We start from the raw sequence: 144,179 nt of genomic DNA, 5'->3' as shown, positions 1-144,179 counted from the left end.
TAGAGAAATGTGAGTGGTGTGCTTTGGGCAGTGTGTTTTTATTTATTTTTTGCAGTCTGTTGTCTAAACCTGTGATGTATCTTGCTTGCAATAACACGAATGATAAGACAGACTACAACATCGTGTACAGCTGCCCTTTTGTCCCGCTTTCTCCTGCACCATCAGCCAAAGAACGTATTCACATAATGTTTATGTCACAGTCAATTTGAAGCATAGATGTCTCAGACTTTGGCCAGCAGTGTGTGCTAAAATGCCCTCTGAAATACCTCAAGGGGAACAAGCCCATGGTCGAGAGAGTTTCTCAGTCCATATAATTGGCGTGTCACATTACAAGACGTCTCGCTTGTTTTGGGGAAGATTTAGGACTTTGAAGTGCGCCTTATGGTCGTGAAAATACAGTAAGTACCCACGATGAAACTATCTCTATGTGCAAAAAGAAATACTTGTAAACATATTTCACTTGAACGATTCCTATTTTATCAATGACATGATGTTGCGATGGCCCCCAGTGGCCCCCATTAATAAGTTAGGGTCCCACAACAGGTGTTCCATCAGATGCACACAATAGCCTGTGTGTGCTAACTTCAGCTCGCTTCCAGAAACGTCTGTGACTATGTCAGGAATTAAATCTGGCATCAGCCGCAACGTGCTTCCTATTTAAATGCTCGTTTATCACAGTTGTGCTGCTAAAGGGAGGTTTACATCGTAGGACGTAATTTTGTGAAATGCCCCCATGGTCCGGTCCAAATCGGGGTTGCACACATTGCTCCATGTGCGGCAGGCACAAGTCAAAGGTAGCACAGTAGAAACAATATAGCAAAATGCTGCCATGGATATTACGGCCCTGGATGAGGACCCACTCCACTGAAGTCATCTTCCTGCAGCACTTCATTCAATTGACTCTTATATTATCTCATCTATTATTGCATAGCATCATTGTATGTGTCAAATGTTGCCCAGTTGGCATCCATTGCAGCCTGGTCATCCTGGAAGGGGGATTCCCCCATCTGTGGTCCCTTCTCAAGGTTGCTCACTTTTCCCCTAATGAGGTTTTGTGAGTTTTTCCTTGCCCTCCTGGGGGTTAAGATCGGGGATGTCGATTGTGGCTATGTAAAGCCCTTTGAGACTGTCTGTGATTAAGGGCTATACAAATAAAATTGACTTGACTTGACTTGACTCAGGGCGTTTCTGTGTTGACAAATCACATTCCACGGAACATGCATTAATCCTTTTATGATCTTAGATTTCTCTATTTAAATCACCGCTTCTTGCAATGAAGATTAATTTCACCCCAATGATTATGTAGCCAATTATCTTTCTCATTCTAATTTTGCTTTAGTTATTATCCAAATTTTTAAACATTTTTTATGCTGCATCTTTCAATGCACACTAGGACGAAAACGCATTAGTTGAACTGATAAAACTGAATATTAATGCAATCACATTTGGGTTTTAGAAGGGGCAATTCTTTCTACAAAGGAGGGACTGGAACTGGTTTATAACTATCACCCCTTATCTCCTGCGTGGGGGCTGCCTGACTTCCTGGTCCCACAGTAGATGGTAGCCAGGTTTTTGATTTTGCGTGGCCTTTACCAGAACACGAGTAATCACAGGGTACGTATCTGAACAGCGGAGTCGAACCGGCCCAGACTTAATGCATTACTCTTGCTACGTACCAGCGAAACCGTCGGCTCAGCTCCAGGGCCTCCACACAACGGTACGCCTCGATCCTTACTGTGTTCCATGCCACAAAGTGCCCAATACGATACGTGGAAGCGCGCTTCTCTTCATTATTTCTATTTCCAGTTCATAATTTTCCTGCTAAAATTTACACCCTGGCCAGGGTCTGTGCTCAAACTGAGCTTACTCACGACTATGTTGTCTATAGCTATAATTGTACACTTCTTATTTCTCATCTCTTTAACCACTAGACCTTTCTTTTCTTTATCTTCTGCACATTTCTCCCACACTCGTCCCCATTTACTGAGTTCCCATCATAATTTTTTTAATCATTTATAGAGGCCTCTTGTTTAAACAATAATTGAAACTAACACAGGGACATTTTCCATGACCAACCAGCCAGCAGACCCACACGCACAAGCTCTCTTTAACGACCCCAAAAGCCCCGACCGCTTGGACACAGGCGCACAACACCCATTGTGAGTAAAAGCATCTCACCGAAAGTTCAGCCGGCCGGCTGTTGAACGCCTGCGCCCCAGCACCCTGAGACCCTCAATGGAGCAAGAATCCTGTTTGTGACGCCAAAAATGTGCTATATTTTGTTGTTGATGTGTGGGTCTGGCTCAGCTTCCCTCCGGACAGGTCGCCGAGCATGGCAGAATTGGTGATGGAAAAAAATTCTCTGACACAGTCATTTTGGTTAGAAAGAGATTTTATTCTCGTCACATGCTGATGTCAAAAGAAGTCTCCCCAAAAAGAAAAAAGGGAAAGGTGTACCCTTCTCGCCGACGTTCCCTTCTTATTGGGCAGGGGTCTCAAACTAAATTTACCTGGGGGCCACTAGAGGCAGACTCTGGGTGAGGCTGGGCCGCATCAGGTTTTCCGCAAGAAAAAAATTTAAAAAATCTAATCTTCTCAAATGTCTTTATTTTTATTTTTTAACACAAAATAGAATTTAAAAATAAATAAGCAATTAATAAGAAAATAAATAAGAAATTAATAAGAAAATTAATCCGTAATAAATAATAATAATGAGTCAAATGTCTGTCTTCACAGTTCTTTAATCTTCTTCTGAACATGAATTGTCATGAACATGAGTGGAACATTGAACATGAACTGATCTTCTGAACATGGCTTCTCATGCCTACATCTTGCTGCTAGAGACCTGGCAGCGCTTCCTTTCGCATAGCTGAGCCACGAACAAAAGTAAATAATAAAAACTCAGTTTATATTTCGATAAAGTTTTCAACCAGCCTGCTCACTAAATAAAAACCGGAAGTAATTTTCAGACGCCACAAAATCCGAACATTCATCAATCAAACCCTTACTAAAACATCGAAAAAAAAATTACAATCCTGTAAAGTGCCAGTCATATCAAATTCGCGGGCCGCACGAACATTAAACTTTCATAATAAGGCGGGGGCCGCAAACTATCATCGCGCGGGCCGCAAATGGCCCGCGAGTTTGAGACCCCTGTTATAGGGAATGGCCACACCTGACATGAATATTGAAGGATTGTATTATGATTGCTTGCATTATTTTAAACACTTCCGGGACAGAAGGTCAATTATTTAATTTAGCAGGTTCATAGTTACTGAATATGTTAAACATTGATTAAACAAAAAGCATTTATCAAATGAAAGTAGAAGGATAGTGCATCGATAAGATTGACTGGGATTGTAGTCATGGTGTTCACTGATGCATTCATATGCTAAATTGATATGACTTAGTTTAAATGTAAGACCTCAAAATTGCACACATAGTATTTTCATGACCCACACTCTCATTCAGAACAGATTCAGTCTGCTCAGGTTAAACTGATGACAAACCAGATAGCACTTCATGGACAAATACGACTAAACACATTCTCCACATAGGCCATCGAAGATTCAAACATATCAAGTTGGGCAGGGGAGGACGTCACAGGGACACTATCAAGAACACCAAAAACATAACAATTTCATCTGGGAAAACATACACCACACAATCTGTACACTGACGAGATTACAGGGGAATGAGAGACGGAGAGACTGCCGCCTGCCTGAGAAGGTCAGCCTTGGACGTGGAACGTGGACGGGAGAAGGAGCAAGGACGACCGATTCAACCTACATGACCCTTGACATAGAAAACCTATAAAATGTGAGGCTGGGCTGAGATCAGCGCGCCATTTTTCGATTGGACTCGTCTGAGTACAGTTTCTCGTCAGATTAAGAAAAAGCCGCCCAGATATCTGTATTTGTACTATTTCCTGAACTCCAGAAATCGAAGAAACTAAAATATCTCAACTCTAATCAGTTGTTGTTGAGTCTTTATTTGACCCTTTTCTTCTTGAGTACAAAAAACGAACATGTATTGGAGTAAGTTTGGCTTTGAAGATTCATTTACTAAATGTTTCTCATTTTCTCGGTGGCTCAACTCCAACAGTGGATATAAAAATACACTACATCTGTCAGTATAGTTTTGAGACATGACAAACTTAATTTCTTTCACAACGTATAAAAACTGGAATATGTAAAATGTTAAATAATCAGTTCAAATTTTAAACTGGGAAAAAAAACACGGAGTTTACCCCCCACTAATGGTTATTCTTTGGCATTTATTTTCTGCACTGATTTCATTTGGAATAAACAAATGTTCAGCAAACCGACAAGTAAAAGGCAATATTTAAAAATAAAACGGCAATAACCTTGAACGATTTCCCCAAACAACCTAATGTTGTGATGCATATTTTTAACGATAGAAAGTCGTTCTTTACAAAGCAAATGAGAGTAAAACGTGTACAAACCTGCTTTGAGTGGCACAACACGAGGCTGGTTGCAAACTTCGACCAGCAGTTGATGATGTTGCTCGTTCTCTTCTTTTATTCCACAAAGTTCCTCTTTGAACTTGGGTGTCGTTCTTTCACACATTTTCAAACGCCAATCTCAACAAATCCGCACTTGATCTCTGCTTGGCGATAACTCGTGAGCTTCTCTTTGTTCAACGAGACGAATGAAAGATGGCGTCGTCTTTTCAGAGTCGCACTGAAAGAATTTCCTCCGAGAAAATGGCAGTCGGTTCGGCACGAAAACCGAAGAACAGGACACACCCCGCTGTGATTTGATTGGCTGCTGGCTTTGTGGAGCACTGTCACCAACTCACCGACAGATGTCGCCATTTGCGATGCAAATCATCGTTATCTTCTTCTAAACATAGAGAAAAACCCAAGATGCACATGAAGAAACATTTTAGTTCCCAAATATGAACTTGAGAGATGTATTGAATTTTACTTTTGTTGCTGGTTTTGTTTTCACATCTGACACCATGTTGTTGGTTGGATAGTATTCCAAATGTATTTCTCTATTTCTCTAACAGTTGACATGATAAAGTGATACTTTATGTCAACATATTTGCCTTTTTACAGGGTTTTTCACCAGGTTGTGATGTGATTGCGAATTTTAAATAAAAATATGTCACTCTTTTATTACTTAACTGTTATTGTGTTTGAAAATGATTTCGGTATTTATTCAAAGTACTGTAATATTTCATTATTCGTTTCAGTATTTATTAAACTACAATAATTCACTATTAATTTCAAGATTCATTGATCTGTTTTAGGAATAATTTAGTATTCAATGTTTAATAGTTACAGTATTTACTTTTTAAATTTTTGTTTCACCATTTTGTTCAATCTTAATCTTATGGAAAATTATTTTGCAAGCACCAACACAAGGTTTTTAAAGATAACGATAAAGATGTCCTTTAATAGTCACACAATGGGGAAATTTGCAGTGTTACAGCAGCAAAGATATAGATCACACCGAGGCGGCGGTGCAATGTGGCCGTTAATGTATAACATTAGCAGCAGACATTCAGAAAAAGCAAACCTATGCGAATATACACAGTATATACGTAAACACACAAATCCCCATGTGTATATACACACTTACATCCCACAACATTTACAAGTGTAAGGAAACACTCCGAATGTCTGTCTATGGTACAGAGGGAAAATTAATAAAATGCTGCAATGATAAAAAATACTGCTGTCATAACCCGTGTCGGTCATGTCAGTGTTTTTGTTATTATTTTCTTCACCTTCCTGCCATGTGCTCATTCTGTTTATTTAGTCAGCTGAGTGGGACGTTCCCTCCAGCACTCGTTCCCCACCAGCCACGCACCTGTTCCCCGTTACCCTCACACACCTGATGCCCATCTGCTCCCCTAATTACTGGACTATTTGAACACCTCACTCCGACAACTCATTGGTGGTGCATTGCTCGGTTACGGACTGTCACGACCGCTCTCTGATCACGCCCCCGCTCTCGCCCCCGCTCTCGCCCCCGCTCTCGCCCCCGCTCTCGCCCCCGCTCTCGCCCCCTAGCATTTGTCCCTGTCCTTGCTCCTTAGCCACGTTAAGTTCGCCTTTCTTATTTTGCACCCTGCCCCGTTGTCTGTCATTATTTTGGTCCCCGAATAAATTGCTTAAGTTACACCTTCTCCAGCTTCCTCGCATTCTGGGTCCACCTCCTCCTCGCCGACCGGCGACCCTGACAACTGCAATGATAAGACGACTGCAATGGTAAATGAAGGATTGTATTATGATTGCTGGCATTATTTTAAACACTTACGGGACAGAAGGTCAATTATTTAATTTAGCAGGTTCTTATTTACGGAATATGTTAAACATTGATGAAACAAAAAGCATTTATCAGATGAAAGTAGAAGCACGGGTCACAAGAATAACTGGGATTGTAGTCCTGTTTTCTGATTTATTATATTTCTCTCATATGCTAAATTTATAGTACTTAGTTTAAATGTGTGAACTTAATTGAAATTTTGGGTAGTGAGAACAAATTTGCACACATAGCATTTCCATGACTTGCATTCACAGCACTTCATGATCTAATACGACGCTCATTCTCCACATTGGCTGTAGAGATGCAAACATACCAAATTTGGCACTAGAGGTGTCACATAGACACTATCGCAAAAATACATTCCGAAAGACATAACAATTGGAGATCGGAACACATGAACACGCATGCATACACACAGGCACGTACTTACACCTGCACATACACGTGCACATACACACATACACATGCACATCGACAAGATTACAGAGGAATGCCAGCGAAGAGAGAGACGGAGAGACTGCCAGCCGGAGAAGGCCAGCCTTGGCGTGCCAGTCTTGGGGACCAGATGGGAATCAACTATCCAGACGATGACTAACCTGGGGAGGACCTTCCCTTGGACGTGGACCCGTGCCGTGGGAGGGAGCGAGGACGACCGATTCAACCGATTCAACCTACATTACTCTTGACATAAAAAACTCCTATAAAAACTGAAGCTGGGCTGAAAGATGGTGCACATTTTTTGACTGTGCTCGCCCGAGTGCAGTTTCTCGTGAGATTAAGAAAAAGCCACCCAGATATCTGTCTTTGTACTATTTCCTGAACTCCAGAAATGGAAGAAACTAAATATCGGAACTCTAATCAGTTGTTGAGTCTTTATTTGACCCTTTTCTTCTTGAGTACAAAAACCGAACACGCATTGGCGTAAGTTTGGCTTTTAAAAGTTGATTTACTAAATACTTCTCATTTCCACGGTGACTCAACTCCAACAATACTAAAGCTGTTGCTTTATGTTATTCATATAGAATTTTTGTTTAAAATCCCCCTGGCTCTTCTTTTTGTCTTTTCTATATTATGTACGTATTAATAACTGTGTTTGTTAATGTTAATAAAGTTTTTGGCAAAAAACGTATTCGTAAATATTTATCATGTCACTGATGGTGGAGTGGTACACTCGCCTGAGTTGTGTGCAGGCAACGTGGGTTCATTTCCCACTCAGTGACGGTGTCTATGTCTGCCCTGTGACTGGCTGGCGACCAGTTCAGGGTGTAGTGCGCCTTTCGCCCGAAGTCAGCTGGGATAGGCTCCAGTACCCTCCCGCGACCCTGTTCAGGATAAGCGGTGAGGATAATGACATGACATGACAAATATTTGTCATCTCATCAATATTTGCACAACAGAGTACTGAGCTTCGAGATACTCACTATAATAGTTCTCAAAATTATATTTCTTATCAATTTAGGTTAGTTAAGGGATATTTTATTGACAATCTAATCTCAATATACAAAGACAGAAAAAAATTGGTTGTGGGGGGGGGCGAATCTTTTTCTTCTTGGTAGGGGCGGGCGTGAAATAATTGAGAGGCACTGCGAGTATATGCCGACATTATATTCATACAATCTTGCAGCCCGAGAGAACCGCAGCATTGTTGCAAGTTCGGTAGGAGAAACGTAAACGTCCCAGTGCTGTTCCAGCAGCGGCTTCTCCGGGCATAGGGGGGAAGTGACGTCGGAGCTGACTCGCTTTTGTGGTGTTATTTTAATTATTTTGTTACATTTTTTTTATCAACCGAATTAAAATATTATATCATATATATATTAAAATAGAACAGCCAGGGGTAAAAACAAACACAGAGGCAAAGAAAGATATTTGAAAAATACGTGCTGAAAGCATGACGTCATTAGCAAGCGCGCAGCTACCGAAGGACCTCGACCAGGTCCACACCGGAACAAAAACACCCACCGCTAAATTCTTCTGATTTTGTGTGGAACTGACTGTAATTTTCTCAAATGATGTCCAGTGCTACTCTAAAGGACTACGACATAATTCATTGAGTCTTTGTGTCCCGATAACCTCATCTTCGCGCGTTGATGCTTTTCGGCGTAGTTAGCTTAGCTTGTTAGCTTGCTAGCCGCTAACGAAAAGAGGCACATGACTCATCGCCAAGCAGAGATCAAGTGCGGATTTTTTGGAATTATCATTTGAAAATGTGTGAAAGAACGACACCCAAGTACAAAGAGGAACTTTGTGGAATAAAAGAAGAGAACGAGCAACATCTTCAACTGCCTGACGAGGTTTGCAACCAGCCTCGTGTTGTGCCACTCGAAGCAGGTTTGTACACGTCTTACTCTCATTTGCTTTGTATAGAACGACTTTCTTTCATTAGAAATATGCATCACAACATTAAGTTGTTTGGGGAAATCGTTCAAGGTTATTGCCGTTTTATTTTTAAATATTGCCTTTTACTTGCCGGTTTGCTGATCATTTGTTTATGCCAAATGAAATCAGTGCAGACAATAAATGCCAAAGAATAACCAATAGTGGGGGTAAACTCCATGTTTTTCCAGTATAAAATTTACATTTAAAATAACAAAATAACATTTTCTGGTTTTTATATTTTGTTCAAGCAATTCCTTACGGAAGGAATTCCGCCTGACTCTAAAAATGTGCACACTGCCGCGAAAACGTCAATGGCGGTTGATCAATTTTAGTGAATAAAACACAAAATATTATTTTTTTTTTTTTTTCAAATGAAGTACGTATTGGTCTTATTTATTTATGAACTTTCTACTGGCTTGGTCGGGTGAGAGTCAATGAACCTCGGGTGGCCCTGCACTGTTTTGTGCACGTGTGCATCGTTTCACCCCATCCAAACATTTAAAATACATTGAATGGTTTGCACGGATCTCATCAGTGAACAAGCGCATGCTGCAAGGAATGCATCTGCATCTTTGTCTTACTATGGTCTCAAAAAGGCTGAACGTCACAACCCCCTTTTCTACCTACAAGTCCAGGAACATTTAGTTCCTGGTAATAAAGTTCTTGTGGCCCAGGTGGTTTGCATCACCCCCACAACTCATAGTTCCTGGTAATTTATCCAAATAACAATGATGATGTCTCAGTGGGAGGTCTTGTGTTACTTTGTTACTCATTACTGACACCCTATGGCTGTTAAGCATCATTGCAGTTCCAAAATAATTCAGTGAACTCTTAAAATATTCTGGTGTATCTTAGTTGAATTAGAATACATATTCCAGAAACGTCTGTGACTATGTCAGGAATGAAATTGGGCATCAGCCGCAAGGTGCTTCCTTTTTAAATGCTCGTTTATCACAGTTGTGCTGCGAAAGGGAGGTTAACATCGTAGGACGTAATTTTGTGAAATGCCCCCATGGTCCGGTCCAAGTTGGGGTCCACGCATTGCTCCGTATGCGGCAGGCACAAGTCAAGGTAGCACGGTAGAAAATAAGACAAAGTCGCCGCCTGAGGTTTGACTTGACCAAACCAAATTTGTCTTTTTGTGTCCTGCAGACGTCAGTGAAAACGATCTCCTTTATGTGAAAGAGGAGCCAGACTTGACTCACATCAAAAAGGAGGAGGAGGAGGAGGAGATCAACAAGTCACCAGTGAACGTTCTCCCTATAAAGACTGACGAGGAAAACAAGGATGAGAGTGAGGACAACAGAGGGGCGGAGCCTCCAAGCAGCAGCTCAAGTCATCACGTGACAACAGAAGGTGATGAAGACCACTGGGGGCCATCACAAGCACATCATGAGGACACATTATCAGACTCTCATGACGACGATGATGATGATGATGGGCAAGCCAAAGGTGAAAGGGCATGTCACACTGACTCATTAACTTCAAAGTTGTCTTTAAAACCGCACACAAGAACACACAGTGGAGATAAACCTTTTTCATGCTCAGTTTGTGGAAAATGCTTCTCTCAAAAGGGAAATTTAACAGAACACACAAGAACACACACTGGAGAAAAACCTTTTTCCTGCTCAGTTTGTGGCAAACGCTTCTCTGGAAAGTCTAATTTAAGAAAGCATACAGCAACACATAGTGGAGAAAAACCATTTTCCTGCTCAGTTTGTGGCAAGAGTTTCTCTCAAAAGTCAAGTTTAAAAACGCACACAAGAACACACAGTGGAGATAAACCTTTTTCCTGCTCAGTTTGTGGAAAATGCTTCTCTCGAAAGGAAAATTTAACAGAACATACAAGAACACACAGTGGAGAAAAACCTTTTTCCTGCTCAGTTTGTGGCAAGAGTTTCTCTCAAAACGCAAATTTAACAATCCACACAAGAACGCACACTGGAGAAAAACCTTTTTCCTGCTCAGTTTGTGGCAAAAGCTTCTCTCAAAAGTTTGATTTAACAATCCACACAAGAATTCACAGTGGAGAAAAATCTTTTTCATGCTCAGTTTGTGGAAAATGCTTCTCTCAAAAGTCAAGTTTAAAAACGCACACAAGAACACACAGTGGAGAAAAATCTTTTTCCTGCTCAGTTTGTGACAAAAGCTTTTATGTAAAGTCAATTTTAACAGATCACACAAAAACACACACTGGAGAAAAACCTTTTTCTTGCTCAGTTTGTGGAAAATGCTTCTCTCAAAAGGCAGGTTTAACATATCACACAAGAACACACAGTGGTGAAAACCCTTTTTCTTGCTCGGTTTGTGGCAAAAGCTTCCTGCATAAGTCTCATTTAACAATCCACACAAGAACACACACTGGAGAAAAACCATTTTCCTGCTTGGTTTGTGGTAAAAGCTTTTCTCTAAAATCAAATTTAACAAGCCACACAAGAAAGCACAGTGGTGAAAAACCTTTTTCCTGCTCAGTTTGTGGCAAAAGCTTTAATGTAAAGTCAATTTTAACAGATCACACAAGAACACACACTGGAGAAAAACCTTTTTCCTGCTCAGTTTGTGCCAAGAGTTTCTCTCAAAAGTCGCATTTACGAAGCCACACAAGAACACACAGTGGAGACAAGCCATTCAGTTGCAGTGTTTATGCTAAAACATTCTTCACTAAACGTAGTGCTGAGAGACACGATTGTGCTGGTGATAATTGCAGCGATCCTTGAAGCTTAAAAAAAGAAAACAAAAAACTGAAGGAACTGACTCTTTGTGGTAAGATGTAAATGTGATTTTGAATAAAATATGAAATATTGAATTTTGCAAAGCTCTTTTATTGACACTAAGCCAATGGGGTCAGTGCCAGAAGAACCATTGTGTCTGAGTGATGATGATTTTTTTTTTGTGTGTTTACATCAAACATGTAAATGAAATTAATTGCCTTTGCCTGGAACAACATTTGTTAACGTTATGCTTTTCAGTTGTCTTTTTAATCGTACCTAATGGAAAAGGTGTGAGAAGAAACGGTGCTTATGAAATCGGTGCCTTCCACAATCATCAATAAAATCACTTGTTCCACTTGCTCAACTGGCCTTCATTACGCCGTGAAAAGGTGAAAAACTGAACTAGAAGTTGAACTATAAAAAGAACCAGAAAGCGAAACGCAAATCGTCTCAGTTTCTCTCAAAGGTTTTGGAATGTCAGGAGTTGGCAATCTGATGGCGACTGGAGTCAGCGCTGGTTTTCTCGCTGTGTTAGGTTGGCTCATATATGTATGGTCCATTGAACATAACTCAAACTCTTCAAATATCCCCTCACATACATTTAATATTTCGCTTTCTGAATAAATTTCTGACTAGCTAAAACCTCTTTCTAGGTTGAGCTCTATCAAGTGTTTGGGGTTTGTTGCAAAGCAGAATCTCACTTTGGAAAAACTATAATTTTCTCAAATATACCAAATATTTTTGTTCATGTTATATTATATTTTTTATACTTTGGATTGCTTATATAATGAAATCGAGAAATATTAAAATGTAAAATTAGCAACGACATACAGACTTAATGCAATTAATAAGAAATATAGAAACATTTTATAAATATTGAACTAATTGAGAAGAGTCCTAATCTTGAAATAAATATTGAAATATAAAAAATACTTATATATTAAATTAATTCAATTACCCGACCCCGGATGAGCGGCAGAAAATGCCTGGAGGGATGGAATAATTTAAATTGCATACATATTCAAATGAACAAATTTGTTAAGAAATATTCAAGTGTGAAATAAAAAGGTTTAAATTGTTGAGAATTTTACATATTAAAATAATTGAATAAATATTGTATTATTACATAAGCAAGCTTAAATATAAATTGAAATAAATGAAAAAAAAGTCGTGTATTTTTAAATGGCCTAATATAGATCTGGGAAGTAATTCTCTTTATGAAACTATGAAGGGACTGGAGCTCACAGAAGTGACCAGTCTTGGTTCTGAAGTTCCGATGTAACCAGATACTGCCCTGAGAGAAAATAGGCCTGAGCATTGTTTATGGTGGGGGCAATTCTCTCGCCAGGTCAGTGACCTTCCAGGGTATGGAAGTAATTTAAGGTGGTCACGAGTAGACTGGTCGTATCAACGGGGAGATGCATCTGCTCTCCCTCTGGGGGACTTTTGGACGGAAATCCCGAAGACTAGCGGGATGGGAATGCATATGCAACAAGGGAAAATTAGATATTCATGTCCTATTTGGGCATTCCCTATAAGAAGGGAATGTCTGAGAGGGGGCTCGCACACGCGCGGAGCGCACACACGCACATGTTTTTGGGGAGACTTCTTTTGACATCAGCATGTGACGAGAATAAAATCTTTTTCGAACCAGTTCTTTTCCATCACCAATCCAGCCTTGCTCGGCTGCCTCTCCGGAAGGCAGCAAGGACCCACACTTCAAAGACAAAATATACTACATATTGAAAGAAAAATAATACTCAAATATTGAAATAAGTTTAGAATTGAATGAATAAGCAACAAAAAATATATACCTCCTGGAAAATATCATTATTTTCAACATTTGTCAAAGAACAACATTTCGATCAGATTGAGTTCTTGCTTGCACATTCTTCAACAATCGAAATTTTTTTACTTTTAATTTTTAAGTTACTTCAGTGCATGTCACACCTGAGCCTTCAGTGAAGTCCTACTTTCTCCTTCTTGAATGAATTCCCATCAAAACACCATCATTTATGACACCACGGCTGGACAAATAATATCCAGAAACACACTTACGCACCACTGAGTGAGTGTAGACGCCAAATAGGGGTCAAATGTATGTGTGTATGACCTTTGTTGAGCACTGTGTGGCGCTCTGACTGATTACAGTGAACCCCCGCTACTTCGCGGTTCACCTTTCGCGGGTTCAGTGCTTCGCGGGTCTAAAAAATATTCGGGAGCTTTGTAGTTTCGCCGAGCGGCACAAGGGGGCGCTGAAGCGGTCATGCCGCGTGTGTTTTTGTTTTTTCAGCTGTGTGGGCGTTCCTCCAGCGATCGTCTCGCGCCATGCCGTCAGCTGCTGAGAGACGCGCTGATTACACTGACTATATTGTGATAATAAATATCTTTGTATCACCACCTTTTTTCCCGGGTCTGCGTTTGGAGAGTCCTGTTCAATCCTCCAGTTCTGCTGGAGGATCATAACATTCACAGGGCACACCGGACGGCGTACCAGCAGGTAAAAGTCGAAGTAATTAAATAAATACAAAAAGAAGTAATTGAATAAATACAAAAATAATGGCTGGGGAATAAAAAAATAATAAGTGTAGACGCCAAATAGGGGTCAAATGTGTGTGTATTACTTTTGTTGAGCACTGTGTGGCGCTCTGACTGATTATATAAAAGGGAAGAGGAAGAAGGTATGCCCAGGTACGGACTTAAAGGGCATACAGGTTTTTGACCGCTTGGGCGGAGCGTGTGCAACTTTATGGTGTTTTAGATTGATTTTAATATTGATGATTGATAAATAAACCTAACCTTTTAACAAGATACTCATGGACTCTGTGGTGAATAACATCGCAAAGCAATCACAGGTAGCAAAGCCGCCAGCGCGTCAAGCCAAGCCAATCTAAGCAAACAGACAGTCAATACCTCACTGGCCTACTAGTATACTGGCTAGTTCACTGTCAAAAACCTGCCCAAACAAAGACTGTGTTGGAGGAAACGACGGAGCACGGCAGACGGCGTGGGACGATCAGGGAAGCCGGTGTGTGGAGGAGCAGCTGGCGTTGATCGACTTCGCAGGCAGCCGTGATGGTTGCTATTGTAACCACCACAATTGAACTAAGCAGCGTCACACTCAAGCCAAGTAAAATAAATCTGAATTTTTTTTAGTGTACCAACTATTCGTAAGTATTCAACTCAAGACTCATCCATCTTGGGTCGCAGGGAGATTGGCGGCAGCAACTCTACTTAGAGCAATAATAAACCTCCAATAGAAACAAGACACACTTAGAACAATTAACAGGAATATGTGAACAGTTGTATTTATATATCCCAAACTCCCCAATATTCAGAACATTCAATCTCTCTTTAAACATATATTCGTGTTAGTTTGTGTCAAAATTGGTGTCAGATCTGACCCGCAAAAAAAATGTCTGAGATCTCAGAAAAAAACAAAAAAAAGGAAAAAAAGATTTGTCCAAAAAAAATCCTCTTGACGGTCCTACCACCCTCCAGGGAAATAGGTGGCCACGGGAATCCAACGTCACTCGCCGGCGTCCTAGGAAGTATCCAATCCACTGCCGGTGCAGTTCAAGCTTTAGACGATTCTTTTAGTCCCAGAAAAAAACAGCCTGCACGAAACGTGCAGAGCAATCATTCAATGTGGCCCCAAAAACAACAGTGCAACAATCGTCCAGTGAAAAAAAATTAAATAGAATAAAAGAAAATACGTGTATCTAACACACATGGAGTCCTTCGTGAGCCTGTTAGCTTATCTCACTAGGTAGTACACTTGCTAGGAAGGCATGTGCGAGTAAAATAGTTTACAATGCTTTAATTTCTTCAGTTATATCTCACCATTAGCTAATAACAATCTCAACGTTCACAAACCTTCATCCTGACTGTTTTTTTCAGTTAAACATCATGAGATACATTGACACAGGAATGTTAATTAGGCACATTCGACAAAAAACTCACCAGGATCGATAGTCTCAAAATAAATCGAATTTCCTTGGCAAGAAAACACCACAGGATTTGAACTCCATTCGCTCACAGTTCACACAAAAAAAGTTCAACGGACCAGTATGGTCTATTCAGAGCCTTTCTCCTTCAACTCGCATGAAACAAAATGCTAGAAAGTTCTCTACGTCTCTCGTACGAGATGAGACGTCATCTCAACGCTGCGGTGCGTTCTAGGTCCGTAGGAAATAGTAACAGCGCTAAGAAAAAATCACATTAACAGAAAATAAGAATAGGAATAAAAAAAAGGCTGAGCCAAACATGGGTTACACTATCATGGCTGATCCAGAGGAGTGCTGCTGACCACCGAGTGGATTGGAGCACCGACGTCATCGTGTGGATTTTTACAGCTAAGGCGCCCAACGAGAGGTATATGTAGCGCTACACTGTCGATGGCCAATTGTGTGCACACTTAAAAAAAATAAAAAATCCAATGCATTGGTAACGCTGCGTGCGTTAAAATTACTTCGAACGTCGCGGTTCTACAAATTGCGCTGGATCACGTGACTCACTGACCAACCTTCGCGTGATCACCTGAGCTGAACTTTGCGTTGCGTTTACTGCCAGCACGTACAATGGATGCCTGTGCAGCGGACATGGACACAAATAATGAAAATGAAGTACTTAATGATTCGGGAACTCAAAAACGTATTGTTAAATTAACAGAAAAGGGTTTGGTTGATAAACTTGAAAGGCTACAAAACAATAGGAAATGTAAACTTAACAATGCGAGTAAAGTTAGAAGCGAATTGAATGCATTCATGTCTCGTGGTGATAAAACCAAGGTGATAAATGGTCTTGATGAGTTGAAAGGGTTGTGTGTTGATGCTAAAAATTTACATGATTCAATGATGGGTTTGTTGTCTGTTGAAGAGGGTGAAAAGCACGAAATATGGTTTAAAGCCAAAATGATCCCAAACAATGAGTGTTTTTCAAGGGTCAATCTATGGCTTTCTCAAGGTTCAACACAAATAAAAGAAACCGATAAAGGTTATGCTAATGATGAAATCTCTCCTGAAGATAGTGTGTCAAACGTGAGCAGCAGGGTTAGCAAAAAAAGTACCAAGTCCTCTGCTTCATCTGCTAAACTAAAGGCAGCAGCGGAAAGAGCTGCAGTGCTGGCTCGTGTGAAAATATTGGAACAACGACATGCTATTGAAGAAGAAGAAGCAAAACTAAGGAGAAGAATGGAGATGCTTGATTTGGAGGCGGAACTGGTGGCATTTGAAGCGCGGATGGACATTTATAATGCCAATGAAGAGGGCCAGTCTCAAGCACAGTCAACTGTAAAGAAAAATGGAGCAATGAATGGACAAGGTTTAAACCCCACAGTCCAAGAGTTTAAACCTCATCATGATGATATGGAAACAGCACAACAAAAGGAGAGATTCAGGATGCCACAAATGGAAAACAAAACAACGGATGTGAGGCCAAAGAAATTGATTGCATCAAATATAAAGCAACAGCATAACCTCCTGGAACAAAGGAAATGGAACACAAATCAGGAGCACCCTTTGGTGGAGCAAGATGGAAAAGCAATGGAAGTAAAGGTACGGTCAACACAAAGTGATGCGCAAGCTCATTCATCAACCACTTCACAGGTTCCTGCAGACCTTTTGACCATTATGAGTAGACAAACTGAGATTACAGCAGCCTTAATGAACCAACAGCGTTCAATGACACTTCCACCAAGAGACATTCCAATATTTGATGGTGATCCATTGCACTACAGAACTTTCATTAAAGCATTTGAGCAAGGAGTGGAAAGTAAAGCAGCCGCAGCAGACAGTTTGTATTATTTGGAGCAATACACCCGAGGGCAACCTCAGGAACTTGTGCGAAGTTGTCAACACATGGCTTCAGATCGTGGTTATGCCGTGGCCAAGGCTTTGCTCCAGGATCATTTTGGAAATCCTTACAAAACGGCCACTGCATACATTAGTAAGGCTCTGTCATGGCAAACAATAAAAACAGATGACACAAAGGCACTGCACAGTTACTCCTTATTTCTACGCGGCTGCTGCAACATCATGGAGGAGCTGGAGTATGTGCAGGAACTGGACATGCCTGCGAACTTGAGGGCAATCTTGGCCAAGTTGCCCTATAAATTACGAGAACATTGGCGTGGCAAGGCCTATGACATCATGGAATCAACAGGATACAGAGCTGGATTTGCTGACTTGGTACAGTTCATAGAGCGGCACGTAAGAATTCTTTCGGACCCCTTCTTTGGAGATCTGCATGATTACAGCCCTAACTCAACATCAATAGGTCAAGGCAGGTCATATGCGGGCAGTAGAGTGAAGGGGAACGTGGTGGCCAGTACCGTGACTGGGACAGATCCTCCCAAGGTTAAGCAGCCACACTCCTTCGAAGACTATGAAAATGGCCGTTGTATTTTTTGCTCACTGGAACATTTGCTGGAAAATTGTAAGCAGTTTGGAAGAAAGAAACACATGGACAAGCTGTTTATTTAGAAGAAAAGAGGTTTATGTTTTGGCTGCCTTTGTCATGGACATATTAGCCGTGACTGTGATGTGAGATTGAAATGCGACATTTGCAAGCAAAATCATCCAACAGTGTTGCACATAAATAGACTGGCAACTGCTCCTCAACAAGAGTTGGAAACACCAGAGCTTATTCCCATTTCTCACACAACTTGTGGACATACAGGGGCCGGCAATTGTCGCACCATGTTGTCAGTGCTGCCTGTTAAAGTAAAAGCTGCCAAAGGTGACTGTGTGATCTTAACATATGCATTCTTGGATCCAGGCAGCACCGGAACATTTTGTTCTGAACAACTGATGAATCGCTTGAACCTCTCTGGAAAAAGAACCCAAGTCCTGCTACGAACAATAGGTCAAACAAAGATGAGTCATGCCTTTTCACTTTTTAATCTCGAGGTGGCCGGCCTGGAAAGCTCACAGTTCCATCCACTGCCGGAGGTGCTTACACAGGCGCAAATGCCAGTCACTACAGACGATATGGTAACATCTCAAGACCTCCTTAAATGGCCGTATTTGTCAGGTATACAGGTACCGACCATTCAAGCCGAGGTTGACCTGTTGATCGGGATCAATGCACCCAAGCTATTGGAGCCATGGGAAGTTATTAATAGTCAAGGTAATGGTCCGTATGCTGTCAAAACTGCGCTCGGCTGGGTGGTTAATGGCCCACTGGATGGGAATAGTAGGATGGAAGCTTCTGTCGTATCTGTGAATAGAATTGGTGTCAGCAGGCTGGAGGAGCTGCTAATGAACCAGTATAATCATGATTTCTGCGAGAAGCTCATGGAAAGCCAGGAAATGTCAAGAGAAGACCAGCAGTCTCTCAATATAATGGAAACATCTGCCAAGTTACAGGATGGAAAGTATACTATAAACTTACCTTTCAAGAAGAAAGATGTCTTCTTACCAAACAATTTTGCTGTGGCCCAACAACGGTTACAAGAACAAGTACCTGATGATCAAAGAGACCTTGATTCAGGAAGAGTTTGGGATATTCCCCATCATGGTGTCCATCATCCCAGAAAGGGAACACTGCGTGTCGTGTCTGACTACGGTGCCACGTTTAAAGGCTTGTCCCTGAATACGGAGCTGCTGCAAGGGTCCCTTCTCACAAGCACGTTGATGGGCGTCCTCATGAGGTCTAGACAACAGCCAACAGCCTTCATGGGAGACATTCAAGCTATGTTCCATCAAGTCTGTGTGCCAGAGGAGGATCGGGACTTTCTACGTTTTTTGTGGTGGCCTAATGGAGACACAACACAACAACCAGTCCCTTACAGAATGATGGTGCATTTATTTGGAGCCATCTCATCACCAAGTTGCGCAGCTTATGCTCTGAGAAGAATGGCTCAAGACAATCAGTCTAAGTGCCTACCGGTTGTTATAGAAGCTGTTCAACAGAACTTTTATGTTGATGATTGTCTGAAGAGCACAGCCACTGTCACAGAAGCTATCCAGCTGATACAGGGCCTCATTGCTGTCTGTCAACAAGGAGGCTTTGCTTTGAAAAAGTGGATTAGCAACAGTCGTGTTGTTTTGCAAGCCATCTCTGAAGGGTGGAGAGCCAAAGAGCTGAAGATGTTGGATTTGGACCATGACAAGCTTCTAGGAGAAAGAGCGCTTGGTCTTCAGTGGTGTGTGGAGACGGATGCTTTCGTCTTTGGATTGGAAATAAAGCATCGGGCTCTGACCAGACGTGGGATGCTATCAGTCAACAGTTCTGTTTACGACCCACTGGGGTTCCTGGCGCCAGTGACCCTTCAGGCCAAAATAATGCAACAGGAGCTGTGTAGAAGGGGCTGCAGTTGGGATGATCCTTTGCCACAAGACATTTTAAAGCGATGGAGAAGGTGGTTGGAGGACTTGGGCCAGCTAGCTACATTTAAAGTTGACCGGTGTATTAGACCAGCTGGGTTTGGAGCTGTAAAGCAGGCACAATTACATCATTTTTCTGACGCCAGCAAAGGAGGCTATGGAACTGTCACATATGTTCGTTTAGTGAGTGACGAAAACCAAATTCACATCTCTTTTCTCCTAGGTAGTGATTGGTCCAGCGACACTGAGGAGTCGATGCGCGCGCCGAGCTTCCAGGGCAAACCCCGTGTCGGTGCGCGTACCGCTTTGAGAAAGTCACGTGACCACTACCAGAATCGTGTCGACACAGCGGTCGCGCGCCAAACTGTGTTCATAAGGAAGCGCATCTGTCAACAGGATGGACGCTCAAAACAAGCATCGAGTTATTGGCGCATTACTTTGCGTTAAATATCCACAAGATGGAAGACGTCACTGTTGATGCGCACTCAGAGGTGCAGCGCTATATGTCAGCAGGACACGTTGCGCGTACGGAAGACCCGCTCTTATACTGGAAGTCCATGCAGGCAACGTTCCCTCACCTATTTATATTAGCCACACAGGCGTTGTGCACACCGGCCTCTTCAGTGCCTTGTGAGAGGATTTTCTCAAAGGCGGGGGAAATTGCCTCAAAAAAAGAAATAGACTGAATAACAAAACGCTGGAGAAACTAATTTTTTTTAATAAAAATCTTTAATTACAATGAGTCCATTGTCATTCACAACACTTTTACTTGGGCATTCAGACAGATGTTCTCTTAATTTATCAACTGCGTCTCGAATATCAAAGATTTTTTTTTATGAAATTGCATGTATGTAAAAATAATGTGAAAGCAAATGCCTAATCAGAATCAGAAATCCCTTTGTCATTGTGCTCAAGTGTGCAACGAGATTCGAGAGCTCCCCTCTCCAGTGCAATACAACAATAATTCAGTTAAATATATAAATTAGATAAATATGAAAATAAATAGTGCGATGGAATGTAATACGAAATAGGATATATAAAAACACATCACGTCGCTAATCAATGGAATTGGATAAAATTAGTTTGACAGATCAGTGTCAGATGACCCTGTCAAATGTTTCCTGCAAGTCCACCAGGTGTCAGTATTCAGCAACACAGTGTCAACACAGTGTCAATACATTGTGTCACTGTGTCGAAACGATACAGGATGCCTCATCTACCCATCACTATTGGTTAGAGTCATTGTTAATGATAGCGATTGTCAATGGTATCATGGCAACTCTCTTTGAAATGTGGCGATTGCTTATGGTATTGAGGCAAGGTGAATTGCCATGGGCTGAGTCAGTGCGAGCTATTGCTATGCTAAAAGCAGCTGAGCTAGCGCCTTGTAAGGCGGTGCGCCCAGTGTGTGTTTCAAAGACAGAAATAGCACCTTCAACAGGTGTTGCGCCCTTTGAAGCAGCGCGTCCTATGACTGCGAAAATATGGTAACTTAAAAATTAAAAGTAAAAAAATTACGATTAAGAATGTGCAAGCAAGAACTCAATCTGATCGAAATGTTGTGCTTTGACAAATGTTGAAAATAATTATATTTTCCAGGAGGTATATATTTTTTGTTGCTTATTCATTCAATTCTATACTTATTTCAATATTTGAGTATTATTTTTCTTTCAACATGTAGTATATTTTGTCTTTGAAGTGTGCGTCCTTGCTGCCTTCCGGAGAGGCAGCCGAGCAAGGCTGGATTGGTGATGGAAAAGAACAAAAGAAAGAAGAAAGATTTTATTCTCGTCACTTGCTGATGTCAAAAGAAGTCTCCCCAAAATCATGTGCGTGTGTGTGCTCCGCACACGTGCGAGCCCCCTCTCAGACATTACCTTCTTACAAGGAATGCCCAAATAGGACATGAATATCTAATTTTCCTTTGTTACATATGCATTCCCATCACGCTAATCTTTGGGATTTCCCTCCAAAAGTCCCCCAGAGGGAGAGCAGGTGCGTCTCCCCGTTGATACGACCAGTCTACTCGTGACCACCTTAAATTACTCTCACACCCTGGAAGGTCACTGACCTGGCGAGAGAATTGCCCCCACCATAAACAATGCTCAGGCCTATTTTCTCTCAGGGCAGTATCTGGTTACATCGGAACTTCAGAACCAAGACTGGTCACTTCTGTGAGCTCCAGTCCCTTCATAGTTTCATAAAGAGAGTTACTTCCCATATCTAAATTAGGCCATTTAAAAATACATGACTTTTTTTTCATTTATTTCAATTTATATTTAAGCTTGCTTATGTAATAATACAATATTTATTCAATTATTTTAATCTGTAAAATTCTCAACAATTTAAACCTTTTTATTTCACACTTGAATATTTCTTAACAAATTTGTTCTTTTGAATATGTGTGCAATTTAAATTATTCCATCCATCCAGCCATTTTCTGCCACTCATCCAGGGTCGGGTTATTGAATTAATTTTTTAGTATTTTTTATAATTCAATATTTATTTCAAGATCAGGACTCTTCTCAATGAGTTCAATATTCATAAAATGTTTCTATATTTGTTATTAATTGAATTAAGTCTGTATGTGATTTCCAATTTTACATTTTAATATTTCCCTTTTTCACTATATAAATAATCCAATGTATAAAAAATATAATAAAGCATGAAAAAAAATATTTGGTATATTTTTCCGAAGTGAGATTCTGCTTAGCAACAAATGCCAAACGCTTGATGGAGCTCAACCTAGAAAGTGTATTTAGCCAGTCAGAAATTTATTCATAAAGTGTAATATTAAATGTATGTGAGGGGATATTTGAAGAGTTTGAGTTTTGTTCAATGGACCATACATATACGAGCCAGCCAAACACAACGAGAAAACCAGCGCTGACTCCAGTCGCCATCATGTTGCCAACTCCTGACATACCAAAACCTTTGAGAGAAACTGAGACGATTTGCGTTTCTCTTTCTGGTTCTTTTTATAGTTCAACTACTAGTTTAGTTTTTCACCTTTTCACACAGCGTAATGAAGGCCAGCTGAGCAAGTGGAACAAGTGATTTTATAAATGATTGTGGAAGGCACCGATTTCATAAGCACCGTTTCTTCTCACACCTTTTCCATTAGGTACGATTAAAAAGACAACTGTTAGAAAGGTTCCGAAGTTGAGTGTCGTCATTGTTTGTGTGCTTGTTGAATGACTGGAGTTGCGTCGGTGCCGAGCTCTCGCGAGAAGCGCCCGCATACGGGTTACTGGCAAATGCCTGTAGCGCAGCAATTGTCAGCCGACCACCACTAGTATGTGACGTGTTCGATGCCTCAGTGTCTGTGTGCGTTCCTGACCGCAAGTGAGTACATCGGTGTATTTATTTGTTTACAGCGTTCATTCATCGCGCCGCTGTGCATCGTCTTGTCTACTCCCGTCTAGTCTGTATGTCGTTGTGCGCCGCCGCCATGTTTCTGGCCATGCGCCGTCGCCGAGCTGCCTTTGAAGTTCGCCGCGTCATTGAATATGTGCCTTTCGCTCGGTGTGTGAATGCCTAAATGTTCCCCGCGGTGTGCTAGTCATATAAAGGGAGGTTGTGCTCCACTAAAGCGCGCCCCTTTGTATTGTTTTATATAGTTTATGCACCTAGGTGCGTCAGGTCTGCTGCAACCTAGGTAGTACGTCGGCTGTAACCTAGGTAGTACGCAATCCCTATGGCCGCCGCCATTGTGCGCCGTCCACGGCCGTAGTTGGCAACTGTTTGATGCAGTTGATGTCTCATTTGAGCTTATGTAATTGCGCATGCAAATACAGTTTATAGCTGCTGTTTGTTGAGTTGAGCTATATATTTATGTGATGTTTCTTCTGTTACAGAACCACACACACACACACACATACACGTGACCACTGCTTGGCACACACGTGCTCACTGTCTGCCACCCGCTCATTGCTTCATGAGCTCACTGCCACAAGCTCACATGCATCCTGCATGCCTGAGCCCATCACCTCATTCCCATCTGTGCCTATGTTTTGTCCGCCTGTTGCCTGTGCTGTTACATGTTATGTGAAGATACACTATTAAAGCTGCCAACCCACATCTTGGACTCATCCTTGTGTTCTGACCGACACCCAGGGGTGAAAAGAGCATACCCCCATTGAACCAAATCACCTATACAGTCCACCCCCTAGGCTCTCCAACATTGTGGTCCTTCGAGCCGGATGCTCTCTTTACCCTTGATCAACATGGAGTTCGAAGATTGTGGAGCACGACCGACGCGTCAGACACGCCCCCCCACCCACTTAGACAACTACCATGTCCAATATTTTGGGCACAGGCAGCGAGACAGGCATGGGCACGAAGAGGAGTGGCCATCTCACGAAGAAGGAGCAGCCAAGATGACACCCCCTCACTTCTCCCCCACTCCCTATACGGATCACCACAGGCGGGATGCTGACCTCCATGAGGCGGACCTGTACCACCCAGTGCAGAGGATATACAGTCCGGATTCCCAGCTAGCCCACCTGCAGCGTCCAGAGGGAGATCCCAGGGAGGAAGTCCGAGAGCCACACTCCCCCTATCCGGTGCTGCACAAACGCGCCTTGAGAGATGGCACACAGGACATCCATAAAGAGAAGGTCGTGCTACATCAACCACAGCAAGCCCTTCATTCCGACGTAGCTGCACTCCAAGAAGTTCAGGCTGAAATGAGGAGGCTCACCAACACAGTACTCAGTCTTCAACAAGCTATGTCACACTCTGTCAGCAGTCATGACCTCCGTCCCCTCCACTCGGTAGATGAAGATGAAGAGGACTGGCCTGACCCCCCGCCATGGCCTGACACAGCAGACTGTGACAACCCGCCGACTCCAACGATGACTGAGCAAATAGAAGAGCTGATTTCAGAGTTACATCGGATGAAGAGACAAGCCTCTAGCCACTGCGAAGTATCGCCAGTCAAGGTCAGCAGTCAGCCGTTGCGCCGCCAATCCCAGCAGTTGAGCGCGCAGCCCGGCCACCCTCATCTAGCTTCCTCTTCCACTGCGTCACAGCACTACAAGTGGAGTCATAGATTCTCACCAAAGCATCCAGCTGCTACGGCGCCACCGCCACAACTCCAGCACCAGCCTGCGTACAAACCCTCACCGTTTAGGGCTACACCTTATGCCGCAGCTTATGCACCTCAGCAGCCTCCAAACCTCCACCCGCCTGCGCACTCACAGCATCTACCTCCTAGATGTCCATCCTATGCTGCGACCTGTACTCCTCAACAGTCAACGCACTTGCCAGCACCCACACAGCAAAGCTACGGGACGCCAGGACCAGGCTGGGAGACTCCAGCTCCACGGCACCAGGATCCACCCGCCACCACTGAACAGAGCTACAAAGGGCCACGCCCCTCCATACCCTACTTCAGCCACCGTGATCCATGTGAGTTTGCACGCTTGAAGATGGCTTTGGAGAACCTCTTACCAGTGGGAGGGACAGAGCTCTTCAATTACCAAATCCTGGTTGATCATCTGAAATTAGAAGAGGCCAAGTTGATTGCAGATTCCAACATCAACTCACCTACGCCTTACACAGACACCATGTTAGCCCTCAACGAGAAGTTTGGTCAGCCCCACCAAATAGCCCTCAAGAAAATTGCAAGTGTCCTCGACTCACCCGATGTTCGTCGCGGCGACACCGCAGCCTTTGAACGGTTCGCCCTTCATGTCCAAGCATTGGTCGGTCTCCTGAGGACATTGGGCACCGCCGGCGACGTTGAACTCCGCTGTGCCTCTCATGTGGTGAGACTGCTCAGCAAACTACCCCCAGAGCAGCGAGCAGACTTCCGTCGGTCCACCTTCCGACAAGCAGGCAACATTCCCACTCTGCTTGACCTGGCCCAGTGGCTCAAATATGAATCGTGGTGTCTGGACTTCGATGAGCCAACAGCATCCAAAGGGGAAAAGGAGAAGCAAGCATCCAAGTTCGAGTGCCGCCAAAGACAGCGAACTGTTGCCGTTCTCCACGGCGCCAAGAGCACAGAGAACAGCGCACCGGTGAAGGACTCACCGAGGAAGAAGGGGAGGCCCAAGCCCTACTGCCCTTTCTGCGAGAATGAAGAGCATTTTCTTAGTCAGTGCGCCAAAGTAACCAAGCTGAGCAGAGAAGAACTCACAGATTGGATAAAGAACAACAAGAGGTGCTGGCGCTGTGCAAGGCATCACCAAGCAGCCCAGTGTGATCTGAAGAAGCCCTGCAGCCTGTGTCAAGGAAAGCATCTACAGGTCCTTCATGAAGTCAACGACAGACAACACAGACCTTCGAACAGCGATACCAGTCAGCAAGTGAGCCCCACTACTGAAGTCCTGTACCTCGACCGCCCCCGAGAGGGAAACAGGGTCTTACTGAAGGTCGCTCATGTGCTTCTTCATCACGGCAACCGCACCATAACTACCTATGCCATCCTGGACGACGGGTCAGAGAGGACAATGCTCCTGTCAGCAGCTGCCCGGGACCTGGGCATACAAGGCACGAGGGAGGACCTCCCACTGCGAACCATTCGACAGGATGTTCAGACTCTCCGTGGCTCGACGGTGTCTTTCCGCATCTCTCCCGCTGCTGACCCCAAGACCAGTTTCAAAGTCTCCAAAGCCTTCACTGCAATGCGCCTTGGTCTGGCAGACCAGTCCTACCCGATGGATCGACTCCAACGGAGGTACCCTCATTTGGTTGGGTTACCCATTAAGCCCTTTCACAATGCCAGGCCACTGCTGCTTATTGGGTCCGACCACCCACACCTGATTACCGCTGTCGAGCCAATCAGACGGGGCACTCCAGGCGGACCAGTAGCTCTCCGTACCAGATTAGGCTGGGTCCTCCAGGGTCCAGCGAAGGTCATCCAGGACCCCTTACGTCCACAAGAGTGTTTGTTGACATCAGTATCCCCAGTCGATACAGAACTGTTTAGACACGTCGAAAGACTCTGGCAACTCGACACTCTTCCCTACAGAAGCGAGAAGATCGTGACGAGGTCAAAGCAGGATCAAGCAGCCGTGGCCCTGCTCGAAGAAAAGACCATCCGCTTAGAGGTGCACGGGATCCTTCGCTATGCCACCCCCCTTCTGCGTAAACGAGACATGCCTATTCTCCGCGCCCCGAAAGAAGCCGTCATCCCGAGTCTGCGGAGCACAGAACGTCGACTGGCTAAAGACCCAGAGCGTGCCAAGGTCTATGGCCTCGAGATCCAGAAGCTGGTGGATGCAGGCTCCGTCTCCAAGTTAAGCCATCAAGAAGTTAACCAAGAGGGAGAAGAGTGGTATATTCCGCACCACATGGTGAGCCATCGCGGCAGGAACAGAATCGTCTTCAACTGCTCTTATCAGTATAGAGGCCAGAGCCTGAACGGTTCACTGCTGCCTGGACCCACTCTCGGGGCATCGCTTTTGGGAGTGCTGCTGCGCTTCAGGGAACACGCTGTCGCCCTTACTGCAGACATTAAGGGGATGTTCCATCAAGTCCGCCTACTCCCTGCTGACCGTTCCCTTCTTCGGTTCGTCTGGCGTGACATGACCAAAGGTGACCCTCCAGAAGTGTACGAGTGGCAAGTTCTTCCCTTTGGCACCACTTGTAGCCCCTGCTGCGCTACGTTCGCCCTGCAACGCCATGTAGCCGAACATAGCCAACCAGAAGATGACGTGAGGTTCTCCATTGAGAGATGTTTTTATGTGGACAACCTCCTGCAGAGTCTTCCTACGCCTCAGGAAGCCAGTCGTCTGGTGGACAGACTCCGGACGCTCCTAGCTGCTGGCGGATTCGACCTACGGCAGTGGGCAAGTAACATGCCGAGCATTGTCGAACACCTACCCAAGCAGGCAAGATCAGACAGCTTTGAGCTCCATCTTCCCCACGACCAGGCAGACTCCCCTGAATCCACGCTAGGACTCAGCTGGCACTGTCATACGGACACTATGAGTTACCAACACCGACATATCGAATATGGCGCGCCAACGCTGCGGAACATCTACCGCGTCTTAGCCAGTCAGTACGACCCCTTAGGGTTCCTGATCCCATACACCACTCGAGCCAAGATGCTTGTCCGACGCCTCTGGGAGAAGCACAGAGGCTGGGATGATCCTCTCCTCCCCCAAGATCTCCTACAAGCATGGAACAGCTGGGAAGAAGAGTTAGGGTTCCTCCCTCAAGTCACCCTACCAAGAGCCTACCTACCTGCCGAGGTAGATTCGTCAAGTGTCACCCATGAAGTTCACGTGTTCTCGGATGCTTCCGAACAAGCATACGGATCAGTGGCATACCTGAGAACAAGCGACAAGCACGGGCAAGTCCACCTGTCTTTCCTTCTTGCACGTTCAAGAGTTGCACCCAAGCGTCTCCTCTCTATGCCCAGATTGGAGCTGTGCGGAGCTGTCACAGGAGCCCAACTAGCCAAGCTCGTCAGGAGGGAGCTCACGCTGAAGATTACCCAGACAATCCTGTGGACTGATTCCACCACGGTTCTGACATGGCTGCAGTCGGAGTCCTGCCGTTTCAAGGTCTTTGTTGGCACTAGAGTGGCAGAGATCCAGGAACTCACCAGCCCTGATGCCTGGCGATATGTAGACTCAGAGAGGAATCCTGCGGATGATATCACAAGGGGCAAGAAACTGCTAGACCTTGTGAAGCCCAACCGATGGAGTCAAGGACCTTCCTTCCTTCTCCAACCCCCAGAAGATTGGCCAGTCCGGCCTAAGCTTGATAAAGACGACGATACCTCAGAGCTAAGGAGGTCTGCCTTCTGTGGAGTCACGACAATCCCCGTCAGCACCGCAGATGCGACGAGATATGACACCTGGAAGGACTTGTTACTCGCTACAGTGCAGGAGCTGCAGGGGGCGGCAGATCAGAGCAGCGGTCATACTGCTGAAGATTACCGCAGGGCAGAGATCCTCATCCTCAAGCGATCCCAACGTGACAGCTTCCCAGACGAGCTGAGGCTCCTGAAGGCTGCCAAGCCTGTCTCATCCAGCAGCCGGCTACTCACCTTGTCTCCTGAGATGGATGAAGAGGAGGTCATTCGTGTTGGAGGTAGGCTTCGTCGCGCTGAAGATGTAGACCAGATAGCCGTTCATCCTATCGTGCTGGATCCCAGCCACCCCTCCACTAGACTCCTTATTCAAGACTTCGACAGCCGTCTGCATCACCCCGGACCAGAGAGAGTGTTCGCAGAGATACGGCGCTCCTACTGGATCCTGCGTGGCCGTGAAGCAGTACGCCGCTACCAACATACCTGCACAGAATGTCGACGCTGGAAGGCTAGACCTGCTGTCCCCAAGATGGCGGACCTGCCACCTGCTCGGCTACGCCTCTTCAAGCCAGCCTTCTTCTCCACTGGGATGGACTGTTTCGGGCCATTCCAGATCAAGGTGGGAAGACGCACGGAGAAGAGGTGGGGCATCATATTCAAGTGCCTCACCACCAGAGGCGTTCACTTAGACCTTCTGAACACGATCGACGCCGACTCGTTCCTGATGGCCCTCAGGCGGTTCATTGCACGCCGAGGGACACCCGCTGAGCTATATTCGGACCAGGGAACCAACTTCCGAGGAGCAGAAAGAGAGCTGCGAGAGGCGTTCGCTACCCTGTCCCCAGATCTACAGCAACAGCTTGCCAAGCAGAAAATCAACTTCCACTTCAACCCCCCAGCTGCACCCCACTTCGGAGGGACGTGGGAAAGGGAGATACGTTCAGTGAAGGCAGCCCTGTACACCACGGTGGGAGCCCAGCCAGTCCCAGAGGAAGTACTAAGGACCGTACTGCTTGAAGTGGAAGGGATCCTCAATTCGAAGCCACTAGGATACGTCTCATCCAGCCTCAATGACCTCGATCCTGTGACACCCAACGTCCTGCTGATGGGGCGGCCGGATGGATCATTACCCCAGATTGTGTATCCAGAGACTGACCTGCTGAGCCGTCGCCACTGGAGACACTCCCAAGTTCTGGCGAACCACTTCTGGTCCAGCTTCCTGCGTAACTACCTACCGAACCTGCAGACACGACAGAAGTGGCAATCCACCAGAGCCGATATCATCAAGGGCGCTGTCGTGATGCTGGTGGACCCCCAGCTGCCAAGAGCGATGTGGCCCGTGGGCCATGTCACCCAAGTCCATCCCAGCGCCGATGGACACGTCCGCTCCGTTGATGTGCAGATCGGCGAGCGCAACTACACCAGACCAGTGGCCAGGTTGGTCGTTCTGCCAGCTCTCCCGGCTGGTGATGAGGACGTCGCTACAATCAAGACCAGCCTGCCGTGAGACATTCGAGACTCTATCACCTTTCTTAGGAGCGAATGTACTTCGTACATTCGGGGGCGGCTGTTAGAAAGGTTCCGAAGTTGAGTGTCGTCATTGTTTGTGTGCTTGTTGAATGACTGGAGTTGCGTCGGTGCCGAGCTCTCGCGAGAAGCGCCCGCATACGGGTTACTGGCAAATGCCTGTAGCGCAGCAATTGTCAGCCGACCACCACTAGTATGTGACGTGTTCGATGCCTCAGTGTCTGTGTGCGTTCCTGACCGCAAGTGAGTACATCGGTGTATTTATTTGTTTACAGCGTTCATTCATCGCGCCGCTGTGCATCGTCTTGTCTACTCCCGTCTAGTCTGTATGTCGTTGTGCGCCGCCGCCATGTTTCTGGCCATGCGCCGTCGCCGAGCTGCCTTTGAAGTTCGCCGCGTCATTGAATATGTGCCTTTCGCTCGGTGTGTGAATGCCTAAATGTTCCCCGCGGTGTGCTAGTCATATAAAGGGAGGTTGTGCTCCACTAAAGCGCGCCCCTTTGTATTGTTTTATATAGTTTATGCACCTAGGTGCGTCAGGTCTGCTGCAACCTAGGTAGTACGTCGGCTGTAACCTAGGTAGTACGCAATCCCTATGGCCGCCGCCATTGTGCGCCGTCCACGGCCGTAGTTGGCAACTGTTTGATGCAGTTGATGTCTCATTTGAGCTTATGTAATTGCGCATGCAAATACAGTTTATAGCTGCTGTTTGTTGAGTTGAGCTATATATTTATGTGATGTTTCTTCTGTTACAGAACCACACACACACACACACATACACGTGACCACTGCTTGGCACACACGTGCTCACTGTCTGCCACCCGCTCATTGCTTCATGAGCTCACTGCCACAAGCTCACATGCATCCTGCATGCCTGAGCCCATCACCTCATTCCCATCTGTGCCTATGTTTTGTCCGCCTGTTGCCTGTGCTGTTACATGTTATGTGAAGATACACTATTAAAGCTGCCAACCCACATCTTGGACTCATCCTTGTGTTCTGACCGACACCCAGGGGTGAAAAGAGCATACCCCCATTGAACCAAATCACCTATACAGTCCACCCCCTAGGCTCTCCAACAACAACTGAAAAGCATAACGTTAACAAATGTTGTTCCAGGCAAAGGAAATTAATTTCATTTACATGTTTGATGTAAACACACAAAAAAAAAATCATCATCACTCAGACACATTGGTTCTTCTGGCACTGACCCCATTGGCTTAGTGTCAATAAAAGAGCTTTGCAAAATTCAATTTCATCATATTTTATTCAAAATCACATTTACATCTTACCACAAAGAGTCAGTTCCTTCAGTTTTTTGTTTCATTTTTTTTAAGCTTCAAGGATCGCTGCTATTCTCACCAGCACAATTGTGTCTCGCAGCACCCTTTTTAGAAAAGAATTTTTTAGCACAAACGCTGCAACTGAATGGCTTTTCTCCACTGTGCGTTCTTGTGTGGCTTCGTAAATGCGACTTTTGAGAGAACCTCTTGGCACAAACTGAGCAGGAAAAAGGGTTTTCTCCACTGTGCATTCTTGTGTGACTTGTTACATTTGACTTTTGAGAATAGCTTTTACCACAAACTGAGCAAGAAAAAGGGTTTTCACCACTGTGTGTTCTTGTGTGTGCTTTTAAACTTGGCTTTTGAGAGAAGCATTTTCCACAAACTGAGCAGGAAAAAGGTTTTTCTCCACTGTGCGCTCTTGTGTGGATTGTTAAATTTCTCTTTTGAGAGAAACTCTTGCCACAAACTGAGCAGGAAAAAGGTTTTTCTCCACTGTGTGTTCTTGTGTGGGTTGTTAAATTTGTCTTTTGAGAGAAACTCTTGCCACAAACTGAGCAGGAAAAAGGTTTTTCTCCACTGTGTGTTCTTGTGTGTTCTGTTAAATTTCCCTTTTGAGAGAAGCATTTTCCACAAACTGAACAAGAAAAAGGTTTTTCTCCAGTGTGTGTTCTTGTGTGACAAGTTAAATTTGACTTTACATAGAAGCATTTTCCACAAACTGAGCAGGAAAAAGGGTTTTCTCCACTGTCCATTTTTGTGTGACTTGTTAAATTTGACTTTTGAGAATAGCTTTTACCACAAACTGAGCAAGAAAAATGGTTTTCACCACTGTGTGTTCTTGTGTGTGCTTTTAAACTTGGCTTTTGAGAGAAGCATTTTCCACAAACTGAGCAGGAAAAAGGTTTTTCTCCACTGTGCGCTCTTGTGTGGATTGTTAAATTTCTCTTTTGAGAGAAACTCTTGCCACAAACTGAGCAGGAAAAAGGTTTTTCTCCACTGTGTGTTCTTGTGTGGGTTGTTAAATTTGTCTTTTGAGAGAAACTCTTGCCACAAACTGAGCAGGAAAAAGGTTTTTCTCCACTGTGTGTTCTTGTGTGTTCTGTTAAATTTCCCTTTTGAGAGAAGCATTTTCCACAAACTGAACAAGAAAAAGGTTTTTCACCACTGTGTGTTTTTCTGTGTCCTTTTAAAGACAGCTTTGAAGTGAATGAGTCAGTGTGACGTGCCCTTTCACCTTTAGCTTGCCCATCATCATCATCATCATCATCATCATCATCGTCATGAGCGTCTGATAATGTGTCCTTATTATGTGCTTGTGATGGCCCCCAGTGGTCTTCATCACCTTCTGTTGTCACGTGATGACTTGAACGGTTGCTTGGAGGCTCCGCCCCTCTCTTGTCCTCACTCTCATCCTTGTTTTCATCGTCAGTCTCTATACGGACAACGTTCACTGGTGACTTGTTGATCTCCTCCTCCTCCTCCTCCTTTTTGATGCGAGTCAGGTCTGGCACCTCTTTCACAGAACGGAGATATTTTTCACTGACGTCTGCAGGACACAAAAAGACAAACACACATTTGGTTTGATCATGTCAAAGCTCATGCAGCGACTTTGTCTTATATTGTTTCTACAGTGCGGCACGGTGGCCGACTGGTTAGCGCGATGGCCTCACAGTGAGAGACATCATCGGGCGTGGGTTCAATCCCGGCTCCGGCCATCCTGTGTGGAGTTTGCATGTCCTCCCCGTGCCTGCGTGGGTTTCCTCCGGGTACTCCGGTTTTCTCCCACATTCCAAAAACATGCATGGCAGGCCGATTGAACACTCTAAATTGCCCCTATAAAATCCTCGCTCTTCCTCTACGCCGTTCTACACTCGCAAGATGCAAACTACCAAAGCCACGTGTTCCGCCTCATCCGAGTGCACTTTCAGATGTAAGTACAAGTTATTTATATGTAATATTAAGACAGCACTCATGAGAAATATTGGGCAGCAATGTTTGGATATTTAGCTCCAGATTAAGATAATTTAATTAGTTGCGATATCGGCCAAATATAACTAATGTAGCTCTAAGAACTATTGCATAGGAGGTACGGCTGAAACATTTGAATTGTCTTATTTCTGCATGTTAGCATTATTTTATTTAATCTTTCCCTTATGTTTTAGGGAGCAAGGAGATGACCGCGCGGCTGATCAAGCTGCGCGGGGAGTACGACAGCCTCTTTACGGGGGCCAAGTTCTCCGCAGCCACAGCATGGAGGCAAAAATACAATTTCTATCGGGAAAAATCTTTGACGGGTTATTGTCTTATTTATTTCCATCCATTTAAACTCAAAATATCAAGAAGAAAACGCATAAGAATGGCGAGACCCACTATAGCAATTTTATTCCATTCATCAGCCATTTGTGTTTGAATTAGATTTGCGCTAACACGCAGCTGTTTATTCTAGCACAGAATGTGCCCTGTATAAATTCCATGTACCCCCGACAATGTGCTCCCCAATTACTGATATTAATGAATAATATAATCTGCATGTTACCCATAACACCAGGATTTCTGACTAATGTTTGCATCTTTTTTTACCCTTTTTTTCATCCTTTATTTTTGCATGCATTTTTATATATTTAATACAGGACCATCGTGAAAAAACTTGAGCTGCAGGGCAAAGTGACGCCCCTGCAGGCAAAAAAAATTTTTTTTTTAAATGAAGTATAAAGTATGGAAGTCCACATTTTTTTTTCTTGTGTGTGAAAATGAAGATATGATTGTTTTATCTTTTTTCATATAAAGGATTGCAAAAACCCAGGGACTGGCGATGGGTGGCAGGGAGAGCTACTGCCGATACTTGGCCCTGGTTCGAACTTATGGATGGAGTGCTCGGACAGAGACCGTCCATCACCCCCCCTGTCCTAATTGCCTCCATCCCTGAGGAAAGACCAGGGCCAAGTCAGGCCATCCCTGAAGAAATACCAGGGCCAAGTCGGGCCAGGGTGATTTAAGAGGCGGAGGAGGAGGAGGAGGAAGAAGAAGAAGAAGAAGAAGAAGTAGAAGAAGAAGAAGAGCGAGGCCAACAGCCGGAGCAACGACCGAGAGGGAGAAAGCGAAGGAGAGAGGATGAAATTATCAGACTTTACAGACTCGATTTAGCAATGCGGAGACAGGAATTGGAGAGACAGAGGTTGGCAGAGGAGGGAAGGGCAACTGAGAGGAGGGAGACGAAGGTTTTTCAGTTTAATGAAAAAAATGATTGATCAAAATAAAAATCAATGCTTGGTGTTCAAGACTAAAATTTAGATAACATTCATTTAAAATTAAACAAAAACCGGGGTACTTTCAAAACAGATGAACTAGTTTGTATCCCAGTCACACCTTGAGATCAGCTTCTTCAGACAAAAGTGAAAAAGCCCAGGTTTGTGAAAGACCAAAACCTTTACAATAATATGAAGACTCCACCATGTCTGTTTTGCTTACAAACTATTAATTCATAGAAAAACTGGTGGACAAACAAGGCATAAATTAAGTACATCATAACTCACAGTAACTATTCACAGTAAATAAAAAGCATTCCCCAGTTCATAACTGTTGCAGGATAAACCTGAGTGTGTCAGTGCTGTTTTGCCAATTCTCGCCTGAGCAGGGACTCATTTGGAGCATGGATGGAACCTTTCTTCCAGGACCCATGACATGGATGGGGCACAATGAGGAGTCCTGATCTTCCTCTCGTGACTTGAAGTGGGGCATCATACCGGTTGCAGTGTCCACTACATCATCCATTACGTGGGGGTTTGCAGGGATGGTTGGGGCAATAGATGGCTGCCATGTCACTCCAAAAGATGGGATATATTTATTAACCATTCATTACATTGTATATGAATCTATTTTTCCATCTTCTCATATTTTGCCATGTTTGTGTGTCTGTGCTCTTTGATGATTCAGTTAAAGATTATTTTGTGCCAAAGTTTTGGTGCACCTCCAGGGTGCGGAAAAAGATGGCCCGGAATCTCACCTTCATCATTCCAAAGGCACGCTCAATAATAGAGCGTGCCTTGGAATGATGAATGTTGAAGCCCCGGGCCCCCACGCCCTGCACCGGCCGCTTGTAAGGAGTGATGAGGGGGAGTGGTCGCTGGAGGCACGGATACCCTCCATCTGCCAAGATGAAGTGCCCTGGAGGAGGATACAGCCCTCTTTGGTAAAGAGGGCGGTGCCGGAGGACCCTGGAGTCGTGGACTGATCCAGGCCAGCCCATGTAGATGTCCAGAAAAGCTTGCGGTTCTTATAAGTCGTGACCATCAAGGTCACTTGGAGGCTTGATTCGGACATGACAACCATCTATTGCTCCAGCAACTTTTGCAAATGCATGGTGCCTCGCCAGCCCTGCAAATGCCTGGGTCACTGCCTGAAGGTCTCCTGCAGTGTTGGGGAAGTGGATGACTCTGTGGCGAAGAGCCACCACTTCCCCAGTGACCCGGTGGATGATGTAGTGGACGGTGGACCGCGGCATCCCAAATGCTCGTGCCTGCGTTAAATGAGTATTTTTTTTCATAAAAACAGCGCCACCGCCCCCTTAACTGAAATTAACTTCAAGTATCACCGCTGTGGTGCCGTATATTATGGAAAAGTCTAAACAATACACCAAAATTTTGCCCTATCCTGGACTGGGTATGTGTTATCTAGTCGCGCACCCAATGTGAATCATAAAACCTGCGAGGCACATGAGCAGGCTAAAGCGACAACTATATCTTAATCTGTTTTTGTGGACCCTAAATTACAATATCTTATATCTCCTTTCTTGTTGAGGAGAACCTCCGGGATGGGCGTGATGCGGCGCTTTTTGAAGCGTTCTCTGGCCTTCTGGTCACACAGGTCACATGTCACCTCAAACCTGTGGAGAGAACTGGAGGAGTGGCACTTGCAAGCGAGAAGGGGTAAATTACCTCCATTCTGACACTTTCAGTTTTGCATAAATTTTGTGTATTAACGTCAATCAATCATTCACTTGATGCATGAATTTAATTAGTCCAATCTGCCTCCAATAGCAATTTGAAAATCAGTACTTGGGAGTGCAATAGGGATTCAGGTTGATCAGGCCTGTCCGTCCATTGCATCCTACGTGCTGTTCGGGCTTACCGGTGCCCTCAATCAGGTTTCTTTCCTGAGGCCCGTCCCTTAAACATTCACTCATACCACATATACATACAAACACTTTTTCTGTCACACTTTCATTCACCAAAAAGATACTTTCCAATTCCACACAGAAACCCTTCCCTCGGCACGTCCGCCTTGATTACACTGAGATTTGTGCTGGCAGAACCTTAATTTTGCCTCAATTTAGCCAGCGTATGCCAAAGTTTACCACTGTGCGTTTGTGGATTTTCCCATTCAGTCCCCGTGAAATCGTTTCTCCTGTTCCTCCTGGACGTAGCTGACGATCCTGCACCTGTGACGTCAAACAGCTCATAGATGCGGATGTTAGCAGTCTGGTATTTATGGAATGCTGTCTTGTCCCTTAAAAGTTGTCATGTCAGGGCTGGTGTCGCATAGTCATAAAACATCTGTCGTCCACCTTTGTTACATTTGATACACATCAGTTAATAAATCAGCTGCCGAACTATTTAATCCAACTTTATACTTGGCAAACCTCTCATCAATTGCTAGACATCTCCTGTTCTAAAAATTTTCTTTGAACATGATCATAAAATGTTTCAATTCAAACCTATCCCAAAAACCTAATCCTTTTGTGTCATGGTCCGTCTTATCCTGTCATGTTTTTGTTTTGTGTTTGCCCAGCTGGAGTGGGGGCGTTTCCTTTCAGCACTTGTTCCTGTTCATGTCGTCATTGCTGGAGAGATGCGCCCACCAGCCACGCACCTGTCACTCGTCAAGTCATTGATTACTGCACTATTTAAACACTCCACGCTGACTACTCAGCGTCGGAATAGTCATCTTGCTCATGTGCCAAGTTGTGAATTCTAGACACCTTGTTATTGCATTCCGTGTAACTTGTTCCCGTTCATTGTTAGTGTTTCCGTTTTCTTTTATTGATTTTCTCGGTTGAGCTCGCTCATCAATTTGTTTTCCTTGCCCTTCTGTGGTAAGCGATTTTTGTTCATTTTGTTCCTTGCCTTTTGCAAGCCTTTTTCGTTCCCGTCGTTATTCCCCTGGTGTCAGTTTTTCCACTCGTGTCTTTAGTTGCACTTTGTCGGTATTGCGTATGATTTTATATATATATAGTGTTCCTGTTTTTGTAAAAATAAATATCTTTGTTAAAATTCATCTCTCTGTGTCTGCGCTTGAAGAGTCCTGATCCTATTTTCCAGCTGTGATGGAAAATACCATAACAAAATATTCCGACCATGGACTCTGCGGACACAGAGAAGATTTACAAGGCTCTGACCAGCCAAGGACGATTGGTGGGACAGCAGGAGACTGAGCTTGCGGACCCCCGCAACGCAGTTGGCCAGCTGGCCCACCGTTTTGAGAATTTCGATGCCCGCATAGGTAGCCTGCTGTCACGCACTGTCTCGGGTTCCGACCCGATTGCCTTTGCGACCGGAGCTCTCCCGCCCGGCTACCACAGTCGCGAGCCAAACTTACCTCACCCCTCCCATTATGTGGGGGAACCTGGCCTTTGTGGGGAGTTTATTCATTAATGTAGGTTAAATTTCGATCAAGAGCCCCTCACGAATGTTCATGACAGCACCAAGGTAGCATTTATGATGAGTCTCTTGACTGGCCAAGCTAGTGCTTGGGCCATGGCTGTGAGCAATGCCCGACCAGACCTCCGGTCTTCTTTCCCTGCTTTCCTGGCTGAGTTTCAGCGGGCATTCCATCACACAGTTGAGGGAACGGAGGCTGGAGGTGAACTGTTAGATTGCACTCAGGGCAGCCGATCGGTGGCCGACTATTCCATTTCTTTACGCATTTGCACGGCGGAAAGCGGTTTTGATGACTGTGCCTTACGAACCGTGTTCCGCCGAGGAATAAACTCGGCTTTAAAGGATGAGCTCGCCGTCCGCGAGGTTACGGCATCACTGGAGGAGCTCATCAGCCTGGCGATCCGTCTGGACAAACGCCTAGCCACCGGGTGTCTTCATGTCCGACACGACCCTCACGCCGGGCACCACCACAGAAGCAAGGATAATTCTGTAAGTCGGCTATCCGCCACCTCGAGCACCCCGACTCCGGGGAAGAGAACTCAAGCCTCGAGGTCAGAGGACAAATGGACATACGACCTGGGGACACTAAAAGACTTGAGATGGACGGGGAAATTATTGGACTAAGTACTAGTATCCACATTCGTGCCCTCGTTGATTCGGGAGCGGATGATTGTTTCATTGACCCCGGGTTGGTCGCTAAATTAGGTTGCTCGGTCAGAGAATTAGGAAAACCCGAGAGAGTTTGCGATCTCGACGGGCGACTCCTGGCGGATATTAAACGGGTAACGCAACCGTTAACCTTAAAATTATCAAGTAACCACGTAGAGAAATGGTCCTTTTTTTGTCATGCCCTCCAGAGCAGCCCCGATTGTTCTTGGGTTACCCTGGTTGAGGTCTCACAAACCGGTAATAGATTGGGGTAGGCTGTCTTTTGAAAATTGGAGCCCTTATTGTTATGCCCATTGTTTACGCTCAGTGGAAGAAGGACTAAGTACCCGTGCCACGCCACTTGAAATTATTTGCTTAGATAATGTTCCTGAAGTTTATCATGACCTCCGCTCCGTTTTCAGCAAAGATAGGGCTCAATCCTAACCCCCGCACCTTCCATATGATTGCGCCGTCGAGCTCCTTCCGAACTCGACCCTTCCTTCTGCTCGCCTGTATAAGTATCCCAGCCCGAGCAAACAGCAATGAAAGAATATATCACCAACTCCCTTGCGGTGGGATTGATTCAGCCTTCAAAATCCCCGGTGGGATATGGATTTTTCTTTGTAGAAAAGAAGGATAAGACATTACGCCCTTGTGTGGACTACAAGAGTCTGAACGATATCACATCGCGGTTAAAAATCGCTATCCACTTGCGGTGCTGGACTCTGCTTTTGCTCCGTTGCAATCAGCAACAGTGTTTTCCAAATTAGATTTACAAAGTGCTTACCATTTGGTGAGAATACGCGAGGGGGATAAATGGAAGACAGCCTTCAAGACGTCCTTTAGGCATTTTGAATATTTGGTAATGCCTTTCGGATTGACCAATGCCCCCGCAGTTTTTCAGAGCCTAATCAATGACGTCTTAAGAGATATGTTGAACGTCTGTTGTTTTGTTTCTCTTGATGACATTTTAATCTTCTTGAATTCCGTGGAGAACACCAACGACACGTCCGGGCCATCTTGCAACGTTTACTTGAAAACAAGTTGTACGTCAAGGTGGAGAAGTGTGAGTTACACAAGAATTAGGCCGATCCGGCCAAGACCCGCGCTGTGGGAGATTGGCCGACACCCACTAACCCTAAACAGCTGCAGCGTTTCCTGGGTTTCGCGAATTTTTACCGCCGCTTTATTTAGAATTACAGTCACCAAGCATTACCCCTCACTCGTCTCACATCCGTCAAGACAATCTTTATCTGGGATCAAAGGGCTGAAACCGCGTTCCGTGGCCTCAAACGAGCCTTCACCAACCCGCCTATATTGCGTCACCCTAACCCTGAGTTTCCTGTTGTTGTAGAGGTGGACGCTTCTGATTCAGGAGTGGGGGCGGTGCTATCTCAGCGTTCTCCAGTCGACCAGAGACTCCATCCCTGCGCCTTCTTATCCCGCCGGTTCAGTCCGGCTGAGGCCACTACGATGTGGAGAATCGGGAACTGTTGGCGGTGGTCCTCGCGCTTCAAGAATGGAGACACTGGCTAGAAGGCTCCATAGAACCGTTCACCGTGTACACTGACCATAAGAATCTCTCATACATCCGGACTGTAAAAAGACTTAATCCTCGCCTAGCACGTTGGTCCTTGCTCCTCAGCCGATACAATTACACCTTAACATATCTCCCTGGGTCCAAAAACACCAAGCCGGACGCCCTGTCACGCATCCATGATCCAGTGGAGGAAAGGCCGGGACCTGACAGCGTGGTGCCAGACCATTGCTTGGTGGGATCCTTGCAGTGGGAGATAGAACAACAAATCCAAGGGGCACAGGACGATGCCAACAACCCGTCCGGGTGCCCAGTGGGCCGGTTATTTGTGCCGGCCCAACTTCGCACAGAAGTACTAAAGTGGGGCCAATCCTCCAAGGTGGCATGCCATCCCGGGGTTCGTCGTACCCTCGGGCTCATCTGTGCATCGAGTAAAGCAACGCATCAGCCTCCAGCGGGGCTTCTGCACCCCTTGCCAATACCTCCACGACCTTGGTCACACATAGCCCTGGACTTTGTCACGGGTCTGCCTGCCTCTCGGGGCAACTCCGTCATACTCACCATTGTGGATCGCTTCTCCAAGTCTGCTCACTTCGTCGCCTTGCCTAAGCTTCCATCTGCCCTAGAGACGGCCAACCTGCTTGTGCTTCATGTTTTTAGGCTTCACGGAATCCCGACGGATTTGGTGTCCGACCGAGGCCCACAATTCGTGTCCCGGGGGTGGAAGCGATTCTGCCGGTCCCTGGGGGCTACGTCAATCCTGTCATCCGGGTACCACCCTTAGTCCAATGGACAGTCTGAAAGGACAAATCAGGACCTGGAAGCTGCTCTGCGGTGGATGTGTCTCGATCGGCCATCCTTGTGGGCCGACCATCTGCCATGGGTGGAGTATGCGCACAACACGCTGGTCTCGTCTGCCACGGAGCGCTCTCCCTTCATGACCGCCTATGGCTACCAGCCTCCGCTGTTTCCATCCCAGGAGGGGGTGGTGGAGGTTCCGTCCATCCAGTTCCATCTTAAGCGGGCGCATTGCGTCTAGAGGGAGGCCAGGGCGGCCCTGTCCTGCACCGCCGAGCGCAATCGGCGGATCGCTGACCGCTGTCGGCGTCCCGCCCCGGTCTACAAAGTGTTCTGTTCTGCTTCAGGGTTGCATTCACTCACACGATCGCTTGAACTTTCACACGATATATTGTATGCACCACACGTTACTTTAAGCATGTTTTGTTGTGAGTGTGGGACGCAAACCCCACTCTCTCCATTTTATCATCACTCACCAGACATTAACACTCTACTTTCTCCTACACACCCTAACATTAAACCAATTGAGCATCATAAGACATAGACCCGGGAATTATAAACATGGGACACAACAACCCAGTAGAACGCAGCACAGCAAGGGCCACAAATTGCCACGGGACACACACAACGTATAGACAATTGCACAACAAATACATGTCACAATTAACATTCAGACAACAGCACAAATACACAACAGAGCAAGTGAACCACATTGGAACACCCTGAAATCAAGAAACTGTCAACAATATCGGAACACCTTAAAATCTATTCTATATTCCAGCAACCGGAACGCTCCACGCCTCGGTCAACCACGTATACCGTGACTGCGCGCTCTTTTACCGTGACTGCGCACTCTTTTTTGAGGTTGCAGTGCGACCATCAGCTCGTCAGCTGTGCACTTCCCTTCTCCGTGTATGCCTCTGCAGCGACAGATAATGGCGGTCCGAAAGATCCAATCTTTCCCAGCCTCAGTCCACTTATATACTATACTATACTAACTATACTGAGCGTCACTTTATTGGGATCGCCGTGCACACGTTCTGATAGTCAGCTGTGCATCCCCTTCTTCGACTGCCAGAGCAGGAGTCCCCGTTTTTGACTCCGGGTGCTAATTTCTGTTGCCGGCCGACAATAGGAGCCCCCTACTTATTTCACCTGCGTACGCTTCCAATATTACTAGTAATCCATGCGCAATCTACATTCTATACAAAGCATTCCTGAAGTCCAGAAACAATATATCCAGAACCACTGACAAAATTTAACGGTCTAATAATCGGCCACGTCTTTCCACTCTACAATATAACAAATCAGGAGACTTTGAATAAACAGGCTCTCCCCTACCTTTGTTCTGATTGTCCAGGCCTGGAATATTGAAGAGTGTGAAGAACAAGCCGCAAGGACTCCCTTTTTGAGAAAATCACGTCGGGGTCACCAAAAATGTTGGCGTTTGAGCCACCGAGAAAACGAGAAATATTTCGTAAATGAACCTGAAAAGCCAAACTTACTCCAATGCGTGTTAGTTTTTTGGACTCAAGAAGAAAAGGGTCAAATAAAGACTCAACAACAGCTGATTAGAGTTCCGATATTTTAGTTTCTTCGATATCTGGAGTTGAGGAAATAGTATCTGGGCGGCTTTTTCTTAATCTGACGAGAAACTGTACTCGGACGAGCACAATCGAAAAATGTCGCGCTGATCTCAGCCCAGCCTCAGATTTTCTAGGTTTTCTATGTCAAGGGTCATGTAGGTTGAATCGGTCGTCCTTGCTCCCTCCAACGTCCACGTTCCACGTCCAAGGCTGACCTTCTCAGGCAGGCGGCAGTCTCTCCGTCTCTCCTTCCCCTGTAATCTCGTCAGTGTGCAGATTGTGTGGTGTATCTTTTCCCAGATCAGATTAAGTTTTTGGGGTGTTCTTGATCGCGTCCCTGTGACGTCCTCCCCGGCCCAACTTGATATGTTTGTATCTTCTATGGCCTATGTGGAGAATGTGTTTTGTCGTATTTTCCATGAAGTGCTATCTGGTTTGTCATCAGTTTGAGCTGAGCAGACTGAATCTGTTTGTTCTGAATGAGAGTGTGGGTCATAAAATTTTATGTGTGCAAGTTTGAGGTCTTACATTTAAACTAAGTCAAATCAATTTAGCATATGAATGCATCAGTAAACACCATGACTACAATACCAGTCAATCTTATCGATGCACTGCACTTCTACTTTCATTTGATAAATGCTTTTTGTTCAATCAATGTTGAACATATTCAGTAAATATGAACCTGACCTTTTGTCCCGTAAGTGTTTAAAATAATGCCAATCCTTCACTATTAATTACATAACGCCTACAATAAAGCATAACTTTAACTCTATTGATGAAAGTAAAGTTTAATTTAGGCTATTAAGTAACTCAGTGTTGGGCCTTCAATGCCTTCTCTGCTGGCCAAACATAATCAATAAAAAAAAAATATCATAATCGTCGCATTGATGTCATATTATAGCTGAGCGTTGTATCTTTAGGTGAGGGTTTTGAATCCAATCGGAATTCCGCTCGCTCGTGTTGCCAGGCAGGTTTCACAATACGGGGAGCGCGCATTATTCATTCCGAGGCCTTAAGATGCAATTGTGCGAGCATCTCTTCTGTCAAAGTCAATGAGCTTTCATATTTGTTCGACGGTTGCGATAGCCAATTAGATCACGAGTTGGTTACAGTGAGCCTTTTCGCTGGCCTTATGCTGAGGGTGATGAACGCGTTTTGTGATTGGATACTCACTCGTGAGGGGGCGGCGCGATGCCGAATCAACACACTCGAAAGTCGTAATTGGCGGCCGTTCGAAAATCTAAAATATATTCTTGCTTTTTTTAAACCACAATGGCCGAAGGAGGGATAAGCGTGGCTTTAATTGCAGATACACTTGCAAGGACATTTTCAAGTCGGACCTTTCAAGAGAAGCTATATCGTCCAACACTCACTCAGTGGTGCGTAAGTGTGTTTCTGGATATTATTTGTCCAGCCGTGGTGTCATAAATGATGATATTTTGATGTGGATTCATTCAAGTAGGACAAAGTAGGACTTCACTGAAGGCACCTTAAATTACTTCCATACCCTGGAAGGTCACTGACCTGGCGAGAGAATTGCCCCCACCATAAACAATGCTCAGGCCTATTTTCTCTCAGGGCAGTATCTGGTTACATCGGAACTTCAGAACCAAGACTGGTCACTTCTGTGAGCTCCAGTCCCTTCATAGTTTCATAAAGAGAATTACTTCCTATATCTAAATTAGGCCATTTAAAAATACACAACTTTTTTTTTATTTATTTCAATGTATATTTAAGCGTGCTAATGTAATACTACAATATTTATTCAATTATTTTAATATGTAAAATTATCAATATTAATTTAAACCTTTTTATTTCACACTTGAATATTTCTGAACATATTTGTTCATTTGAATATGTGTGCAATTTAAATTATTCCATCCATCCAGCCGTTTTCTGCCACTCATTCCGGGGTCGGGTTATTGAATTAATTTAATACCTAAGTATTTTTTATATTTCACTATTTATTTCAAGATTAACTCTTCTCAATGTGTTCAATATTTATAAAATGTTTCTATATTTCTTATTAATTGCATTAAGTCTGTATGTGGTTTCCAATTTTAAATTTTAATATTTCCCGATTTCATTATATAAGCAATCCAAAGTATAAAAAATATAATATAGCATGAAAAGAGTATTTTGTATATTTGACAAAATTATAGTTTTTCCGAAGTGAGATTCTGCTTAGCAACAAACCCCAAATGCTTGATAGAGCTCAACCTAGAAAGAGAAACCGAGACTATTTGCGTTTCTCTTTCTGGTTCTTTTTATAGTTCAACTACGAGTTTAGTTTTTCACCTTTTCACACAGCGCAAGTGGAACAAGTGATTTTATTGATGATTGTCGAAGGCACCAATTTCATAAGCACCGTTTCTTCTCACACCTTTTCCATTAAGTACGATTAAAAAGACAACTGAAAAGCATAATGTTAAAAAATGTTATTCCAGGTAAAGGCAATAAATTTTATTTACATGTTTGATGTAAACACCAAAACAAATCATCATCACTCAGACAGATTGGTTCTTCTGGCACTAATCACATTGGCCTTGTGTCAATAAAAGAGCTTTGCAAAATTCAATTTCATCATATTTTATTGAAAATCACATTTACATCTGACCACAAAGAGTCGGTTCTTTCATTTTTTTTCCTTTTTTTAATCTTCAAGGATCGCTGCAATTCTCGCCAGCACAATCGTGTCTCTCAGCACTCTGTTTAGTGAAGAATTTTTTAGAACAAACGCTGCAACTGAATGGCTTGTCTCCACTGTGTGTTCTTGTGTGGTTTCGTAAACGCGACTTTTGAGAGAAACTCTTGGCACAAACTGAGCAGGAAAAAGGTTTTTCTCCACTGTGCGTTCTTGTGTGAATTATTAAATGAGACCTTCGAGAGAAACTCTTGCCACAAACTGAGCAGGAAAAAGGTTTTTCTCCACTGTGCGTTCTTGTGTGAATTATTAAATGAGACCGAGAGAAACTCTTGCCACAAACTGAGCAGGAAAAAGGTTTTTCTCCAGTGTGTGTTCTTGTGTGATCTGTTAAAATTGACTTTACATAAAAGCTTTTGCCACAAACTGAGCAGGAAAAAGATTTTTCACCACTGTGTGTTGTTGTGTGGCTTGTTAAATTAGACTTGTCAGAGAAACTCTTGCCACAAACTGAGCATGAAAAAGGTTTTTCTCCACTGTGCATTCTTGTGTGCCTTATTAAATGAGACTTTTGAGAGAAGCTTTTGCCACAAACCGAGCAAGAAAAAGGTTTTTCACCACTGTGTGTTCTTGTGTGGCTTGTTAAATTAGACTTGTAAGAGAAACTCTTGCCACAAACTGAGCATGAAATAGGTTTTTCTCCACTGTGTGTTCTTGTGTGGATTGTTAAATGAAACTTTCGAGAGAAGCTTTTGCCACAAACCGAGCAAGAAAATGGTTTTTCTCCACTGTGTGTTCTTGTGTGGATTGTTAAATGAAACTTTCGAGAGAAGCTTTTGCCACAAACCGAGCAAGAAAATGGTTTTTCTCCACTGTGTGTTCTTGTGTGCGGTTTTAAAGACAGCTTTGAAGTTAATGAGTCAGTGTGATGTGCCCTTTCACCTTTGGCTTGCCCATCATCATCATCATCATCATCATCATCGTCATGAGCGTCTGATAATGTGTCCTCATTATGTGCTTGTGATGGCCCCCAGTGGTCTTCATCACCTTCTGTTGTTGTTGTTGTTGTTGTTGGGCTGGCGCCTGGGCGGAACCTCCCAAGGTTCGCCCAGCTAGCACAATCACCTTCTGCGGCTCGGTGGAGAGGCCGTTGTGAGGGGGAGGTGCGTCGCCGAAAATCCTCTGCTGGAGGGGAATGAGTCGGGGGCACCGCAGGAGCCATAGCCAAAAGGTGGCAAGAGATAGTGGCGGCGCCCTCTCCCTGACCGGTCCTCCGGACCGAGTCGTGGGGTAATATGGGTGCCGGCAGGATACATTCGTCGTCGACGGGGGACCGCCGACTCGTCCGGGAGACCACGTAGAGGTTGTATCCTTCCTCCCGGCCTTCTGTTGTCACGTGATGACTTGAGCTGCTGCTTGGAGGCTCCGCCCCTCTCTTGTCCTCACTCTCATCCTTGTTTTCATCGTCAGTCTTTATATGGACAACGTTCACTGGTGACTTGTTGATCTCCTCCTCCTCCTCCTCCTTTTTGATGTGAGTCAAGTCTGGCTCCTCTTTCACAGAAAGGAGATCGTTTTCACTGACGTCTGCAGGACACAAAAAGACAAATTTGGTTTGGTCAAGTCAAAGCTCAGGCGGCGACTTTGTCTTATTTTGTTTCTACAGTGCTACCTTGACTTGTGCCTGCCGAACACGAATCAATGCGTGCGACCCCGATTTGGACCGGACCATGGGGGCATTTCACAGAATTACGTCCTACGATGTAAACCTCCCTTTAGCACAGACATGTCCAAAGTCCGGCCCGGGGGCCAAATGCGGCCCGGGGTCAAACTTCATCTGGCCCGCAGTCTCTGTAATAAAATTAATACATTCTGGCCCGCACATATACAGTGCTTAGTTCGCTCTCTTCTTAATTGCTGTTCCTAATTTACCCACTAGAGGCAGTACCACTCTGCGACATCACCCCGGGTGACCTTTACCCCCAATTTCTAAAATGGCGACAATAAACAAAAAAGGAAAGTTGATTGAGAGCAATATCAGTGCACAAACAAAGTACGCAATAGATATGAAGTCTTTGGCTGAAGAGTTCACACGACGCTTTCGGAATTTTGCAGCTATTGAGAAGCATATCCTCTTTTTTCATCACCTTTCTCCGTGGACACAAAGAATGTTCCAGCCCAGCTGGAGCTCATTGAGCCGCAGTGTGACCCCGAGAGCCGCAGTCGGCACCGGCAACTTTCTCTCGACAACTTTTACCGACAGATGGATAAAGGCAGGTTTCGAGAGATTCGAGAGTTTGCTAGGAAAATGCTGAGCTTGTTTGGGTCGACGTATTTGTGTGAAAAGACATTCTCGGTGATGAACTTAAATCAGAGTCGCGTGAGGACACGGCTCACAGACTCTCACCTCGCGCATCAATACCACTGCCTTTGAGCCAGACCTGGCCTTTGTGCTGCAGTCCAGATCTCAGTATCACCCGTCACATTAATGCAGGCAAGTCATTTAAATAACTGACTTAATTTTGTTTTGTTCAGTCACAAATTTAGACAAGTTGTCGGTTTTCATTCCAGAATAAAATGTTCATTCAACATTTATATTTGATGATAAGTCATATATATCAAATTAGTCCTTGCACTTGTGGATAATCATTTCTGTAATTCAAAAATTCTGTGAACAATGAACTCCCATGATGATATAATTCATGTTCAAATATTATTTGCACTCAAGACTATAATTACTTCTGTTTAAGAAAAAAAGTTAAGCAAATATTCAATTGCATGTGATGTTCATGTTTCAAATGAACCAAAATACATGTTTGATGGTTTAAATGAAAATAAAAAAGCAAATGTGAAACACAGAATCACTTGCTAAAATGTGTTTGAATATATTGTTCTTTATGTAGTTAATGTCAGCCGAGGTCGGCCCTCCCACATTTTACAACATCAAATCCGCCCCCTTTGCAAAAAGTTTGGACATCCCTGCTTTAGCAGCACAACTGTGATAAAAGAGCATTTAAAAAGGAAGCACGTTGCGGCTGATGCCCGATTTAATTCCTGACATCGTCACAGACGTTTCTGGAAGCGAGCTGAAGTTAGCACACACAATCGTGTGCGTCTGATGGAACACCTGTTGTGGGACCCGAACATATTGATGCAGGCCACTGGGGGCCATCACAACATAATGTCATTGATAAAATAGGAATCCTTCAAGCGAAATATGTTTACAATTATTTCATTTTGCATTTAGAGATAGTTTCATCGTGGGTACTTTTTGCTTTCATTATAATCTGGATCCCTAAAAGAATTAAAGGGGCCCTGGAATCAGAGTCCCTATTTATTGTATGATTTACGTTTGTTTGGTTTTTTTTTACCCAAAATGACATTTATCCTGCGAGTAAGTTCCGACATTACCCTTTTTATTTGTATAAAATTTCTGTTTTGAAATAAATTTTAAAACAAAATTACGTTTGAAGAGTAAAAGTTCTTACACATAAGCATTAAGCAACAACACTTTCACTCTGACTTTCATGTTGACATATTTGAATAATGACTGTATATTTTAAAGTTATCCAATATGTATTCAAATTAGACTAAGATACACCAAAATATGAGTTCACTGAATTATTTTGTACCTGCAATGATGCTTAACAGCCATAGGGTGTCAGTAATGAGTAACAAAGTAACACAAGACCTCCCACTGATACATCATCATTGCCATTTGGATAAATTACCAGGAACTAAATGTTCCTGGGCTTGTTAGTCGAAAAGGGGGTTGTGGCGTACTCCCTTTTTAAGCCCACAGTAAGCCAAAGATGCAGATGCATTCCTTGCAGCATGCGCTTGTTCACTGATGAGATCCGTGCAACCCTGGATGGATGCATTAAATGTATTTTAAATGTTTGGATGAGGTGAATCTACGCACATGTGCACAAAACTTGAATTACACCCGACGAAGCCAGTACAAAGTTAATAAATAAATAAATAAGACCAATACGTACTTGATTTTTTTTTTTTTTAAACTTATTTTGTGTTTTATCCACTAAAATTGATCAACCGACATTAATGTTTTCGCCGCAGTGTGCACATATTTTAGATTCAAGCAGAATTCCTTCCGTAAGGAATTGCTTGAACAAGATATAAAAAACAGAAAATGTAATATGTTAAATAATCAGTTCAAATTTTATACTGGGAAAAACATGGAGTTCACCCCCCCACTATTGGTTATTCTTTGGCAATTATTTTGTGCACTGATTTAATTTGGCATAAACAAATGTTCAGCAGACCTGCAAGGAAAAGTCAATATTTAAAAATAAAACGGCAATAACCTTGAACGCATTTCCCCAAACAACTTAATGTTGTGATGCATATTTTTAACGATAGAAAGTCGTTCTTTACAAAGCAAATGAGAGTCAGACGGGTACAAACCTGCTTTGTGTAGCACAACACGAGGCTGGTTGCAAACTTCGCCCAGCGATTGAAGATGTTGCTCGTTCTCTTCTTTTATTCCACAAAGTTCCTCTTTGTACTTGGATGTCGTTCTTTCACACATTTTTAAATGATAATTCCAAAAAATCCGCACTTGATCTCTGCTTGGCGATGAGTCATGTGCCTCTTTTCGTTAGCGGCTAGCTAGCTAGCTAGCAAGCTAAGCTAACGAGGCCGAAAAGCATCAACGCGCGAAGATGAGGTTATCGGGACACAAAGACTTAATGAATTATGTCGTCGTCCTTTAGAGTAGCACTGGACATCCTGTGAAAAAATTACAGTCAGTTCCACACTAAATCAGAAGAATTTAGCGGTGGGTGTTTTTGTTCCGGTGTTGACGGGTCGGTGGATGTGGTCGAGGCCCTTCGCAAGCTGCGCGCTTGCTTATGACGTCATGCTTTAAGCACGTATTTTTCAAATATATTTCTTTGCCTCTGTGTTTGTTTTTACCCCTGGCTGTACTGTTTTGATATATATTTTATATAATATTTTAATTCGGTTGTTGAAAAAAATTAACAAAATAACTAAATTAACGCCGCATTCGCGAGTCAGCTCCGACGTCACTTCCGCCTATTTCCCGAGAAGCCGCTGCTGGAACAGCAGTGGGACGTTTACGTTTCTCCTACCGAACTTGCAACAATACTGTGGTTAAATCGGGCTGCAAGATTGTATGGATATAATGTCTGCATATACTAGCAGTGCTTCTCAATTATTTCACACCCGCCCCTACCAAGAAGAAAAAGATTCGCGCCCCCCCCCCACCAATTTGTTTTCTGTCTTTGTAGATTGATATTAGATTGTCAATAAAATATCCCTTAACTAAGCTAAATTGACAAGAAATATAATTTTGAGAACTATTATAGTGAGGATCTCTAAACTCAGTACTCTGTTGTGCAAATATTGATGAGATGACAAATATTTGTCATGTTATTGTTGGAGTTGGGTCACCGTGGAAATAAGAAGTAGTTAGTAAATCAACCTTTAAAAGCCAAACTTACTCCAATGCGTGTTCGTTTTTTTGTGCTCAAGAAGAAAAGGGTAAAAAAAAAGACTCAACAACTGATTAGAGTTCCGATATTTAGTTTCTTCAATTTCTGGAGTTCAGGAAATAGTAAAAAGACAGACATCTGGGCGTCTTTTTCTGAATCTCACGAGAAAACTGCACTCGGGCGAGCACAGTCGAAAAATGCGCGCCATCTTTCAGCCCAGCTTCAGTTTTTAGAGGAGTTTTATATGTCAAAGGTAATGTAGGTTGAATCGGTTGTCCTCACTCCCTCCCACGGCACGGGTCCACGTCCAAGGGAAGGTCCTCCCCAGGTTAGTCATCGTCTGGATAAGTTGATTCCCGTCTGGTCCCCAAGACTGGCACGCCAAGGCTGGCCTTCTCCGGCGGGCAGTCCCTCCGTCTCTCTCTCCGCTGGCATTCTTTTGTAATCTTGTCGGTGTGTGCGCGTGTATGTGCAAGTGTATGTGCGTGTATGTGCAGGTGTATGTATATGTCTCTGTGTGTGTATGCGTATGTGCATGTGCTCCGATCTCCAATTGTTCTGTCTTTCGGAATGTGTTTCTTTTGATAGCGTCTTTGTGAGTCCTCCAGTGCCCAATTTGGTATATTTCCCTCTACAGCCCATGTGGAGAATGTGCTTCGTCGTATTTGTCCATGAAGTGCTGTGAATGTGAGGGCAGCTCATGGAAATGCTATGTGTAGAGGTTATTTTAGATTCCATTAGTTTCTTCTTATTTTCGTTGTTCAACCTCTTCGTTTGGTGGCGAATAAAAACAACTTTTTAGGCGTGAACAAACACTGATGGTCGAAGCACGGCAAAAAGACCGTGTTGCTCCTTCGCCATCATCTTTATTTCTTCTTCAACCAAAAAACACTTTCTTCTTCGTGCATAACAGTAAATAAAGAATTGCGCCCTCTAACGTTGACACATTTCACTCCACAAATCAAAATAATTACAAAAGACAAAGAAATGTATAATTTCTTGTCACAAACATACAAATGGCAAAAAACAAATATTTGCAATCATTATCCACAAAAATATAAACATTTGTGAAATGGCGCTAACATTATTGTTGTTGATGTGCGGGTCTGGCCCAGCTTCCCTCCGGACAGGTCGACAGGCAAGGCTGGAGTGGTGATATAAAAAAAACTTCTGAGACACTCTGGTGGTTGGAAAAAGATTGTATTGGTGTCAAATTAGCTGATGCCAGAAGTTCCCCCAAAAAACAACAGTTGCGCTATGTTAGAAGTAGAAATGAAGAATTATGTTACAACGTATGGAAATACAAACATAAAATGTTGTTGGGTTTCTCACCTGTTTCACATTCTTCACTTTGCCAGCTTTCTTGTTTGTCACTTTTTCCTGTTTGCTTGTGTTTTGGGTTGCGATTTTTGATTGGCTCTCTTAATCACTGAGGTCAGCGTCGATCTGGAGGAACTCGTAATGTGTGCAAAAATATACTTTATTTCTAAAGCGCATTTCACGTAGATGGGTTTAAACTTGAATTGCTGTCTGTTTTGTTTTTTCAGCGTTACCAGTTTACATTAAGTACACTAAAGTCCATCAAAGGCTATTAATTACATAAATCCTACAATAAAGCATAACTTTAACTCTATTGATGAAAGTAAAGTTTAATTTAGGCTATTAAGTAACTCAGTGTTGGGCCTTCAATGCCTTCTCTGTTGGCCGAACATAATCAATAAAAAAAAATGATCAGAATCTTCACATTGATGTCATATTATAGCTGAGCGTTGTATTTTTAGGTGAGAGTTTTGAAACCAATCAGAATTCCGCTCGCTCGTGTTGCTGGGCAGGTTTCACAATATGGGGAGCGCGCATTATTCGTTCCAAGGCCTTAAGATGCAATTGTGCGTGTCATGAAATGGTACTAAATTTATATTTGCGACTATGTTGCACCTTTACGGTCACTGAGTGTCACAGTTGTCGCGCAGGGGGTCTCGCGAGATTGCTCATGCAAGCGGGGAGTTGTTGGAGTGGTATCGCCATTAAAACGTGTTACAAGACAAGAGCCTCGTTGCCATCATTTACATGGTGTCAGAAGTGAACTCGAAACAATGGCCAAGTTTAATCCCCCGACGGGTTTCCCCTTTGATAAGCCACGAGAGTGGCCGGACTGGAAGCAGCGATTTGTGAGATTCGGGACCGCCACGAAACTCGACAGAGAAGAGGGCGCGGTGCAGGTGAGCAGCCTGATATACGCCATGGGTAGCGAGTCCGAGAACATCTACAAGTCGTTTACATTCGACGAAGATGGACACAGAAATGACTTTGACCGAGTACTCGGCAAGTTCGATGACTATTTCGTGCCACGACGGAATGTGATACATGAACGCGCATGCTTCCACCAGCGCGCACAGCGGCCGGGCGAGAAGGCGGAGACTTTCATTCGGGTGTTGTACGAGCTCTCCGAACATTGTTACTTCGGCGCGACCCGAGAGGAGAACATTCGCGACAGGATTGTCGTGGGAATATTGGACAAGGAGGTTTCACGTTAACTGCAGCTGATAAACGACCTAACGCTGGCGCGGACGATTGAGACGGTCAGGCAGTGTGAGGAGGTAACGTCCCAAATTAGCATGCCAGGAGAAGCAGCTGGGATGGTACATGAGGTGACCAATAAATTTAAAAAGCGTACCAAGCAACACTTCAAGCAGAGGGAGAGCTGTTATGGACAATGTGGAAAATGTGGGAAAGCCAAGCAAAAATAAGGATGAAATGTTTCCTGCTAAGAAATCTACATGTAACTCGTGCAACAAAGTGTGACATTGGAGCAGAGTGTGTAGGAATAAAAAAGCGGCGGTGAGTGAAGTTACAGAGCAACCGGAGCAACAGCAACCGTATTTCCTTGGGTCAGTGAGAAAAGCAAATGGGACTTCACAGCAATGGGCCGTGAAGTTGTTGCTGGGATCTACCCCAGCAGAATTTAAAATTGACACAGGGAGAGATGTGAACGTCATCTGCGAACAGACCTACCGTTCGCTCACTCCCAAAACACAATTGCAGCCTGCTGACATTCCACTTGATAGTCCAGGTGGTGAATTGCAGTGCTTAGGTCTGATCCAAAGCACAGTTACCTATAAAGGCAAAACCTACCCTCTCGCAGTTTATGTTATTCGTGGTCGCACGGTGAATAACCTCCTCAGCCGGCCAATGTCTGTGAAAATTAGAATTAGAATTAGAAATCCCTTTATTGTCATTGTACTCAAGTGTGCAACGAGATTAGAGGGCTCCCCTTTCCAGTGCAAAACAACAATAATACAGACAAATATATAAATTAGATAAATAAATAAGAGAGTGCAAAGGAATTCAGTACTGAATAGGGTATATAAAAACACATCACAATGCTGTTCTGCAAGGTAAGGGTGTTCTCGTGTGTGTGTGAGAGTTCAGAATGGAGATGGCTCTCGGAAAGAAACTGTTTCTCAGTCTGAACCTGTGCGAATACAATTAAAAGACAACGCTCAACCATATGCCGTACACACAGCGCGACGTGTTCCTCTGTCCATGCTGCAAAAGGTGAAAGAAGAGTTATAGAGGATGGAATAAAATGGCATAATAGAGAGGGTTACGCAGCCCACTGACTGGTGTGCACCCATGGTGCCAGTCCTGAAGAAAAGCACAGGAAAAGCCCGCATCTGTGTCGACCTCAAAAGGCTGAATGAGGCTGTTAAACGAGAACGATACATTTTGCCCACAGCTGATGACATCATAGCAAAACTAAGCGGAGCTACAGTCTTTTCTTCCTTGGATGCAGCCAGCGGGTTCTTCCAGATACCCCTCCATCCAGACTGCTGTAGGCTCACAACATTCATCACTCGTTTTGGCTGCTTCAACTTTAAACGTCTCCCGTTTGGAATTACAAGTACACCAGAGATCTTCCAGAGAAAGATGATGGAGACTCGACAGGGCCTTGAAGGGGTTGAGGTCTTCATGGATGACATCCTGGTGTACGGGGCTACTGAGAAGGAGCATGACGACAACTTGGAGAAGGTGATGCAACGCATCCAGACTGCTGGCCTGAAGCTCAACAAAGATAAGTGTTCAATTAAACAGGACCAGCTGCGATTTCTTGGACACCTCATCGACAGGTCTGGCATCCGGCCAGACCCAGAGAAGGTGGAAGCTATACGGCAGTTGTCACGACCAGGTGATTTGAAAGAGCTGAAGAGGATATTGGGAATGGTCAATTACCTAGGAAGGTATATTCCAAACCTCTCAACGGTGGGTCAGCCAATGCATAAGCTTATGAGGGATGATGTGGTCTGGAGGCTCAACAAGCAGCTTTTTGAGAACATTAAGGAATTGCTAACAACTGCACCGGTGCTTGCCTACTACAATGTGGGGATGCCAACTGCTGTGTCGGCTGATGCGAGCAGTTATGGACTGGGTGGTGTGTTACTGCAACTCCATGGAGATCACTGGAAACCCGTAGCTTATTGCTCCCGAAGGCTAAGCGATGCAGAATCTCGCTACGCACAGATAGAAAAGGAAGCATTGGCTGGTGTCTGGGCGTGCGAGAAGTTTGACAGATACCTTAACGGACTGGAACAGTTCAAGTTGGTAACTGATCACAAGCCGCTTGTACCTCTCATCAACAATCGAAGCTTGGATAATGTACCCTTGCGTTGCCAGCGTCTTCTCATGAGACTAATGAGATTTAACCCTATCGCAGAATATGGTCCTGGGAAAACCCTGATTGTTGCGGACGTGCTGTCACGCAGTCCGCTACCTAACGCAAACACTGTAAACGAAACGCATAGCGATGTGGCCTGTTATGTGGCTAGTGTGGTGGAAGGGGTTGGAATTTAGTTTTAAATCAATATTAGAATTGAATTTTAAACCAATATAAACTCAAATTAGCAATCTGACTCCAATTTGTGACCTTACCCAACTCTCACTCATCCAACAATATGCGCGCTCGTTCTGCAATAGAAAGGTATCAGGAAGCCGGCATTTTCACGCACGAGTGGATTTATTCCCAATACACAAAACTACTACATGCACCTGGGTCTCGGGTCCCTCTCAATACAACTCTGTACGCCTCTGTTGCCACCAGCAGACGTACTCCTCATCCGAGTTGCCCAGTAATGATTCATACTATACAATATGCAAATGGCACAGAGGCAAAGGCATCCTGGCATGATTCTATTGGCTATGTGTATCCTGCAGTTAACTTTAGCTTGCTCTCGTTGGTCTTTCTCCCCTGAAGAATCACGTGGTGGCTCCTCCTAGTTGTGCTTGTTTCATCTCGTCTTCGCCCCCTCCTTGCGGCTATCACCATCTGTCCTGAAACATTCCATTCTTGCACCTTCTCGCAACCCCTACTCTGTTCCGCTCCACCAGTCACACGCCCAGCATTCCACAGTCTCACACCCCCCACACAAAGGATGCAGCAACATACCATGAACTATGCCAGGCTCCAACTCTTACATTCCTTTAAAGGGATCCCGGCATCTACAGGCAAGTTGGAGGAAATTAGGGTAGCGACAGCCGCTGACCCCGAACTTCAATGTGTTGCAGGACTAATAGAGAGAGGATGGCCTGAGCACATCAGTAAAGGGCCAGTAGTTGCTAGAGCATATGTTCAAGTTAAATCAGAACTGTCAGTGCATGATTGCCTAATTCTGAGAGGGTGTAGGATTGTTGTGCCACGATCAATGAGAGGGGAAGTACTTCAGAAAGTTCATGAGGGACATCAAAGCCTCATCAAATGTAGACAGAGAGCGGGTTCATCCGTGTGGTGGCCCGGACTTTCATCGGAAATATGCAAGCTCGTGGCATCATGTCAAGTGTGCTACGAAATGAGAAGAACTCAACAAAAGGAGCCACTCCTATCCACACCGCTTCCGGAGCGACCTTGGAAGAGCGTAGCCATGGACATCTGTGAATTTAAACAACATAACTACCTTGTAATCTCGGATTACTACTCAAGGTTTATTGAAACATTACACCTGCCATCTACAACGAGTGCACAAATAATACAAAGTTTGAAAACCGTTTTCGCTAGATTTGGCATTCCAAGTGAGATAGTGAGCGACAATGGTCCCCAGTTTACAAGTGCTGAATTCAAGGAGTTCGCGAAGCAGCTCGACTTCCAACACTACACGTCCAGCCCTCATCATCCAAAAGGAAATGGACATGCAGAAAGAGCAGTGCAGACAGCTAAGAGGATCCTGAAGCAGGAGGACCCTGTCATGGCGCTCATGTGTCATCGAGCTACTCCCTGTTCCACGACAGGCTACAGCCCAGCTGAGCTGTGGATGGGGAGGAAAAATAGAACGACACTTCCAACACTGGAGGAGAACCTCAAACCTAAGTGGCCCAGCAGGACAGTTGTGGAGGAGTCAGATAAGAAGGAAAAGGCGAAACAGGCTCACTACTTCAACCGTCCCCATGGAGCCAGAACTTTGCCTTCTTTACGTCCAGGTGACCAAGTGCTTTCCAAATTGGATCACGAGAAGTCATGGTGTTTGCCAGCTGTGGTTTCATGCGAGAGTACAACACCTAGGTCCTTCATCATCCGGACGCCACAAGGAGCAGAACTGAGGCGGAACCGCCGTCACCTCAAACCTGGGCCAGTTCCCCAGTCAGTTCCAGCAGCGTCCGAAGACTACAAGCTGACGGACATCCACCCTGTCAACACCGGCATAGACGACAACGTTTCTGTTTGCCGGAGCGAGTCGACATCCTCGACTTCCCCACCTACTCGGGTGTTGACCCGTTCTGGACGAGTGTGAAAACCAGTCGACAGGCTTGACCTGTGAGACTGAGACTCATGGTCTTTGGGGGGGGGGGAATAAAAATGAAAATGAAAAATTGCTCATGCTGTTGGGATTTGTTTGATTGTTGCATATTTCAGGTTAACTTGATTTCTGAGAGGCATCTTTATTTTTTTTTTTGCATGTTGCAGCCCAGTTGGAGAAATTAATGCTTGCTTGATGTTATTGAAAATAACACAAATGAGGGGAGATGTCATGTAATAGTACTAAATTTGTATTTGCGACGGTGTTGCACCTTTACGGTAACTGAGTGTCACAATTGTCTCGCAGGGGGTCTCGCGAGATTGTTCATGCAAGTGGGGAGTTGTGGTGAGTGGTATCGCCATTAAAACGTGTTGCTAGACAAGAGCCTCGTTGCCATCATTTACAGTGCGGGCATCTCTTCTGTCAAAGTCAATGAGCTTTCATATTTGTTAGACAGTTGCGAAAACCAATTAGATCACGAGTTGGTTACAGTGAGCCTTCTCGCTGACCTTATGCTGAAAGGTGATGAACGCGTTTTGTGATTGGATACTCACTCGTGAGGGGGCGGCGCTATGCCGAATGAACACAACCAAAAGTCGTAATTGGCGACGGTTCGAAAATCTAAAATATATTCTTGCTTTTTTTAAAACACAATGGCCGAAGGATGGAAAAGTGTGGATTTAATTGCAGATCCACTTGCAAGGACATTTTCAAGTCGGACCTTTCAAGAGAAGCTATATCGTCCAACACTCACTCAGTGGTGCGTAAGTGTGTTTCTGGATATTATTTGTCCAGCCGATGTGTCATTGTCACGATCCATGTGTATTTGTTGCAGCTGAGTGGGCGTGCCCGACGGCGCGCTTCTTTGGGACTCGGCCGCGAGCGAGAAGCGTTCACGAGCCACACAGCTGCGACCAATGAAGTTAATGAGTCACGGACTATTTAAGCCATCGACGCGGACACACTCGCGTCGGATTATTGACCGAATTTGCTCGTGCCCATGTGCCTTCGCTACAGTCTTCGCCCAAGTTTCCCCGTGTATGGTCTTTGTAAGTTTTTGATGTGTTCTATGTTTCAGCTACGTTTCGGCTCGCTTTCTGTTCTCGCTTCGTGCATTGGATCTAACCTTACCCTTTTGTGGAAGGACTCCGTCGTTTTCGGTTTTCTTGGGTTGCAAGCTTTTTCTGTTCCTCGTTTTGATTTTCCTGGTGTGAGTTCTCTCCACCAGCGCTTTTCGTTCTCGTCTTCTGGCGACAATAATTATAGATACTAGTGATGGGTAGATGAGGCATCCTGTATCGTTTCGACACAGTGACACAATGTATTGACACTGTGTTGACACTGTGTTGCTGAATACTGACACCTGGTGGACTTGCAGGAAATATTTGACAGGGTCATCTGACACTGATCTGTCAAACTAATTTTATCCAATTCCATTGATTAGCGACGTGATCTGTTTTTATATATCCTATTTCGTATTACTTTCCATCGCACTAATTATTCTCTTATCTAATTTATATATTTAACTGAATTATTGTTGTATTGCACTGGAGAGGGGAGCTCTCTAATCTCGTTGCACACTTGAGTACAATGACAAAGGGATTTCTGATTCTGATTAGGCATTTGCTTTCACATTATTTTTACATACACGCAATTTCATAAAAAAAATCTTTGATATTCGAGACGCAGTTTATAAATTAAGAGAACATCTGTCTGAATGCCCAAGTAAAAGTGTTGTGAATGACAATGGACTCATTGTAATTAAAGATTTTTATTCAAAAGAAATTAGTTTCTCCAGCGTTTTGTTATTCAGTCTATTTCTTTTTTTGAGGCAATTTCCCCCGCATTTGAGAAGATCCTCTCACAAGGCACTGAAGAGGCCGGTGTGCACAACGCCTGTGTGGCTAATATAAATAGGTGAGGGAACGTTGCCTCCATGGACTTCCAGTATAAGAGCGGGTCTTCCGTACGTGCAACGTGTCCTGCTGACATATAGCGCTGCACCTCTGAGTGCGCATCAACAGTGACGTCTTCCATCTTGCGGATATTTAACGCAAAGTAATGCGCCAATAACTCGATGCTTGTTTTGAGCGTCCATCCTGTTGACAGATGCGCTTCCTTATGAACACAGTTTGGCGCGCGACCGCTGTGTCGACACGATTCTGGTAGTGGTCACGTGACTTTCTCAAAGCAGTACGCGCACCGACACGGGGTTTGCCCTGGAAGCTCGGCGCGCGCATCGACGTCTCTGTGTCGCTGGACCCATCACTACTTATCAATATCACCCTCCTTGTTGAGGAGAACCTCCGGGATGGGCGTGATGAGACCCTATTTGAAGCGTTCTACGGCCTTCTGGTCACACAGGTCACATGTCACCTCAAACCTGTGGAGAGAACTGGAGGAGCGGCACTTGCAAGCGAGAAGGGGTCAATTACCTCCCTTCTGAAAATGTCAGTTTTGCATAAATTATGTGTAGTAATGTCAATCAATCATTCACTTGATGCTTGAATTTGATTAGTCCAATCTTTCTCCAGTAACAATTTGAAAATCAGAACTTTGGGAGTGCAATAGGGATCCAGGTTGATCAGACCTGTCCGCCCATTGCATCCTGCGTGCCGTTAGGGCTTGCCGGTGCCCTCAATCAGGTTTCTTTCCTGTGGCCCGTCCCTTAAACATTCACTCATACCATAGATGGGCGTGAACGACAATAGGCGGATGTGAGAGAGGAGATGGGCGTGAATGACAATGCAAAGGCACGCCCCCAGTGCAAAGCAGGATCCAGTGCCCCTGTATGGGCAAACGTGGCTGCTTGCTCTGTCGTTAGAGCTTTCGCAAAGGCCGGCTTCTTGAGGAGCCGCACACAGCAGCGACACGGGAATCTGACAATGACAAGAGGGAACCTGGCGTGTTTGTGGGAGAATTTGCCCAGCTGTTTATTTCTGATACAGAAGATGATTTTGATGGATTTTTGGATGATGACTAATTAATAGTAATGTGAGTACATTGTTAAATAGTTCAATAAAATACAACCAAACTCAGTTTTGCTCCTGTTGCCTTTTTAAAAACAGCTAGCCACGCTAGCCATGCTATCTTCTGTTTTAGTGTGCATGCATGTTAACTAAGGTATTGTATCGTAGGCTGGGAGGCAGAATTTTGCTGAGCCTACACCATTACGCTATTCAGTTGATTCGGGGTGATAGTTTTAGTTTTGATGCAACACCGTGACTGCACATTGTTTGTTGATTAGTGATTTGCTCACACCGGCATTGTGTCGGCATCCCATCTGAGGGGCTGCGCGGCAGCGAGACGGCGCGGCAGACTGACAATTACTCTCGTGTTTGGTGGAGAACGTGTCCAACTGTTTATCTTGGATACAGAAGACAAGGACTTGGTGCATTTTTGGATAAGGACAACTTCAGCACGTTGTTAAAAGCTAAAATAAAATACCACAGAACTCCCGCTGCCATTTTAAAAACACGCGAGCGCGATTGAGCAGCTAGCGCGACTGCTTGGTTGCTTGGTTCTGTTTGCGGCCAATGATACCGCGCGTTCTATCTATGTATCAAATACAGAAATAGCACCCTCACCTGGGACTGCGCCCTTTGATACGGCGCGTCTTTTGGCCGTAAAAATACGGTACTCCAATGCGTGTTAGTTTTTTGTACTCAAAAAGAAAAGGGTCAAATAAAGACTCAACAACAGCTGATTATAGTTGCGATATTTTAGTTTCTTTGATTTCTGGAGTTCAGGAAATAGTACAAAGACAGATATCTGGGTGGCTTTTTCTTAATCTGACGAGAAACTATAATCAGACGAGCACAATCGAAAAATGGCGCGCTGATCTCAGCCCAGCCTCACATTTTATAGGAGGTTTTCTTTGTCAAGGGTCATGTAGGTTGAATCGGTCGTCCTTGCTCCTTCCCACGTTCCACGTCCAAGGCTGACCTTCTCAGGCAGGCGGCAGTCTCTCCGTCTCTCCTTCCCCTGTAATCTCGTCAGTGTACAGATTGTGTGGTGTATGTTTTCCCAGATCAGATTATGTTTTTGGGTGTTCTTGATCGCGTCCCGGTGACGTCCTCCCCGGCCCAACTTGATATGTTTGTATGTTCTATGGCCTATGTGCAAAATGTGTTTTGTCGTATTTGTCCATGAAGTGCTATTTGGTTTGTCATCAGTTTAACCTGAGCAGACTGAATCTGTTTCTTCTGAATGAGAGTGGATCATGAAAATACAATGTGTGCAATTTTGAGGTCTTACATTTAAACTTAGTCATACAAATTTAGCATATGAATGCATCAGTAAACACCATGACTACAATCCCAGTCAATCTTATCGATGCACTGTACTTCTACATTCATTTGAGAAATGCTTTTTGTTTAATCAATGTTGAACATATTCAGTAAATGTGAACCTGCTAAATTAAATAATTGACCTTCTGTCCCGTAAGTGTTTAAAATAATGCCAGCAATCGTAATACAATCCTTCACTATTAATTACATAACGCCTACAATAAAATATAACTTTAACTCTATTAGTGAAAGTAAAGTTTAATTTAGGCTATTAAGTAACTCAGTGGTGGGCCTTCAAGGCCTTCTCTGCTGGCCAAACATAATCAATAAAAAAAAATGATCATAATCGTTGCGTTGATGTCATATTATAGCTGAGCGTTGTATTTTTAGGTGAGTTTTGAATCCAATCGGAATTCCGCTTGCTCGTGATGCCGGGCAGGTTTCAGAATACGAGGAGCGCGCATTATTCGTTCCGAGGCCTTAAGATGCAATTGTGCGGGCATCTCTTCTGTCAAAGTCAATGAGCGTTCATATTTGTTAGACGGTTGCGATAGCCAATCAGATCACGAGTTGGTTACAGTGAGCCTTCTCGCTGGCCTTATGCTGAGGGTGATGAACGCGTTTTGTGATTGGATGCTCACTCGTGAGGGGGCGGCGCTATGCCGAATCAACACACCCGAAAGTCGTAACTGGCGACCGGTCGAAAATCTAAAATATATTCTTGCTTTTTTTAAACCACAATGGCCGAAGGAGGGAAAAGCATGGATTTAATGTTAGATCCACTTGCAAGGACATTTTCAAGTCGGACCTTTCAAGAGAAGCTATATCGTCCAACACTCACTCAGTGGTGCGTAAGTGTGTTTCTGGATATTATTTGTCCAGCCGTGGTGTCATAAATGATGGTATTTTGATGGGTATTTATTCAAGTAGGACAAAGTAGGACTTCACTGAAGGCACAGGTATGAAATGCACTGAAGTAACTTAAAAGTAAAAGTAAAAAAAAAATAAATTACGATTGTTTAAGAATGTGCAAGAAAGAACTCAATCTGATCGAAATGTTGTGCTTTGACAAATGTTGAAAATAATGACATTTTCCAGGAGGTATTTATTTCTTTGTTGTTTATTCATTCAATTCTATACTTATTTCAATATTTGAGTATTGTTTTTCTTTCAATATGTCGTATATTTTGTCTTTGAAGTGTGGGTCCTTGCTGCCTTCCGGAGAGGCAGCCGAGCAAGGCTGGATTGGTGATGGAAAAGAACTTGTTCGAAAAAGATTTTATTCTCGTCACATGCTGATGTCAAAAGAAGTCTCCCCAAAAACGTGCGAGCCCCCTCTCAGACATTCCCTTCTTATACGGAATGCCCAAATAGGACATGAATTTCTAATTTTCCCTTGTTGCATATGCATTCCCATCCCGCTAGTCTTCGGGATTTCCCTCCAAAAGTCCCCCAGAGGGAGAGCAGATGCGTCTCCCCGTTGATACGACCAGTCTACTCGTGACCACCTTAAATTACTCTCATACCCTGGAAGGTCACTGACCTGGCGAGAGAATTGCCCCCACCATAAACAATGCTCAGGCCTATTTTCTCTCAGGGCAGTATCTGGTTACATCGGAACTTCAGAACCAAGACTGGTCACTTCTGTGAGCTCCAGTCCCTTCATAGTTTCATAAAGAGAGTTACTTCCCATATCTATATAAGGCCATTTAAAAATACAGTTTTTTTTTTAAATTTCAATGTATATTTTAGATTGCTTATATAATACTACAATATTTATTCAATTATTTTAATATGCAAAATTATATCAATATTAAATTAAACCTTTTTATTTCACTCTTGAATATTTCTGAACAAATTTGTTCATTGGAATAAGTATGCAATTTAAATTATTCCATCCATTCAGCCATTTTCTGCCGCTCATCCAGGGTCGGGTTATTGAATTAATTTTTTTGTATTTTTTATAATTCAAGATTTATTTCAAGATCAGGATTCTTCTCAATGAGTTCAATATTTATAAAATGTTTCTATATTTGTTATTAATTGAATTAAGTCTGTATGTGATTTCCAATTTTACATTTTAATATTTACCTATTTCACTATATAAATAATCCAATCTATAAAAAATATAATAAAGCATGAACAAAAATATTTGGTATATTTGACAAAATTATAGTTTTTTTCCGAAGTGAGATTCTGCTTCGCAACAAACCTCAAACGCTTGATAGAGCTCAACCTAGAAAGTGTATTTTGCCAGTCAAAAATTTATTCAGAAAGCGAAATATTAAATGTATGTGAGTGGATATTTGAAGAGTTTGAGTTTTGTTCAATGGACCATACATATACGAGCCAGCCAAACACAGCGAGAAAACCAGCGCTGACTCCAGTCGCCATCAAGTTGCCAACTCCTGACATTCCAAAACCTTTGAGAGAAACTGAGACTATTTGCGTTTCTCCTTCTGGCTCTTTTTATCGTTCAACTTCGAGTTCAGTTTTTCACCTTTTCACAGCGTAATGAAGGCCAGTTGAGCAAGTGGAACAAGTGATTTTATTGATGATTGTGGAAAGCAGCGATTTCAGAAGCACCGTTTCTTCTCACAACTTTTCCATTAAGTACGATTAAAAAGACAACTGAAAAAGCATAATGTTAACAAATGTTGTTCCAGGCAAAGACAATTAATTTCATTAATAATGTTTGATATGAAAACAAAAAAAATCATCACTCAGGGACAACGGATGCAAATTAGCCATTGGCTATAATCTGGCATATTTACAGGAAACAGTTTGATTAATATGCACAGTCCCTGTATACTTTCGAAAATAAAAACAAATACAAATACGCAGACACAATGGTTCTTCTGGCACGGATCACACGCTTAATGTCAATAAAAAAGCTTTGCAAAATTCAATATCATATTTTATTTAAAATCACATTTATATCTTACCACAAAGAGTCAGTTCCTTCAGTTTTTTGTTTTCTTTTTTTTAAGCTTCAAGGATCGCTGCTTTTCTCACCAGCACAATTGTGACTCTCCGCATGCTGTTTAGTGGAGAATTTTTGAGCACAAACGCTGCAACTGAATGGCTTGTCTCCACTGTGTGTTCTTGTGTGGTTTCGTAAATGCGACTTTTGAGAGAAACTTTTTCCACAAACTGAGCAGGAAAAAGTTTTTTCACCACTGTGTATTCTTGTGTGAATTATTAAATGAGACTTTCGAGAGAAACTCTTGCCACAAACTGAGCAGGAAAAAGGTTTTTCATCACTGTGTGTTCTTCTATGGTTTGTTAAAGTTGAATTTTGAGAGAAGCTTTTGCCACAAACTGAGCAGGAAAAAGGTTTTTCGCCACTGTGCTTTCTTGTGTGACTTGTTAAATTTGATTTTAGAGAAAAGTTTTTACCACAAACCAAGCAGGAAAATGGTTTTTCTCCAGTGTGTGTTCTTGTGTGGTATTTTAAACTTGATTTTAGATAAAAGCTTTTTCCACAAACCAAGCAGGAAAATGTTTTTTCTCCAGTGTGTGTTCTTGTGTGAGTTATTAAATGAGACTTTCGAGAGCAACTCTTGCCACAAACTGAGCAAGAAAAAGGGTTTTCTCCACTGTGAGTTCTTGTGTGGATTGTTAAATCAAACTTTTGAGAGAAGCATTTTCCACAAACTGAGCAGGAAAAAGATTTTTCACCACTGTGTGTTCTTGTGTGGATTGTTAATTGAAACTTTCCAGAGAAACTCTTGCCACAAACTGAGCAGGAAAATGGTTTTTCTCCAGTGTGTGTTCTTGTGTGAATTATTAAATGAGACTTTTGAGAGAATCCTTGGCCACAAACTGAGCAGGAAAAAGGGTTTTCTCCAGTGTGTGTTCTTGTGTGGTATTTTAAATTTGATTTTAGAGAAAGGTTTTACCACAAACCAAGCAGGAAAATGTTTTTTCTCCAGTGTGTGTTCTTGTGTGGCTTGTTAAATTTGCCTTATGAGAGAAGCATTTTCCACAAACTGAGCAGGAAAAAGATTTTTCACCACTGTGTGTTCTTGTGTGGATTGTTAAATCAAACTTTTGAGAGAAGCATTTTCCACAAACTGAGCAGGAAAAAGGTTTATCTCCACTGTGTGTTCTTGTGTGAATTATTAATTGAGACTTTTGAGAGAAACTCTTGCCACAAACTGAGCAGGAAAAAGGTTTTTCTCCACTGCGTATTCTTTTGTGTGCTATTAACCTTGCCTTTTCAGAGAAACCTTTTCCGCAAAATGAGCAGGAAAAATGTTTATCTCCACTGTGTGTTCTTGTGTGCCTTACAAAATGAGACTTTCGAGAGAAGCTTTTGCCACAAACCGAGCAGGAAAAAGGGTTTTCACCACTGTGTGTTTTTCTGTGCCCTTTTAAAGACAGCTTTGAAGTGAATGAGTCAGTGTGACATGCCCTTTCACCTTTGGCTTGCCCACCGTCAACGTCATCATCGTCATGAGCGTCTGATGTGTCCTCATTATGTACTTGTGATGGCCCCCAGTGGTCTTCATCACCTTCTGTTGTCACGTGATGACTTGAGCTGCTGCTTGGAGGCTCCGCCCCTCTGTTGTCCTCACTCACATTCTTTTTTTCATCTTCAGTCTTTATAGGGACAACATTCACTGGTGACTTGTTGATCTCCTCCTCCTCCTCCTTTTTGATGTGAGTCAAATCTGGCTCCTCTTTCACAGAACAGAGATCATTTTGTCTGACGTCTGCAGGACACAAAAAGACAAATTTGGTTTGGTCAAGTCAAATCTCAGGCGGCGACTTTGTCTTATTTTCTACCGTGCTACCTTGACTTGTGCCTGCCGCACACGGAGCAATGCGTGCGACCCCGATTTGGACCGGACCATGGGGGCATTTCACAAAATTACGTCCTACGATGTAAGCCTCCATTTTCTAGCAGCACAACAGTGATAAACGAGCATTTAAAAAGGAAGCACGTTGCGGCTGATGCCGATTTCATTCCTGACATAGTCACAGACGTTTCTGGAAGCGAGCTGAAGTTCGCACACACAGGATATTGTGTGCGTCTGATGGAACACCTGTTGTGGGACCCTAATTTATTAATGGGGGCCACTGGGGGCCATCGCAACATAATGTCATTGATAAAATGGGAATCCTTCAAGTGAAATATGTTTACAAGTATTTCTGTTAGGTTCGCCGGTCAGCGAGGAGGGGGTGGACCCAAAATGCGAGGAAGCCGGGATTAGGGTAACTTAAAGGGAATTTATTCAACAAAACGAAACCAAAAGGCAACAAGGTACTAGGGACAAAATAAAACAATGAGGACGAACAAGGGCGCGACAGGACAGAACTGAACTAGACTGTGAAACGGGGACAATAACAAGTGACTACGAGCTATGATCAGGAATGACAGCAAAGAGTAACGGTGGCATGAGGAAAGGGCAAAGCAATTGCAGTGCTGTCCGCAAATGGGGCAATGCGCCGACGCTGAGCTGTCGGCACGGGGTGGTTAAGTAGTCCATTGATTAGGGGAGCAGATGGGAGTCAGGTGTGCGGGGCTAACGGGGAACAGGTGCGTGGCTGGAGGGAACGGAGAGCTGAGGGGAAACGCCCCTACTCAGCCTACCGGGGTAAACAAAAACAAGGACAAGGCATGGGACGTGAAAAATGACAACAAAGCCCTGCCATGACCGACACGGATCATGACAATTTATTTTTGCATTTAGAGATAGAACTAAATGTTCCTGGGCTTGTTGGTAGAAAAGGGGGTTGTGGCGTTCTCCCTTTTTAAGCCCATAGCAAGCCAAAGATGCAGATGCATTCCTTGCAGCATGCGCTTGTTCACCGATGAGATCCGTGCAACCTTGGATGGATGCATTAAATGTATTTTAAATGTTTGGATGAGGTGAAACAACGCACACGAGCACAAAACAGTGCAGAGCCACCGGAGGTTCATTGACCGAGCCAGTAAAAATTTCATAAATAAGACCAATACGTACTTGATTTATTTAAAAAAAATTAATCCTTTGTGCTTTATCCACTAAAATTCATCAACCGCCATTGATCTTTTTGCCGCAGTGTGCACAGTTTTTGTCAAAAACGAGACAAGTCTGCACAAATGAATCACCCAGCCAAGATTGTCTTTGTCACTTGCAAGGAGCAGTCCGCCAAAGAGAAAAGCGTTCCCGCTCCTGTGCGGCGTTTTATTGAAGCGCAGCAAAGCAATTTGTATGTCAACTCATAAAGAATGGAAAAACATGAACACTTTGACTTTATCACACTTCTGTTCAATGCGAGCTAAACGGTTTTCTGTCAAACACGGTTCAAGACGTGCATCTGTTTTTGTGGCTTCCTGCTAAACTGCCAGCATAGACACAACTCTGTTACCACTGAACTCACGTTTTCCTGTTTAAGAGGTCCATGTTTTTGTGACCTTCTATTAACCCGTAAGCATAGTTTTGAAACATGATGACATGACAAACTTAATTTCTTTCACAATAATATAAAAACTTTCGCAGATATTGCAAAAACAAATTGGAGAAGCTGTGGAGCAGAGCACAACATCAGCACAACCATAGTGTCGAAATTCTGAAAATGTTCCATAACAGAGGAATTCGCAATGGGTGCTGAAACACCACACCCTGCAAGTCACATGGAGTATTCTACATCTGAAATTAACTCTGCCAACCGTCTTCACCAATGGGCCGAAATCTTTAGTATGATGATGCGCACCGATAGTTAATGTGATTTGTGGCTCCGCGAACAGAGACAATTCATACCGTTTCCTCTGCTCTGGGGCAAGGCACACATGCGAGGCAGCACCGGTAGACATCACAAATACATAATCCTAATGCAAGACGCACTTCTGACCCTCGAAATTGGGTGAATGCATCCTGACAAACCAAATCATCAGAACTCAGTGTTCAATGAAAAGGACCAATTGGTGGTTTGAAGGGGTGGAGGCGGCTTCACTGGGCAAACCAGAGCAGGAACAGGACGGACCACCCGCGGGAGGATGGAGACCCTGGTCTCAGAGCTGCCCAGTCTACTGGAACGGAGGACAACATAAGCTTCCCCCGGCGGAAGTGCACAGTCAAATTCAGTCCCACTCGAATTCCAATGTTTGTTTCACAGGTGCAGGTTCAGTCCATGGCAGTGACTCGGCCAATCTCAAGAGTCCCACAAACGTGACAGTGTTGTTGCTCATTGGGATATGCAGAAGGAGCTTGCAAAGCGTGGAATATCTTGTTCCAGCATCTAAAACTGTTGTCCATCAATCGTCACCGGAATGCCAAGACTTGCCGGTCCTTGAATGCTGAGGCTCCGCGGGCACCCCTATCGTGGAATGTGGTTCCAATCGGGTTGAGGCGTCAAGTGTGTGTTTGGAAGCCATAGAAGCGTTGTCGGAGGGGGTAGCGGTGGCGCCCCCGTGCTAGAGGAGCTCTTTGTGACAGGCATGGCGCTGGACCACAGGATGGCACATTTCAGGAAGTGGCTCGGTTTGGACCACTCATCACCCAGTGACCCCACAGCAAAAGCACGTCCCACTCACAACCCATGTCTATAACCACCCCTACTTCTGTTACGTGACCTTGTTGACCGGCCGGTGCGGACAACAAGCCTGCTGTGGGCACTGCGTCACCAGAACCTGGCCAAGGAGCAGCGGAAACGGAAAGAGCAGACGCAATGGGAGCTGCATGCGTCGGATGCTGCATTAGCTGCTTCCCGGGTTTTATTCCCCCCCCCCCCATATTCTTTTTTCCTTTCCCGGTGAATTAGCACTCTTGGCGGCCTGGACCCGCAGGTGTAACAATTCTTTTTCTCCAGCCAATACAATATTTTCTTTCATCAATGCAAAAACGGGGGTTCTACTCATACTGATTAGCAGTTTCTCATTGACGGACTGTTTCGCTTGATGTCAGTAACTGGGAGGTGCACGCCCTCGAGGACGGCCACCCGGCACAGCTGAGTGATGGTGACACTATTGGACGGGTCACTGGCGGAAGCTTCAATCCATTCGCGTCTCGCCCCGTCTCCCATAAGAGCTCACCAACTTAATCCCTCATCATATTTTACAAAAGCCAATGCCAATTGGTTTTGTCTTCTGTTTATGATTCATATTCAATCCCCATGAACACGTCAACTATAATTTAGCTATTCTTTTTTAACTAACTAATATAACCCCGTTTTCCTCAACCCATGAGTCAGTATTCTTTGAAGTGGATTATCCGCAGACTAAAAATTTCTCATTTAATTTATATCAATTAACTGTATCTCAAAAGTCCCCTCATAACATGATAATTCATCATATTCCTGTCATTTCCATCTCAAAATGTCGTTCCATTAATTGAATTACCGTCGTACATCCGTCGCCAAACTGAAGTATGGAACATTAGATGTTTTTTTTTTTTTTTCCCGTTTTACATGACCTTTAACCTTGCATGTCCTGTTTCAACAAAATTGTCTCTCTTATCAGTGTTAACGTTTTCATCACTCAGGGCTTTTCCGTGTTGACAAATCACATTCCACGGAACATGCATTCATCCTTTTATGATCTTAGATTTCTCTATTTAAATCACCGCTTCTTGCAATGAAGATTAATTTCACCCCAATGATTATGTAGCCAATTATCTTTCTCATTCTAATTTTGCTTTAGTTATTATCCAAATTTTTGAACATTTTTTATGCTGCATCTTTCAATGCACACTAGGACGCACACGCGTTAGTTGAACTGATAAAACGGAATATTAATGCAATAACATTTGGGTTTTAGAAGGGGCAATTCGGCACTGGTTTATAACTATCACCCCTTATCTCCTGCGTGGGGGCTGCCTGACTTCCTGTTCCCACAGTAGATGGAGGTGAGATCACAGCGCTCTGCTTGCATTCTTCCTGCTGGGCCCAATCTTCAACAATTTCACCTCTGCATGATCATTGTTGACATGTCCTATTAAAAATCCTCACATGCAAAAAACAATTACGAGAACAAAATACTGCACCTATCTCCCCCCCTTTGACACATGCCCCACATGTGTCAACACAAATAACAATAAAAACAAACGAAGCAGCAACCCCCCTAATTAGGCCGAACTTTCACGTACTTTCATCTCATCTCTTCACAAACCCCTGCGTACATCCTGTGCCAATACGGGGCGGACCGCAGCCAGGTTTTTGATTTTGCGTGGCCTTGACCAGAACACGAGTAATCACAGGGTACGTATCTGAACAGCGGAGTTGAACCGGCCCAGAAAAAGAGGGATCCTGCTCAAATTTGCCACACGTACTCAAAATGACCCAATAGGTACACAGAATAAGTCACTTGATGGTTGGGGTCAATTTTTGTGATTAGAGGGGGGGTACTTATTGTGGCAGAGGCTGCCAGAATCAGTCCCCCCATGGTAACTTTCCTACTGCGTAAGTGGTCAATGAATGCACCTCGAGTCCGACGCAGAACGTTTTTATTCTTTTGCTACTCTTGACGCGGCTATCGGTGGTTATAAAAAATAAACAAATCAGTCAATTGGAATACAATTACGTGTTCTCTAACAGGATACCACCTATCTGTATGATGCCACTTAATTTGATCTCGCTGGAAACACGATATAGCCCACGTCACTAATCCTCTCCCCTTTTCATCGTGTTTTAATGACTGAAATTCCTTTATGGTAGCTTCATTGATTGCGAAATTTCTTTGGTCTAACTAATGCAAATGCAGGGAATTTCCCCCCGATTTCGGCGCAGTCAAACGCTTCCTTTACGTGTTAAATTGTAGCGATTGGTGTGCTGAAACCCACACCGACGAAGACTACCACTTTTATGGAAACCCTAGTTTAAATGACAGCAAATCAAAAACACAAACTCATACATTCTTCGTGCCTTTCAATGAAAACAAACGTAGTAACATCGCGCCGCCTTCAGTCAATGCGTGTGCGCAGGGGATACAGATTTTGGCAGGGGGAAAGTACTTTGGCACGACACCGGCGTGCGTGAGCGGAGCGCGAGGCTGTCAGTTATGAATGAATAAATGAATAAATAAATAAATGAAAAATGCCACCTTTCATTTCACAAGGCACACCGGACTGCGTACCAGCAGGTAAAAGTCAAAGTAATTAAATAAATACAAAAAGAAGTAATTGAATAAATACAAAAATAATGGCTGGGGAATAAAAAAATAATACGTTTTAATAATATTTTTTTGTTATAACATGAATTTCACTCTCTCTCTCTCTCTACCCGTGTATATATATATATATATATATATATATATTTTTAAGCATTTTTTAAGGTGTGCCGCTACTTCGCACCTATATATATTTATATATAGGTGCGAAGTAATATATATATATATATATATATATATATATATATATATATATATATATATATATATATATACACACACACACACGTTTTTTTTTGTTTGTTTTTTTTTGAAGGTGCGACGCTACTTCACGGATTTTCAGTTTTCGCGGGTGGTCTCGGTCCCCATTAACCGCGATAACCGGGGGTTCACTGTATTTCGATTGTTGGCATTATTTTAAACACTTACGGGACCGAAGGTCAATTATTTAATTTAGCAGGTTCATATTTACTGAATATGTTCAACATTGATTGTTAAAGATGTGCTCTCAAAGTCCTTACTTTGTTACGTATGTTTATGATGTATTACTTTGTCACATGCATGCTTATGATGTGCCGCCCCTTTCATCCCTTTTATCCTTTGTAGCCTCAGAATAAAATCACTTCTTCCATACTGTGAGACGAGACAGGTTGTGTGCAGTTATTCCTCTGTCAATACAGAAATTCTGGTTTGCTGATCCTGAAAATAGTTGGACGCGATACTACTGCTGCGTAGTACCACTCTGCCAACATTGATTAAACAAAAAGCATTTTTCAAATGTATGTAGAAGTACAGTGCATAGATAAGATTGACTGGGATTGTAGTCATGGTGTTTACTGATGCATTCATATGCTAAATTTGTATGACTAAGTTTCAAGTTTGGCTGCCAGGATGGTCGAGTGGTCTAAGGCGCCGCGTTCAGGACCCAGTCTCCCCAGGAGGCCTGGGTTCGAATCTCGAATTTCCCCATTGTGGGACTAATAAAGGGAATATTATTATTATTATTATTATTAAATGTAAGACCTCAAAATTGCACACATAGTATTTTCATGACCCACACTCTCATTCAGAACAAACAGATTCAGTCTGCTCAGGTCAAACTGATGACAAACCAGATAGCACTTCATGGACAAATACAACAAAACACATTCTCCACATAGGCCATAGAAGATACAAACATATCAAGTTGGGCAGGGGAGGACGTCACAGGGACACTATCAAGAACACCAAAAACATAACAATTTCATCTGTGAAAACATAGACCACACAATCTGTACACTGACGAGATTACAGGGGAAGGAGAGACTGAGAGACTGCCGCCTGCCTGAGAAGGTCAGCCTTGGACGTGGAACGTGGGAAGGAGCAAGGACGACAGATTCAACCTACATGTCCCTTGACAAAGAAAACCTCCTAGAAAATGTGAGGCTGGGCTGAGATCAGCGCAACATTTTTGGATTGGGCTCGTCCGAGTACAGTTTCTCGTCAGATTAAGAAAAAGCCGCCTAGATATCTGTATTTGTACGATTACCTGAACTCCAGAAATCGAAGAAACTAAAATATCGCAACCCTAATCAGCTGTTGTTGAGTCTTTATTTGGCCCTTTTCTTCTTGAGTACAAAAAACGAACACGCATTGGAGTAAGTTTGGCTTTGAAGATTCATTTACTAAATGTTTCTCATTTTCTCAGTGGCTCAACTCCAACAGTGGATATAAACATACACTACATCTGTCATCATAGTTTTGAAACATAATGACATGACAAACTTAATTTCTTTAGCAACATATAAATACCGGAATATGTAAAATGTTAAATAATCAGTTCGAATTTTAAAATGGGGGAAAAAAACACGGAGTTTACCCCCCACAAATGGTTATTCTTTGGCATATATTTTCGGCACTGATTTCATTTGGCATAAACAAATGTTAAGCAGACCTGCAAGTAAACGGCAATATTCAAAAATAAAACGGCAATAACCTTGAACGATTTCCCCAAACAACTTAATGTTGTGATGCATATTTTTAACGATAAAAAGTCGTTCTTTACAAAGCAAATGAGAGTTAGACGTGTACAAACCTGCTTCGTTCTCTTCTTTTATTCCACAAAGTTCCACTTTGTACTTGGGTGTCGTTCTTTCACACATTTTCAAACGTCAATCTCAACAAATCCGCACTTGGTCTCTGCTTGGCGATAACTCGTGTGCTTCTCTTTGTTCGATGAGATGAAAGAAAGATGGCATCGTTTTTCAAAGTCCCACTGAAAGGATTTCCTGTTCGTCACGAAAGTGGAAGAACAGGACACACCCCGCTGTGATATGATTGGCTGCTGGCTGTGTGGAGCACTGTCACCAACTCACCGACAGATGTCGCCATTTGCGATGCAAATCATTGTTATCTTCTTCTAAACATCGAGAAAAACCTAAGATGCACATGAAGAAACATTTTAGTTCCCAAATATGAACTTGAGAGATGTATTGAATTTTACTTTTGTTGCTGGTTTTGTTTTCACATCTGACACCATGTTGTTGGTTGGACAGTATTCCAAATGTATTTCTCTATTATTAACAGTTGACATGATAAAGTGAAACTTTATGTCAACATATTTGCCTTTTTACAGGGTTTTTCGCCAGCGACGTGGTTGTGAATTTTAAATTAAAATACATCACTGTTTTATTCTCTAAATGTTAGAGTCTTAAAAAATGGTTTCAGTGTTTATAACTTAACTAACTTAAATATTTCATTATTCGTTTCAGTATTCATTAAACTACGGTGATTCATTATTTATTTCAAGATTCATTGAACTGTTTTAGTAATAATTTAGTATTCAATGTTTACTCGTTACTGTAGTTACTTTTTCAATATTTGTGTCACTATTTTGTTCAATCTAATATTAATATTAATAAGGCTTTGGCCTTACAGCAAGCAAACCAACTTGGTGTAAGGCCTCAACCGCAGAGAGAAGAAAAATGGTCGTGGGGGAGGTGCGCCGCCAGGAAGAGGCTGAAAGGTCTGCAAAGGCTGTCTCGCTTGCCAAGCAGGGACAGTGGATGAGGTGGGAAGGCCTGGAGAAAAGAAAGTTTGGCTGGAGGGATCTCTGGGAGATGGAAGCTAGCAACATCAGCTTCATCATCAGAGCTACCAATGACGTGCTCCCATCCCCAAAAAACCTCCACCAGTGGTATGGCGAAGATCCAACCTGTGCCCTCTGCCCAACACCAGCAACTCTCAAACACATCCTGACTGGTTGTAAGACCAGCCTCACACAAGGCCGCTATACCTGGAGGCACAACCAGGTCCTCAAGAGCTTGGCAGCAGTGCTTGAAAGCAAGAGAATTACCATCAACTCCTTGCCCTTAAGAGCCACCACTACCATTACAGCACCAAAATTTGTCAGAGAGGGACAGAAAAAGCCCCACCATCCTTTTCTCAAGACAGAAGTTGGTCAGCTAACCAAAGGCCCGGGATTGGAAGATGCTGGTCGACATAGGTCAGCAACTAATCTTCCCAGCAGAGATTGCAGCCACCACCCTAAGGCCAGACTTAGTGCTGTGGTCCCCTTCACTGAAGGCTGTCTACATTGCAGAGCTGACAGTCCCGTGGGAAAATGCAGTTGAAGAGGCCTATGAGCGTAAGAAGTTGCGCTACACTGAACTGGCGGCGGACGCACAACAACGAGGGTGGAAAGCCAAGGTCTATCCCGTCGAAGTTGGATGCAGAGGGTTTGTGGCCTCATCAACCATCAAGCTGCTGAAAGACCTGGGCATCCATGGACAGGCTCTGCGGCACACAGTCAGATCGCTCTCTAAAGCGGCTGAAAGAAGCAGCCAGTGGATCTGGATGAAGAGGAAGGACCCCAATTGGGCTCATAGATCAGCAACATGACCCCCGCACCCCCTCCCCATCCCACCACTAATCTCCGTCATCCCACTTGAGTACCCAGGGCAGAACCATCCACCACAGTTGATTGGGCATGGGACACAAGCGCGGGCGTGATCAACCCGCCGCTGGCCACCATCGATGAGGGTGTCTAGTGATAAAGGCCGAAACACCCAGTGATTTGATGGAACACTACTGACGATGTGTCCCAAATTGACATCTCTCCCATCCCAACCATGAGACACAAGCCCCATGCCACTCTCAACAGCAAGCCTAACCTCATGCGAATACCATCTATCGGCACAATGGACAGTTTACCATCACGTGCAGTGTTTTATGATTCTATATATATCTATATTTTTATATATATATATATATAATTTTTGGGGGACGAAGAAATATATTTCAGAAATACGTGATTAAAGCGTGACATCATCAGAAGGCGCGAGGGCCACCGAAAAACCCTTTTTTATCTCATCTTTTGGCGGATCATATCAAATATAACGAACTAAATGGTACCAACATTTTAGGCTCAGAGCTGACTATCACTCAGTTAGCAGACACGGGGAGGACATGCAAACTCCACACAAGATGGCCGGAGCCGGGATCGAACCCGATCAGCTCCGGCCATCTTGTGTGTCCTCCCCGTGCCTGCGTGGGTTTCCTCCGGGTACTCCGGTTTCCTCCCACATGCGAAAAACATGCATGGCATGCCGATTGAACACTCTAAATTGCCCCTAGGTATGAGTGTGAGCGCGGATGGTTGTTCGTCTCTGTGTGCCCTGCAATTGGCTGGCAACCAGTTCAGGGTGTCCCCCGCCTACTGCCCGAAGATAGCTGGGAAAGGCACTACCCCCACCACCCCCACCCCCGCGACCCTAGTGAGGAGAAGCGGTTCAGAAGATGGATGGATATATATATATATATATATATATATATATATATATATATAAGTGGTGTCAGAAAAACGTGTTTAATCCAACACCCCTCTTTAACGGCGTCAATATTTTTAACGAGCGATTACGACTCATCTTGGCCTAATAAACAAAGTAGTCCTATGACGTAGCACTGACGCTTGCGAGACCGGAAAAAAAACATCAAGCATGCGAAATTTAGGACACGCCTGCATGGGCTTGCTGTGGGGATTTTTCGCCGGTTTATAGAACTAAAAGCATCATGGCGATTGGTAAAAATGACGCAAATTCAATTCTGAACGTCAATTTTTTTTTTAACTTACCTCATGGTGTCATTGATAAGAGCAAAGTCATTTGTGTGTATTGCCATCGTGAACTGAACTCCTATCGCAGCACGTCCAGTTTAAAATACCATTTGATTGCCAAGTACACCGCTGATGCCAATTCTCCAGCCCCTTGTCAAACCCAGGCATCCATGGATAATTTGCAACTGAAACCGATGGATGGATCAACTAAATTGAGACTCACCAAAGCCATAGCGAAGTCGGTGGCCACTGCGTGTAAGCATCATGGAGGACGAAGGTCTGGCTGAAATACTTGGCATTGCGTCTATAGATATCTTCATTGTAACCCTCATTCAAGATTTGCAGGAAGCGGGGAAGGCGGAAGCTCATCGTCAGGAGAACGTGATGATGTGACCTCATTATGTGCTTGTGATGACCCCCAGTGGTCTTCATCACCCTGTGATAACTTCAGCTGCTGCTTGGAGGCTCCGCCCCTTTGTTGTCCTCACTCTCACCCTTGTTTTCATCTTCAGTCTTTATAGGGACACAATTCAGTGGTGACTTGTTGATCTCCTCCTCCTCCTTTTTGATGTGAGTCAAGTCTGGCTCCTCTTTCACAGAACAGAGATAGTCTGTAGGACACAAAAAGACAAAACACACATTTGGTTTGGTCAAGTCAAACCTCAGGCGGTGACTTAATTGTTTCTACACTGCTACCTTGACTTGTGCCTGCCTCACATAGAGCAATGCGTGCCACCCGGATTTGGACCGGTCCATGGGGTAGGGGGGAATTTCACCAAATTAAACCTCCCTTTCATAGCAGCACGGCAGTGATAATCGAGCATTTAAATACATAAACACTCAAAAAAGGCCAAAAAATGGACAAAGCTGCATAAGGGTGATTTTATTTTATTTTTTTACATATGCTTTAGGAATGTTTGTATTTGAGAACGGTGTTTTTTTTGTGTCCACTGTGTGAAGGTTCATTTGTTCTGACATACCTTATGATCCTAGGATCTGGTTTTTAGGAGATGTTGATATGATTCATGTGGATTGTCACAAATATAATTTGTTAGCCAGCACTGCTGGGAAAAAAATAGTACTCGTCAATTGGAAGTGTGAGAAGTCACCATCTTAGAGTCACAGGTTGAATGAACTTTCTTCTTATTGTACGGCAGAAAATATTTTGTTTGGAGTTCGGAGGAAGCCCACAATCTTTGGAAAAATCTGGGGAAATTTCCTTTACATTATGCCAACGTTGTCTCCTACCGGGTAGCATTTCTGTACTTGACAGGGGTTGTTCAAATATTTTTTGTTTAGCGGTAATGTGGCATAATATTTATTTATTTATATTTTTCATCTTGACCCTTAGTTGGATTTTTATACTTGCAAAAAAGATGTTTGATTGGTTAGTGTGTATGCTGTTTTGATGTTAATAAAAGCTAAATAAAAAAAAAGGCAAAAACCTTGAACGCATTTTCCTCTAACAAATGGATGTGTTGATGCATATAGTTAACAATAGAAAGTTGTTCTTTACAAGCAACCAAACCTTGACCCAGAGAGTCTCAACAACTATAGCCCGGTTTCAAATCTTCCGTTTATTGCAAAAATTCTTGAAAAGGTCATAGCGCAACAACTTAATGAATATTAGACTGCTAATAATCAATTTGAACCTTTCCAATCGGGATTTAGAGCCGACCACTCTACTGAGACGGCCCTTGCTAAAGTTACTAATGATCTTCTCATAGCTTTGGACGCCGACACCTCATCAATATTACTCTTACTCGATCTTAGTGCCGCTTTTGATACCGTTGATCATAAAATATTATTAAAACGCCTTGAAACGTGTGTTGGCATTTCAGGTTCAGCGCTTTCTTGGTTTAATTCGTATCTGTCGGAGAGGACGCACCGTGTAATTCATGGCAATACGACTTCGGATCTTTGTAAGATCACATGTGGAGTTCCGCAGGGATCGGTACTTGGACCTCTATTGTTTAGCATCTACATGCTACCGCTTGGTGATATTATACGGAAATATAACATTAGTTTTCACTGTTATGCTGATGATACGCAATTATATATGCCGTTGGATATAACGAATCCGCGTGATTGCGATAAATTAGAGGAATGTCTTTCCGAAATTAAACAATGGATGTCTCTCAATTTTTTTGCGTCTTAACTCAGATAAAACCGAGATGCTTATCAATGGACCAGCGCGTCATCTGTACCTTTTCAAAGACACCACTCTGAGTATCGATAAATATAATATTGCCCAAAAGGATTCAACAAAAAATCTTGGTGTTATATTTGACGCAACTATGTCGTTTCAAATGCACAGAAAAAATATTACTCGAACTGTGTTTTTTCATCTGCGTAACATTGCTAAAATTCGCCCAATTCTATCAACTTGTGATGCAGAAATCTTAATCCATGCGTTTGTTACGTCTCGCCACGACTATTGTAACATTTTGCTCTCGGGTCTCCCCATGTCTAGAAATAGAATAGAATAGAATAGAAATCCCTTTATTGTCATTGTACTCAAGTGTGCCACGAGATTAGAGGGCTCCCCTCTCCAGTGCAATACAACAATAATACAGACAAATATATAAATTAGATAAATAAATAAGACAGTGCACTGGAATTCAGTACTGAATCGGGCATATAGAAACACATCACAATGCTGTTTTGCAAGGTTAGGGTGGTCTCGTGTATTAAAAGACTAGGACGAGAAAGTTTGATCATATTACCCCGATACTAGACAATTTGCATTGGCTTCCGGTCCACTTGAGAGGTGATTTTAAAGTTCTGCTAAACCTTCGCTCACAAAATGCTGGTCTTTTAGTGATGCCGCGAGCCAAAAAGAAGTCTGCAGGTTCTCGAGCGTTCTCTATTCGGGCAACAATTCTTTGGAATGCACTACCCTCAGATATTAGAGGCGCCACCTCAGTAGAAATGTTCAAAACACTATTAAAGACGCATTTATACTCTTGTGCATTTAGCTGAAATATTTGTTGGCCTGTTGACTGCCGCTTTTTTTCTTTTTTCTCTTTTGTTTTCTTTTCTGCCCCCTTTTCCCCCGGCTGGGGGATTAGGTGAAGGTGATCCGCTAGGAAGTTTAAGGCATTGACCAACTGGGCATGCACCTGTTCCAGTGATGTCGTCTTCCTATACTTTAGCATCTAATTTAATTATTTGTTGGCCTGTTTACTGCCGCTTCTTCTCTTTTCTGCCCCCTCCTACCCCTGCTTGGGAATTAGATGATGGGGACCTGCAATGAAGATTACGGCATTGACCAACCGGGGAGGGACCTGCTCTGCCGAAGTCGTCTTCATGCAGCGCCTCTTCTGATTTCCTTATATTTCAGCACTTCGTTGAACTACTTGTTGGCCTGTTTACTGCTTCTGTTCTTTGTTTCTTTTTTCTGTTCCCAATTCCCGGGCTTGGGAATTAGGTGATGGTGATTCACTTGGAAGTGGCTGTTCTGAATTTACACCAACTGACCGGTACAAAATCGAAGGCTCATCCTTGGATATGCTGCCATGGAGATTACGGCCCTGGATGAGGATCCAGTCCACTGAAGTCATCTTCCTGCAGCACTTCATTCAATTGACTCTCACATTATCTCATCTATTATTGCATAGCATCATTTTATGTGTCAAATGTTGCCCAGTTGGCATCCATTGCAGCCTGGTCATCCTGGAAGGGGAATTCCCCTATCTGTGGTCCCTTCTCAAGGTTTCTCACCTTTCCCCTAATGGGATTTTGAGTTTTTCCTTGCCCTCCTGGGGGTTAAGATCAGTGGATGTCAATTGTGGTGATGTAAAGCCCTTTGAGACTGTCTGTGATTTAGGGCGATACAAATAAAATTGACTTGACTTGTTGCATATGCATTCCCATCACGCTAATCTTTGGGATTTCCCTCCAAAAGTACCCCAGAGGGAGAGCAGATGCGTCTCCCCGTTGATACGACCAGTCTACTCGTGACCACCTTAAATTACTTCCATACCCTGGAAGGTCACTGACCTGGCGAGAGAATTGCCCCCACCATAAACAATGCTCAGGCCTATTTTCTATCTCTTTTATTCAGAAAGTGAAATATTAAATGTATGTGAGGGGATATTTGAAGACTTTGAGTTTTGTTCAATGGACCATACCTATACGACCCAGCCAAACACACCGAGAAAACCAGCGCTGACTCCAGTCGCCATCATGTTGCCAACTCCTGACATGCCAAAACCTTTGAGAGAAACTGAGCCGATTTGCGTTTCTGTTTCTGGTTCTTTTTATAGTTCAACTTCTAGTTTAGTTTTTCACCTTTTCACACTGCGTAATGGAGGCCAGTTGAGCAAGTGGAACAAGTGATTTTATTGATGACTGTGGAAGGTACCGATTTCATAAGCAGTTTCTTCTCACACCTTTTCCATTAAGTACGATTAAAAAGACAACTGAAAAGCATAACGTTAACAAATGTTATTCCAGGCAAAGGCAATTAATTTTATTTACATGTTTGAAGTAAACACACAAAAAAAAAAATCATCACTCAGACACAATGGTTCTTCTGGCAATGATCACATTGGCTTAGTGTCAATAAAAGAGCTTTGCAAAACTAAATTTATCATATTTCATTCAAAATCACATCTACATCTTACCACAAAGAGTCAGTTCCTTCAGTTTTTTGTTATCTTTTTTTAAGCTTCAAGGATCGCTGCTATTCTCACCAGCACAATCGTGTCTCTTAGCACTCCGTTTAGTGGAGAATTTTTTAGCACAAACGCTGCAACTGAATAGCTTGTCTCCACTGTGTGTTCTTGTGTGGATTCCTAAATTTGACTTTACAGAGAAGCTTTTGCCACAAACTGAGCAGGAAAAGGGTTTTTCTCCACTGTGTATTCTTCTATGTTTAGTTAAATCTTGCTTTTGAGAGAAACTCTTGCCACAAACTGAGCAGGAAAAAGGTTTTTCACCACTGTGTGTTCTTGTGTGTCTTGTTAAAGTTGACTTATACAGGAAGCTTTGGCCACAAACTGAGCAGGGATAAGGTTTTTCACCACTGTGTGTTCTTGTGTGTTCTGTTAAATATGTCTTTCTTGAGAAGCATTTTCCACAAAATGAGCAGGAAAAAGGTTTTTCACCACTGTGTGTTGTTGTGTTTTGTTAAACTTATCTTATGAGAGAAACTCTTGCCACAAACTGAGCAGGAAAAAGGTTTTTCTCCAGTGTGTGTTCTTGTGTGCCTTGTTAATTGTGCCTTTTGAGAGAAGCTTTTGCCACAAACTGAGCAGGAAAAAGGTTTTTCACCACTGTGTGTTGTTCTATGTTTTGTTAAAGTTGACTTATCAAAAAAGCTTCTGCCACAAACGGAGCAGGAAAAGGGTTTTTCTCCAGTGTGTATTCTTCTATGTTTAGTTAAATCTTGCTTTTGAGAGAAACTCTTGCCACAAACTGAGCAGGAAAAAGGTTTTTCACCACTGTGTGCTCTTGTGTGTTCTGTTAAATACGTCTTTCTTGAGAAGCATTTTCCACAAACTGAGCAGGAAAAAGGTTTTTCACCACTGTGTGTTGTTGTGTGTTTTGTTAAACTTATCTTATGAGAGAAACTCTTGCCAAAAACTGAGCAGGAAAAAGGTTTTTCTCCAGTGTGTGTTCTTGTGTGCCTTGTTAATTGTGCCTTTTGAGAGAAGCTTTTGCCACAAACTGAGCAGGAAAAAGGTTTTTCTCCAGTGTGTGTTCTTGTGTGCCTTACTAAAGACTTTGAAGAGAAGCATTTACTGCAAACTGAGCAAGAAAAAAGTTTTTCTCCACTGTGTGTTCTTGTGTGGTTTGTTCAATGCGACTTTTGAGAGAAACTCTTGCCACAAACTGAGCAGGAAAAGGGTTTTTCTCCAGTGTGTGTTTTTGTGTGCCCTTTTAAAGACAACTTTGAAGTTAATGAGTCTGTGTGACATGCCCTTTCACCTTTAGCTTGCCCATCGTCAACGTCATCATTGTCATGAGCGTCTGATAATGTGTCCTCATTATGTACTTGTGATGGTCCCCATTGGTCTTCATCACCTTCTGTTGTCACGTGACTACTTGAGATGCTGCTTGGAGGCTCCGCCCCTCTGTTGTCCTCACTCTCATCCTTGTTTTCATCTTCAGTCTTGATTGGGACACCGTTCACTGGTGACTTGTTGATCTCCTCCTCCTCCTCCTCCTTTTTGATGTGAGTCAAGTCTGGCTCCTCTTTCACAGAACAGAGATAGTAGGATAGTAGGACACAAAAAGACAAAACACACATTTGGTTTGGTCAAGTCAAAGCTCATGCGGTGACTTTGTCTTATATTGTTTCTACTGTGCTACCTTGACTTGTGCCTGCCGCATACGGAGCAATGCGTGCGACCCCAACTTGGACCGGACTATGGGGGCATTTCACAAAATTACGTCCGACGATGTAAACCTCCTTTTAGCAGCACAACAGTGATAAACGAGCATTTAAAAAGGAAGCACGTTGCGGCTGATGCCCGATTTCATTCCTGAATTAGTCACAGACGTTTCTGGAAGCGAGCTGAAGTTAGCACACACAGGCTATTGTGTGCGTCTGATGGAACACCTGTTGTGGGACCCAAACATATTGATGCAGACCACTGGGGGCCATCGCAACATAATGTCATTGATAGAAAAGAAATCCTTCAAGTGAAATATGTTTACAAGTATTTCATTTTGCATTTAGAGATAGTTTCATCGTGGGTACTTTTTGCTTCCATTATAATCTGAATACCAAAAAGAATTAAAGGGGCCCTGGCATCATAGTCGCTATTTATTGCATGATTTACGTTCGTTTTTGTTTTTTTTCTCTCCAAAATGACTTTTAGCCTGCTAGTACGTTCCAACATTCCCCTTTTTACTTTTTAAAAAAAAATAATTTCTGTTTCTAAATAAAATTTAAAACAAAATTATGTTTGAAGAGACAAAATCCCTACACATAAGCATTAAGCAACAACACTTTCACACTGACTTTCATGTTGACATATTTGAATAATGACTGTTTATATGAAAGTTATCCAATACATATTCAAATTAGACTAAGATACACCATAATATTATAAGAGTTCCCTGAATTATTTTGTAACTGCAATGATGGTTAACAGCTATAGGGTGTCAGTAATGAGTAACAAAGTAACACAACACCTCCCACTGTTACGTCATCATTGTCTTTTGCATACATTATCAAGAACTATGAGTTGCAGACGAGATGCAAACCACCTGGGCCACAGGAACTTTATTACCAGGAACTAAATGTTCCTGGCCTTGTTGGTAGAAAAGGGGGTTGTGACGTTCTCCCTTTTTAAGCCCATAGTAAGCTAAAGATGCAGATGCATTCCTTGCAGCATGCGCTTGTTCACTGATGAGATCCGTGCAACCCTGGATGGATGCATTCAATGTATTTTAAATGTTTGGATGAGGTGAAACTATGCACATGTGCACAAAACAGTGCAGAGCCACCGTAGGTTCATTGACCGAGCCAGTACAAAGTTCATGAGACCAATACGTATTTGATTTTTTTTTTAATTATTCCTTTGTTTTATCCACTAAAATTCATCAACCGCCATTGATCTTTTTGCCGCAGTGTGCACAGTTTTTAGAGTCAGGTTGAATCATTCCATAAGGAATTGCTTGAACATGATATGTCAGAGAGGTTTTTGTCAAAAACGAGACAAGCCTGCACAAATAAATCACCCAGCCAAGATTGTCTTTGTCACTTGTGAGGAGCAGTCCGGCAAAGAGAAAAGCGTTCCCGCTCCTGTGCGGCGTTTTATTGAAGCAATTTATATATGCCAACCCATAAAGAATGGAAAAACATGAACACTTTGACTTCATCACACCCGTCCACACTCTTCCTGTTGTTCGAACGGTTTCAGCTTGCAAGACATGTTTGGGTCACAATTCTGTTAAATGCGAGCTAAACGGTTTCCTGTCGAACACGGTTCAAGACGTGCATCGGTTTTTGTGGCTTCCTGCTCAACTGCCAGCATAGACACAACTCTGTTACCACTGAACTCACGTTTTCCTGTTTAAGAGGTCCATGTTTTTGTGACCTTCTATTAACCCGTAAGCATAGTTTTGAAACATGATGACATGACAAACTTAATTTCTTTCACAATAATATAAAAACATTCGCAGATATCGCAAAAACAAATTGGGGAAGCTGTGGAGCAGAGCACAACATCAGTCAGACCCCGGGTCCACAACCCCTCTGGCAGAGATGCAAACAGAGCTTTCGCTTCAGAGGGAACCATTCACTGTCTACCATAGTGCGAGAAATTCGGAAAATGTTCCGTCACAGAAGAATTCGGAATGGGTGCTGAAACACCACACCCTTCTTGTGACGGAGTATTCGACATCAAAAATTAACTCTGCCAAAAGTCTTCACCAATGGGCCGAAATCTTTAGTATGATGATGCGCACCGATAGTTAATGTGATTTGTGGCTCAGCGATCATAGACAATTCATAGCGTTTCCTCTGCTCTGGGGCAAGGCACACATGCGAGGCAGCACCGGTAGACATCACAAAAACATAATCCTAATGCAAGATGCACTTCTGACCCTCGGAATTGGGTGAATGCATCCCGACAAACCAAATAATCATAACTCAGTGTTCAATGCAAAGGACCAATTGGTGGTTTGAATGGGTGGAGGCAGCTTCACTGGGCAAACCAGAGCAGGAACAGGACGTACCACCCGCGGGAGGATGGAGACCTTGGTCTCAGAGCGGCCCAGTTGACTGGAACGGAGGACAACATATGCTTCCCCTGGCGGAAGTGCACAGTCAAATTCAGTCCCTTCTGGAAATTCAGTCCCACTCAAATTCCAATGTTTCACAAGTGCGGGTTCGGTCCACGGCAGTGACTCGGCCAATCTCAAGAGTCCCACAAGGGTGACAGTGTTGTTGCTCACTGTGATATGCAGAAGGAGCTTGCAAAGCGTGGAATATCTTGTTCCACCATCAAAAACTGTTGTCCATCAATCGTCACCGGAATGCCAAGACCTGCCGGTCCTTGAATACTGAGGCTCCGCGGGCACCCCTATCGTGGAATGGGTTCCCAATCGGGTTGAGGCGTCAAGTGTGCGTTTGGAAGCCATAGAAGCGTTGTCGGAGGAGGGGGTAGCGATGGCGCCCCCGTGATAGAGGACCTCTTTGTGACTGGCGTGGCGCTGGACCACAGGATGGCACATTTCAGGAAGTGGCTCGGTTTGGACCGCTCATCACCCAGTGACACCACATCCCACAGCAAAAGCACGCCCCACTCACAACCCATGTCTATAACCACCCCTACTTCTGTTACGTGACCTTGTTGACTGGTCGGTGCGGACAACAAGCCTGCTGTGGCGCTGCGTCACCAGAACCTGGCCCAGGAGCAGCGGAAACGGAAAGAGCAGACGCAATGGGAGCTGCATGCGTCGGCTGCTGCATGAGCTGCTTCCGCCCCGTTTTATTTAATTTTTTTCCCCCCATATTCTTTTTTTCTTTTCCCGGTGAATTAGTGTAACAATTCTTTTTCTACATCCAATACAATATTTTCTTTCATCGATGCAAAAACGGGGGTTCTACTCATACTGATTAGCAGTTTCTCATTGACGGACTGTTCCGCATGATGTCAGTAACTGGGAGGCGCACGTCCTCGAGGACGGCCACCCGGCACAGCTGAGTGGTGGTGACACTATTGGACGGGTCACTGGCGGAAGCTTCAATCCATTCGCGTCTCGCCCCGTCTCCCATAAGAGCTCACCAACTTAATCCCTCATCATATTTTACAAATGCCAATGCCAATTGGTTTTGCCTTCTGTTTATGATTCATATTCAATCCCCATGAACACGTCAACTATAATTTAGCTATTCTTTTTTAACTAACTAATATAACCCCGTTTTCCTCAATGAGTCAGTATTCTTTGAAGTGGATTATATATATATATATATATATATATATATATATGTATATGTATATATATATATATATATATATATGTATATATATATATATATATATATGTATATATATATATATATATATATATATATATATATATGTATATGTATATATATATATATATGTATATGTATATATATATGTATATATATGTATATATATATATACACATGTATATATATATACATGTATATATATATACATGTATATATATATACACGTTTTTTTTTTTTTTTTGAAGGTGCGACGCTACTTCACGGATTTTCAGTTTTCGCGGGTGGTCTCGATAACTGGGGGTTCACTGTATTTCGATTGCTGGCATTATTTTAAACACTTACGGGACCGAAGGTCAATTATTTAATTTAGCAGGTTCATATTTACTGAATATGTTCAACATTGATTGTTAAAGATGTGCTCTCAAAGTCCTTACTTTGTTACGTATGTTTATGATGTATTACTTTGTCACATGCATGCTTATGATGTGCCGCCCCTTTCATCCCTTTTATCCTTTGTAGCCTCAGAATAAAATCACTTCTTCCACACTGTCAGACGAGACAGGTTGTGTGCAGTTATTCCTCTGTCAATACAGAAATTCTGGTTTGCTGATCCTGAAAATAGTTGGACGCGATACTACTGCTGCGTAGTACCACTCTGCCAACATTGATTAAACAAAAAGCATTTATCAAATGAAAGTAGAAGTACAGTGCATCGATAAGATTGACTGGGATTGTAGTCATGGTGTTTACTGATGCATTTATATGACTTCGTTTAAATGTAAAACCTCAAAATTACACACATAGTATTTTCATGACCCACACTCTCATTCAGAACAAACAAATTCAGTCTGCTCAGGACAAACTGATGACAAACCAGATAGCACTTCATGGACAAATACGACAAAACACATTCTCCACATAGGCCATAGAAGATACAAACATATCAAGTTGGGCCGGGGAGGACGTCACCGGGACGCGATCAAGAACACCAAAAACACAACAATTTGATCTGGGAAAACATACACCACACAATCTGTACACTGACGAGATTACAGGGGAATGTGAGCAGGAGAGACGGAGAGACTGCCTGAGAAGGTCAGCCTTGGACCTGGAACGTGGACGGGCCGGGGGAAGGAGCAAGGACGACCGATTCAACCTACATGACCCTTGACATAAAAAACCTCCTATAAAATGTGAGGCTGGGCTGAGATCAGCGCGCCATTTTTCGATTGTGCTCGTCCGAGTACAGTTTCTCGTCAGATTAAGAAAAAGACGCCCAGATATCTGTATTTGTACTATTTCCCGAACTCCAGAAATCGAAGAAACTAAAATATCAAAACTCCAATCAGTTGTTGTTGAGTCTTTATTTGGTTCTTTTCTTTTTGAGTACAAAAAACGAACACGCATTGGAGTAAGTTTGGCTTTTAAGATTCATTTACGAAATGTTTCTGATTTTCTCGGTGGCTCAACTCCAACAGTGGATATAAAAATACACTACATCTGTCAGCATAGTTTTGAAACATGATGACATGACATACTAAATTTCTTTAACAACATATAAAAACCGGAATAAGTAAAATGTTAAATATTCAGTTCAAATTTTAAACTGAGAAAAAAAACACGGAGTTTATCCCCCACTAAAGGTTATTCTTTGGCATATATTTTCTGGACTGATTTCATTTGGCATAAACAAATGTTCAGCAACCCGGCAAGTAAAAGGCAATAATTAAAAATAAAACGGCAATAACCTTGAACGATTTCCCCAAACAACTTAATGTTGTGATGCATATTTTTAACGATAAAAAGTCGTTCTTTACAAAGCAAATGAGAGTTAGACGTGTAAAAACCTGCTTCGTTCTCTTCTTTTATTCCACAAAGTTCCACTTTGTACTTGGGTGTCGTTCTTTCACACATTTTCAAACGTCAATCTCAACAAATCCGCACTTGGTCTCTGCTTGGCGATAACTCGCGTGCTTCTCTTTGTTCGACGAGACGAATGAAAGAGAGACCGTCTTCAAAGTCCCACTGAAAGGATTTCCTGTTCGTCACGAAAGCGGAAGAACAGGACACACCCCGCTGTGATATGATTGGCTGCTGGCTTTGTGGAGCACTGTCACCAACTCACCGACAGTTGTCGCCATTTGCGATGCAAATCATTGTTATCTTCTTCTAAACATTGGAAAAACGTACGATTTGAACCGTATGCACATGAACAAACATTTTAGTTCCCAAATATGAACTTGAGAGATGTATTGAATTTTATTTTTGTTGCTGGTTTTGTTAAAACATCTGACACCATGTTGTTGGTTGGATAGTATTCCAAATGTATTTCCCTATTTTTAACAGTTGACATGATAAAGTGATACTTTATGTCAACATATTTGCACCTTTGCAGAGTTTTTCAACAGGTTGCGATGTGGTTGCGAATTTTAAATGAAAATATGTCACTGTTTTATTACTTAACTGTTATTGTTTTCGAAAATGATTTAGGTATTTCTTTCAGTACTTTAATATTTCATTATTCGTTTCAGTATTCATTAAACTACAATAATTCACTATTAATTTCAAGATTCATTGAACTGCTTTAGGATTAATTTAGTATTCAATGTTTAATCGTGACAGTATTTACTTTTTAAATTTTTGTTTCACCATTTTGTTCAATCTTAATCTTATGGAAAATTATTTTGCAAGCGCCAACACAAGGTTTTTAAAGATAAAGATAAAGATGTCCTTTAATAGTCCCACAATGGGTAAATCTGCAGTGTTACAGCAGCAAAGGTATAGATCACAGAGGCGGCGGCGCAATGTAGCCGTTAATGTATAACATTAGCAGCAGACATTCAGAAAAAGCAAACCTATGCGAATATACACAGTATATACGTAAATACACAAATCCCCATGTGTATATACACACTTACATCCCACAACATATACAAGCGTAAGGAAACACTCCGAATGTCTGTCTATGGTAAAGGAAATTAATAAAAATACTGCAATGATAAGACGACTGCAATGGTAAATGAAGGATTGTATTATGATTGCTGGCATTATTTTAAACACTGATACAGGACAGAAGGTCAATTATTTAATTTAGCAGGTTCATATTTACGGAATATTTTAAACATTGATGAAACAATAAGCATTTATCAAATGAAACTAGAAGCACTGGTCACAAGAATGACTGGGATGGTAGGCCTGATGTTTACTGATTTATTATATTTTTCTCATATGCTAAATTTATAGTACTTCGTTTAAATGTGTGAACTTTATTGAAATTTTGGGTAGTGAGAACAAATTTGCACACATAGCATTTCCATGACCTGCATTCACATTCACAGCACTTCATGGTCAAATACGACGAAGCACATTCTCCAAATTGGCTGTAGAGATGCAAACACACCAAATTTGGCACTAGAGGTGTCACATAGACACTATCGCAAAAAATACATTCCCGAAAGACATAACAACTGGAGATCGGACCACATGCACGTACGCATACACACACACAGACATGGATACATACACCTGCACATAACATTCCCTTTATTAGTCCCACAATGGGGAAATTCGAGATTCGAACCCTGGCCTCCTGGGGAGACTGGGACTGAACGCGGCGCCTGAGACCACTCGGCCAACCTGGCAGCCTCCTCATAGACGCACAGACACTTGGACATACACACGCACACACCAACAAGATTCTAGAGGAATGCCAGCGGGCAGAGAGACGGAGAGACTGCCTGCCGGAGAAGGCCAGCCTTGGCGTGCCAGTCTTGGGGACCAGACGGGAATCAACTTATCCAGACGATGACTAACCTGGGGAGGACCTTCCCTTGGACGTGGACCCGTGCCGTGGGAGGGAGCGAGGATGACCGATTCAACCTACATTACCCTTGACATAAAAAAACTCCTATAAAAACTGAAGCTGGGATGAAAGCTGGTGCGCATTTTTCGACTGTGCTCGCCCGAGTGGAGTTTCTCGTGAGATAAAGAAAAAGCTGCCCAGTAAAGGATAATGTAAATGGCAGTTAACCTGAAACAGAACAAAGGGTGGACTGCTAGGAGCCACTTTTGTGATCCTGGCATGGAAGTCCATTGTTTCAGAGGGGTCTCGTTAACACCTCCTGTGGTGCAGCTGTGATCCAATCTTCCTGCATTCCTCTCCTGAGGGTCTGGTCATTAGCATGGTCTAAACTTCGGTTACACTTAAAGGATTTCATACTTTTGACTATTAAAGGAATATAAGAGTTTGAGCTTAACATAGTTCATTAGATGTTGGTGCATCCAATGTATGAAAATGTGATATTGTAAAATGCTGAGAGTGTGATTGGTGGAGCGAAACTGGTTGCGGGGGTTGTGCAAGAATGGAATGTTTTAGAAGCAGAAGGTGCTGAGCGAGACGAGATGACTCCGGGAAGGAGCGGCCATCGGGGGATCGCACGCAGGAGGAGCCACGGGATTCGGCGGGAGGAGAAAGACCAATGAGAGCGAGCTAAAGTTAACTGCAATACACATAGCCAATAGAATCATGCCAGGATGCCTTTGTCTGTGCCATTTGCATGTTGTATAGTATGAATCAGGACTGGGCAACTCGGAGGTAGAACACATTCGTTGGTGGCACGAGAGGTGTAGACTTGTATTGAGAGGGATCCGAGATCCAGGTGCCATGTAGAAATCTGTGTATTGGGAATAAATCCATTCGTGCGTGAAAATGCCGGCTTCCTGATACCTTTCTATTGCAGAACGAGCGCGCATATTGTTGGATGAGTGAGAGTTGGGTAAGGTCGCAAATTGGAGTCAGATTACTAATTCGAGTTTACATTGGTTTAAAATTAAATTCTAACATTGATATAAAGATAAATTCCAACACCAGATACCTGTCTTTGTACTATTTCCTGAACTCCAGAAATTGAAGAAACTTAATATCGGGCCTCTAATCAGTTGTTGAGTCTTTATTTGACACTTTTCTTCTTGAGCACAAAAAAACGAACACGCATTGGAGTAAGTTTGGCTTTTAAAGGTTGATTTACTAACTACTTCTCATTTCCACGGTGACTCAACTCCAACAATAACATGACAAATATTTGTCATCTCATCAATATTTGCACAACAGAGTACTGAGTTTCGAGATCCTCACTATAATATTTAAGTCTTAGTTAAGGGATATTTTATTGATAATCTAACATCAACAAACAAAGACAGAAAAAAATGGTGGTGGGGTGGCGCGAATCTTTTTCTTCTTGGTAGGGGCGGGCGTGAAATAACTGAGAAGCACTGCGAGTATATGCAGACATTATATTCATACAATCTTGCAGCCCGAGTGAACCACAGTATTGTTGCAAGTTCGGTCGGAGAAACGGAAACGTCCCACTACTGTTCCAGCAGCGGCTTCTCGGGAAATAGGCGGAAGTGACGTCGATGCTGACTCGCGAATGTGGCGTTAATTTAGTTATTTTGTTAATTTTTTTTATCAACCGAATTAAAATATTATATAAAATAAATATTAAAATAGAACAGCCAGGTGTAAAAAAACCCACTGAGGCAAATAAATATATTTGGACAATACGCGCTTAAAGCATGACGTCATAAGCAAGCGCGCAGCTTCCGAAGGACCTCGACCACATACACCGACCCGTCCACACCGGAACAAAAGCAGTCCACCGCTAAATTCTTCTGATTTAGTGTGGAACTGACTGTAATTTTCTCAAAGGATGTCCAGTGCTACTCTAAAGGACTACGACATAATTCATAAAGTCTTTGTGTCCCGATAACCTTATCTTCGTGCGTTGATGCTTTTCGGCGTAGTTAGCTTAGCTTGTTAGCTAGCTAGCCGCTAACGACTCATCGCCAAGCAGAGATCAAGTGCAGATTTTTTGGACTTATCATTTGAAAATGTGTGAAAGAACGACACCCAAGTACAAAGAGGAACTTTGTGGAATAAAAGAAGAGAACGAACAACATCTTCAACTGCTGGACGAAGTTTGCAACCAGCCTCGTGTTGTGCTACACAAAGCAGGTTTGTACACGTTTTACTCTCATTTGCTTTGTATAGAACGACTTTCTTTCATTAGAAATATGCATCACAACATTAAGTTGTTTGGGGAAATGCGTCCAATGTTATTGCCGTTTTATTTTTAAATATTGCCTTTTACTTGCAGGTCTGCTGAACATTTGTTTTTGCCAAATGAAATCAGTGCAGAAAATATATGCCAAAGAATAACCAATAGTGGGGGGTGAACTCCATGTTGTTGTTTTTTTTTATAAAATTTGAACTGATTATTTAACATTTTACGTTTTCTGGTATTTATATCTTGTTCAAGCAATTCCTTCCGGAAGGAATTCTGCCGGACTCTAAAAAATGTGCACACTGCGGCGAAAACATCAATGGCGGTTGATCAATTTTAGTGGATCAAAATATAAAGTTTTTTAAAAAAATCAAGCACGTAATGGTCTTATTTATTTATTAACTTTGTACTGGCTTCGTCGGGTGAGAGTCAATGAACCTCCGGTGGCCCTGCACTGTTTTGTGCATATGTGTGTAGTTTCACCCCATCCAAACATTTAAAATACATTTAATGCATCCATCCAGGGTTGCACGGATCTCATCAGTGAACAAGCGCATGCTGCAAGGAATGCATCTGCATCTTTGGCTTACTATGGGCTTAAAAAGGGAGAACGTCACAACCCCCTTTTCTACCAATGAGTCCAGGAACATTTCGTTCCTGGTAATAAAGTTCCTGTGGCCCAGGTGGTTTGCATCTCCCCCGCAACTCATAGTTCCTGGTAATTTATCCAAATGACATTGAGGATGTATCAGTGGGAGGTCTTGTGTTCCTTTGTTACTCATTACTGACACTCTATGGCTGTTAAGCATCGTTGCAGTTCCAAAATAATTCAGTGAACTCATATTATGGTGTATCTTAGTCGAATTTGAATACATATTGGATAACTTTAAAATATACAGTCATTATTCAAATATGTCAACATGAAAGTCACAGTGAAAGTGTTGTTGCTTAATGCTTATGTGTAGGGATTTTGACTCTTCAAACATCATGTTGTTTTAAAATTTATTTAAAAACTGAAATTTTATAAAAAATAAAAAGGGGAATGTTGGAATGTACTTGCAGGCTAAATGTCATTTTGGGCAAAAAAAACCCAAACGTAAATCATGCAATAAATAGCAACTCTGATTCCAGGGCCCCTTTAATTATTTTAGGCATCCAGATTATAATGGAAGCAAAAAAATACCCACGATGAAACTATCTCGAAATGCAAAAAGAAATACTTGTAAACATTTTTCACTTGAAGGATTCCTCTTATCAATGACGTTATGTTGCAATGGGCCCCAGTGGTCTGCATCAATATTTTAGGGTCCCACAACAGGTGTTCCATCAGACGCACACAATAGCCTGTGTGTGCTAACTTCAGCTCGCTTCCAGAAACGTCTGTGACTAATTCAGGAATGAAATCGGGCATCAGCCGCAACGTGCTTCCTTTTTAAATGCTCGTTTATCACTGTTGTTGTGCTGCTAAATCGTAGGACGTAATTTTGTGAAATGCCCCCATGGTCCGGTCCAAATCGGGGTCGCACGCATTGATTGGTGTTCGGCAGGCACAAGTCAAGATAGCGCTGTAGAAAATAAGACAAAGTCGCCGCATGTGGTTTGACTTGACCAAACCAAATTTGTCTTTTTGTGTCCTGCAGACGTCAGACAAAATGATCTCTGTTCTGTGAAAGAGGACCCAGACTTGACTCACATCAAAAAGGAGGAGGACGAGGAGGAGATCAACAAGTCACCAGTGAACGTTGTCCCTATAAAGACTGAAGATGAAAACAAGGATGAGAGTGAGGACAAGAGAGGGGCGGAGCCTACAAGCAGCAACTCAAGTCATCACGTGACAACAGAAGGTGACGAAGACCACTGGGGGCCATCACAAGCACATAATGAGGACACATTATCAGACGCTCATCACGATGATGATGATGATAATGAGCAAACTAAAGGTGAAAGGGCATGCCACACTGACTCATTATCTTCAAAGTTGTCTTTAAAAGGGCACAGAAAAACACACAGTGGTGAAAAACCTTTTTCCTGCTCGGTTTGTGGCAAAAGCTTCTCTCGGAAGTCTCATTTAGTAAGGCACACAGGAACGCACAGTGTTGAAAAATCTTTTTCCTGCTCAGTTTGTGGAAAATGCTTCTGTCAAAAGGCAAATTTAATAGAACACGCAAGAACACACAGTGGAGAAAAACCTTTTTCTTGCTCAGTTTGTGGCAAAAGCTTTTCTTTTAAGCCAAATTTAAAAACACATACACGATTACACACTGGAGAAAAACCTTTTTCATGCTCAGTTTGTGGAAAAAGCTTCTCTCAAAAGGCACATTTAACAAGCCATGCAAGAACACACAGTGGAGAAAAACCTTTTTCCTGCTCAGTTTGTGGCAAGAGTTTCTCTCGAAGGTCTCATTTAATAAATCACTCAAGAACACACAGTGGTGAAAAATCTTTTCCTGCTCAGTTTGTGGCACAAGCTTTTCTTTTAAGTCAAATTTAAAAAGACATACACAATTACACACTGAAGAAAACCCTTTTTCATGCTCAGTTTGTGGAAAATGCTTCTCGAGAAAGGAAAGTTTAACAGAACACACAAGAAAACACAGTGGAGAAAACCCTTTTTCCTGCTCAGTTTGTGGCAAGAGTTGCTCGCGAAAGTCTGATTTAATAAGTCACACAAGAACACACACTGGAGAAAAACCTTTTTCTTGCTCAGTTTGTGGCAAAAGCTTTTCTTTTAAGCCAAATTTAAAAACACATACACGATTACACACTGGAGAAAAAACATTTTCATGCTCAGTTTGTGCCAAGGGGTTCTCTGTAAAGTCACATTTACGACGCCACACAAGAACACACAGAGGAGACAAGCCATTCAGTTGCAGCGTTTGTGCTAAAAAATTCTCCACTAAACAGCATGCGGAGAGTCACAATTGTGCTGGTGAGATAAGCAGTGACACTTGAAGCTTAAAAAAAAGAAAACAAAAAACTGAAGGAACTGAGTCTTTGTGGTAAGATGTAAATGTGATTTTGAATAAAATATGAAATATTGAATTTTGCAAAGCTCTTTTATTGACACTAAGCCAATGTGATCATTGCCAGAAGAACCATTGTGTCTGAGTGATGATGATTTTTTTTTGTGTGTTTACATCAAACATGTAAAATAAATTAATTGCCTTTGCCTGGAATAACATTTGTTAATGTTCTGCTTTTCAGTTGTCTTTTTAATCGTATTTAATGGAAAAGGTGTGAGAAGAAACGGTGCTTATGAAATCGGTTCCTTCCACAATCATCAATAAAATCACTTGTTCCACTTGCTCAACTGGCCTTCATTACGCTGTGTGAAAAGGTGAAAAACTGAACTAGAAGTTGAACTATAAAAAGAACAAGAAAGAGAAACGCAAATCGTCTCAGTTTCTCTCAAAGGTTTTGGAATGTCAGGAGTTGGCAACTTGATGGCGACTGGAGTCAGCGCTGGTTTTCTTGCTGTGTTTGGGTGGCTCGGGTATGAATGGTCTATTGAACATAACTCAAACTCTTCAAATATCCCCTTACATACATTTAATATTATGCTTTCTGAATAAATTTCTGCAAAATACACTTAATGGGTTGAGCTCTATCAAGTGTTTGGGGTTTGTTGCTAAGCAGAATCTCACTTTGGAAAAAAACTATTTTGTCAAATATACCAAATTTTTTTTTTCATGCTGTATTATATTTTTTATACATTGGATTATTTATATAGTGAAATAGGAAAATATTAAAATGTAAAATTGGAAACCACATACAGACTTAATTCAATTAACAAATATAGAAACATTTTATAAATATTGAACTAATTGAGAAGAGTCCTGATCTTGAAATAAATATTGAATTATAAAAAATACTAAAAAAATAATTCAATAACCCGACCCTGGATGAGCGGCAGAAAATGGCTGGATGGATGGAATAATTTAAATTGCACACATATTCAAAAGAACAAATATGTTAAGAAATATTCAAGTGTGAAATAAAAAGGTTTAAATTGTTGAGAATTTTACACACTAAAATAATTGAATAAATGTTGTATTATTACATAAGAAAGCTTAAATATACATTGTAAAGGATAATGTAAATGGCAGTCAATTTAAAATTGAACAAAGGTTAGACTGCTCGGAGCCACTTTTGTGATCCTGGCATGGAAGTCCATTGTTTCAGAGGGGTCTCGTTCACACCTCCTGTGGTGCAGCTGTGATCTAATCTTCCTGCATTCCTCTCCTGAGTGTCTGGTCATTAGCATGGTCTAAACTTCAGTTACACTTAAAGGATTTCATACTTTTGACTATTAAAGGAATATAAGAGTTTGAGCTTAACATAGTTCATTAGATGTTGGTGCATCCAATGTATGAAAATGTGATATTGTAAAATGCTGAGAGTGTGATTGGTGGAGCGAAACTGGTTGCGGGGGTTGTGCAAGAATGGAATGTTTTAGAAGCAGAAGGTGCTGAGCGAGACGAGATGACTCCGGGAAGGAGCGGCCATCGGGGGATCGCACGCAGGAGGAGCCACGGGATTCGGCGGGAGGAGAAAGACCAATGAGAGCGAGCTAAAGTTAACTGCAATACACATAGCCAATAGAATCATGCCAGGATGCCTTTGTCTGTGCCATTTGCATGTTGTATAGTATGAATCAGGACTGGGCAACTCGGAGGTAGAACACATTCGTTGGTGGCACGAGAGGTGTAGACTTGTATTGAGAGGGATCCGAGATCCAGGTGCCATGTAGAAATCTGTGTATTGGGAATAAATCCATTCGTGCGTGAAAATGCCGGCTTCCTGATACCTTTCTATTGCAGAACGAGCGCGCATATTGTTGGATGAGTGAGAGTTGGGTAAGGTCGCAAATTGGAGTCAGATTACTTATTTGAGTTTACATTGGGTTAAAGTTAAATTCTAACATTGATATAAAGATAAATTCCAACACTGCCTATACGTTGTGTGTGTCCCGTGGCAATTTGTGGCCCTTGCTGTGCTGCGTTCTACTGGGTTGTTGTGTCTCATGTTTATAATTCCCGCGTCTATGTCTTATGTTGCTCAATTGGTTTAATGTTAGGGGGTGTAAGAGAAAGTAGAGTGTTAATGTCTGGTGAGTGATGATAAAAAGGAGAGAGTGGGGTTTGCGTCCCACACTCACAACAAAACATGCTTAAAGTAACGTGTGGTGCATACAATATATCGTGTGAAAGTTCAAGCGATCGTGTGAGTGAATGCAACCCTGAAGCAGAACAGGGGGAAACCTAACGGTGATAAGATAAAACTGCCTGATTGGTTGGAGTGAATAAATAATGAAGTTGTGGATATTTTGGTAGTACAGAGAGGAGAATCCAAAACACGGAAAAATCTGTGATAGGATGGACCTTGCTCCGGTGAGAGTTCCACACTGCTTGAGTCGTAGTTGATTAAAAATGGGGAAATGGTGGGAGTGTAAAATTATGATTGGTATTAAAATTTCAGGGGATGATTTGCAATTAAATTACGGGAGAGGATTGGCGATGAAATTACTTGAGATAAAAAGTTATGAAACCGAAACACAAAGGCTTTATTGAGCATGTGTCTTTCGGACGTACGAAATGTGACTATTGGGAACTCTGAGTTGATTAGGAAATTGAAAAAAAAAGTCAAAGCAAGCAGGGAGAGATTGGTGGGGAAAGTGGTGGGAGCAGTTGGATGAGCAGGGGGAGTTGCAGATATGAGGTTGGAAAGATGGGGGTCGAGTGGCCGATGGACGGAAGCTGTTTGTGAGGGTTGGAGATGGGGAGGCGTGGCTGGGGTGCGGACAAGATATATAAGATATATAATCATACCCAATACCGACAAAGTGCAACGAAAGACGCTGGTGGAAAAACTGACACCAGGGGAATAACGACGGGAACGAAAAACGCTTGCAAAAGGCAAGGAACAAAATGAACAAAAATCGCTTACCGCAGAAGGGCAAGGAAAACCAATTGAGCTCAACCGAGAAGATCAATAAATGAAAACGGAAACACAAACAATGAACGGGAACAAGGTACACGGAATGTAATAACAAGGTGTCTTGAATTCACAAGTTGGGACATGAGCAAGAGCAAGATGAATATTCCGACGCTGAGTAGTCAGCGTGGAGTGTTTAAATAGTGCAGTAATCAATGACTTGATGAGTGACAGGTGCGTGGCTGGTGGGCGCATCTCTCCAGCCATGACGACATGAACAGGAACAAGCGCTGAAAGGAAACGCCCCCACTCCAGCTAGGCAAACACAAAACAAAAACATGACAGGATAAGACGGACCATGACACAAAAGGATTAGGTTTTTGGGATAGGTTTTAATTGAAACATTTTATGATCATGTTTAAAGAAAATCTTTAGAACAGGAGATGTCTAGCAATTGATGAGAGGTTTGCCAAGTATAAAGTTGGATTAAATAGTTCGGCAGCTGATTTATTAACTGATGTGTATCAAATGTAACAAAGGTGGACGACAGATGTTTTATGACGATGCGACACCAGCCCTGACATGACAACTTTTAAGGGACAAGACAGCATTCCAGAAATACCAGACTAACATCCGCATCTATGAGCTGTTTGACGTCACAGGTGCAGGATCGTCAGCCACGTCCAGGAGAAACGATTTCACAGAGACTGAATGGGAAAATTCACAAACGCACAGTGGTAAACTTTGGCATACGCTGGCTAAATTGAGGCTAAATTAGCGCCGAGGGAGGGGTCTCTGTGTGGAATTGGAAAGTATCTTTTTGGTGAATGAAAGTGTGACAGAAAAAGTGTTTGTATGTCTAAGTGGTTTGAGTGAATGTTTAAGGGACGGGCCTCAGGAAAGAAACCTGATTGAGGGCACCGGTAAGCCCTAACAGCACGTAGGATGCAATGGGCGGACAGGCCTGATCACCCTGGATTCCGATTGCCCTCCCAAGTACTGATTTTCAAATTGCTATTGGAGGCAGATTGGACTAATTAAATTCATGCATCAAGTGAATGATTGATTGACGTTAATACACAAAATTTATGCAAAACTGAAAGTGTCAGAATGGAGGTAATTTACCCCTTCTCACTGGCAAGTGCCACTCCTCCAGTTCTCTCCACAGGTTTGAGGTGACATATGACGTGTGTGACCAGAAGGTCGGAGAACGCTTCAAATAGCGCCGCATCACGCCCATCCCGGAGTTTCTCCTCAACAAGGAGGGTGATATTGATAAGATAATCTAAGTTAGGGTCCATGAAAACAGATTAAGATATAGTTGTTGCTTTAGCCTGCTCATGTGCTCCGCAGTTTTTATTATTATTCACATCCGGTGCGCGACTAGATAACATACACCCAGTACAGGATAGGGAAAATTCCGTTGTATTGTTTAGACTTTTCCATAATATACAGCACCACAGCGGTGATACTAGAAGTTAATGTCAGTGAAGTGGGGCAGTTGCGCTGTTTTCATGAAAAATTACTCACTTAATGCGAGGGTAGGTCCTCCGTAGGGGGATGCGAGAGTTACATTCGGGACAAAATTTACTTGTCAGGAACTGTCCTTACTTGAGGCCGAGGCCAGACCTACAGACCAGCATGACGGTCACCGGCTGAATGGGGACACCTCAGGTGAGATTGGCCGTGCCGTGCATCAGATATTTCTGGCCCCGTTGGGGCCGATGTTGCTGTATCTTTCAGGTGGGGAGCAGAGGAGACAGGCCGGTCTATGTGGCCAGGGCGAGACGTGAATGGAGTGAGACTTCCGGCAGTGACCCATCCAATAATGTCGTCATTCCGCAGCTGTTCTAGTTGGCCGTCCTTAGGGCGTGTCCTTCCGGTTACGGACATCATGTGAAACAGTCCATCAATGAAAAAATGCTAATCAGTCTCAGGAGAACACATTTTTTTTTACATCATTTTGCACGACATCAGAAAAGGAAAATGTGGGATTGGATTAAGGAGTGTTACTAAAAATTGTTGTACTTGCAGGTTCAGGTGGCCAAGAGGGCTAAAAATTATAAAATGAAAAAAAGGGGTGGGGCAGCTAATGCATGCAGCTCCCATTGCACCTGCGCCTTCCGCTTCTGCTGCTCCTAGGCAAGGTTCGGTTGACGCGGCACCACAGCAGACTGGCTGTCCGTACCCGGCCGGTCAACGAGGTCGGGATTGCAGTAACAGAGGTAGGGGTGGTTATAGACGGGGGTTGTGAGTGGGGTGTGCTCTTGCACCGGAGTGTGGGGTCACTGGGTGATGAGCAGTCCATACCGAGCCACTTTCTGGAATGTGCCATCCTCTGGTCCGGTGCCATTCCTGTCGCCCAGAGCTCAACCAGCGCAGGGGGCGCCACCGTTACCCACTCCCAACGCACTCTTGACACCAACCCGCTGGTACCCCATTCCATGACAGGGGGCCGCGGAGCTTTAGCGTTCGAGGACTGGCAGGTCCCTGCATTCAGGGGACGGTGGATGGACAAGTTTTCGATGGTGCTTGATACTGGGGTGAAATATTCCACGCGCTGTGAGCTCTTTCCGCATCTCCCAGTGAGTAACAACACTATCCTCCTTGTGGACTCTCGAGATTGCCTGAGTCACTGCCATTGACTGAACGAACACTGGAATTCGAGTGGCATTTCCGGATGGGACTGAACTTGACTGTGCACATCCGTTGGGGGGCGCATATGTGGTGCTCTCCTCCATTCCAGTGGCTGAACTGAAACATCTGAGGGCAGCTCTGAAACCTGGTTCTCCATCCTCCCGCGGTGGGTATGCCCTGTTCCTGATCCAACCTCCACCCATTCACCAATTGACCCAGTACATTGTACACTGTACATATGATCGCACACATGATTTGGTTTATCAAAATGCATTCATTCAAATTTAGTCAGGAGTTCATCTTGCATTAGAATTATATATGTGTTATGTCTACCGGCGTTGCCTCGCATGCGTGCAGAAATGGTATGAATTGTTTACTTTCGCTGAGCCACAAATCACATTGACTATTGATGCGCGTCTTCATCCTAAAGATCTAGGCCCCATGGTAAAGCGGTGTGTAGAGGCGGTTGGCTGGGTTCAGACGTCTATTACGAATGTTGAATACTCCACGTCACTAACAGGGTATCATACTTCAGCACCCACTACAAATTCTTCGGTTTTGGGAATGTGACTTAATTTCAAAATTTCACGAGACGGGTCACTCGGGAGAGGTAGCTCTGTGTGCGTCTCTGCCGGAGGGGTTGTGGACACGGGGCCCGACTGATTTTGGGCTCTGCTCCACAGCTCCCTCAATTGTTTTACTGTCTCTACACCCTCGCCCAGTTGACAGAATCAGAGTTGGCACAGCCTGGAGGTGGAGGGAGGCCTTCGGGAGACAATAGGAGGTGAAGACTGCAGCGTTCTTGGAGCTGTCTACATCTTGGAGAGCACCTATTCTTCCTGTAAAAAATTGTTTAATTTGGGATCTGCGTAATTCTAGTTTTGGGATTTTTATTTATTTTTTTATTTTTTTATCATAAATGGTTGCTATTTCATTTGGCTTGCTTTAAAGATTTGCCAAAAAACGGTCAAAATTGGAGCGTTAGCTCAGCGCTTAATTTATAATCTCTAGACAGTTAGATATTTGAACTCAGTGAACTACATTTTCTTTAATTCAGGAATAATTTGCCCATCTTGCAAAGCCAAATTCTAACATTGTGCCATATTAGCTGGATATCATTCGGACATTAATGCGAACCAACACTGCTGGATTGTGGTGATTATCGACAAAACTAAATGTATACGTTGGAAAATTGTTTCTGGGGGCAATGCCTGTGAGGATGCCACTGTCTAGATTATATACAAAGAAAGCTTTTACAACAGTCTGGGAATTGAAATAGATAAAGATATAAAATTTGGTGGGTCTACGTTAATTACAATATCTTATTCAAGTGACTGATACAAGCTTCACAAACAAGTTTAAAAAGATGATTCAGTGCAATTATTGACGGTCGTGTTGCGATTATTTAGTTAAGAAATTTTATTGCGGGACGGCACTAGTTAATTTGTTACTTTTTGTTGTCTCATATAACTTTGATTGGGATCAACCCCACTAGGGGGTGGGGTCATAGTATATTTCTTGCCGCATGCATTTTTTGTGGCCACAGGTTGCGTTTTCATTTTCATGGTAAGATATTTTTTCGGCGGGGATTGAAGGATTGTATTACGATTACTGGCATTATTTTAAACACATACGGGACAGAATGTCGATTATTAAAGTTAGCAGGTTCATATTCACTGAATATTTTAAACATTGATGAAACAAAAAGCATTTCTCAAATTGAATTAGAAGCACGGGTCACAAGAATGACTGGGATTGTAGGCCTGATGTTTACTGATTTCTTATATTATTCTCATATGCTAAATTTATAGTACTTAGTTTAAATGTGTGAACTTTATTGAAATTCTCAGTAGTGAGAACAAATTTGCACACATAGCATTTCCATGAGCTGCCCTCACATTCACAGCACTTCATGGACAAAGACGACGAAGCACATTCTCCACATTGGCTGTAGAGATGCAAACATACCAAATTGGGCACTGGAGGACTCACACAGACGCTATCGCCAAAAACAATTGGAGATCGGAGCACACGCACAGACACAGACACACACAGACACTTACATACACACGCACACATGCACACGACAAGATTACAGAGCAATGGCAGCTGGAGAGACGGAGAGACTGCCCGTCGGGGAAGGCCAGCCTTGGCGTGCCAGTCTTGGGGACCAGACGGGAATCAACTATCCAGACGATGATTAACCTTCCCTTGGACGTGGACCCGTGCCGTGGGAGGGAGCGAGGACGACCGATTCAACCTACGTTACCCTTGACATAAAAACTGCTATAAAAACTGAAGCTGGGTTGAAAGATGGGGCGCATTTTTCGACTGTGCTCGCCCGAGTGCAGTTTTCTCGTGAGATTATATTATTATTTGTCCAGCCGTGGTGTCATAAATGATGGTATTTTGATGCGGATTTATTCAAGTAGAACAAAGTAGGACTTCACTGAAGGCACAGGTGTGAAATGCACTGAAGTAACTTAAAAATTAACAGTAAAAAAATTACGATTGCTTAAGAATGTGCAAGAAAGGAAAATGTTGACTGATACAAGCTTCACAAACAAGTTTAAAAAGGTGATTGAGTGCAATTAATGACGGTAGTGTTGCAATTATTTAGTTAAGAATTTTAATTGCGGGACGGCACTAGTTAATTTGTTACTTTTTGTTGTCTAATATAACTTTGATTGGGATCGACCCCACTAGGGGGTGGGGTCATAGTATATTTCTTGCCGCATGCATTTTTTGTGGCCACAGGTTGCGTTTTCATTTTCATGGTAAGATATTTTTTCGGCGGGGATTGAAGGATTGTATTACGATTACTGGCATTATTTTAAACACATACGGGACAGAATGTCGATTATTAAAGTTAGCAGGTTCATATTCACTGAATATTTTAAACATTGATGAAACAAAAAGCATTTATCAAATTGGGGGTCACAAGAATGACTGGGATTGTAGGCCTGATGTTTACTGATTTCTTATATTATTCTTATATGCTAAATTTATAGTACTTAGTTTAAATGTGTGAACTTTATTGAAATTCTCAGTCGTGAGAACAAATTTGCCTACATAGCATTTCCATGAGCTGCCCTCACATTCACAGCACTTCATGGACAAAGACGACAAAGCACATTCTCCACATTGCACTGGAGGACTCACACAGACGCTATCGCAAAAAACACATTCCGAAAGACATAACAATTGGAGATCGGAGCACACGCACATACACACTTGAACATACACGTGCACATACACACGCACATTCACATGCACATACACGGACACATACACGTATACCTGCATATACATGCACACCGACAAGATTACAGAGGAATGCCAGCGGGGAGAGAGACGGAGAGACTGCCCGCCGGAGAAGGCCAGCCTTGGCGTGCCGGTCTTAGGAACCAGACGGGAATCAACTTATCCAGACGATGACTAACCTGGGGAGGACCTTCCCTTGGACGTGGACCCGTGCCGTGGGAGGGAGCGAGGACGACTGATTCAACCTACATGACTCTTGACATAAAAAAACTCCTATAAAAACTGAAGCTGGGCTGAAAGATGGGGCGCATTTTTCGACTGTGCTCGCCCGAGTGCAGTTTTCTCGTGAGATTAAGAAAGAGCCGCCCAGATATCTGTCTTTGTACTATTTCCTGAACTCCAGAAACTGAAGAAACTAAATATCGGAACTCTAATCAGTTGTTGAGTCTTTATTTGACCCTTTTCTTCTTGAGTACAAAAAAACGAACACGTACTGGCGTAAGTTTGGCTTTTAAAGGTTGATTTACAAACTACTTCTCATTTCCATGGTGACCCAACTCCAACAGTAACTGTAATGATAGCAGTTATATCATTAGTCACTAGTTGGCAGTATTGCCTGACGTGTGTTTGGTTACCAGACGAACAAGTGTGTCTGCACATAGACGAGAATGCAAGTCAGTAAATAAAGAGACACAAGCTTGCAGCATCACGTTACCTGCGTGACTTCTTAAGATAGAAGACAGAACATTACATGGTACCAGGTCGCGGGTCAAGAAAAGGACTGACGCGAGATGGACTCCGTAAGGCCACCAGAAGCGCTGAAAATGACGGGAAATGTGGACGCGAGTTGGCGAGCTTTCAAGCAACAATTCCAGCTCTACCTTGCCGCCGAGGGAGTCGGTAACAGAGCGGACGAAAGAAAAATAGCCCTTTTGCGAACCAATGCCGGAGACGAGGCCATCGAGGTATTCAACACCTTTGTTTATGATGAACCCGAAGATAAAGACAAGTTTGAAAAGGTCCAGTGGATTTAATTGCAGATACACTTGCAAGGACATTTTCAAGTCGGACCTTTCAAGAGAAGCTATATCGTCCAACACTCACTTAGTGGTGCGTAAGTGTGTTTCTGGATATTATTTGTCCAGCCGTGGTGTCATAAATGATGTTATTTTGATGCGGATTCATTCAAGTAGGACAAAGTAGGACTTCACTGAAGGCACAGGTGTGAAATGCACTGAAGTAACTTAAAAATTAAAAGTAAAAAACTTACGATTGCTTTAAGAATGTGCAAGAAAGAAAAATGTTGACAATAATTTTATTTTCCAGGAGGTATATATTTTTTTGGTGTTAATTCATTCAATTCTATACTTATTTCAATATTTGAGTATTATTTTTCTTTCAATATGTAGTATATTTTGTCTTTGAAGTGTGGGTCCTTGCTGCCTTCCGGAGAGGCAGCCGAGCAAGGCTGGATTGGTGATGGAAAAGAACGAAAGAAAGAAGAAAGATTTGATTCTCGTCACATGCTGATGTCAAAAGAAGTCTCCCCAAAAACGTGTGCGTGTGCGCTCCGCACACGTGCGAGCCCCCTCTCAGACATTACCTTCTTACAAGGAATGCCCAAATAGGACATGAATATCTAATTTTCCTTTGTTACATATGCATTCCCATCCCGCTCGTCTTCGGGATTTCCCTCCAAAAGTCCCCCAGAGGGAGAGCAGATGCGTCTCCCCGTTTGATACGACCAGTCTACTCGTGACCACCTTAAATTACTTCCATAACCTGGAAGGTCACTGACCTGGCGAGAGAATTGCCCCCACCATAAACAATGCTCAGGCCTATTTTCTCTCAGGGCAGTATCTGGTTACATCGGAACTTCAGAACCAAGACTGGTCACTTCTGTGAGCTCCAGTCCCTTCATAGTTTCATAAAGAGAATTACTTCCCAGATCTAAATTAGGCCATTTAAAAATACACTACTTTTTTTAAAAATATATTTCAATGTATATTTAAGCTTGCTTATGTAATAATACAATATTTATTCAATTATTTTAATATGAAATTATATCAATATTAATTTAAACCTTTTTATTTCACACTTGAATATTTCTTAACATATTTGTTCTTTTGAATATGTGTGCAATTTAAATTATTCCATCCATCCAGCCATTTTCTGCCGCTCATCCAGGGTCGGGTTATTGAATTATTTTTTTAGTATTTTTTATAATTCAATATTTATTTCCAAATCAGGACTCTTCTCAATTAGTTCAATATTTATAAAATGTTTCTATTATTATTAATTGAAGTAAGGCTGTATGTGGTTTCCAATTTTAAATTTTAATATTTTCCTATTTCAATATATAAATAATCCAATGTATAAAAAATACAATATAGCATGAAAAAAAATATTTGGTATATTTTTCAAAATGATAGTTTTTCCAAAGTGAGATTCTGCTTAGCAACAAACCCCAAACGCTTGATAGAGCTCAACCTAGAAAGTGTATTTAGCCAGTCAGAAATGTATTCAGAAAGTGTAATATTAAATGTATGTGAGGGGATATTTGAAGAGTTTGAGTTATGTTCAATGGACCATACATATACGAGCCAGCCAAACACAGCGAGAAAACCAGCGCTGACTCCAGTCGCCATCAAGTTGCCAACTCCTGACAAAACCTTTGAGAGAAACTGAGACTATTTGCATTTCTCTTTCTGGTTCTTTTTATAGTTCAACTTCTAGTTCAGTTTTTCACCTTTTCACGGCGTAATGAAGGCCAGTTGAGCAAGTGGAACAAGTAATTTTATTGATGATTGTGGAAGGCCCGATTTCACAAGCACCGTTTCTTCTCACACTTTTTCCAATAGGTACGATTAAAAAGACAACTGAAAAGCATAAAAAATGTTGTTCCAGGCAAAGGCAATTAATTTTATTTACATGTTTGATGAAACACACAAAAAAAAAATCATCACTCAGACACGTTGCTTCTTCTGGCACGGATCACATTGGCTTAGTGTCAATAAAAAAGCTTTGCAAAATTCAATATATCATATTTTATTCAAAATCAAAATTTACATATTACCACAAAGAGTCAGTTCCTTCAGTTTTTTGTTTTCTTTTTTTTAAGCTTCAAGGATCGCTGCTTTTCTCACCAGCACAATTGTGAATCTTCGCATGCTGTTTAGTGGCGAATTTTTTAGCACAAACGCTGCAACTGAATGGCTTTTCTCCACTGTGCGTTCTTGTGTGGCTTCGTAAATGCGACTTTCGAGAGAAACTCTTGGCACAAACTGAGCAGGAAAAAGGTTTTTCTCCAGTGTGTATTCTTTTGTGTGCTATTAATCTTGTCTTTTGAGAGAAACCTTTTCCGCAAACTGAGCAGGAAAAAGGTTTTTCTCCACTGTGCGTTCTTGTGTGCCTTACAAAATGAGACTTTCGAGAGAAGCTTTTGCCACAAACCGAGCAGGAAAAAGGGTTTTCACCACTGTGTGTTTTTCTGTGCCCTTTTAAAGACAGCTTTGAAGTGAATGAGTCAGTGTGACATGCCCTTTCGCCTTTGGCTTGCCCATCATCATCATCATCATCATTAGTATCATCATTGTCATGAGCGTCTGATAATGTGTCCTCATTATGTACTTGTGATGGCCCCCAGTGGTCTTCATCACCTTCTGTTGTCACGTGATGACTTGAGCTGCTGCTTGGAGGCTCCGCCCCTCTGTTGTCCTCACTCTCATCCTTGTTTTTATCTTCAGTCTTTATATGGACAACGTTCACTGGTGACTTGTTGATCTCCTCCTCCTCCTCCTCCTTTTTGATGTGAGTCAAATCTGGCTCCCCTTTCACAGAACAGAGATCATTTTGTCTGACGTCTGCAGGACACAAAAAGACAAATTTGGTTTCGTCAAGTCAAAGCTCAGGCGGCGACTTTGTCTTATATTGTTTCTACCGTACTACCTTGACTTGTACCCGCCGCACACGGAGCAATGCGTGCGACCCCAACTTGGACCGGACCATGGGGGCATTTCACAAAATTACGTCCTACGATGTAAACCTCCCTTTAGCAGCACAACTGTGATAAACGAGCATTTAAAAAGGAAGCACGTTGCGGCTGATGCCAGTTTTAATTCCTGACAGAGTCACAGACGTTTCTGGAAGCGAGTTTAAGTTAGCACACACAGGCTATTGTGTGCGTCTGATGGAACACCTGTTGTGGGACCCTAACATATTAATGGGGGCCCCTGGGGGCCATCGCAACATAATGTCATTGATAAAATAGGAATCCTTCAAGTGAAATATGTTTACAAGTATTTCTGTTAGGTTCGCCGGTCGGCGAGGAGGGGGTGGACCCAAAATGCGAGGAAGCCGGGATTAGGGTTACTTAAAGGGAATTTATTCAACAAAACGAAACCAAAAGTCAACAAGGTACTAGGGACAAAATAATAAAACAATGAGGGCGAACAAGGGCGCGACAGGACAGAACTGAACTAGACTGTGAAACGGGGACAATAACAAGTGACTACGAGCTATGAACAGGAATGACAGCAAAGAGTAACGGTGTCATGAGAAAAGGGCAAAGCAATTGCAGTGCTGTCCGCAAATGGGGCAATGCACCAACGCGGAGCTGTCGGCACGGGGTGGTTAAGTAGTCCATTGATTAGGGGAGCAGATGGGAGTCAGGTGTGCGGGGCTAACGGGGAACAGGTGCGTGGCTGGTGGGAACGGAGAGCTGAGGGGAAACGCCCCTACTCTGACTGGGGTAAACAAAAACAAGGACAAGGCATGGGACGTGAAAAATGACAACAAAGCCCTGCCATGACCGACACAGATCATGACAGTACCCCTCCCAGAACAACAAGGAGAAAAAAAAAAAAAAATTGTCCAAAAACGAGGGTGGGCGGGAGGGGACCACGGCCCGCGCTCGACGGATGTCCGGGGGGCCAGACCAGTGAGTCCCTTCGTGGCCCTTCAGGCGGCCGTCCGGGTGGCCAGACCTGCAAGTCCCGCCGTGGCCATTCGGGCGGACGTCCGGGAGGTCCAGATCGCCGCATGAAGTACGGCGACGAGGCTGAGACGAGAAGCGGCAGCGGGACGCCGGGCGCAGCCGAGGCAGGAGCTTGGTGCAGCAGCGGACCGTCGGGGGGCGCCGAGACAGGAACTGGGAATGGCGGCGGGCCGTCGGGCACCGCCGACACAGGAACTTGGAACGGCGGATCGTCGAGCGCCCCCGAGGCAGAGACGAGAAGCGGCGGCGGTTCATCGGACGCCGCCGAGGCAAAGACGAGAAGCGACGGCGTGTCGTCGAAGGCCGCCGAGGCAGAGGCGAGAAGGGGCGGTGGTTCATCGGACGCCGCCGAGGCAGAGGCGAGAAGCGGCGGTGCGTCGTCGAAGGCCGCCGAGGCAGAGGCGAGAAGGGGCGGTGGTTCATCGGACGCCGCCGAGGCAGAGAGGAGAAGCGGTGGCGCGTCGTCGAAGGCCGCCGAGGCAGAGGCGAGAAGCGGAGGCGTGTCGTTGTCCTCCGCCGGTGCAGGAATCTGGAACAGCGGCGGGGTGTCGAGTGCCGCCGAGGCGGAGACGAGAAGCGGAGGTGGGTAGTCTTCCACCGCCGACGCCGGAACCTCGAGCGGCGGTGGGTCGTCGAGCGCCGCCGAGGCTGAGACGAGACGCGGCGGTGGGTCGTCGGCCACCGCCGAGGCAGGAACTTGGGACGCGCAGGGCGTGCGCCGTCGGGTCGAGGACTTGAGGCGGACGCAGGGCGTGCTGCGCCGAAACGTGGACTTGGGGCGGACGCACGACGTGCTCCACTGGGACGGGGACGTGGGACGGACGCAGGACGTGCTCCATCGGAATGTGGACTTGAGGCGGACGCACGCCGTGCTCCGCTGGAACGTGGACTTGAGGCGGACGCACGACGTGCTCCGCCGGACGGAATGTGGACCTGGGGCGGACGCACGACGTGCTCCGCCGAAACGTGAACCTGGGGCGGACGCACGACGTGCTCCGCCGAAACGTGAACCTGGGGCGGACGCACGACGTGCTCCGCCGAAATGTGAACTTGGGGCGGACGCAAGAAGTGCTCCGTCGGAACGTGAACTTGGGGCGGACGCAAGACGTGGTCCGCTTGAACATGGACCTGGGGCGCTGGCAAGACGCGGGATCGGGGCTCAGCAGCCGGCGGTGAGCCAGATCGGGGCTCAGCCGCCGGCGAGGAGCCGGGACGGGGCTCAGGAGCCGGGACGGGGCTCAGGAGCCGGGACGGGGCTCAGGAGCCGGGACGGGGCTCAGGAGCCGGGACGGGGCTCAGCGGCTGGCGGGGAGCCGGGACGGGGCTCAGCAGCTGGCGGGGAGCCGGGACGGGGCTCAGCAGCTGGCGAGGAGCCGGAACGGGGCTCTGCAGCTGGCGGGGAGCCGGAACGGGGCTCAGCAGCTGGCGGAGAGCCGGAACGGGGCTCAGCAGCTGGCGGGGAGCCGGGACGGGGCTCAGCAGCTGGCGGGGAGCCGGGACGGGGCTCAGCAGCTGGCGGGGAGCCGGGACGGGGCTCAGCCGCTTGCGGGGATCCCGGACGGGGCTCAGCAGCTGGCAGTGAGGCGCAGTGGGGCTCTGGAGGCTGCAGCTGATGAGGGACCGGCGCTGGAGGCTGCAGCTGACGTGGAGGCGGCGTGGGTTGCTGCAGCTGACGTGGAGGCGGCGTGGGTTGCTGCAGCTGACGTGGAGGCAGCATGGGTTGTTGCAGCTGACGTGGAGGCAGCATGGGTTGTTGCAGCTGACGTGGAGGCGGCGTGGGTGGCTGCAGCTGACGTGGAGGCGGCGTGGGTTGCTGCAGCTGACGTGGAGGCGGCATGGTCTGTGCAGCTGACGTGGAGATGGCATGGGTTGCTTGCAGCTGACATGGAGGCAGCGGCGGACCGGGCGCAGCAGGCGGGCCAGGCGCAGCCGAGACGGGGGACCTGATCCCTATCAGCCTTCTTCATGTCGGCCAGCTGGTCCCGAAGCGAGGAGACCTGCTTCTCCATGTTCTTCTTGCCCTCCTCCTGCTGCCGCAAGCGAGTGGAGAGGCTCAGCGTCTGACGAGTCTCCTCTTGGAGCAAATCCTGTGCATCCTGCAGCTGCGACTCCACTGAAGAAAGGTCTTTGCTGAGTTTGATGTTCTTACCCTCGGCTTCAGTCAGAAGGCTGTTGACATTGTCCAGCTCAGACTGCACTTTGGCCATCTTGTCAGCCATCTCCTGCCTCTGCTGTTCGCTCTCTCCAAGCTTGACCTGCAGCTCCTGAACCTGGTACGCCGCCTTCTTCCGACGATGCTCGGAATCGGAGTTGCCTTGCATCAGAGTCTTGAGCTCGATCTGCACCTCGTCCCATTCGCTCTCGAGAACCTGCTTTGCTTTCTCCACCGACATCTTGTTCCGTTTGGCCTGCTCCAGTTGGTCATTAAGCTCATCAAAAGCCTGGTTGTGACTCTGTCTCTCCGATTCCAGATCCTCCTGCAGCTCAGCGATCTGAGCTTCCAGTTCCTGGATCTTCTTCTGTGCTGGGTTCTCGGCGGCGGCCTCCTCCTCAATCTTTGCCAGTGCAGCCTGCAGCTGCTTCTCCTTTTCGGCCAAGTGAGAAAAGCAGATCTGGAGTTCTGAAATCTGGTCACTGTGAGTGAGTCCGGGTTGCGCTGGGTGTCTAAAAGATGGTCGAAATACTCGAAGTCATCCTCGTGATCTGAGTCGACCAGAACGTGAGGGACCTGGTGCTCAAAATTGTCGGCCAAATCGGAGTCTATTATAAGGTGGTGAGGGATGACTGGGGGGTAGTCGTTTACATTGCCAAGGGGAGAAGAGTCAGACGAGGTACGGAAGGCTGAACCAACGGAAAGGCACGGGGCTGGTCGGCAGGCTGAAGAGGGTGGTTGTCCGAGGGGCGGCGCCCATGACGCCGCCGTGAGCCTCTCGCTGGGTCCTTTCTTGGTCGGTGCATTCTGTTAGGTTCGCCGGTCGGCGAGGAGGGGGTGGACCCAAAATGCGAGGAACCCGGGATTAGGGTAACTTAAAGGGAATTTATTCAACAAAACGAAACCAAAAGGCAACAAGGTACTAGGGACAAAATAACAAAACAATGAGGACGAACAAGGGCGCGACAGGACAGAACTGAACTAGACTGTGAAACGGGGACAATAACAAGTGACTACGAGCTATGATCAGGAATGACAGCAAAGAGTAACGGTGGCCTGAGGAAAGGGCAAACCAATGGGAGTGCTGTCCGCAAATGGGGCAATGCACCGACGCTGAGCTGTCGGCACGGGGTGGTTAAGTAGTCCATTGATTAGGGGAGCAGATGGGAGTCAGGTGTGCGGGGCTAACGGGGAACAGGTGCGTGGCTGGTGGGAACGGAGAGCTGAGGGGAAACGCCCCTACTCAGCTGACCGGGGTAAACAAAAACAAGGACAAGGCATGGGACGTGAAAATTACAACAAAGCCCTGCCATGACCGACACGGATCATGACAATTTCTTTTTGCATTTAGAGATAGAACTAAATGTTCCTGGGCTTGTTGGTAGAAAAGGGGATTGTGGCGTACTCCCTTTTTAAGCCCATAGTAAGCCAAAGATGCAGATGCATTCTTTGCAGCATGCGCTTGTTCACTGATCGAGATCCGTGTAACCCTGGGTGGATGCATTAAATGTATTTTAAATGTTTGGATGAGGTGAAACTATGCACACGAGCACAAAACAGTGCAGAGCCACCGGAGGTTCATTGACTCTCACCCGACCAAGACAGTACAAAGTTCATTAATAAATAAGAGCAATACGTACTTGATTTTTTTTTTTTAAATTAATCCTTTGTGCTTTATCCACTAAAATTCATCAACCGCCATTGATCTTTTTGCCGCAGTGTGCACAGTTTTTGTCAAAAACGAGACAAGTCTGCACAAATGAATCACCCAGCCAAGATTGTCTTTTTCACTCGCGAGGAGCAGTCCGCCAAAGAGAAAAGCGTTCCCGCTCCTGTGCGGCATTTTATTGAAGCGCAGCAAAGCAATTTGTAGATGTCAACTCATAAAGAATGGAAAAACATGAACACTTTGACTTCATCACACTTCTGTTCAATGCGAGCTAAACGGTTTTCTGTCAAACACGGTTCAAGACGTGCATCTGTTTTTGTGGCTTCCTGCTAAACTGCCAGCATATACACAACTCTGTTACCACTGAACTCACGTTTTCCTGTTTAAGAGGTCCATGTTTTTGTGACCTTCTATTAACCCGTAAGCATAGTTTTGAAACATGATGACATGACAAACTTAATTTCTTTCACAATAATATAAAAACATTCGCAGATATAGCAAAAACAAATTGGAGAAGCTGTGGAGCAGAGCACATCAGTCAGACCCCGGGTCCACCATAGTGTCGAAATTCGGAAAATGTTCCATAACAGAGGAATTCGTAATGGGTGGTGAAACACCACACCCTGCAAGTGACATGGAGTATTCTACATCTGAAATTAACTCTGCCAACCGTCTTCACCAATGGGCCTAAATCTTTAGTATGATGATGCGCACCGATAGTTAATGTGATTTGTGGCTCAGCGAACAGAGACAATTCATACCGTTTCCTCTGCTCTGGGGCAAGGCACACATGCGAGGCAGCACCGGTAGACATCACAAATACATAATCCTAATTCAAGATGCGCTTCTGACCCTCGAAATTGCGTGAATACATCCTGACAAACCAAATCATCAGAACTCAGTGTTCAATGCAAAGGACCAATTGGTGGTTTGAATGGGTGGAGGCGGCTACACTACGCAGACCAGAGCAGGAACAGGATGTACCACCCGCGGGAGGATGGAGACCCTGGTCTCAGAGCTGCCCAGTCTACTGGAACGGAGGACAACTTATGCTTCCCCGCCGGATGTGCACAGTCAAATTCAGTCCCACTCGAATTCCAGTGTTTCACAGGTGCGGAATCGGTCCACGGCAGTGACTTGGCCAATCTCAAGAGTCCCACAAGCATGACAGTATTGTTGCTCATTGGGATATGCAGAAGAAGCTTGCAAAGCGTGGAATATCTTGTTCCACCATCAAAAACTGTTGTCCATCAATCGTCACCGGAATGCCAAGACTTGCCGGTCCTTGAATGCTGAGGCTCTGCGGGCACCCCTATTGTGGAATGTGGTCCCAATCGGGTTGAGGCGTCAACTGTGCGTTTGGAAGCCATAGAAGCGTTGTCGGAGGGGGTAGCGGTGGCGCCCCCGTGCTAGAGGAGCTCTTTGTGATGGCACATTTCAGGAAGTGGCTCGGCTTGGACCGCTCATCACCCAGTGACCCCACACCCCACAGCAAGAGCACGTCCCACTCACAACCCATGTCTATAACCAGCCCTACTTCTGTTACGTGACCTTGTTGACTGGCCGGTGCGGACAACAATCCTGCTGTGGCACTGCGTCACCAGAACCTGGCCCAGGAGCAGCGGAAACGGTAAGAGCAGACGCAATGGGAGCTGCATGCGTCGGGGCTGCATTAGCTGCTTCCCCCCGCTTTTATTTAATTTTTTTTCCCATATTCTTTTTTCCTTTCCGGGTGAATTAGCACTCTTGTCCCTCTGAACCCGCAGGTGTAACAATTCTTTTTCTCCATCCAATACAATATTTTCTTTCATCGATGCAAAAACGGGGGTTCTACTCATACTGATGAGCAGTTTCTCATTGACGGACTGTTCCGCATGATGTCAGTAACAGGGAGGCGCACGCCCTCGAGGACGGCCACCCGGCACAGCTGAGTGGTGGTGACACTATTGGACGGGTCACTGGCGGAAGCTTCAATCCATTCGCGTCTCGCCCGTCTCCCATCAGAGCTCACCAACTTAATCCCTCATCAAATTTTACAAATGCCAATTGGTTTTGTCTTCTGTTTATGATTCATATTCAATCCCCATGAACACGTCAACTACTACACGCCAGATCCGTGGTCCACAAAATCGACGACCTGGGATTACAAATCCTGGGAAACCGCTATGTGCGAGATAGCAGTGTGATCGTCGTCACGGAATCCTGGCTGCACGCAGACGTCCCCGACGCTAGCATCCAGCTGGCCGGGCGCTCGCTACATCGCGCGGATCGGACGAGGGACACCGGTAAGAGAAGGGGCGGGGGCTCTGTGTTTACGTGCATGAGAACTGGTGCGGCGATAGCACGATTGTCGAGAAGCACTCTTCCCCCGACATCGAGTCGATGTCCGTTAAGTGCCGGCCTTATTTTCTCCCGAGGGAGCTAACGGTAGTGATTGTCACGGCTGTTTCCATCCCTCCCGACGCTAGCACTAGCACGGCGCTCTCGCTGCTCGCGTGCGTCATCAATAAACATCAGCGGGCCCACCCTGATGGCGTTCACGTAGTAGCGGGAGACTTTAATAAGGCCAATTTAAAGACCGTACTCCCAGAGTTTCACCAGCATGTCAAGTGCTCAACGAGGGGAGACAACACTCTCGACCATGTGTACTCGAACATCAAGCACGCATACAGAGCCCTCCCACTCGCCCCCCTCGGCCAGTCAGACCACCTGTCCTTGCAGCTCGCACCTGCGTACACCCCTCCCAGGCGCAGATTCAGGCCCACCACAAAGACTGTGAAAACCTGGCGTGACGACGCCATGAGTGAATTACAGGACTGCTTTCAAAACACAAACTGGGACCTCTTTGATCATCAGGACCTTAATGTCGACACACATGGACTACATCAAGTTCTGCATGGAAACTGTGTCCCTACACAGGACTATACGGACCTTCCCAAATGCGAAGCCCTGGATGTCCAGCAGGGTTCGTTCTCTCCTCAAGGCCCGTGACGCTGCCTTCAGGTCAGGCGACAAAGCCCAGTACAGGGTGGCTCGTGCTGACCTGAGCAAAGGCATCAAGCTAGCCAAGGCAAACTACAAGGGGAGGCTGGAGGCCCACCTTGCCAGCAACAGACCACGGGAGGTGTGGCAGGGTCTAAGGAGCATCACCAACTTCCGTGGCAGCAGCACGACCTCTGTAGACCCGAGTGCATCGCTGGCAGAGGAGCTTAACTGCTTCTTCGCTCGCTTTGACTCGCCCCAACCGTCACACCCCCGCACTTCATGCTCCAACTCCCCCCCACTCATCGTAGAGGAACACGATATGAGGCGCGCGCTCCTGGCGGTTAACCCCAGGAAAGCTACTGGACCCGACGGAATACCAGGCAAGGTCCTCAGAGCATGTGCCCACCAACTGGCGCATGTTTTCTGCAGGATCTTCAACCGCTCCCTGGCTCAAGCAGTCATCCCCTCCTGCTTGAAAACTTTCACCATTATTCCTGTCCCCAAAAAGTCACCAGCCGTCCACCTGAATGACTACCGTCCTGTTGCTCTCACACCAGTCATCATGAAGTGCTTTGAGAGGCTGGTTCTCCAGCACATCAGGGACTGCCTTCCTCCCACTCTGGACCCCTATCAGTTTGCATACCGGGCTAACAGATCCACTGAGGACGCCATCGACACTGCTCTGCATGTTGTGCTGGGCCACCTGGAACGACAGCAGAGCTATGCAAGGATGCTCTTTGTGGACTACAGCTCGCCATTCAACACGATCATCCCAGACATCCTCGTCGCCAAACTGGACATTCTCGGCCTCTCTGCCCTCACACGCATCTGGATTAAGGACTTTCTGACCAACAGACCCCAGTCTGTGTTGCTCGGCCCCTACACGTCCTCCACCCGCATGCTGAGCACCGGTTCCCCCCAAGGATGCGTGCTGAGCCCTCTCCTGTACGCCCTCTACACCTACGACTGCAGCCCGGCCCACGGCAACAACACCATCGTCAAGTTTGCTGACGACACGACAGTGGTCGGTCTGATCTCGGAAGGTGACGAGACAGCCTACAGAGAGGAGGTAAAGAGACTGACAGCTTGGTGCAAGGACAACAGACTGCACCTTAACACTGCAAAAACAAAGGAGATTGTCGTCGACTTCAGGAGGAACAAGACGGTGCAGCCCCCCCTCTGCATCGAAGGCGTGTGTGTGGAGAGGGTCCACACGTTCAAGTTCCTGGGAGTACAGATCTCCGACGACCTTTCTTGGACTCACAACACCACAGCAGTGGTAAAGAAGGTCCACCAGCGTCTGCACTTCCTCAGAGTCCTCAGGAAATTCAACCTGGACAGGAAGCTGCTGCTGGCCTTCTACCACTCGTCCATCGAGAGCCTGCTGACGTACTGTGTCTCCACCTGGTACAGCGGCTGCACTGAGGCGGACAGAGTGAGGCTCCAGAGGACAGTCAAAACAGCGCAAAGGATTATTGGCTGCCCTCTCCCCTCGCTGTCGGACATCTACACCGCCCGGTGCCTCAGAAGGGCTCTCAACATCGTCAAAGACAATACCCACCCAAACTCACACCTGTTCGACCTGTTGCCCTCTGGCAGGCGCTACAGATGCATCAAATCAAGGACCAATAGACTGAGAAACAGTTTCTTTCCGAGAGCCATCTCCATACTGAACTCTCACACACACACACGAGACCACCCTAACCTTGCGAAACAGCATTGTGATGTGTTTCTATATGCCCTATTCAGTACTGAATTCCATTGCACTGTCTTATTTATTTATCTAATTTATATATTTGTCTGTATTATTGTTGTATTGCACTGGAGAGGGGAGCCCTCTAATCTCGTTGCACACTTGAGTACAATGACAATAAAGGGATTTCTATTCTATTCTATTCCAAATGGCGACATCTGTCGGTGAGTTGGTGACAGTGCTCCACATAGCCAGCAGCCAATCATATCACAGCGGGGTGTGTCCTGTGCTTCCGCCTTCGTGACGAACAGACTGCCATTTTCTCGAAAGAAAAAAACCACGCCATATAAAAAAAAAAATAAAAATAAAAAAAAAAACGACGCCATATTCAGTTAAGTATTTAGGAATTTTCATATCTAAAAATCTTATAGTTAGACAGCATTTAAACTTTTCAGACAGACTTAAAAAATCTCGACAGATATTTGGTTTATGGCTCCAAAGGGACTTATCTATAATAGGAAGGGTACTCCTCTCAAAAGCAGAAGGTTTATCTCGTCTTGTTTATCCATCTTTGTCTCTTTTTGTGAAAGAGTCAACAGTCACTGAAATAAATAAGATATTTTTAGATTTCATTTGGAAAAATAAATCCCACAAACTCAAGAATAGAGTACTAGCTAATTGCAAAGCGGAGGGGGGTCTTGAAGTCCTGAATTTCTGTGATGTTCTTAACACATTTAGGATCACCTGGTTAAGGAAGTGTCTCTCGAATCCAAATTCAATCTGGTATTTTATTCCTAATTACATCTTCAGCAAAATTGGAGGACTTCACTTTCTTCTTCAGTGTAATTTTGTGCCAACCAAATTACCTATCAAACTCTCCAAATTTTATCAACAGGCCCTGCTTGCGTGGGTATTGGCCTTTGTCCACAATTTCTCACCTCACAAAACTCTCCTTTGGAACAACTCCAATATACTTGTTCGAAACAAGTCTCTATTTCTTCCCAAATGGCACGAAAAAGGAATTAATCACCTCCTAAATTTATTTGATGAATTGGGTAATATGCTATCTTATGAGCAATTCATGTCTGTACACAACTTTCCAATTCCTTTTAAAATCTTTAATTTAGTAATACGTGCCATTCCTAATGGTCTGATTCAGCTTATGGCAAACCACTTAAAATATAGTAAAGCTGCTCCTACAGATTCTATTTTAACACTAGACGGAATTGAATTAATAGACATAAAATGTAATAATCAGCATATACGTCGAATTCTATTAAAAAATAACAAAATTGTGCCCAGAGGGAAATCTTTTTGGAATTCTCAGATTTTGGACGTAAATTGGAAAAAAGCATGGCTTTTACCTTATAAATACTGTATTACTAATAAAGCCAAGATGATACATTTTAATATCTTACATAATATATATCCGGTTAATTCCTTAATTTCCAAATTTATTGATATTAGCAATATTTGTTCTTTCTGTGGGAATGAAACTGAGACAATTTCTCATTTATTCTTTGACTGTATGATCACAAAGCAATTTTGGGCTGATTTAACGTTTCATTTCTTTAAACCATCTGAAACCCCCTGTGTTCTTAATCTGAAGGATATTGTTTGCTATTATAGTAACCCAAACGATAACAATTTTGCATACTTAATTAATTTCATCATTCTTTATGCAAAATTTTTTATCTACAAACAGAAATTCTCAAGATCCTCTCCCAGATTTACCCCTTTCCTGATCGAATTGAAATCCATATTTAACTCGATTAAATTAATTAACAACAAGAAAAGCAACAAGATATTGACATTTTTGAATGCCTTTTTCCTTTAAAAGCCTTAATTACATATATCCAGAGACATTGTTCCTGTTTTACTGTGTATTTTTATTTTATTTTATAATATACATTTTTTTCTACATTCATTACCCTTCGTTGTAAATTATATTTAAAGATGAAAATGTATATGTTAGTTTAATACCTGAAGTGAACTTGTGATACTGTTGTGTTGTACTGTCTATTTAAAATGTTCAATAAAGTTTGTTATTAAAAAAAAAAAACAAAAAAAAAAACGACGCCATCTTTCATTTGTCTCGTCGAACAAAGAGAAGCACACGAGTTATCGCCAAGCAGAGCTCAAGTGCGGATTTGTTGAGATTGGCGTTTGAAAATGTGCGCAAGAACGACACCCAAGTACAAAGAGGAACTTTGTGGAAAAAAAGAAGAGAACGAGCAACATCTTCAACTGCTGGGCGAAGGTTGGAACCAGCCTCATCTTGTGTTACACAAAGCAGGTTTGTACCCGTCTTACTCTCATTTGCTTTGGAAAGAACGACTTTCTATCGTTAAAAATATGCATCACAACATTAAGTTGTTTGGGGAAATCGTTCAAGGTTATTGCCGTTTTATTTTTAAATATTGTCTTTTACTTGTCGGTTTGCTGAACATTTGTTTATGCCAAATCATCAGTGCAGAAAATATATGCCAAAGAATAAGCAATAGTGGGGGGTAAACTCCGTGTTTTTCCCAGTATAAATTTTGAACTGAAAATTTAACATTTTGCATTTTCTGTTTTTTATATCTTGTTCAAGCAATTCCTTATGGAAGGAATTCTGCTTGAATCTAAAATATGTGCACACTGCGGCGAAAACATTAATGGCGGTTGATCAATTTTAGTGGATAAAACACAATAAATTAAAAAAAAAAGTACGTATTGGTCTTAATTATTTATGAACTTTGTACTGGCGTAGTCGGGTGAGTGTCAATGAACCTCGGGTGGCCCTGCACAGTTTTGTGCACATGTGCGTAGTTCACCTCATCCAAACATTTAAAATACATGCGCAGGCTCGCTAGCTCGCAATCCTTTATATGAAAAGAAGCAAAAAGATTAAAACAATTATATCTTCATTTTCACACACAAGAAAAAAAAATGTGGACTTCCATACTTTATACTTAATTTTTAAATTATCCCATTTTTTTTTTTGCCTGCAGGGGCGTAACTTTGCCTTGCAGCTGAAGTTTTTCCACGATGGTCCTGTATTAAATAAATAAAAATACATGCAAAAATAAAGGAAGAAAAAACGGGTAAAAAAGATGCAAATATTAGTCAGAAATCCTGGTGTTATGGGTAACATGCAGATTATATCATTCATTAATATCAGTAATTGGGGAGCACATTGTCGGGGGTACATGGAATTTATACAGGGCACATTCTGTGCTAGAATAAACAGCTGCGTGTTAGCGCAAATCTAATTCAAACACAAATAGCTGATGAATGGAATAAAATTGCTATAGTGGGTCTCACCATTCTTATGCGTTTTCTTTTTGATATTTTGAGTTTAAATGGATGGAAATAAATAAGACAATAACCCGTCAAATATTTTTCCCGATAGTAATTGTATTTTTACCTCCATGCTGTGGCTGCGGAGAACTTGGCCCCGGTAAAGAGGCTGTCGTACTCCCCGCGCAGCTTGATCAGCCGCGGTCATCTCCTTGCTCCCTAAAACGTAAGGAAAAGATTAAATAAAATAATGCTAACATGCAGAAATAAGGCAATTCAAATGTTTCAGCCGTACCTCCTATTAGGGCTGGGCGATATGACCTCAAATCAATATCGCGAGAAATTGACCAATTTTACCTCGATAACGATAAATGCACGATAAATTCCCCCCGTGGACTAAAAAAAATCAAAATAAATGCAGGAAATGCATATTGACTGTTTTTATTATTGACCAACTGGTACACATTACTTTCAATGAAAAATAAAAGTACAAAAATCATTTGTATAAATTCCAAAATAGCTTGCTTTGCATGACTTGAACAATGTCACAAAAAAAAGGGTACCTCTTGCAAAATCTTTTTCTGCAAATAGATTGCGCCAAGATGCTCTCATGATGTAAATAATGTCAAATAAAAAAATGCTAAAGAAAATGAAAGAAAATGTCAATGCAAGCCAAATAAACAAGTGGGCATCATCGGGAAAATGTGCCGTCTCGAGTACTCTGGTGCGCAGTCGCCACTTGTCATCTATGTAATGCCCAGTCAGGCTCAATCAGGGATCCATGTTGCGACCCGACCACAAGTCGGATGAGGATGCAAAATGCTTGACATGTCTAAGCTCCCGGCCCGATGTAGTCCATATCGGGAAATATGGCTTCCATGGAGCGTTTAAATCCTGTGCGCGCCACTGGAACTAGAGGAGCTTTATCTTTAGCTATGTGCTAGGCTATTGCGTCCTCCTCTGAGACGTTCTCTCGTATGGTGTCGCCTCCGTTAATGGGCTGTTGTCACTTGTCGAACCTTGCTTCTCACTTTGAACTTTCAGCACAACATGGTTGTGTTGTGGGTGGTGAAAAAGCTTCTGGATTTGAATCCCAGCTACGACAGCGACGTCTGTTTTCTTTCTCGAGCAGACTGTTGGAGTCACGTGACTAGAGGCGCTGTTGCGGTCTTAAAGGGGCATGAACATTGCCGCAGACAGAAAAGGCTTTTCTTTTTTCTTTTTTTTAAACACCGAATTTACCGACATGGGCAAAATGATTTCGGTCATTGTACTAAATTTCGGTAACGGTAAATTTTCGGTTTATCGCCCAGCCCTACCTCCTATGCAATAGTTCTTAGAGCTACCTTAGTTACATTTGGCCGATATCGCAACTAATAAAATTATCTTAATCTGGAGCTAAATATCCAAACAATGCTGCCCAATATTTCTCATGAGTGATGTTTTAATATTGCATATAAATAACTTATACTTACACCTGAAAGTGCACTCCGATGAGGCGGAACACGTGGCTTCGGTAGTTTGCATCTTGCGAGTGTAGAACGGCGTAGAGGAAGAGCGAGGATTTTAAGGCTGCGAAGGTTGCATTCTCGTAGCCTTCACTCAGGGCCCGTCTCCATGGAAACTCCATGGAAACGAGGACAGATTATAAGGCTAGTTCTCGGAGGCCACGTGAATTTGGACACTTGCGTAAAGTGTATATATGCAGGGTTCGCGGTTAACTTTAAAAACTGCTTGCCCATAGGGCAAGTGCCACTAAAATTTGACTTGCCCGAGTGGCCAAATTACTTGCCCGACTTGGCCAAGTGACAATTTTTTTTCTCTAAGAATAAAATGTTTATGGTTGTAAAATGTGCGCCACAAATGTAAATAAACATATAATCTGATTAACATAAATTAATCTTGTTTTCATCATCAACCATGAAACCCTGCTCACAACAGCATGTATCATCCTGTGCAGTTATTGAAAATGTTAATTGTAGTTTTAATAATTAAAATAAATTGGGAAAACGATATTACAGCAATCCAGATTATCAATTTTAAATCCAGGAGAGCCTATTAATTGAGTAATCACATGAGTAAATTGTGAGTGTGGGAAATTTGTGTATTCCTTTAGGACCAGTGCCTGTGGCGCTGCCTCCATAAGTTTCATAGCATAAACAGAACACATGTCAGGTCACATCATGGAGCTAATGAATTAACAGCCAATAATCAAATATTACTCCCTTCCTTACTCACAACTGAATTGTCTACTTAAAAATATTTGAGCTATTTTAGTCATGTCAGAGGAATCCGAAATGTTCGGACGAACTCGTCGCCACTTGTAAACATGCGCAGAAGGGAAGAAAACTTCCGACTGTCAATTTTCGGCCGAAATATCGTAGGTTTTTGTTGTGTTTTTCAAACTTCAAATGAGGATGCAACTACAGCGAGTTCCAATACTGCGGGATTTATTGTCGTCCACTTTAACTCGACATTCACTGAACTAACTGATCCCCGTAGCGCCCGCCCATTGCCCCCGATAAGGCCAATGGACCAAACCATAACATAAGGGGGTGTCTGGGTTAAACCATCACCATACAGTGCACACAAACAGATCACATCGCAGTTTTCGGCGAAATTAAAGATATTTGGCTGCTTTAAAAAATGCTTGCCCGGTCGGGCAAGTTGCCCATAATTTTACCTTGCCCGTGGCCAAATTTCACTTGCCCCGGGCAATCGGGAAGTGGTTAACCGTGAACCCTGATATATATAAAGTGTTCGCAGTTCGAACAAACATCGGAGTTCGAACGCCGATACGACGCGTGAGTGCCAACGCGAGGGTGGGATGCTGAGCGGCGTGCGGGTGTAGATCGCTCTCTTGCTCTCTTCGTGACCAACTGTTGTCGCGTGTGGACGTGCTGCGTTTTGCTCTCGCGTTTTATATAGGTGTACGAAGTGTTTTAGCCCCTAATCATGCCTCCAAAGAAAGTCAGTGCAAGCAGCAAAGGAATGGTTTCGGTGTTCGAACAATTCGCTTTTCGAACAGGGTTCAGGAACGGATTATGGTCGAGAACCGAGGTTCCACTGTATGTATGTATGTATATATATATATATATATATCCCCATCTTCTGTACCGCTTCTGCTCACTTTGAGTCGCTGGAGCCTATCCCAGCTATCTTCGGGCAGTAGGCGGGGGACACCCTGAACTGGTTGCCAGCCAATTGCAGGGCACACAGACACGAACAACCATCCGCCCTCACATTCATACCTAGGGGCAATTTAGAGTGTTCAATCGGCCTCCCATGCATGTTTTTGGAATGTGGGAGAAAACCGGAGTACCCGGAGGAAACCCACGCAGGCACGGGGAGGACATTGAACCCACAACCGATGATGTCTCTCACTGTGAGGCCATCATGCGAACCAGTCGGCCACCGTGCCGCACTGTAGAAACAATATAAGACAAAGTCGCCGCATGAGCTTTGACTTGACCAAACCAAATGTGTGTTCGTCTTTTTGTGTCCTGCAGACGTCAGTGAATATGATCTCTGTTCTGTGAAAGAGGAGCCAGACTTGACTCACATCAAAAAGGAGGAGGAGGAGGAGGAGGAGATCAACAAGTCACCACTGAACGTTGTCCCTATCAAGACTGAAGATGAAAACAAGGATGAGAGTGAGGACAACAGAGGGGCGGAGCCTCCAAGCAGCAGCTCAAGTCATCACGTGACAGAAGGTGATGAAGACCACTGGGGACCATCACAAGTACAAAATGAGGACACATTATCAGACGCTCATCACGATGATGATGATGATGATAATGAGCAAACTAAAGGTGAAAGGGCATGTCACACTGACTCATTCACTTCAAAGCTGTCTTTAAATGGACACAGAAAAACACACAGTGGTGAAAAACCTTTTTCTTGCTCAGTTTGTGGAAAGAGTTTCTCTCAAAAGACAAATTTAACAATCCACACAAGAACACACAGTGGAGAAAAACCTTTTTCCTGCTCAGTTTGTGGCAAGAGTTCCTCTCAAAAGATAAATTTGACAATCCACACAAGAACACACAGTGGTGAAAAACCTTTTTCCTGCTCAGTTTGTGGCAAAAGCTTCTCTGATAGGTCAACTTTAACAAAACATAGAAGAACACACGGTGGAGAAAAACCTTTTTCCTGCTCAGTTTGTGCCAAGAGCTTCTCTCGAAAGTCGCATTTACGACGCCACACAAGAACACACAGTGGAGACAAGCCATTCAGTTGCAGCGTTTGTGCTAAAAAATTCTCCACTAAACAGCATGCGGAGAGTCACAATTGTGCTGGTGAGAATAGCAGCGATCCTTGAAGCTTAAAAAAAAGACAACAAAAAACTGAAGGAACTGACTCTTTGTGGTAAGATGTAAATGTGATTTTGAATGAAATATGATAAATTTAGTTTTGCAAAGCTCTTTTATTGACACTAAGCCAATGTGATCATTGCCAGAAGAAGCAATGTGTCTGAGTGATGATGATTTTTTTGTGTGTTTACATCAAACATGTAAATGCAAATAGTCTCAGTTTCTCTTAAAGGTTTTGGTATGTCAGGAGTTGGCAACTTGATGGCGACTGGAGTCAGCGCTGGTTTTCTCGCTGTGTTTGGCTGGCTCGTGTATGTATGGTCCATTGAACAAAACTCAAACTCTTCAAATATCCCCTCACATACAAAAATTATTTAAATTAATATTGATATAATTTTACATTAAAATAATTGAATAAGTATTGTATTATTACATAAGCAAGCTTAAATATAAATTGAAATAAATGAAAAAATAAGTTGTGTATTTTTAAATGGCCTAATTTAGATATGGGAAGTAATTCTCTTTATGTAACTATGAAGGGACTGGAGCTCACAGAAGTGACCAGTCTTGGTTCTGAAGTTCCGATGTAACCAGATACTGCCCTGAGAGAAAATAGGCCTGAGCATTGTTTATGGTGGGGGCAATTCTCTCGCCAGGTCAGTGACCTTCCAGGGTATGGAAGTAATTTAAGGTGTCTTCAGTGAAGTCCTACTTTGTCCTACTTGAATGAATCCACATCAAAATACCATCATTTATGACACCAAATAATATCCAGAAACACACTCACGCACCACTGAGTGTGTGTTGGACGATATAGCTTCTCTTGAAAGGTCCGACTTGAAAATGTCCTTGCAAGTGTATCTGCAATTAAATCCATGCTTTTCCCTCCTTCGGCCATTGTGGTTTAAAAAAAGCAAGAATATATTTTAGATTTTCGAACGGTCGCCAATTACGACTTTCGGGTGTGTTCATTCGGCATCGCGCCGCCCCCTCACAAGTGAGTATCCAATCACAAAACGCATTCATCACCCTCAGCATAAGGCCAGCGAGAAGGCTCACTGGAACCAACTCGTGATCTGATTGGCTATCGCAACCGTCTAACAAATTTGAAAGCTCATTGACTTTGACAGAAGAGATGCTCGCACAATTGCATCTTAAGGCCTCGGAATGCATAATGCCCACTCCTGCTATTGTGAAACCTGCCTGGCAACACGAGCGAGCGGAATTCTGATTGGTACAACGCTCAGCTATAATATGACATCAATGCAACGATGATGATCATTTTTTTTCTTCTATTGGTTATGTTTGGCCAGCTGAGAAGACCTTGAAGGCCCACCACTGAGTTACATGATAGCCTAAATTAAACTTTACTTTCATCAATAGAGTTAAAGTTATGCTTTATTGTAGGCGTTATGTGATTAATAGTGAAGGATTGTATTACGATTGCTGCCATTATTTTAAACACTTATGGGACAGAAGGTCAATTATTTAATTTAGCAGGTTCACATTTATTGAATATGTTCAACATTGATTAAACAAAAAGCATTCATCAAATGAAAATAGAAGTACAGTGCATCGATAAGATTGACTGGGATTGTAGTCATGGTGTTTACTGATGCATTCATATGCTAAATTTATATGACTTCGTTTAAATGTAAGACCTCAAACTTGCACACATAGTATTTTCATGACCCACACTCTCATTCGGAACAAACAGATTCAGTCTTCTCAGGTCAAGCTGATGACAAACCAGATCGCACTTCATGGAAAAATACGACAAAACACATTTTCCACATAGGCCATAGAAGATAGAAACATATCAAGTTGGGCCGGGGAGGACGTCACAGGGGCGTGATCAAGAACACCCCAAAAACATAATCTGATCTGGGAAAACATAGACCACACAATCTGTACACTGACGAGATTACAGGGGAATGTGAGCAGGAGAGACGGAGAGACTGCCGCCTGCCTGAGAAGGTCAGCCTTGGACGTGGAACGTGGAACGGGGGAGGGAGCAAGGACGACCGATTCAACCTACATGACCCTTGACATAGAAAACCTTTAAAATGTGAGGCTGGGCTGAGATCAGCGCGCCATTTTTCGATTGTACTCGTCCGAGTACAGTTTCTCGTCAGATTAAGAAAAAGACGCCCAGATACTATTTCCTCAAATCCAGAAATCGAAGAAACTAAAATATCGGAACTCTAATCAGCTGTTGTTGAGTCTTTATTTGACCCTTTTCTTCTTGAGTACAAAAAACGAACACGCATTGGAGTAAGTTTGGCTTTTCAGGTTCATTTACGAAATATTTCTCGTTTTCTCGATGGCTCAACTCCAGCAGTTTTGGTGACCCCGACGTGATTTTCTCAAAAAGGGAGTCCTTGCGGCTTGTTCTTCACACTCTACAATATTCCAGGCCTGGACAATCAGAACAAAGGTAGGGGAGAGCCTGTTTATTAGAAGGCTCCTGATTTGTTATATTGCAGAGTGGAAAGACGTGGCCGATTTATTTTTAATTTTGTCAGTGTTTCTGGATATATTGTTTCTGGACTTCAGGAATGGTTGCATGCTTTGTATAGAATGTAGATTGCGCATGGATTACTAGTAATATTGGAAGCGTACGCAGGTGAAATAAGTAGGGGGCTCGGCCGGCAACAGAAATTAGCACCCGCAGTCAAAAAGGGGGACTCCTGCTCTGGCAGTCGAAGAAGGGGATGCACAGCTGACTATCAGAACGTGTGCACGGCGATCCCAATAAAGTGACGCTCAGTATAGTTAGTATAGTATAGTATATAAGTGGCCTGAGGCTGGGAAAGATTGGATCTTTCGGACCGCCATTATTTGTCGCTGCAGAGGCATACACGGTGGAGGGAAGTGCACAGCTGACGAGCTGATGGTCGCACTGCAACCTCAAAAAAGAGTGCGCAGTCACGGTAAAAGAGCGGGCAGTCACGGTATACGTGGTTGACCGATGCATGGAGCGTTCCGGTTGCTGGAATATAGAATAGATTTTAAGGTGTTCCGATATTGTTGACAGTTTCTTGATTTCGGGGTGTTCCAATGTGGTTCACTTGCTCTTTTGTGTGTTTGTGCTGTTGTCTGTATGTTAATTGTGACATGTATTTGTTGTGCAATTGTCTATACGTTGTGTGTGTCCCGTGGCAATTTGTGGCCCTTGCTGTGCTGCGTTCTACTGGGTTGTTGTGTCTCATGTTTATAATTCCCGGTCTATGTCTTATGATGCTCAATTGGTTTAATGTTAGGGTGTGTAGAAGAAAGTAGAGTGTTAATGTCTGGTGAGTGATGATAAAAAGGAGAAAGTGGGGTTTGCGTCCCACACTCACAACAAAACATGCTTAAAGTAAGGTGTGGTGCATACAATATATCATGTGAAAGTTCAAGCGATCGTGTGAGTGAATGCAACCCTGAAGCAGAACAGAACACTTTGTAGACCGGGGCGGGACGCCGACGGCGGTCAGCGATCCGCCGATTGCGCTCGGCGGTGCAGGACAGGGCCGCCCTGGCCTCCCTCCAGACGCAATGCGCCCGCTTAAGATGGAACTGGATGGATGGAACCTCCACCACCCCCTCCTGGGATGGAAACAGCGGAGGCTGGTAGCCATAGGCGGTCATGAAGGGAGAGCGCTCCGTGGCAGACGAGACCAGCGTGTTGTGCGCATACTCCACCCATGGCAGATGGTTGGCCCACAAGGATGGCCGATCGAGACACATCCACCGCAGAGCAGCTTCCAGGTCCTGATTTGTCCTTTCAGACTGTCTATTGGACTAAGGGTGGTACCCGGATGACAGGCTTGACGTAGCCCCCAGGGACCGGCAGAATCGCTTCCACACCCGGGACACGAATTGTGGGCCTCGGTCGGACACCAAGTCCGTCGGGATTCCGTGAAGCCTAAAAACATGAAGCACAAGCAGGTTGGCCGTCTCTAGGGCAGACGGAAGCTTAGGCAAGGCGACGAAGTGAGCAGACTTGGAGAAGCGATCCACAATGGTGAGTATGACGGAGTTGCCCCGAGAGGCAGGCAGACCCGTGACAAAGTCCAGGGCTATGTGTGACCAAGGTCGTGGAGGTATTGGCAAAGGGTGCAGAAGCCCCGCTGGAGGCTGATGCGTTGCTTTACTCGATGCACAGATGAGCCCAAGGGTACGACGAACCCCGGGAGGGCATGCCACCTTGGAGGATTGGCCCCACTTTAGTACTTCTGTGCGAAGTTGGGCCGGCACAAATAACCGGCCCACTGGGCACCCGGACGGGTTGTTGGCATCGTCCTGTGCCCCTTGGATTTGTTGCTCTATCTCCCACTGCAAGGATCCCACCAAGCAATGGTCTGGCACCAGACTGTCAGGTCCCGGCCTCTCCTCCACTGGATCATGGATGCGTGACAGGGCGTCCGGCTTGGTGTTTTTGGACCCAGGGAGATATGTTAAGGTGTAATTGTATCGGCTGAGGAGCAAGGACCAACGTGCTAGGCGAGGATTAAGTCTTTTTACAGTCCGGATGTATGAGAGATTCTTATGGTCAGTGTACACGGTGAACGGTTCTATGGAGCCTTCTAGCCAGTGTCTCCATTCTTGAAGCGCGAGGACCACCGCCAACAGTTCCCGATTCTCCACATCGTAGTGGCCTCAGCCGGACTGAGCCGGCGGGATAAGAAGGCGCAGGGATGGAGTCTCTGGTCGACTGGAGAACGCTGAGATAGCACCGCCCCCACTCCTGAATCAGAAGCGTCCACCTCTACAACAACAGGAAACTCAGGGTTAGGGTGACGCAATATAGGCGGGTTGGTGAAGGCTCGTTTGAGGCCACGGAACGCGGTTTCAGCCCTTTGATCCCAGATAAAGATTGTCTTGACGGATGTGAGACGAGTGAGGGGTAATGCTTGGTGACTGTAATTCTAAATGAAGCGGCGGTAAAAATTCGCGAAACCCAGGAAACGCTGCAGCTGTTTAGGGTTAGTGGGTGTCGCCCAAAATCTACCACAGCGCGGGTCTTGGCCGGATCGGCCTAAATCTGCCCTTTCTTAATAATAAAGCCTAAGAACTGAACTGAATTCTTGTGGAACTCACACTTCTCCGCCTTGACGCACAACTTGTTTTCAAGTAAACGTTGCAAGATGGCCCGGACGTGTCGTTGGTGTTCTCCACGGAATTCAAGAAGATTAAAATGTCATCAAGAGAAACAAAACAACAGACGTTCAACATATCTCTTAAGACGTCATTGATTAGGCTCTGAAAAACTGCGGGGGCATTGGTCAATCCGAAAGGCATTACCAAATATTCAAAATGCCTGAAGGACGTCTTGAAGGCTGTCTTCCATTTATCCCCCTCGCTTATTCTCACCAAATGGTAAGCACTTTGTAAATCTAATTTGGAAAACACTGTTGCTGATTGCAACGGAGCAAAACCAGAGTCCAGCACCGCAAGTGGATAGCGATTTTTAACCGCGATGTGATATCGTTCAGACTCTTGTAGTCCACACAAGGGCGTAATGTCTTATCCTTCTTTTCTACAAAGAAAAATCCATATCCCACCGGGGATTTTGAAGGCTGAATCAATCCCACCGCAAGGGAGTTGGTGATATATTCTTTCATTGCTGTTTGCTCGGGCTGGGATACTTATACAGGCGAGCAGAAGGAAGGGTCGAGTTCGGAAGGAGCTCGATGGCGCAATCATATGGAAGGTGCGGGGGTAAGGATTGAGCCCTATCTTTGCTAAAAACGGAGCGGAGGTCATGATAAACTTCAGGAACATTACCTAAGCAAATCATCTCAAGTGGCGTGGCACGGGTACTAAGTCCTTCTTCCACTGAGCGTAAACAATGGGCATAACAATAAGGGCTCCAATTTTCAAAAGACAGCCTACCCCAATCTATTACCGGTTTGTGAGACCTCAACCAGGGTAACCCAAGAACAATCGGGGCTGCTCTGGAGGGCATGACAAAAAAAGGACCATTTCTCTACGTGGTTACTTGATAATTTTAAGGTTAACGTTTGCGTTACCCGTTTAATATCCGCCAGGAGTCGCCCGTCGAGATTGCAAACTCTCTCGGGTTTTCCTAATTCTCTGACCGAGCAACCTAATTTAGCGACCAACCCGGGGTCAATGAAACAATCATCCGCTCCCGAATCAACGAGGGCACGAATGTGGATACTAGCACTTAGTCCAATAATTTCCCCGTCCATCTCAAGTCTTTTAGTGTCCCCAGGTCGTATGTCCATTTGTCCTCTGACCTCGAGGCTTGAGTTCTCTTCCCCGGAGTCGGGGTGCTCGAGGTGGCGGATAGCCGACTTACAGAATTATCCTTGCTTCTGTGGTGGTGCCCGGCGTGAGGGTCGTGTCGGACATGAAGACACCCGGTGGCCCAGTAAGCCGCAGTAGAAGCAAGACCCGACCTGAGCCATCGCTGTCGTTCCACCTCATCCAGGCGACCTCCTCCCAGCTGCATAGGTTCATCAGAAGGAAGAGGCACTAGGACCCGGGGGTGCGCTGGCTCAGTGTGAAGCTGCTCTGCTCCTCTCTCTCGGTTTCTCTCTCTCAGGCGTTTGTCCAGACGGATCGCCAGGCTGATGAGCTCCTCCAGTGATGCCGTAACCTCGCGGACGGCGAGCTCATCCTTTAAAGCCGAGTTTATTCCTCGGCGGAACACGGTTCGTAAGGCACAGTCATCAAAACCACTTTCCGCCGTGCAAATGCGTAAAGAAATGGAATAGTCGGCCACCGATCGGCTGCCCTGAGTGCAATCTAACAGTTCACCTCCAGCCTCCTTTCCCTCAACTGTGTGATGGAATGCCCGCTGAAACTCAGCCAGGAAAGCAGGGAAAGAAGACCGCAGGTCTAGTCGGGCATTGCTCACAGCCATGGCCCAAGCACTAGCTTGGCCAGTCAAGAGACTCATCATAAATGCTACCTTGGTGCTGTCATGAACATTCGTGAGGGGCTCTTGATCGAAATTTAACCTACATTAATGAATAAACTCCCCACAAAGGCCAGGTTCCCCCCCATAATGGGAGGGGTGAGGTAAATTTGGCTCGCGACTGTGGTAGCCGGGCGGGAGAGCTCCGGTCGCAAAGGCAATCGGGTCGGAACCCGAGACAGTGCGTGACAGCAGGCTACCTATGCGGGCATCGAAATTCTCAAAACGGTGGGCCAGCTGGCCAACTGCGTTGCGGGGGTCCGCAAGCTCAGTCTCCTGCTGTCCCACCAATCGTCCTTGGCTGGCCAGAGCCTTGTAAATCTTCTCTGTGTCCGCAGAGTCCATGGTCGGAATATTTTGTTATGGTATTTTCCATCACAGCTGGAAAATAGGATCAGGACTCTTCAAGCGCAGACACAGAGAGATTAATTTTAACAAAGATATTTATTTTTACAAAAACAGGAACACTATATATATATAAAATCATACGCAATACCGACAAAGTGCAACTAAAGACGCGAGTGGAAAAACTGACACCAGGGGAATAGCGACGGGAACGAAAAAGGTAGTGATGGGTCTAGCGACACCGAGGCGTCGATGCGCGCGCCGAGCTTCCAGGGCAAACCCCGTGTCGGTGCGCGTACTGCTTTGAGAAAGTCACGTGACCACTACCAGAATCGTGTCGACACAGCGGTCGCGCGCCAAACTGTGTTCATAAGGAAGCGCATCTGTCAACAGGATGGACGCTCAAAACAAGCATCGAGTTATTGGCGCATTACTTTGCGTTAAATATCCGCAAGATGGAAGACGTCACTGTTGATGCGCACTCAGAGGTGCAGCGCTATATGTCAGCAGGACACGTTGCACGTACGGAAGACCCGCTCTTATACGTTGTGCACACCGGCCTCTTCAGTGCCTTGTGAGAGGATTTTCTCAAAGGCGGGGGAAATTGCCTCAAAAAAAGAAATAGACTGAATAACAAAACGCTGGAGAAACTAATTTCTTTTGAATAAAAATATTGAATTACAATGAGTCCATTGTCATTCACAACACTTTTATTTGGGCATTCAGACAGATGTTCACTTAATTTATCAACTGCGTCTCAAATATCAAAGATTTTTTTTTTATGAAATTGCATGTATGTAAAAATAATGTGAAAGCAAATGCCTAATCAGAATCAGAAATCCCTTTGTCATTGTGCTCAAGTGTGCAACGAGATTCGAGAGCTCCTCTCTCCAGTGCAATACAACAATAATTCAGTTAAATATATAAATTAGATAAGAGAATAATTAGTGCGATGGAAAGTAATACGAAATAGGATATATAAAAACACATCACGTCGCTAATCAATGGAATTGGATAAAGTTAGTTTGACAGATCAGTGTCAGATGACCCTGTCAAATGTTTCCTGCAAGTCCACCAGGTGTCAGTATTCAGCAACACAGTGTCAACACAGTGTCAATACATTGTGTCACTGTGTCGAAACGATACAGGATGCCTCATCTACCCATCACTAGAAAAAGGCTTGCAAAAGGCAAGGAACAAAATAAACAAAAATCGCTTACCACAGAAGGGCAAGGAAAACCAATTGATGAGCGAGCTCAACCGAGAAAATCAATAAAAGAAAACGGAAACACTAACAATGAACGGGAACAAGTTACACGGAATGCAATAACGAGGTGTCTAGAATTCACAACTTGGGACATGAGCAAGAGGAATATTCCGACGCTGAGTAGTCAGCGTGGAGTGTTTAAATAGTGCAGTAATCAATGACTTGACGAGTGACAGGTGCGTGGCTGGTGGGCGCGTCTCTTCAGCCATGACGACATGAACAGGAACAAGCGCTGGAAGGAAACGCCCCCACTCCAGCTGGGCAAACACAAAACAAAAACATGACAGGACAAAAAGGACCATGACGCAAAGGGATTAGGTTTTTGGGACAGGTTTTAATTGAAACATTTTATGATCATGTTTAAAGAAAGTCTTGAGAACAGGAGATGTCTCGCAATTGATGAGAGGTTTACCAAGTATAAAGTTGGATTAAATAGTTCGGCAGCTGATTTATTAACTGATGTGTATTAAATGTGACAAAGGTGGACGACAGATGTTTTATGACTATGCGACACCAGCCCTGACATGACGACTTTTAAGGGACAAGACAGCATTCCATAAATACCAGACTGCTAACATCCACATCTATGAGGTGTTTGACGTCACAGGTGCAGTATCATCAGCTACGTCCTGGAGATACAGGAGAAACTACATCGCGGGGACTGAATGGGAAAATCAACAGACCCACAGTTGTAAACTTTGGCATACTCTGGCTAAATTGAGGCAAAATTAAGGAACTGCCAGCACAAATCTCAGTGTAATCAAGGCGGACGCGCCGAGGGAGGGGTCTTTGTGTGGCATTGGAAAGTACATTTTTGGTGAATGAAAGTGTGACAGAAAAAGTGTTTGCATGTCTATGAGGTTTGAGAGAATGTTTAAGGGACGGGCCTCAGGAAAGAAACCTGATTGAGGGCACCGGTAAGCCCGAACAGCACGTAGGATGCAATGGACGGACAGGCCTGATCAACCTGAATCCCTATTGCACTCCCAAGTACTGATTTTCAAATTGCTATTGGAGGCAGATTGGACTAATTAAATTCATGCATCAAGTGAATGATTGATTGACGTTAATACACAAAATTTATGCAAAACTGAAAGTGTCAGAATGGAGGTAATTTACCCCTTCTCGCTTGCAAGTGCCACTCCTCCAGTTCTCTCCACAGGTTTGAGGTGACATGTGACCTGTGTGACCAGAAGGCCAGAGAACGCTTCAAAAAGCGCTGCATCACGCCCATCCCGGAGGTTCTCCTCAACAAGGAAGGAGATATAAGATATTGTAATTTAGGGTCCACAAAAACAGATTAAGATATAGTTGTCGCTTTAGCCTGCTCATGTGCCTCGCAGGTTTTATGATTCACATTGGGTGCGCGACTAGATAACACACACCCAGTCCAGGATAGGGCAAAATTTTGGTGTATTGTTTAGACTTTTCCATAATATACGGCACCACAGCGGTGATACTTGAAGTTAATTTCAGTTAAGGGGGCGGTGGCGCTGTTTTTATGAAAAAAAATACTCATTTAACGCAGGCACGAGCATTTGGGATGCCGCGGTCCACCGTCCACTACATCATCCACCGGGTCACTGGGGAAGTGGTGGCTCTTCGCCACAGAGTCATCCACTTCCCCAACACTGCAGGAGACCTTCAGGCAGTGACCCAGGCATTTGCAGGGCTGGCGAGGCACCATGCATTTGCAAAAGTTGCTGGAGCAATAGATGGTTGTCATGTCCGAATCAAGCCTCCAAGTGACCTTGATGGTCACGACTTATAAGAACCGCGAGCTTTTCAGCAGCATAATTATGCAAGCTGTGTGTGACCATCAGAGTCGCTTTCTGGACATCTACATGGGCTGGCTTGGATCAGTCCACGACTCCAGGGTCCTCCGTCACAGCCCCCTTTACCAAAGAGGGTTGTATCCTCCTCCAGGGCACTTCATATTGGCAGATGGAGGGTACCCGTACCACACGACCACTCCCCGTCATCACTCCTTACAAGCGGCCGGTGCAGGGTGTGTGGGCCCGGCGCTTCAGAATGATGAAGGTGAGATTCCGGGCCATCTTTTTCCACACCCTGGAGGTGCACCACACCTTTGGCACAAAATAATCTTTAACTGAATCATCAAAGAGCACAGACACACAAACATGGCAAAATATGAGAAGATGGAAAAATAGATTCATATACAATGTAATGAATGGTTAATAAATCTATCCCATCTTTTGGAGTGACATGGCAGCCATCAATTGCCCCAGCCACCCCTGCAAACCCCCACGTAATGGATGATGTAGTGGACACTGCAACCGGTATGATGCCCCACTTCAAGTCACGAGAGGAAGATCGGGACTCTTGCTCGTGCCCCATCCATGTCATGGGTCCTGGAAGAACGGTTCCATCCATGCTCCAAATGAGTCCCTGCTCAGGCGAAAATTGGCAAAACAGCACTGACACACTCAGGTTTATCCTGCAACAGTTATGAACTGGGGAATGCTTTTTATTTACTGTGAATAGTTACTGTGAGTTATGATGTACTTAATTTATGCCTTGTTTGTCCACCAGTTTTTCAATAAATTAAATTTGTAAGCAAAACAGACATGGTGGAGTCTTCATATTATTGTAAAGGTTTTGGTCTTTCACAAACCTGGGCTTTTTCACTTTTGTCTGAAGAAGCTGATCTCAAGATGTGACTGGGATACAAACTAGTTCATCTGTTTTGAAAGTACCCCGGTTTTTGTTTAATTTTAAATGAATGTTATCTAAATTTTAGTCTTGAACACCAAGCATTGATTTTTATTTTGATCAATCATTTTTTCCATTAAACTAAAAAACCTTTCAAATGTCTCCCTCCTCTCAGTTGCCCTTCCCTCCTCTGCCAACCTCTGTCTCTCCAATTCCTGTCTCCGCATTGCTAAATCATGTCTGTAAAGTCTGATAATTTCATCCTCTCTCCTTCGCTTTCTCCCTCTCAGTCGTTGCTCCAGCTTTTGGCCTCGCTCTTCTTCCTCTTCTACGACTTCTTCTTCTTCCTCCTCCTCCTCCTCCTCCTCTTGCGTCACCCTGGCCCGACTTGGCCCTGGGAGTTCTTCCGGGCTGGCCTGACTTGGCCCTGGTCTTTCCTCAGGGATGGAGGCAATTAGGACAGGGGGGGTGATGGACTCTGTCCGAGCACTCCATCCATAAGTTCGAACCAGGGCCAAGTATCGGCAGTAGCCCTCCCTGCCACCCCTTCGCCAGTGCCTGGGTTTTTGCAATCCTTTATGGAAAGAAGCAAAAAGATAAAACAATTATATCTTCATTTTCACACACAAGAAAAAGAAATGTGGACTTCCATACTTTATACTTCATTTTTAAATTATCCCATTTTTTTTTTGCCTGCAGGGGCGTCACTTTGCCCTGCAGCTCGAGCTTTTCCACGATGGTCCTGTATTAAATAAATAAAAATGCATGCAAAAATAAAGGAAGAAAAAATGGGTAAAAAAGATGCAAATATTAGTCAGAAATCCTGGTGTTATGGGTAACATGCAGATTTATGTACTTCAGTACATTAGTTCATGACCGTTTCAGTGCGTTTTATCATGTTAATGTGGAGGGTGATTCGTATATTATTCATTAATATCAGTAATTGGGGAGTACATTGCAGGAGGTACATTGAATTTATACAGGGCACATTCTGTGCTAGGATAAACAGCTGCGTGTTAGCGCAAATCTAATTCAAACACAAATGGCTGATGAATGGAACCTAAAATTGCTATAGTGGGTCTCACCATTCTTATGCGTTTTCTTTTTGATATTTTGAGTTTAAATGGATGGAAATAAATAAGACAATAACCCGTCAAATATTTTTCCCGATAGAAATTGTATTTTTGCCTCCATGCTGTGGCTGCGGAGAACTTGGCCCCCGTAAAGAGGCCGTCGTACTCCCCGCGCAGCTTGATCAGCGCGGTCATCTCCTTGCTCCCTAAAACATAAGGGAAAGATTAAATAAAATAATGCTAACATGCAGAAATAAGGCAATTCAAATGTTTCAGCCGTACCTCCTATGCAATAGTTCTTAGAGCTACATTAGTTATATTTGGCCGATATCGCAACGAATAAAATTATCTTAATCTGGAGCTAAATATCCAAACATTTCTGCCCAATATTTCTCATGAGTGCTGTCTTAATATTACATATAAATAACATATACTTACATCTGAAAGTGCACTCCGATGAGGCGGAACACGTGGCTTTGTTTGTTTGCATCTTGCGAGTGTAGAACGGCGTAGAAGAAGAGCGAGGATTTTAAGGCTGCGAAGGTTGCATTCTCATAGCCTTCACTCAGGGCCCGTCTCCATGGAAACTCCATGGAAACGAGGACCGATTATAAGGCTAGTTCCCGGAGGCCGCGTGAATTTGGACACTTGCGTAAAGTGTATACGTATATATATATTTATATATATAAAGTGTATATATATGTATGTATGTATGTATATATATATATATATATATATATATATATATATATATATCCCCATCTTCTGTACCGCTTCTGCTCACTTTGGGTCGCTGGAGCCTATCCCAGCTATCTTCGGGCAGTAGGCGGGGGACATTCTGAACTGGTTGCCAGCCAATTGCAGGGCACAGAGAGACGAACAACCATCCGCGCTCACACTCATACCTAGGGGCAATTTAGAGTGTTCAATCGGCCTGCCATGCATGTTTTTGGAATGTGGGAGGAAACCGGAGTACCCGGAGGAAACCCACGCAGGCACGGGGAGGACATGCAAACTCGACACAGGATGGCCGGAGCCGTATTGAACCCACGCCCGATGATGTCTCTCACTGTGAGGCCATCATGCTAACCAGTCGGCCACCGTGCCGCACTGTAGAAACAATATAAGACAAAGTCGCCGCATGAGCTTTGACTTGACCAAACAAATGTGTGTTTGTCTTTGTGTCCTACAGACGTCAGTGAATACTATCTCCGTTCTGTGAAAGAGGTGCCAGACCTGACTCACATCAAAAAGGAGGAGGAGCAGGAGATCAACAAGTCACCAGTGAATGTTCTCCCTATAAAGACTGAAGATGAAATGAAAACAAGGATGAGCGTGAGGACAAGAGAGGGGCGGAGCCTCCAAGCAGCAGCTCAAGTCATCACGTGACAACAGAAGGTGATGAAGACCACTGGGGACCATCACAAGCACATAATGAGGACACATTATCACGCTCTCCTGATGATGATGATGATGATGATGGGCAAGCCAAACGTGAAAGGGCATGTCACACTAACAGTTGGGTATGTTCTCACTGTGGGAAATCATTAACTTCAAAATTCTCTTTAAAACTGCACATAAGAACACATAGTGGAGAAAAACCTTTTTCCTGCTCAGTTTGTGGTAAAAGCTTCTCTCAAAATTCAAGTTTAACAATCCACACAAGAACACACAGTGGAGAAAAACCCTTTTCCTGCTCAGTTTGTGGAAAATGCTTCTCTGTAAAGTCAAGTTTAACTTGTCACAACAGAACACACACTGGAGAAAACCCTTTTTATTGCTCAGTTTGTGGTTAAAAGCTTCTCTCAAAATTCAAGTTTAACATATCACACAAGAACGCACTGTGGAGAAAAACCTTTTTCCTGCTCAGTTTGTGGCAAAAGCTTCTCTGTAAAGTCAAGTTTACGAAGCCACACAAGAACACACAGTGGAGACAAGCCATTCAGTTGCAGCGTTTGTGCTAAAAAATTCTTCACTAAACGTACTGCTGCGAGACACGATTGTGCTGGTGAGAAAAGCAGCGATCCTTGAAGCTTAAAAAAAAGAAAACAAAAAACTGAAGGAACCGACTTTGTAGTAAGGTGTAAATGTGATTTTGAATGAAATATGATAAATTCAATTTTGCAAAGCTTTTTTATTGACATGAAGCCAATGTGATCAGTGCCAGAAGAACCATTGTGTCTGAGTGATGATGAGTTTTTTTTGTGTGTTTACATCAAACGTGGAAATAAAATTAATTGCCTTTGCCTGGAATAACATTTTTTAACATTATGCTTTTCAGTTGTCTTTTTAATCGTACTTAATGGAAAAGGTGTGAGAAGAAACGGTGCTTATGAAATCGGTGCCTTCCACAATCATCAATAAAATCACTTGTTCCACTTGCTCAACTGGCCTTCATTACGCTGTGTGAAAAGGTGAAAAACTGAACTCGAAGTTGAACTCGAAAAAGAGCCAGAAAGAGAAACGCAAGTAGTCTCAGTTTCTCTCAACCTGATGGCGACTGGAGTCAGCGCTGGTTTTCTCGCTGTGTTAGGCTGGCTCGTATATGTATGGTCCATTGAACAAAACTCAAACTCTTCAAATATCCCCTCAGATACATTTAATATTTCGCTTTCTGAATAAATTTCTGACTGGCTAAATACACTTTCTAGGTTGAGCTCTATCAAGTGTTTGAGGTTTGTTGCTAAGCAGAATCTCACTTTGGAAAAAACGTATCATTTTGTCAAATATACCAAATATTTTTTTTCATGCTATATTATATTTTTTATACATTGGATTATTTATGTAATGAAAGAGGGAAATTTTAAAATTGGCAACCACTTACAGACCTAATTAAATTAATATGAAATATAAAACATTTTATAACTATTGAACTCATTGAGAAGAGTCCTAATCTTGAAATAAATATTGAAATACAAAAAATACTTACATATTAAATAAATTCAAATACCCAACTCCGGATGAGCGGCAGAAAATGGCTGGCTGGATAGAATAATTTAAATTGCATACATATTCAAATTAACAAATATGTTAAGACAAAATCAAGAGTGAAATAAAAAGGTTTAAATTCATATTGATATAATTTAACATTAAAATAATTGAATAAATATTGTATTATTACATAAGCAAGCTTAAATATACATTGAAATAAATAAAAAAAAAGTCGTATATTTTTAAATGGCCTAATATAGATATGGGAAGTAATTCTCTTTATGTAACTATGAAGGGACTGGAGCTCACAGAAGTGACCAGTCTTGGTTCTGAAGTTCCGATGTAACCAGATACTGCCCTGAGAGAAAATAGGCCTGAGCATTGTTTATGGTGGGGGCAATTCTCTCGCCAGGTCAGTGACCTTCCAGGGTATGGAAGTAATTTAAGGTGCCTTCAGTGAAGTCCTACTTTGTCCTACTTGAATGAATCCACATCAAAATACCATCATTTATGGCACCACGGCTGGACAAATAATATCCAGAAACACACTTACGCACCACTGAGTGAGTGTTGGACGATATAGCTTCTCTTGAAAGGTCCGACTTGAAAATGTCTTTGCAGCAAGTGTATCTACAATTAAATTCACAGGACCTTTTCAAACGTGTCTTTATCTTCGGGTTCATCATAAACAAAGGTGTTGAATACCTCAATGGCCTCGGCTCCGGCATTGGTTCTCAAAAGGGCTATTTTTCTTTCGTCCGCTCTGTTTCCGACTCCCACGGCAGCAAGGTAGAGCTGGAATTGTTGCTTGAAAGCCCGCCAACTCGCGTCCACATTTCCCGTCATTTTCAGCGCTTCTGGTGGCCTTACGGAGTCCATCTCGCGTCAGTCCTTTTCTTGACCCGCGACCTGGTACCATGTAATGTTCTGTCTTCTATCTTAAGAAGTCACGCAGGTCCAGTGATGCTGCAAGCTTGTGTGTCTTTATTTACTGACTTGCATTCTCGTCTATGTGCAGACACACTTGTTCGTCTGGTAACCATTAATTGCACTCAATCACCTTTTTAAACTTGTTTGTGAAGCTTGTATCAGTCACTTGAATAAGATATTGTAATTAACGTAGACCCACCAAATTTTATATCTATATCTATTTCAATTCCCAGACTGTTGTAAAAGCTTTCTTTGAATACAATCTAGACAGTGGCATCCTCACAGGCATTGCCCCCAGAAACAATTTTCCTACGTATACATTTAGTTTTGCCGATAATCACCACAATCCAGCAGTGTTGGTTCGCATTTATGTCCGAATGATAATATATGATAAGATATAATATGGCACAATGTTAGAATTTGGCTTTGCAAGATGGGCAAATTATTCCTGAATTAAAGAAAATGTAGTTCACTGAGTTGAAATATCTAACTGTTTAAAGATTATAAATTCAGCCCTGAGCTAATCCTCCAATTTTGACCCTTTTTTGGCAAATCCTCAAATCAAACCAAATGAAATAGGAACCATTTATGATAAAAATAAAAAAATTAAAAAAAAATCCCAAAACTAGAATTACGCAGATACCAAATTAAACCATTTTTTACGGGAAGAAAAGGTGCTCTCCAAGACGTAGACAGCTCCAAGAACCGCTGCAGTCTTCACCTCCTATTGTCTCCCGAATGCCTCCCTCCACCTCCAGGCTGTGCCAACTCTGATTCTGTCAACTGGGCGAGGGTGTAGAGACAGTAAAAATATTGGGGGAGCTGTGGAGCAGAGCCCAAAATCAGTCGGGCCCCGTGTCCACAAACCCTCCGGCAGAGACGCACACAGAGCTACCTCTCCCGAGTGACCCGTCTCGTGAAATTTAGAAATTTAGTCACGTTCCCAAAACCGAAGAATTTGTAGTGGGTGCTGAAGTATGATACCTTGTTAGTGACGCGGAGTATTCAACATTCGTAATATAGACGTCTGAACCCAGCCAACCGCCTCTACACACCGCTTTACCATGGGGCCTAGATCTTTAGTATGAAGACGCGCATCAATAGTCAATGCGATTTGTGGCTCAGCAAAAGTAAACAATTCATACAATTTCTGCTGCTCAGGGACAAGGCACGCATGCGAGGCAACGCCGGTAGACATCGCACATATATAATCCTAATGCAAGATGAACTCCTGACTAAATTTGAATGAATGCATTTTGATAAACCAAATCATGTGTGCGATCATATGTACAGTGTACAAGGTACTGGGTCAATTGGTGAATGGGTGGAGGTTGGATCAGGAACAGGGCATACCCACCGCGGGAGGATGGAGAACCAGGTTTCAGAGCTGCCCTCAGATGTTTCAGTTCAGCCAGTGGAATGGAGGAGAGCACCACATATGCTCCGCGGCCCCCTGTCATGGAATGGGGTACCAGCGGGTTGGTGTCAAGAGTGCGTTGGGAGTGGGTAACGGTGGCGCCCCCTGCGCTGGTTGAGCTCTGGGCGACAGGAATGGCACAGGACCAGAGGATGGCACATTCCAGAAAGTGGCTCGGTATGGATAGTTCATCACCCAGTGACCCCGCAGCAAGAGCACACCCCACTCACAACCCCCGTTTATAACCACCCCTACCTCTGTTACCGCAATCCCGACCTCGTTGACCGGCCGGGTACGGACAGCCAGTCTGCTGTGGTGCCGCGTCACCCGAACCTTGCCTAGGAGCAGCAGAAGCGGAAGGCGCAGGTGCAAAGGGAGCTGCATGCATTAGCTGCCCCACCCCTTTTTTTTCATTTTTTTTATTTTATTATTTTTTGCCCTCTTGGCCACCTGAACCTGCAAGTACAACAATTTTTAGTAACGCTCCTTAATCCAATCCCACATTTTCCTTTTCTGATGTCGTGCAAAATGATGTAAAAAAAAATGTGTTCTCCTGAGACTGATTAGCATTTTTTCATTGATGGACTGTTTCACATGATGTCCGTAACCGGAAGGACACGCCCTATGGACGGCCAACTGGAACAGCTGCGGAATGACGACATTATTGGATGGGTCACTGCCGGAAGTCTCACTCCATTCCCGTCTCGCCCTGGCCACATAGACCAGGCCTGTCTCCCCCTTCCTCACCTGAAAGACACAGCCACATCGGCCCCAACAGGGCCAGAAATAT

General features: G+C 43.9%; 3 protein-coding genes, 1 long non-coding RNA gene and 1 pseudogene across 5 annotated transcripts in view; 3 read left to right on the top strand and 2 right to left on the bottom strand.

Moving 5' to 3' along the window:
• LOC148342331 (uncharacterized) overlaps positions 1-14,490 on the top strand; it is a 21,421-nt gene extending 6,931 nt beyond the window's left edge. The window contains exons 2-3 of the mRNA XM_088288138.1: positions 10,189-11,288; positions 14,357-14,490. Coding sequence (XP_088144264.1) covers positions 10,189-11,288; positions 14,357-14,490 — 1,234 coding nt within the window. The remainder of the gene's footprint in view (positions 1-10,188; positions 11,289-14,356) is intronic.
• Positions 14,491-35,629: 21,139 nt separating this feature from the next.
• Positions 35,630-37,165, top strand: LOC148342330 (uncharacterized). The gene is made up of 3 exons (XR_015842082.1): positions 35,630-36,221; positions 36,680-36,776; positions 37,084-37,165. It is a non-coding gene; the product is annotated as an uncharacterized LOC148342330 (long non-coding RNA).
• Positions 37,166-45,068: 7,903 nt separating this feature from the next.
• LOC148342329 (uncharacterized) lies at positions 45,069-50,009 on the bottom strand. The gene is made up of 2 exons (XM_088288602.1): positions 49,591-50,009; positions 45,069-46,752 (listed from the first exon to the last, which is right to left on the bottom strand). Exons 1-2 carry the CDS (start codon positions 49,712-49,714, stop codon positions 45,182-45,184), a joined length of 1,695 nt encoding a protein of 564 aa, XP_088144728.1. The 5' UTR covers positions 49,715-50,009; the 3' UTR covers positions 45,069-45,181.
• A 7,279-nt stretch (positions 50,010-57,288) lies between these two features.
• LOC148342328 (uncharacterized) lies at positions 57,289-112,640 on the bottom strand (annotated as a pseudogene).
• Positions 112,641-120,322: 7,682 nt separating this feature from the next.
• LOC148342327 (uncharacterized) lies at positions 120,323-139,848 on the top strand. 2 transcript variants are annotated; one of them, XM_088288314.1, is made up of 3 exons: positions 120,323-120,523; positions 125,019-125,222; positions 139,304-139,848. In XM_088288314.1, exons 1-3 carry the CDS (start codon positions 120,400-120,402, stop codon positions 139,498-139,500), a joined length of 525 nt encoding a protein of 174 aa, XP_088144440.1. In that variant the 5' UTR covers positions 120,323-120,399; the 3' UTR covers positions 139,501-139,848. The 2 variants fall into 2 exon arrangements, with proteins under 2 accessions (XP_088144440.1, XP_088144439.1); XM_088288313.1 differs by having other exon boundaries at positions 125,019-125,877.
• The last annotated feature ends 4,331 nt before the right edge of the window (positions 139,849-144,179 follow it).

This window comes from Idiotropiscis lumnitzeri, chromosome 2 (genome assembly GCF_059441095.1).
Source record: "Idiotropiscis lumnitzeri isolate Australia: NSW breed Sydney's pygmy pipehorse chromosome 2, RoL_Ilum_1.0, whole genome shotgun sequence".
NCBI classification, from domain to species: Eukaryota; Metazoa; Chordata; class Actinopteri; order Syngnathiformes; family Syngnathidae; genus Idiotropiscis; species Idiotropiscis lumnitzeri.
The sequence above is the reverse complement of the archived record's forward strand: the minus strand, read 5'-3'. Positions and strand labels throughout refer to the sequence as shown.

What these genes read in the sequence shown, in the direction of transcription:
- LOC148342329 (XM_088288602.1), bottom strand. Translation starts at nt 49,714, where the DNA reads ATGTGTGAAAGAACGACATCCAAGTACAAAGAGGAACTTTGTGGAATA. An exon ending in TGTTGTGCTACACAAAGCAG is followed by an intron (nt 46,753 to 49,590) that starts GTTTGTACCCGT and finishes TGTGTCCTGCAG; the next exon opens with ACGTCAGTGAAAACGATCTC.
- LOC148342327 (XM_088288313.1), top strand. Translation starts at nt 120,400, where the DNA reads ATGTGCGCAAGAACGACACCCAAGTACAAAGAGGAACTTTGTGGAAAA. An exon ending in TCTTGTGTTACACAAAGCAG is followed by an intron (nt 120,524 to 125,018) that starts GTTTGTACCCGT and finishes TGTGTCCTGCAG; the next exon opens with ACGTCAGTGAATATGATCTC.